This window comes from Hyperolius riggenbachi, chromosome 12 (genome assembly GCF_040937935.1).
Source record: "Hyperolius riggenbachi isolate aHypRig1 chromosome 12, aHypRig1.pri, whole genome shotgun sequence".
Classification (NCBI taxonomy): Eukaryota; Metazoa; Chordata; class Amphibia; order Anura; family Hyperoliidae; genus Hyperolius; species Hyperolius riggenbachi.
In genome coordinates, this window is record NC_090657.1 from 151,084,923 (window position 1) to 151,229,101 (window position 144,179).

General features: G+C 44.5%; 1 protein-coding gene across 2 annotated transcripts; it reads right to left on the bottom strand.

Annotated features, from left to right (window-relative positions):
* Positions 1–38,245: 38,245 nt before the first annotated feature.
* On the bottom strand, positions 38,246–109,031 carry RPN2 (ribophorin II). 2 transcript variants are annotated; one of them, XM_068263400.1, is made up of 18 exons: positions 108,926–109,031; positions 95,578–95,771; positions 88,406–88,501; positions 88,136–88,311; positions 68,609–68,684; positions 64,770–64,904; positions 64,498–64,674; positions 63,809–63,927; positions 61,820–61,925; positions 58,791–58,882; positions 58,600–58,714; positions 51,907–52,101; positions 49,790–49,876; positions 48,282–48,377; positions 46,330–46,405; positions 44,990–45,119; positions 41,108–41,178; positions 38,246–38,681 (listed from the first exon to the last, which is right to left on the bottom strand). In XM_068263400.1, exons 1-17 carry the CDS (start codon positions 108,933–108,935, stop codon positions 41,127–41,129), a joined length of 1,932 nt encoding a protein of 643 aa, XP_068119501.1. In that variant the 5' UTR covers positions 108,936–109,031; the 3' UTR covers positions 38,246–38,681; positions 41,108–41,126. The 2 variants fall into 2 exon arrangements, with proteins under 2 accessions (XP_068119501.1, XP_068119502.1); XM_068263401.1 differs by lacking the exon at positions 41,108–41,178 and having other exon boundaries at positions 108,926–109,026.
* Between the last annotated feature and the right edge of the window lie 35,148 nt (positions 109,032–144,179).

Here is a 144,179-nt window from a genome sequence, read left to right on the forward strand (position 1 = left end):
ATGGAGGAGGGGCTGCTGTACATGGATGTTACACATGGAGGAGGGGCTGCTGTACATGGATGTTACACATGAAAGAGGGGATGCTGTACATGGATGTTACACATGGAAGAGGGGCTGCTGTACATAGATATAACACATGGAAGAGGGGCTGCTTTACATGGATGTTACACATGCAAGAGGGGCTGCCGTACATGGATGTTACACATGGAGGAGGGGCTGCTGTACATGGATGTTACACATGGAAGAGGGACTGCTGTACATGGATGTAACACATGGAAGAGGGGCTGCTTTACATGGATGTTACACATGGAAGAGGGGCTGCTGTACATAGATATAACACATGGAAGAGGGGCTGCCGTACATGGATGTTACACATGGAAGAGGGACTGCTGTACATGGATGTAACACATGGAAGAGGGGCTGCTGTACATGGATGTTACGCATGGAGGAGGTGGCTGCTGAACATGGATGTTACGCATGGAAGAGGGGCTGCTGTACATGGATGTTACACATGGAAGAGCGGCTGCCGTACATGGATGTTACACATGGAAGAGGGGCTGCCGTACATGGATGTTACACATGGAAGAGGGGCTGCCGTACATGGATGTTACACATGGAAGAGGGGCTGCCGTACATGGAAGTTACACATGGAAGAGGGGCTGCCGTACATGGATGTTACACATGGAAGAGGGGCTGCCGTACATGGATGTTACACATGGAAGAGGGGCTGCCATTATCTTGGTGTTACACATGGAAGAGGGGCTGCCGTACATGGATGTTACACATGGAAGAGGGGCTGCCGTACATGGATGTTACACATGGAAGAGGGGCTGCCGTACATGGAAGTTACACATGGAAGAGGGGCTGCCATACATGGATGTTACACATGGAAGAGGGGCTGCCGTACATGGATGTTACACATGGAAGAGGGGCTGCCGTACATGGATGTTACACATGGAAGAGGGGCTGCCATTATCTTGGTGTTACACATGGAAGAGGGGCTGCCGTACATGGATGTTACACATGGAAGAGGGGCTGCCATTATCTTGGTGTTACACATGGAAGAGGGGCTGCCATTATCTTGGTGTTACACATGGAAGAGGGGCTGCCGTACATGGATGTTACACATGGAAGAGGGGCTGCCGTACATGGATGTTACACATGGAAGAGGGGATGCCGAACATGGATGTTACACATGGAAGAGGGGCTGCCATTATCTTGGTGTTACACATGGAAGAGGGGCTGCCATTATCTTGGTGTTACACATGGAAGAGGGGCTGCCATTATCTTGGTGTTACACATGGAAGAGGGGCTGCCGTACATGGATGTTACACATGGAAGAGGGGATGCCGTACATGGATGTTACACATGGAAGAGGGGCTGCCATTATCTTGGTGTTACACATGGAAGAGGGGCTGTTGTACATGGATGTTACACATGGAGGAGGGGTTAGTGTACATGGAAGGGGAGTCATGAAAAATAAATCTGGTTTATGGAATGGGAAAATAAACCCAGCCTTGGCAATACAGCATTAATGGTACAACATTAACTGTTCAATCAGTTCTCAGAATTCTGCTCAAATGTAAGTGGGACTGATTGGACAAGGTGGTAGATTAATGAATCACTACTACCTGATGATCATCTGCTGCATTATACTGTTATATCAGTGCCATTTATGGATAGCTTTCATATTTTCTCTGTATAAATAACATACAGTACATTCTACAACATACAGTTACATTTGATTTGCTATGACAAGCTAGTGCATCTGCTGTTAGCAATGGAAGCATTACAACAAGGAATGGTGCAGGTTTGCTGTATAGAGTACATCAGTGTAAAGGTGAATGTATGATTACAGAAAATGGATATATAAAGGGACTGCACACCATCACACATCTAGGGCCCTCTCAAGTCCATCTTTGACATAAGAGCGCTCTTTCCTCTCTGGAGTGGGGTCACTTTGCCCTCATTTCTTTCCTTTCTTCCTTCCTTTTAGGACTACAGCATTTGCCTTTAATCATCTCTGTTTGTCTTCCACTCACTATAAAAATGGCAATCTCAACAAAGGATAGGACTGTTGACTAAACCCCTGACATGACCCTGAATGACGTTTCTATTGATCATCAAGAAAAAATTGCAAGGAAAAATCAACCTGTATGCACAGTGAAATGTACAGACAAAAGCCACATCAATGCTCTGCATTGCACCCAAAGTGCTTCTGTGTCCCATCAGTCTATTACAAAAAAAATACAAAAAAAAAAAATCTTAAAGAGACACTGAAGTGAAAAAAAATATATGATATAATGAACTGGTTGTGTACTATGAATAATTACTAGAAGATTAGCAGCAAAGAAAATATTCTCATTTTTATTTTCAGGTATATAGTGTTTTTTCTAACATTGCATCATTCTATAATATGTGCAGATTACACAACACTCAGCATTCAAAATGATTCTTTCAGAGCAGTCTGTGAACTAATGACCTCTCCTCTGGCAGAGAAAAAGTAAAAAATTAACTAACAGTTGAGATAATAAAAGTCAGAAAACAGCCCTCTCCACCACTTTGAAAGTCGTAGAGATAATGGCTTTTTTGTATAGAGATAACAACTGGAGTTTCTTAAATTTTCCTGTACTGGAAACAATTAGACTGATGTATCTGATCTTAATGTTTTATTTCTTAGCTGTACTACACATACAAATCATAATATCATAATTTTTTTTTTCGTTTCAGTGTCTCTTTAACACATTTAAAAATGTTCAAAAAACAGTCCTAACATTAAGCCACTATTCAATCATAATAGACCCAAGAAGAAGTGACATTATCTCCAAAATAATAAACTCTAAAAAATTCCAAACTACCACAACACAAGTGCTTCAACAGGTTTCAACAGAGTTTTTAAAGTAAATCAGTGTAGGTCCATTGAACATATTCTATACGATTACATTCACAATCCCAATGTTTTCCTCAAAAGTCCATACGCAATACGATAACATGGAGTTCATGAGAACAAGATAGATTTTTTTTTTCTATGCGGCTTGGAACCCACTACAAATCGCAAATTGCTATTGCAATCGCTAGTGTTTTTAATGAGCTTTTTGTAAGCGATTTCATGAGCGTTTTCTGGCGATTTTAGTAGCGATTTCAAAAAGTGTCAGCTTTTTGCCAGCGAGTTTATAGCGATTTGCAATTTTAATTCTGATAGCTCCTTTCAATTAATTTTCATTTTTTTACAGTGTGTAGTAATTGAAAAAGGTTAGCAAATCGCTCTTTGTATGTTTTGAAGAGCGATTATGCCAGCGTTTATATACTTTACATTGCAGAAATGCAAAATGCTAAACGCTAAAAATGCTGCATGTCCTGTGTTTGCGATTTTGGTAATCGCTATCGCTCCAGTGGAATTTGGCCCATCCATTAACGTTAGCTGAGCATTTAGGGAAATTGTTAGCGTTTTGAAAACCTCCCTAAATGCTCAAAAAATCGTTCTAGTGGGTTCCAGCGCTAAGAGATTTTTTTTTTATTAAATATTCAAAAAAGCAAGATAAAAAACTAATGCAAAAAACAATCCACTAGCAATCCAGAGATACATCAAAAGAAAATACATATGAGCAGATATCCTTATCATGTCAACATAAATAACAGAAGCAAAATCAAAGATGAATATTCTAAACCATGGCAGTAATATCTACGGTAAGTGGGGGAAATCTGATGACTCTACCCATACTGTCCATATTTGTCCAATTTCTTAAGTTGAGACCTCGCTAGATATGTGAGCTTGAAAGGAGGCAAGTTGGCGTTTATCATAGCAATCCAATCATTCCACACAGGAGAAGTAGAGTAAAATAATTTAATTACTAAAAAAAAAAAAAAAAGTACTCCAACAAGTTTCAGTATCAACAACAACAAAACATTTGTAAAGCACTTATCTCCGGTAGGTCCCAAAGCGCATAACTTTGTTTCAGATCAGTACATAGTCATGTGTACAGGGGAAACAGTTATATGGTCATAAAAGTCTGACTAAACAGGTGGCTTTTCAGATTTGATTTAAATGTGTCCAGGGTTGGAGCTGTCTTAAGTTTGGCAAGGCATTCCAAAGGGTAGGGGCAGCATGACAGAAAGCTCCGGCTCCAAAGGTTTTTAGTTGGACTCTGGGGGTGGTCACATTATTGGATACTTTTGACCTGAGGTTGTGGAAGTTGTGACATGGTTGCAACAAATCCTTCAGGTATCCTGGGCCTAGGTTGTGTAGGGATTTGAATGTTAGCATGACAATTTTGGTTATTTTCCATTTTATGGTTAGCCAGTGTAGTGAGCAAAGGATTGGTGTTATGGGGCAATGGCAGGGCTGGCTTTTTAACATGCTTGTGGCAGCATTCTGTACTAGCTGCAGCCAGTGTAGGTCTTTGTTTGGAAGGCCTGCATAGAAAGCATTGCAATAGTCCAGCTGTGATTTAATGAAGGTTTTAACTAGGTTTGGAAGATCCTCTCAAGGAATGAGGTGCTTAATTATTGCAATATTCCTTAGGTGAAAAAAGGAATGTTTCACAACTGCATTTTTGATTCCTGGAGTATATTTCCCCATCAATCAGTAAACCTAAGCTGCACACAGTGATGGAGCTAGTAGGGTGCTGAGTTCCCTACACTCAGTGGTGTTGACTTTGTCTGGCAGCTGTTATCGTACAATCTCTTTAGACACTGCACTGCAGTCTTCACTCCATTTCTTATATCCTGTCACTTGTTTCTCTGTCTCACTCTTGTATGTTTTGCTGTCCTGCTGTCTCTGTGTCACTGTAATGTCTCAGCTGTTTTCTGTTATCTCTCTCTGTTTGTTGCAGGTAATTTGTAATATCCTTGTCTCTTTCTTATTGCTTACTGTTTCTCTTCTGGCTCATCTCTCCAGTAATGCTGCTCTTTATTGGCCTGTAGTGGTGAGTGGTCTCTCTCCTCTCCTGTAATGTCTGTAGCTCTCTCTCTCTTCCTTACTTTAGTTTTCAGTAAGTGCTCACTTGTCTGTGGCTCTGCCTTGCTCAGACTGTCTCACCAATGGCTGGTCTCTTCTTGTGTCTCTCTTCTATTTCCTCACAAATCAAGCGTATTTCTTGCTGCAGTACAGTATAGTATTATGACACAATTTATTTCTTGCTGCATCATCAGCTCAGTCTCCATGGCTACTTGGCTCCTCCCCCTCACTAGCCTTCAACTGTAAAACTCAACTGTTACTTCCTCCCTGCACATGCCCAGCTTGTCTCCCCTCCCTCCTGCTCATGGGCTCCCCCTGGCGGCTCCTGCAGGCTCCCTTTACAGCAGCACTTTCCACAAAAAGTAAATGCATCTGTAACCCTTTTTGTGTGTGTCTGTTGCAATGACACACACACAGGGTTACAGTAGTACAGCCCCCTGCACTGCCTGCTACTATTTTCTAGAATGTTGCCCATACTATGAGGAAAAGGTCCCAGGTGGAAGAACACAGTGACTGAGCACCACAGCGGCACCCTTAGCCATGGCTACACCCGGTGCTGTGAGCACCTGAAGCCTTATGGTAGATACGGCACTGAGTCCCGCTAATCCTGTTGTAATAAAATGATTTAGACAAAGACAAGACAAATACCATTTATATCACGCTTTTCTCCTGGCGGACTCAAAGCGCCAGAGCTGCAGCCACTAGGACGTGCTCTATAGGCAGTAGTAGTGTTAGGGAGACTTGCCAAAGGTCTCCTACTGAATAGGTGCTGGCTTACTGAACAGGCAGAGCCGAGATTTGAACCCTGGTCTCCTGTGTCAGAGGCAGAGCCCTTAACCATTACACTTCCCTATGAGCCGTATGATTATTTTCTGATTTTAGGATCTGAAAACGATGCAATTTTTCCACAAGCTTTTAGACCCTAAAAATCATACAGCTAGAAAGATCTGTGGTAGCCCTGCACATTACTCACCTCCCATGGATCCAGCTTGGGGTTACCGCCCTGAGCTGCGGATTTACGTCCCGTGCCTGACTTGGGATTACCACTAAGGAGGTTAAAGAATGAAAAATGATGAGTCAATCACGTTAGATCATTTTTATTTATACATTATATTATACAGTAGTTCTATTGTTCATTTACAAAATCTAATGCACCAAATAATTCCATGCACAATAGGATTACGTTCATGTGAACAGTGAATTGAATTTTCCAAAAGCCAAGTAACTTTGTTAAAAAAAAAAATACTCCAACAGGTTTCAACACCAGTAATGAGTGTAATCCAGGCTAGACCTACTGGAAAGTTTTTAAAATATTTTTTTACATTAATGTAGGTCCATTTAGTATATTTTTAAACATTCATAATCCAAATGTTGTCAATTCAGAGTCCGTAAATTTAAAAATTGATTGAAAGAAGGAAAAATTATAGAACAATCATGGGTTAGATGATGTGAAAGTAAACAGAGGTGCCAATTCAGGATAAAATGGATTCAAAACTGTTTAAAATAGGGAGGAAGTGATGGACTTATCTCCCTGTAAGTAGACACCACAGTATGTATTCACTGAAAAATTCTTTATTAAAATTATTCCACAGATGTATGCAATGTGTTTCGCAGGTATCGTTCCACTTCCTCAGGCAACAATAGGAGCTTTCTGTGGTTAAAGTAAGCCAAAGCTCCTTCCTTTAACCACAGAAAGCTCCTATTGTTGCCTGAGGAAGTGGAACGATACTTGCGAAACACGTTGCATAAATCTGTGGAGTTTCTGTCGATACACTTCCTCACTATTTTGCAAGGTTTTTAATCATTTTATCCTGAATTGGTGCCTCCGTTTACTTTCATTGTAAACAGCGAAAGTAAACAACCCCTGGTGGAGGGGTCATTTCCCCTCTCTTTTCTACGGAGAGCAACAATCTTAACCTGAGAGGGGTCGAGTCTAATCTCCCCACCTGCCATCTTAGTGGTTGCCAGTGGTAACCCTGTTTTGTAAGTATAATCTCATATACACTTATATTGTCTATATTAGATTGAATTGACATACTACACTATTTTGGGCTCTTGATTTTTTTTTCTTTCAAGCACATATATATATGCAATGCATCTTAAAGCTTTATGGTGTATTGCCTACTTTTGAGCTCAATAAAAGAGCATTGTGTGCTGCAACCTGGCGTTTCTTGTGGATTATGCACTGAGGAGGATATACATCTTGTCCAGGAGGTCGCAATAGCAGCATAGGGGGCGATATACAGGCTGGGAACGCTAACAATCACTCGCGTTCCCATGCCTGTCGGCCGGTGACGGCCAAACCGGAAGTGTTCGCCGGCGGGTGCAGAGGCATCGGAGCGGAGCTGCGAGGGCACCGATCGGCTGCAGGGGGCTGAGGGAAGCCCCAGATGAGTTAATCTCATTTTTTTTGATCGGCTTTAGGTTCACTTTAAGAGAACCTGAACTGAAAATAAAAATTTAAAATTACCACACACAGGTCATACTTACTTCCTGTGTAGTCTACTCCTCAATCTCTTTCTCCTCTCCTGCATCCCATTTGTGCACTGTGATCAATGGAATTCTCCATCCTCCATTTTTAAAAATGGCCAATACCCCATAACAGATTCCTGGTCACGACACTGTTAAACTGCAATATCACCCACTTGAGCCATATTGAAACATGGACATTACCTTGCACTTTCAGTTAATATCACCAACCATTGCCATTTTATTACGGTGTATCCACGAGCGAGTTGTACGCCCCCTTCTACACTGCGCCCTGAGGCTGGAGCCTCTCTCGCCTCTGCCTGGGCCCTGTGTAGCTCACAAGGTAATTAGTGTATTTTAAACAGATTTGCAGGAAGAAGAATCTTCTTATAGTCTCTGACATACCTCCTTTTCTGCAGTCCCGACCACTCACCTAAATCCAATAGAAATGTGAATCTACCGGTTCTGGAAAGAGATCCCCTGCAGAGACAAGACTGGTCCCTAGACGAAGAACGGGGATTTATTCGAGGACTGTCAGAAAAAAGGTAAGTGTTGACTGTCCTTGGTAAGCCATATTGCTTATTGGTCTAATACCACTGTTGTCATTTCTGCAACTGCTGTCGCCAATGATTCTTGCCATATTCTAGGATGGAGAGACACGTAGACGCTATATTCACCAACACCTACAGGAAATTCCTGGGACAAATCTCAGCCAGGCGTCACCTTCAGAACATGATGGGAAAACGACTGGGGTAAGGCTGGTTACTACTGGAGTGAGCACATATAGATTCAGCACGTCTCCTGGCTCCATTTGACCCCCATGTCAGATACAACGTTTAGTTCACAATGTTCTTTAAATTCCCAGACTCCCTTCTCTCTCCCCCCATCCTAGTCCTAACTACATCCCTCCAGACTAGACAGACTATGACCTTCACCAATGACCTGTTTATGACATTAAAGGGAAGGTTCAGGGAGGGTGGGTAAAAAATCAAAATCAATTTCCACTTACCTGGGGCTTCCTCCAGCCCGTGGCAGGCAGGAGGTGCCCTCGCCGCCGCTCCGCAGGCTCCCGGTGGTCTCCGGTGGCGCGCCCGACCTGGCCAGGCCGGCTGCCAGGTCGGGCTCTTCTGCGCTCCAAGTCCTGGTACTTCTGCGTCCCACGCCGGCGCTCTGACGTCATCGGACGTCCTCCGGGCTCTATTGCGCATGCGCAGAACTACTGCGCATGCGCAGTAGAGCCCGGAGGACGTCCGATGACGTCAGAGCGCCGGCGTGGGACGCAGAAGTACCAGGACTTGGAGCGCAGAAGAGCCCGACCTGGCAGCCGGCCTGGCCAGGTCGGGCGCGCCACCGGAGACCACCGGGAGCCTGTGGAGCGGCGGCGAGGGCACCTCCTGCCTGCCACGGGCTGGAGGAAGCCCCAGGTAAGTGGAAATTGATTTTGATTTTTTACCCACCCTCCCTGAACCTTCCCTTTAAATGTAACCCTTCTTTTATGCCCAACCCTAAAATAAAAGTTTTATTTACACTCACGGAAATAGGATATCATTGCTTTCCACTTTGCCACGCTGAAATCGAGTAGCCTGTTATTATTGGAAAATATTTTCTTTACAAATTGATCTCTTCATGAACAGATTGCTGTACAGATGCCTGCTTTAGTCCTGCCTGATCCTGCTTCACATTTCCACTAGCTGTTTGGAGCTGGTCACACGGTTGTATCCACCTTTGAGGTCAGGTTCACACCGCCAAATCAGACAATTTCCCAAAACGGACATGTCAATAGATACTATGTTAACTATAGGATCTGTTCAAACATGTCTGGTGTGTCTGTGTCCATTGTGAAAAAGTCCAGACAGTGCACAATTTTTCTGGGCAACTAACAGAACAAAGACTTGTATTAGATTGAGATGGCCCTAACGGTTTGCCGGTGGATAGTCCCGGTGGATATCAGCTGTTTGCATCGCAGCGGGCGGCGAGCACATGGCATGTTCGACCCACCCTCTATACAGTGGCTTGCAAAAGTATTCGGCCCCCTTGAAGTTCTCCACATTTTGTCACATTACTGCCACAAACATGAATCAATTTTATTGGAATTCCACCTGAAAGGCCAATACAAAGTGGTGTACACGTGAGAAGTGGAACGAAAATCATACATGATTCCAAAAAATTTTTACAAATCAATAACTGCAAAGTGGGGTGTGCGTAATTATTCAGCCCCCTGAGTCAATACTTTGTAGAACCACCGTTTGCTGCAATTAAAGCTGCCAGTCTTTTAGGGTATGTCTCTACTAGCTTTGCACATCTAGAGACTGAAATCCTTGCCCAGTCTTCTTTGCAAAACAGCTCCAGCTCAGTCAGATTAGATGGACAGCATTTGTGAACAGCAGTTTTCAGATCTTGCCACAGATTGTCGATTGGATTTAGATCTGGACTTTGACTGGGACATTCTAACACACGGATATGATTTGTTTTAAACCATTCCATTGTTGCCTTGGCTTTATGTTTAGGGTCGTGGTCCTGCTGGAAGGTGAACCTCTGCCCCAGTCTCAAGTCTTTTACAGACTCCAAGAGGTTTTCTTCCAAGATTGCCCTGTATTTGGCTCCATCCATCTTCCCATCAACTCTGACCAGCTTCCCTGTCCCTGCTGAAGAGAAGCACCCCCAGAGCATGATGCTGCCACCACCATATTTGACAGTGGGGATGGTGTGTTCAGAGTGATGTGCAGTGTTAGTTTTCCACCACACATAGCGTTTTGCATTTTGGCCAAAAAGTTCAGTTTTGGTCTTATCTGACCAGAGCACCTTCTTCCACATGTTTGCTGTGTCCCCCACATGCAAACAGGACTTCTTATGCTTTTCTGTTAACAATGGCTTTCTTCTTGCCACTCTTCCATAAAGGCCAATTTTGTGCAGTGCACGACTAATAGTTGTCCTATGGACAGATTTCCCCCACCTGAGCTGTAGATCTCTGCAGTTCGTCCAGAGTCACCATGGGCCTATTGACTGCATTTCTGATCAACGCTCTCCTTGTTCGGCCTGTGAGTTTAGGTGGACGGCCTTGTCTTGGTAGGTTTACAGTTGTGCCATACTCCTTCCACTTCTGAATGATCATTTGAACAGTGCTCCATGGGATGTTCAAGGTTTTGGAAATCTTTTTGTAGCCTAAGCCTGCTTTAAATTTCTCAATAACTTTATCCCTGACCTGTCTGGTGTGTTCTTTGGACTTCATGGTGTTGTTGCTCCCAATATTCTCTTAGACAACTTCTGAGGTCGTCACAGAGCAGCTGTATTTATACTGACATTAGATTACACACAGGCACACTATTTAGTCATTAGCACTCATCAGGCAACGTCTATGGGAAATTGACTGCACTCAGACCAAAGGGGGATGAATAATTATGCACACCCCATTTTGCAGTTATTAATTTGTAAAAAATGTTTGGAATCATGTATGATTTCTGTTCCACTTCTCACGTGTACAACACTTTGTATTGGTCTTTCATGTGGAATTCCAATAAAATTGATTCATGTTTGTGGCAGTAACGTGACAAAATGTGGAAAACTTCAAGGGGGCTGAATACTTTTGCAAGCCACTGTACATCATTGAGCTAAACTTTGACCCCTTACCTCACAAGGGAGAGAGTTCATTGCTGAGATAGGGAAAGTTAGCTAGGCCTGTTTTGTTGTTCCTCGCTGACTGCTTTGCTGTAAAAAGCACCAGTGCCTACTATATTGTTCTGCTGTTTTTTGTTTTGTTTTTTTGTGTGTGTGCCACACTCCACAGCTCACAGGCACCCACCCAGAGCTGTGCACAGTATTACTGCTTACTGCTATTCACATTTGCTTACTCTCTCCCTTCTGCTCTTACTTGCAGCTGGTGATATATCACCTAACCCTGGGCCACAGCTTGCTGCCAGACAAGCATCCCCTGCTCGCCTGCTTCACACACTTTACAGCCCTCTGTCCACAAATAACCTCAACATCCATCCTTGCCCCAACCTTATTTCCATCCATCCCACCCACAAACAAATGCTCCCTCTACCCTGTGGTCTCTGGAATGCCAGATCCGTCCACAATAAACTTACAGTGGTCCACGACCTCTTCCTCTCCAAATCCTTCACCGTCCTCGCTCCACTGAGTCATGGCTCACCCCCTCTGACTCTGCCACAGAGGCTACCCTCTCCTACGGTGGGCTTCACCTCAGTCACACCCCCAAACCAGACAACAGGACTGGGGGAGGGGTGGGTCTGCTCCTCTCCCCATCCTGCACATTCCGTGTCCTCACTCCACCTCCCTCCCTACAATTCACATCATTTGAGGCCCACACTATCCGCCTCTACAACCCCCTCCCAGCCATTGTTGCGGTCTTATACCGCCCTCCGGGCTCCACACCACAATTTCTTGACAACCTTGCCTCCTGACTCCCACACATCCTCTCCTCTGACTTCCCCACCATCATCCTCGGGGATTTCAGTATTCCCATCGATGAACTCCGCGACTCTGTCGCGACCCGGTTACTCACCATAGCCAACTCACTTGGCCTAGTACAACACACCAACGCCCCCACTGCAGGTCACACTCTCGACCTTATAGTCACTAAATCCTTCACCATTGCAGATTTCGACATCGCACCATTTCCACCCTCAGACCATCACCTTCTCACCTTCAACCTCCTCACGGAAGGTACCTCCAACCTACCCGCCCACCCACCTGGTCGATGGCAGTGTGACCTACGCAAGCTCAACCCTAACGTCCTTGCTGACCCCCTCCATGCCCTCTCCTCCACTCTCCCCACCCTAACTTGTCCTAATCTTGCTGCAGCTCAGTATCGCCAAACTCATCAGCCCTAGAGAAAGCTGCTCCACCAATATTCCGTCGCAACCGCTCCCCCTAACCCCCAGCCCTGGCGCACTATCCGTACTCGCAACCTCCGGAGGGAAACACGTGCCGCTGAACGGAAATGGAGGAAAACTCGACTTAACCAGGATTTCCTACAGTACAAGACTAACCTGCTGCAGTTCCACACTGCCCTTGCTCATGCAAAGCAGGAATACTTTACCAAGCTCATCGGAGCACAATCTTCCAATCCCCGGCGTCTTTTTGCCCCTTTCAACTCCCTGCTTAAACCCACCCCCCACCCTCCGTTTCCTCCCTCTCTGCCACAGATTTAGCCACCCACTTCACCAACAAAATAGTCTCCATCCGTCAGGAAATATCTAATCTTCAATCTTCACCTCCCACCCCCTCCCAACCAACTCCTCCTCCACTCTATCCTCCCCTCACCTCCTTCACTCCTACTACCACTGAGGAAGTCAAGCACCTACTGCAGACTTCCCATACCACTACCTGCCCCCTTGACCCCATCCCTTCTGATTTACTTCAGCCTCATTTCACGGATTTGGCCCCAGTCCTCACTACCCTGTTTAACCTCTCCCTATCCACAGGCACCTTCCCCTCAGACTTCAAGCAGGCCACAGTATTGCCCCTGCTCAAGAAACCCTCCCTCGACCCCTCGCTACCCTCCAACTACCGCCCTACCTCCCTCCTCCCATTTGCCTCAAAACTCCTTGAACATCTGGTTCACAAACACCTGACCCAATACCTCAATGCCAACTCACTGCTAGACCCACTGCAATCTGGATTTCGGCCTGCCCACTCAATCGAAACTGCTCTCACCAAAGTGGTCAATGACCTTGCCTTAGCTAAAGCTGAAGCTAAATACTTCATTCTCCTCCTCCTTGACCTTTCAGCAGCTTTTGACACAGTAGATCATCCCCTACTCCTCCAGTCCATGGGCATTCACGATTTCGCCCTGATCTGGTTTTCATCCTACCTCTCCAATCGCTCCTTCATGACCTCCTTCAATGAGTCCTCGTCCACCCCTAACCACCTCTCGGTGGGAGTCCCCCAAGGCTCGGTCCTTGGCCCCCTACTGTTCTCCCTATACACATCCTCCATTGGTAAGGTTATCTACTCCATGGGTTTTAACTATCATCTGCATGCAGATGACACCCAAATTTACCTCCACACCCCTGACATCTCGACCACTACCATGGACAAGGTGTCCTCCTGCCTATCAGCCATCTCCTCCTGGATGTCCGCTAGGTTCCTGAAACTAAATCTAGACAAAACGGAATTTATGATCTTCCCACCCCGGCTATCCCTGAACCTCCCAGATGTGCATGTCACTGTTAACCACACTACCATTCACCCTACCTCTCAAGCCCGCTGTCTGGGTGTCACCCTGGACTCCGCACTCTCCTTCACTCCCCACATCCAAAAACCTCACAAAGTCCTGCAACTTCCACCTTCGTAACATCTGTAAGATTGTCCCTTTCTGACCTCTGCCACCACCAAACTCCTCATCCATGCCCTCATAATTTCCCGCCTCGACTACTGTAATGCCCTTCTGTCTGGTCTCCCTATGACCCGAATAGCCCCACTGCAATCCATCATGAATGCGGCATCCAGAATGATCCACTCCTCCCATCGCTTCACCAGGGCGGCTCCCCTCCGTGAATCCCTCCACTGGCTTCCTATCCAGTCCAGAATCAGATTCAAGATATTGTGTCTGACCTACAAATCTGTCCACAAAACCTGTCCAACCTACATTTCTGATCTTACTCAGAGGTACACACCTAGCCGTTTACTCCGTTCCTCCAATGAACTTCGCCTGACTGCCTCCCGCATCACACAGTCCCATGCACGCCTCCAGGACTTCTCAAGAGCTGCTCCAACACTTTGGAACTCTTTACCTCCACTCATTAGGGCAGCTCCCTCCTTCAACATCTTCAAGAAGGCCCTCAAAACTCACCTTTTCACTCTGGCCTACCACCCCTCACAATTGCTCTAAACCCACAACGGAACTCTGGTCCCTACCTTTCGTGTCTCTACCTCTCCTTCTAGATTGTAAACCTTTGGGCAGGGCCTTCCTCCTTTTGTGTCCTACCTGATCATGCACCTCCATTACTGTGAACCCATGCTATGCACTTGAGTGAACCTAACTTGCCTAATCTCCATGCTCCATCCAGTCACTGACTAAGCATTACCTTATGCTCATACTGTGCTGTGTGATCTGGTTTTCTTGTATTCCTGTATTGCCATATTGCTGTATGTCACCCCTAAATATTGTCTATAACCTAAATTAATGTTCAGCGCTGCGTAATATGTTGGCGCTTTATAAATGCAATAAATAATAATAATAATAATAATAATTGTTGGTCCATTCAGTTGCAGGCACAGTAGCCCCTCCAGTGCATTACTTTAGACTGTATTTTCTGGTAGTACTATTGCATTTCTCTGTGTGTGACACTACACTGCCCACTGATACCCACAGCTGTGCACAGTACTACTGCTATTTTTGGCTGCTATTTAGTTGCAGGCACAGTAGCACCTCCAGTGTTTTTTCTTCCACTGTATTTTGAGATTACTACTGAATTTCTCTGTGTGCGACACTACACAGAGCCCACTGACACCCAGAGCTGTGTAGACTACTGTGATTGTTGCCACATTAAGTTGTAGACACATCCCCACTCCAGTGCATTATTTTTCACTTGTTGCAGGCACAGTACACCAAATAAAAAAATATGACAGGCAGAGGCAGGCCACCCAACAGGGGTCCTCAAGGTCATGCTGCTGTGATTTCCTGTGGCCCTGGAAGAATGCCCAGAATTCACAGGGCACATACCATCAACACCCAAAATTCAGAGGACGTAGTTGACTGGCGTACACAGCACCTCCCACCTTCCTCAGCTTCCACATGGAACCTTGATGCACCATCCTCCTCCTGCTCTGATTCGGGCTCCCCACAACAACTTATTAGCACTCACTTGGCAGCCACCACCACCACCACTAGCACTACAGCCGCTCCACTTGATATGTCAGAGGAGTTATTCATGCATTCGTGTGATGAATTTAGTGATGCACAACCATTATTGGCAGAGGATGAAGGCGATAAGGATGTTATATCACCCGACATGTCTCAGTCAGGAGTCCGTACACACATGGACATAAGGTGTCATGATGATGTTGTAGTACCTGTTGTTGGTGCCTTTTTGGAGTGTGACAATCCAGCCCTGCGATCCCGTCTAAAAGACGTTAAAAGACCGGTTGCTGGATCGTCAGAAGAAGGTAGTAATGTGACAGAGCATGCCAATCTCGTCTAATCTGCTCCCATTAGCATTAGCAGAAAGTACGGTGAGCAGACTGACAATAACGATTGGTCTCACAACTGCCGACAATATGTAATGGAACAATCACTCACCAATCCCATATTATTAGGCCACTGTTGGAATGCAGGTCTCGTGCATTAGAGACTTCTGGAGGCAAATTCACTGTTGCATAGTAAACAGTTAAGATTGGTCAGAGGTGCCCATACATGTACAATCCCGATTGTAGGTACAATCGGTAAACTAAAAATATTGATTTCGCGCTGGAAATCGGGTAATTTCACTGCCACTACTCTCTCGTGTTCAGGGAGAAAAGAGACTCCCGCTAACTACTCCTAAAAGGAAGAAAACGGTTATTTACAACCTAACTAGCAAATCAACAATAAGAAATAATGAAACAATGCGGTAATATGACTCTCCAGAGGGCAGATTCATTGTAGCAACAATCAGATGACCAGAACAGGCACAAGACTAAACAATAAAATCGTTAGTTTTATTCTAAAACTACATACACACAGTTTACTTTAACCCACAGATAAATATACCTGTCCGGCAGAACAGATTGGTTTGATAGAAAGAGAGTAGAGATGAAAGAGAAACAGAATGTCCTAATGTACAGTTCAAATACCATTATTGGTAGTCCATGCAGCAATCGCAAGTCTTTGGCGGAAAGTCCAAGATGCCGATTGCCATGCCTTTGTGAGAAATAATCCAAGGGATTTTTGCCATTGTTCAGCTAGCTGCCTGATATTCCAGATAAAGGACTTTGGACCCTCGACAACCTCGGCCCAGTTAAGTTATACCCCTCACTTCAGCAAGGAGGAGTTAGGGAGGGGATCACACACATCTTTGGAACCTGAGATAAACCAGCCCCTTCGCATAGAGACCGAAATATATCTAAATCAGGATAGGTGTTTTATCTCCAAAACCGTACAGGTCATGTTAAATCTAATAACATTTTTAGGTCAATCAGAATTTATCGATAACAATATCATCAAACTTGAGGGGTCTGGAGCGAACTGTGACCCCAAAATGCATATCTCTGCTTTGGCAGGGCTTACCGTGACTTCGGAAATATCCAATCGTGTGGTTTGTTCCGAATTTCAGAATACGTGGGTTCTAACGGCCAAGCCCGTTTGGAAATTCATATTTATGACAAAAGATGGATTTCATATTTGTGAGTTCACAGAAAGGTTTTCTTAACTTAGAGAGAATTTCAGAGGGGAGATGGCCTCCTTTGATCTCTTCAGCTGAGGGAATCCTAGGGGACCCCCTGCTGAGATTGATGCCGGCCAGTCTGTCATTCTTGGTCTAGAGTGGTTCTATCAAGCTCATATCTGATATCTGACTTCATCTGATGGATGAGCCATAAACTTTCCAGGGATGCTTGGGAACAGCTTTCACACATAGGTGCAATCGTGGTTGGGGTGTCTTGGCACCCTATGGAAAAAAATATACAGGAGACAAAAAAGGGAGCCCTATAGTGCAGTATGTCAATAATAGGTGTGTAGAGAAATCAATTGATTGAAAGGGCTACTCACAAAGGAGGGTTGCAAGGGGCAACCGACCACAGGAAGCAGGTGGAGACCATAAACCCGACTCCACTCGGGGTGGTCCTGGACGGACCTGGTTGCGGTCGCTCTCTTAGACAAAAAAGGATGGACAAACCATTAACCGTGGTAAACCAACGGGTGTTCTGTCACCACCCCTCGGACAAACATGTACGGGGGTATAACTATGCACAATAAGGGAAAGAGGCGCCCTGATTTGAATAAAAGCTTTTAAAACCAGTTTAAAAATGAAAAAGAAAAATGGAGGTATCTTACCTCAATGACGAAATCTCTGTAAACTTACAAAAGATTTTTATTTGAGCATTTTTCTTTTTCGTTTTTAAACTGGTTTTAAAAGCTTTTATTCAAATCAGGGCGCCTCTTTCCCTTATTGTTCACACAATTAGAAGCTATCAAAGTGCCAGGGAAGAGAGAGAAAAAAAAAGGTTGATTTAAAAAAAAAGTAATCTTGGTTGCTTGCAATGAAACTTGCGTTCGTGACGTAAATGGTGCACACACGGTTTTCTCGGGAACCGTGTGAGCCTCACAGAGGTGTCTGATACAAGTGAAGCAGTTGATTATGATCATGATGATGATGATGATGTGTCCATGTATGTCACATGGGTGCCGGCAAGAAAAGATGAAAAACAGGGGGACAGTTCAGATGGGGAGACAGAGAGGAGGAGATGAGTTGTTGTAACTAGCAGGGGGAGATCGTCAAAAGGAGCTAGTGGCATTGCCACACAGCATGTATCAGCGCCTGGGGTCAGCCAGCCAACATGCCCACCAACTTCTGCTGTTAATATCACCACCACCAGCAGAATGCGGTCAACCCAAAGCTCACCAGTGTGGCAATTTTTTGTGTGTGTCTGATTCTGACAACAGCAAAGCCATTTGCAACCTGTGCCACAAGACTGAGTAGTGGGAAGTCCAACACCCACCTAGGTACAACTGTTTTGATAAGGCACATGAGCTCCAAACACCAACACCAATGGGAGCAACACATGAGGAGCTTCAGCACCCAAAGTCTAAGCCACCTTCCTCCTGGTCCAGCTTCTTGAGCCACATCACTCTTTGCTGTCCTAGTTCCTTCGCAGCTACCCTCCACTCCGCCTCTCACTTTGAGCAGTTCCTGCTCATCTGCCCACAGTCAGGTTTCTGTCAAGGACATTTTTGAGCATAGGAATCCGATGTCTCCGAGTTACCCCCTTGCCCGGCAACTGACAGTTGGCTTGTCGGAACTGTTAGCCCGTCAGCTGTTACCATACAAGCTGGTGAAGTCTGAAACCTTTAAAAAATGTGTTGCAATTGGGACACCGCAGTGGAAGTTACCCGGCAGAACTTATTTTTCCAGGAAAGCAATTCTCAACCTGTACTGTACTGTGGAAAGGCAAGTCAAGGCATCTCTGGCACACAGTGTTGGGGCAAGGCTCCATCTAACCACTGATACCTGGTCTGAAAAGCACGGTCAGGGCAGATATATTACTTATACCGTACATTGGGTAAACCTGATGACCGCTGGCAAGCATGGAATGTGTGGCTCTGCAGTGGAGTTGGTGAATGGCAGGCCTGCTGCCACCTCCTCTTCTCCTCCTACTCCTCCATCATCCTCTTCGCTTTCATCCTTGGTTGAGTCCTCCTCTGCTGCGCCCTCCTCTACTACAAATGCACACCCCAAGCTCCCCAGGGCCTATTCTACATCCCGTTGCACTAATATTCTTTTCTAAATAACTTTTTTTTTTTCTATAATTAACATTGACATTTTTTTCTCAAAATAAATTTGTATGTGACACAGCAGTGGAAGGTACCTGGCAGAACTTACTTTTCCAGGAAAGCAATCCTCAACCTGTACCGTACTGTGGAAAGCCAAGTCACCGCTTCTCTGGCACACAGTGCTGGGTCAAGGATCCATCTAACCATTGATACCTGGTCTGCAAAGCATGGTCAGGGAAGGTATATTACCCAGAGCCGGAACAAGGTCCTCCAGCACCCAAGGCCGAGACATCAAAGTGCGCCCCATTATCCCTCTCACCCCTGCCGTCACACAGCGATTGCTATTAGACTAAGAGGCGCCCCAGGGCCCACAACCCCCCCCCCCCCCCCAACACCTTAATCTCTAGTTATCTGGCTTACAGTCACTGCCATGTATACACTTTTCTTATTTCTCTCTACTTCAAACACAATAGGGGAATGATAGCTAAGTGAGTTGTGTTGCCCCTCCTACACTGCACCCTGAGGCTGGAGCCTCTCTCGCCTCTGCCTCGGCCCTGATATTACATATACCGCACATTGGGTAAACCTGCTGACCGCTGGCAAGCCTCCACTGCGTGGCTCTGCATTGGAGTTGGTGACACCACCACGAATGGCAGGCAGGCCTGCTACCACAGTCTGCCACCCACCACTGACAAGCCTCCACTGCATGGCTCTGCATTGGAGTTGGTATCAACACCACGAATGGCTGGCAGGCCTGCTGCCAGCCTGCTGACCACCACTGGCAAGCCTCCACTACGTGGCTTTGCATTGGAGTTGGTGACACCACTATGAATGGCAGGCAGGCCTGCTACCACCTACTCTTCTCCTCCTCCTCCTCCATCATCCTCTTTGCAATTGTTCCCCCCCCCCCCCTTAAGTCCTCCTCTGCTGCTTCCTCCTCTACTACAAAATGAAGACCCCCAGCTCCCAGGGCCTATTCCACATCCCAGTGCATGCACTAACAACATTTTTTTGTAAATAACATTTTTTTCTTAAATTAAATTTGTATGTGTAAACCTGCACATGCATGTGCCGAGCCAAGTCACCGCCTCTCTTGTCAGTGACACTCACCAGGGATACAACAAACATTCATTTTCTCTTAAAAACAACTCAATTTTTGGGGTAAAATGTGTAGGACATGACATTGTCTGGCATCTGCTACAGCATTTGCAAAACATTTTTCTTTTTTTGGGTCAAATTACAAAACCTATACATATGTGTGCATAGCTAAGTCATCATGTGTCTCTGACCAGTGTCAAATTCCAAACCTGTTAGCACTCAATCCCACGGGGCTACATGGTCGCGTAACTAGTTAGCATGGATGAGTTCACAAATAAACCAAAATAAAAAAATATAATAATTGGGTTGTACACTGGTTTCATTCATACAGTTTTATTAATAAGCAGCACCACACACCTAAGGGTCTTACAGACCTGTTAGCACCCAATAAACACAGCGTTTGGTCTGTCAGTGTGACACGGACATAATCCTTACACTACCACCACGTGTACACACTCCGGACATTTTAAAGCAGCCCTTTATTGCTCAAACATAGGAATGTACTGTGATTTCTGCCCTTTAGGGATTAAAACTCGACTGTGTCAACTACATAATTTTTGGTGGGACTTTTGGCATGGATCCCCCTCCGGCATGCCACAGTCCAGGTGTTGGACCCCTTGAAACAACTTTTCCATCACTTTTGTGGCCAGAAAGAGTCCCTGCAGGTTTTGAAATTCGCCTGCCCATTGAAGTCTATGGGGGTTCACCCAGTTCGCGTAAACTCAAACGTTTACGGAAGTTCGAGTTTGGTGTCCATGATGAACCCAAAATTTGATGTTCGCGACATCTCTAGTCATAGATAGTAATGTTATCCATGGCATGTCCATTATGCTCACAGGGCCAGTTCAAGTAACAATTGGGCCCTAGGACAAGATTAGCCTGGGGGCCCCCCGACAACCCCCGAACAAAAAAGCGTCATTAGAGGCCCTTTTGTTGCAGCCAAATCTCCCTCCTGGGCCCCTGAGCTGGCTGCTGACCCTCCCCCAATCACCTCCCAACTTAACAGACTCTGCAGAGTCCCTGGGGAGCAACAGTTAAGATGGGGAGGGACACCTCGGGGGCCCCTACAGGCTCTGGGGCAACTGTCTATTTTTTCCTATGGTAGCTCCGGCCCTGTATGCTCATTACAATAGGCACCAACAAATGTGGATAAACACAGCAGATCATACATTGGATCCACTGCATGGGCGTAACTACAAATTATGTCCCTCCCAGCAAACTTTGATGAGCCCCCCTTAACCACTTAAGCTCACAGGGTTGTTTATTTTTTGCATCTGAACAACTTTCACCTCCCATTCATTTGCAAATAACTATCACTACTCATCACAATGACATCTTGTTTTTCCACCACCAATCAGGCTTTCTTTGGGTGATACATTTTGCTAAGAATTAATTTATTCTAAATCCATTTTAACAGGAATAATAAAGAGAATCTGTATTGTTAAAATCGCACAAAAGTAAACATACCAGTGCGTTAGGGGACATCTCCTATTACCCTCTGTCACAATTTCGCCGCTCCTCGCCGCATTAAAAGTGGTTAAAAACAGTTTTAAAAAGTTTGTTTATAAACAAACAAAATGGCCACCAAAACAGGAAGTAGGTTGATGTACTGTATGTCCACACATAGAAAATACAACCATACACAAGCAGGCTGTATACAGCCTTCCTTTTGAATCTCAAGAGATCATTTGTGTGTTTCTTTCTCCCTGCAGTTCTCATGCACTGAAGTTTCAGGCTGCTCTTTTTTCTCCTGCAAACAGCTTTGCCCTTGTCTGTAATTCCTCACTATGTGAAAGCCCAGCCAGCTCAGAGGACGATTTATCCAGCTTGTAAAAGATAAGAGAGAAGAGAGAAGCTGCTCTAATGTAAATAATACACAGGCAGTGTGCATAGAGGGGCCTGGAAGGGGAAATTCATAGCAGAACCACAACACTGAAGAACTTGGCAGCCTTCCAGACACAGGCTGACAAGTCTGACAAGGGAAAGATACATTGATTTATTACAGAGACTGTGATAGTGGAAAGTGCTGCAGTAAGCCAGAACACATTAGAATAGCTTTTGGAACTTGTAGGATGATAAAAAACAGGATGCAATTTTTGTTACGGAGTCTCTTTAAGAAAGAGATGGAAAAAATTATTTCTCAGTTTTAGCCATTATAGTTTGAAATTAATATATGCTACCGTAATTAAAACCCATGTATTTTATTTGCCCATTTGTCCCGCTTATTAGACCATTTAAATTATGTCCCGATCACACTGTATGGTGCCGATATTTTATTTGGAAATAAAGGTGCATTTTTTCATTTTGCGTCCATCACTATTTACAAGCCCATAATTTAAAAAATTATATTAATATACTATTTATTTATTTTTATTAAAAATTTTATTTGGGTAGTTTTTGGTGTGGGAGGTAAACAGTTTTAAATGTAAAAAAATGTATTTCTTTAATCAAAAATGGATGTGGGTGTAGTTTTACTATTTCAGTCAAAAAGTCCTGGAAGCATGATCATACACTTCCAGGAAGCATAAAGAGGACAGGAAACTTGTTGTTACTCAGAAAAACTGCAGCCTCTAATAGGAGGCTGTCGGTTTTTCTGCTGGGGGCTTCGATCAATGAATGGGATCTATAATCCCATTCAGTGATTGCTGGGCTAACAGCCAGTGGCAGGAGTGCGTGCAGCCTATCTGGACAAGAACGTTCATCCAGATAAGTGAGTAAGTGGTTAATCATTTCAGCCCACGGGTTGTTTTCACCTTATGGATGAGAGGAATTTTCACATTTCAGCGCTTCTCCCTTTCATTCCCCAATAACTTTATCACTACTTATCACAAGGAAATTATCTGTACCTTTTAGTTTGCCACCAATTAGGTTTTCTTTGGGTGGTACATTATGCTAAGTATTATTTTATTCTAACTGCATTTTAATGGCAATAATAATAAGAAAAAAAAAGGCAAAAAAGGAAAATAAGGAAAAAAAAATTCATTATTTCTTAAATTTCGCCCACGTAAACTGTGGATAAAAGCCACACATTTTATTTGCCCATTTGTCCCAGTTATTGCAACATTTATATTATATATAGTACAATGTATGGTGACAATATTTGTTTGGCAATAAAGGTGCATCTTTCCATCTTTCCAGTTTTACATTCATCACTAATTACAAGCCCATAATTTAATAATAATATTCCCTCTTGACATACATAAAAAAAAATATGTAGTCCCTAATGTTTATAGGTGTAATTTGGCCACAAGATGTCTTTGCGCATTGTTTCCTATTGCGTACAATAAGTACGCTTAATAGGAAGTAATGTGTGGCTGTGCTACTTCGGAAGATCCCATTGATTTAGTTATGACATACATGCTCTTCTAACTTAATTAAAACACACAGGGTGCATTTCTCTGTTTTCCATGTGTCCTGTGCAAGAGTTTAGGTCCACTTAAAAATAACTTTTCAGCACGGTTTTCAGGTAAAAAAAAAATCTAAAAATTTTGTTAAGTATTTTCTTGCTTGCTGTGGTTTAAAATGCTTTTTATTAATGTGATTAATGTGAAAATATAATCTAGCACAGGGTTGTCTAAACTTTTTAAGCAAAGGGCCATATCACCATTCTTGAGATTGCTAGAGGGCCGAACTTCAGAAACGAAACAATTTTTGCCGATTGCCGTTAGGTACACTATGCCTGTGACATTGTCAAATAAGACATTTCCAGAGGAAATAACCCATATACTGTGAGCAGTTAGCACAGTGGCAGCTTCTAATCAGTAGCTGATACTAGGGCTACACGACTTTAGGGAAAAATCGAAATTGCGATTTTTCCCCGATTTTTTTTTTCCCCTTCCCCCTCTAAACAAGCTTTTGCACTTTAGGGCAGTAGCGATGCATCACTTTCACACGGCTTTTTGTAAACTGCGGTTGTCGCTTAGTTCTGCACACTATGCTGCCACTATCGCACGCAGCGTGCGGGGAAACAAAATTAAGATGCATTGATTTATTGATTATCCCCTGTTGCTCGTGCTATATCCTTTGATGAATCAACCATGTCCTTGTAGCAGACTCCCCCCCCCCCCCCCCCTCTTTGTGTATTTTTTTTCTTTTAGTTATTTCATATGCATGATACTACGGGAGGGGGGGGGGGGTTAGTGATTATATATGACCCCACACACTGTCTGCAATACCATGCGACCCGCAACTATCCCCCCAAACGCCGCTCGCCAGTAATATCATGCATGTATGAAATAACATTAATGTTCAGCCGACAGCCGCTGTACGAAACCGCGCATACTTTTAAGCTTGCACAGACAGTCAGTGTCCGTGCACGCAGAGGCAGCCTGTATCCCACGCCTCTGCAGAGTGCAGACAGACGGCTGAGCCTCGCACAGTCGCACTATCGTGGCTGTCATCACCCCCCTGCCCGATTATCAGGGTGCACCGGGCTCGCTTGAAAAAACAAAAAAAGCAAGTAGCGCTGTTCTGAAGCCAGTCCCTGTACTGCTCCGCTCTGTGCATGAGATCTCGCGCTTCCCGGCGAGCTCGTGCCTTCATTGGCTCAGCGGCAGTAAGAGGCTGAGCCAATGAAGGCACGAGCTCACCGGGAAGCGCTAGATCTCATGCACAGAGCGGAGCAGTACAGGAACTGACTTCAGAACAGCGCTACTTGCTTTTTTTTTTTTTTCAAGCAAGCCCGGTGCACCCTGACAGGGGGGTGATAACAGCCAGGAAAGCCGCCGGGCGGTAATTGATCTTACCTGGGCTACCACCTGTTTGAGCCTAGGGAGAACACTGCCTTGTGTCTGGCCCCGCTTTGCGTGGATTGGACAGAAGCAGTGAATATGTACTGTATGAGTGTTAATGAGCGGGGGGTGGGGGGATCCACTCGAAAGAGCGGCCAGGCACATGCAGCTTTACCAATCATTGGATAGCGATGGAATGACGGCAGCGGTAGGCGGAGCTGTACACTCTGTACAGCTCCGCCTACCGCTGCCGTCATTCCATCGCTATCCAGTGATTGGTAAAGCTGCATGCGCCCGGCCGCTCGCTCGAGTGGATCCGCCCCCCGCTCATTAACACTCATACATATTCACTGCTTCTGGCCAATCCGCGCACAGCGGGGCCAGACACAAGGTACAGACTGAAAAACCGAGGTTACTGACGATCAGCAGATCGTCTTGCCATGAACTGCGATTTCGGTTTTAAACCGAAAAACCGTGCAGCCCTAGCTGATACAGCTGCTGGCATAGTGTTGGCTGCTAATCAGTGGCTGTTACAGCTACAGTGGTGGCGGATAACATACAGACGAGCAAAGGGGGAGGCAGAGCCGTACCACAAGGTGGTCCCTGCATGCAGCACCACAGCTACGACCTGCAAAGAATTAAAAACTGTAGAGAGCATTGGGGGCCACCAGAAAAAGGCTCAGTGGGCCGCATTTTGCCCACTGGCCAGACTTTGGACATGCCTGATCTAGGAGCAAAATCCGGAGAAAAAGTTAATTGCATATCAGCCATGGTGTGAATTCACCATATTTTATCTGATCTTACTAACTAAAAACCAAACAAACAAACTTTTACCAGATAGGATAGAGTTACAATATATCAGTCAGTCCACCCACCACCATGCCAACATCATCTGATGCTAAATACCCTTTTTCATTCTGCCTAAGGGTTGGAAAGGGGTTACTGCTTTTTTTAATAGTTTGTTTAAAACTGTGTATGATACCACTCTGATTACAGGCAAGATTACTTTGGAGGACAATCCCCTGAGGATAGCGAACTCAAACCAAGGACATTAAGGGACACAATTGCATCCGTGCTTTTTGGCCTGTAAGATTTTGTTTTTTAATTCATAAGAAATAACACTGCTGTTGGATCATATTTATTGATGAGACAGGATAGGAAAATATTTGCTTAAGGTCACATTCACAGTGTGACGTTATGGTCGCACGTTATAGTCTAAAAATGCAGCTTACTGCACTGCAATGATAATCCTATGGGCTGTTCACAGTGCGAAGTTAAAGTCGCATTAAAAATGTTGCGACTTTAAAGTCGCATTAAAACGCAATGTCCCACTGTGAATACAGCCTTAAGGGAACCTTAACTCTAGGAAAAAAAATGAGTTTCACTTACCTGGGGCATCTGCCAGCCCCCTGCAGCCATCCTGTGCCCTCGCAGTCACTCATGGCTCCTCCGGTCCCCTGCCGCCAACTAGTTTAATTTTTGCCGACTCAGAGTTGGCGGGCCACCAAGCATACCTTTGAATACATTCCTGCTGGCAAAATGAAACTAGCTGGCAGCGGGCAACTGAGTGACTGCGAGGGCACAGGATGGCTGCAGGGGGCTGGCAGATGCCCCAGGTAAGTGAAATGTTTTTTTTTCCTAGTGTTAAGGTTCCAATTAAGAGCATAGAGGGGAAAAAAACCCTTTGCTACTAAACAAGTTCCAAAGCTGGCTTTAAAGTGTATCTGCAATGTCATTTATGCCAGCACCAGACTGCAATGGTAAGAAACTTTAAGTGTATCCGCTTTAAGAGTAAGCTATATCGGTTTTCATTTGGTGTGCAGAGCAGGATGTTGTATAAGGGTGTGTAATTCTAGTTTAAAGAGAACCAGATACGAAGAGTATAACAGATTTATACATACCTGGGGCTTCCTCCAGTCCCATCAGCCTGGATCGCTCCAACGCCGCCTTTCTCCGCTGCCTCTGTCTCCCGGTACCGGGTCCCATCATTTCTGCCAGCAGAGCAAGTCGATGCAAGTGCAGTGCGCTCCCTCCGTACTGCACAGGCGCATGCGTAAAGAGCCGGAGAGAGCCCCTGCGCATGCAGAAGACTGGTCGCGTCCGGCGGAAGTGACGGGACCCGGTAATGGCGATAGAGGCAGAGGACGACAGTGAAGTGGGAGCGATCCATGCGGATGGGGCTGGAGGAAGCCCCAGGTATGTATAAAATCTTTTTTTCATTTTTTAGCTAGTCTTTGTCTCTGGTTCCCTGTAAAAGGGAACTGAAGAGAGAGGTATAAGGAGGCTGCCATGTTTATTTCCTTTTAAGCAATACTAGTTGCCTGGCAGCCCTGCTGATCATGTGCCTCTAATACTACTAGCCATAGCCCCTGAACAAGCATGCAGCAGATCAGGTGTTTCAGACTTTAAAGTCAGATCTGACAAGACTAGCTGCATGCTTGTTTCTGGTGTTATTCAGATACTACAGCAGAGAAACAGACCAGCAGGGCTGCCAGGCAACTGGTATTGATAAAAAGGAAATAAATATGGCAGCCTCCGTATACCTCTTACTTCAGTTCCCCTTTGAGTCTATTGAGGAAGATCATTGGCATAGAGGGCATCATCAGGACCAATTTAAAAAGAGAACCAGAGGTGGTTTTTGGAGGGGCAGATGAGACACAGAGGCATGCCCCCCCCCCCCCCCCCCCCCCCGAGACACTACTTGTCACTATCTTGGAGGTAAACATGTGGGAGAGGGATTCCCTGTTCAAAACGCCTGCCTGAGGCGTTCCTGCAGGTTTCCAGAGCTGTTATTGGGCAGCTCTCTTCCTGGCCACACCCCCTGCCTCCCTGCACGTTGTGAATGAGAAAACATCTCTCATTCCAGTATCGTGACCCAGAAGTCACGAAAGTGATAGTGGGCCATTGAGGCCCACAGGAGCGGCGGTTTTGGAGGCTACTTGATCTGCTCAGCCCCTCAGATCAGGTAGCATAGTTTTTTTTTTCTTTTCAAGTACAGGACCATGTAAAGTGAGCATAAGTGGGTTTTTGGTGGTGGAAGGGGTGGCTTCCTTTCCTTTATTGAAAACAGGTAGGACTGGGTTGAGCTGGAGAACAGAAAATCCCAGGGTTTCCTCAACAGTGCATGTTTTGCAGAAAACCTCAAACATTCACAGGTGAGGTAATTAGTGTCTCAGCAAATCTCATTAAATACCTCTGTGAAATTCCACAAAACATGGACTGCGTTGGGGGTACTTGAGGACTAAGTTGAGAAACTGATTTATTCCATGAGCATTGGTGTTATTGTAACATATTGTGTCATTCTCAGGAGGAACCCAGACTGGAGAGCAGATTAGTCCTAACCAGCCACCACCGACAACTACCGGAGACCTCTTTCTACCCCGAGAATGTTTTTTGTTATTTTTCTTTTTGACCAGAACAGGATGCTGTAAATATAAAGCAGAGGAATGGCATTGCCCATTGATGTGGCACACACATGCCAGGGCTCTCCAGTCTCTGGCATGGTCGTCTTGTCTGTTCTCTTCAGCTCTTTTTTGTTGAAAGTGTACATTAACAGGTTTGTTAAATAAAAAAAAAACTTTTATGAAGCAGTCTGTTTTATGTCCTCCATGAGGGTTTGTAAGGATATAGAGTGGGCCATGGTCCTGAAACAAGCATAGCTGAGCTCTTCTCTAGTTATGTACTGGTTATGTACTTTCCAGTGTTGTGAAAATGGTGTTACATCAAGTAGTCAGATAACAGGCTATTTCACCTATTCATTAAACAGTCATCACAGGCATATCCTTTGTGGCCTTTTCTTTATCTTGTGATTCGTCAAATAAATTGTAGAGCACACTTTAAGGCCTCTTGCACACTGCAAGCGATTCCGATTCCGCTTTTTAATCAGTTTTTACATCCGATTCAGATTCCGATTTGCACTTTGCTCCCTGCACACTGCAAATCGGAATCTGAATCGGATGTAAAAACAGATTAAAAAGCGGAATCTGAATTGCTTGCAGTGTGCAAGAGGCCTAAGGGGTGGCCAGGCTAAATCTATTACGACATGGCTTTTATTGAATCCTTTAAAAGTTCAACCGATTGCCTACAAGTGTGGTGTTGTGGTCGTCCATCCTAACTAGGCATGCTCAAATAACGAATTCGGATGAAATCCGAATAGGTGTTATTCGGATTTCATAATGCTTATTACATCACCTGTGCGGGTGAGTGAGGGGGGCGCGTCTTCTTCGCTCTGTCCCTCAGCGCCTCCCACGATGCGTTCCAATCCACCGTCACGTGACTATACACTTCCTCCTTCGACCCGGAAGGAGGAAGTGTTTGTAATCACGTGACGGCAGATTGGAACGCAGCGTGGGAGGCACAGAGGGACAGAACAAAGAAGACGCCTCATGGGTAAGATTACCCCCCCCCCCCCCTCGCCCAGGTGATTTAATTAACAGGATGAAATCCAAATAACACCTATTCAGATTTCATCCAAATTCGTTATTTGAGCATGCCTAATCCCAACTACTGGTTACACTTAACAGGCAAAACATTAAAACCCTCTGCCTCATTTTGTGTCCTCACCCCTTATGCCACTAAGGGCTCAGACACACTGTTAGGGCCCGTTTCCACAAGCTTTTAGGATGCGAGGAGATCACTACCTCGCATCCCTCCGCAGGTACTTCCGGTTGTCTTCCGTACAACTGGATGCGGCATCATGCAGCTTCCCGGCGGCGGCTATGGGGACTTGGATGCGTGCTGCGGAAAAATGCAGCATCCTACCATCATTTTCTCCGCATTGCGTAGGTAAATTTGCATCAATGGAAACTACTCCATTCACGTGAACTGGTTGCAGTTTCATTGCGTTGCGATACAAAGCGGTTTCCTCATGGCAACGAGTCTAGTGGAAATGGGCCCCAAGTGCTTTTCTGAGCAATTCTTGGCACCAAAGCTTTTTGAGAGCTTTTTAAAAAATGCTCCCATTGACTTACAATTAATCGATCGCGATTTTAATGTAAGTCAATGGGTGCAGTTTTTAAAAATTTCTCAGGAAGCTCTGGAGGTCAAAAAGCGCTTGGAAAAGCGATTATATAGTGTGTCTGAGCCCTTAGCAGCTCTGAACTATTAGGGCTTGGAGTTAACAAGACACATAAAGGTGTCCTTTGTTATGCAACACCAAGATGTTAGCAGCAAATTCTTTAAAGGGAACCTGAGTAAAATGATTTCAAATAAGCACATGATGTACCTGCATATACCTGCATATATCACATACTTACCTCGGCTGCCAGTTCTTCTCAGAAACTCACCATTTTCTTCTAATGACAATCCCTTCCAGTTCTGATGAGGTTTTGTCAGAACAAATATATCAAGTTGCTCTCAGATATAGCTGAAATGACAACTGATGTGCTAGGTAATGTACATTTGCCTATAGCTCTAGTGGGCGATGTTACAGTTTAACAATGTGCTGACCCAGAAGCTGTTACAGGGTCATTGCAGTTTTTAAAATAGAGAACGGAGAATTCCATCGATTACAGTGGACAAAAAGTACGCGGGAGAGGAGAAAGATTTAGGTGTAGACTACATGGGAGGCAAGTATGGCGTGTGTACTGTATGTTTATTTAGGCTTTTCATTTTGAGTTCAGGTTTGCTTTAAGTTCTGTAAGGCGCATTCACACTCAAAACATAAGAGTCCTTTTACACTTGGTGCGGTGCAATTTGAAACAACCTCGACGCACCAGAACCGAAACGTTGCACCGTGCATTATATTCAAAAACAAAACCATATGGCATGTCTGGGATTTCTTTATTTTCATGACACTGAACATTGTAGATTCACACTGAAGGCATTCAAACTATGAATTAACACATGTGGAAGTATAGTACATAACCCAAAAGTGTGCAATAGCTGAAAATGTGTCAAATTCTAGGTTCTTCAAAGTAGCCACCTTTTGCTTTGATTAATGTTTTGCACACTCTTGGCATTCTCTTGATGAGCTTCAAGAGGTAGTCACCTGAAATGGTTTTCACTTCACAGGTGTGCCCCGTCAGGTTTAATAAGTGGGATTTCTTGCCTTATAAATGGGGTTGGGATCATCAGTTGCGTTGTGGAGAAGTCAGGTGGATACACAGCTGATAGTCCTACTGAATAGACTATTAGAATTTGTATTGTGGCAAGAAAAAAGCAGCTAAGTAAAGAAAAACGAGTGGCCATCATTACTTTAAGAAATGATGGTCAGTCAGTCCGAAAAAATTGGGAAAACTTTGAAAGTGTCCCCAAGTGCAGTCTCAAAAACCATCAAACGCTACAAAGAAACTGGCTCACATGCAGACCGCCACAGGAAAGGAAGACCAAGAGTCACCTCTGCTGCGGAGGACAAGTTCATTCGAGTCACCAGCCTCAGAAACCGCAGGGTAACAGCAGCTCAGATTAGAGACCAGGTCAATGCCACACAGAGTTCTAGCAGCAGACACATCTCTAGAAAAAAACTTAAGAGGAGACTATGTGAATCAGGCCTTCATGGTAGAATATCTGCTAGGAAACCACTGCTAACGACAGGCAACAAGCAGAAAAGACTTGTTTGGGCTAAAGAACACAAGGAATGGACATTAGACCAGTGGAAATCTGTGCATTGGTCCGATGTGTCCAAATTTGAGAAATTTGGTTCCAACCACCGTGTCTTTGTGCAACACAGAAAAGGTGAACGGATGGATTCTACATGCCTGGTTCCCACCGTGAAGCATAGAGGAGGAGGGTGTGATGGTGTGGGAGTGCTTTGCTGGTGACACGGTTGGGGATTTATTCAAAATTGAAGGCATACTGAACCAGCATGGCTACCACAGCATCTTGCAGCGGCATGCTATTCTATCCGGTTTGCGTTTAGTTGGACCATCACTTATTTTTCAACAGGACAATGACCCCAAACACACCTCCAGGCTGTGTAAGGGCTATTTGACCTGGAAAGAGAGTGATGAGGTGCTGCGCCAGATGACCTGGCCTTCACAGTCACCAGACCTGAACTCAATCGAGATGGTTTGGGGTGAGCTGGACCACAGAGTGAAGGCAAAAGGGCCAACAAGTGCTAAGCATCTCTGGAAACTCCTTTAAGACATTTCAGGTGACTATCTCTTGAAGCTCATCAAGAGAATGCCAAGAGTGTGCAAAGCAGTAATCAAAGCAAAAGGTGGCTACTTTGAAGAACCTAGAATATTACATTTTCAGTTCTTTCACACTTTTTGGTTATGTACTACAATTCCACATGTGCTAATTCATAGTTTGGGTGCCTTCAGTGTAAATCTACAATGTTCATAGTCATGGAAATAAAGAAAACTCTTTGAATGAGAAGGTGTGTCCAAACGTTTGGTGTGGGGCTGTGTGGGGGTGTGTGGGTACACACAAATATAATAAACACATGATGTACCTGCAGATGAATATTACATACTCCCCTTCAGTCCCTCTGAGAAGCTCACCAATTTCTTCTTACGATTCCTTGCTAGAACTGAAAGACATCAGTTGCTGTCAGTTATATATCAGTTTGTCAGTTATAACTAAAAGGACAACTGATGTGCAAGGTAATATACATGTTTCCCTATGGCTGGCATATACTGTCACCTGTCCTGCCTACCGCATCCTACATAAATGCCCCTCCGGCAGCCTCTTCCAGGTCGCTGGAGTCAGGCACTACTGTGCAGACTGTGTGCGCCCATGACTGGGAGCGCACTGCGCATGCGTAGGAGGTCATGCTCATGACGTAGCAAAGTCATACGCATGCGCAGAGCACTCCCGGCCACGGGCGCATGCTGTAAGATATGCATAGCCTGGCGGGCGCAGTAGTGCCCAACTCTGGCGACCCGGAAGGGGCTGCCGGAGGGGTATTTAGGTAGGAAACGAGGAAGAGAGGAGAATGAGGGGAGCAGTGGGCATAAAGACAGGTGACAGTATATGCCTTATCCCCCATTTCTCTAGGTTTATTTGGCTCTGGTATCCTTTAAAGCTTGGCACACAGTAGATGAAAGTTGGCCAAGGCAGCCGATAACCACCTCTGCTGAGAATCTAGTGTGTTCACTGCAGTCCCCAATGTGGATCGATTTGGTCAATCGCACGCTGAAAACATTGCTCACCCCACTCACCTTGACCACTGCGTAATAAGCCACTCACGTGCTGTTACGCCCTCCGTCAGCCCCCTGCATAGCATATAAACACACCACTAGCCTGTAGCCCTCATGCATGGAAGTGGTAAAACTGGCCAATTAAAATGGCCAGTGGATGGGGTCATATGGGCACTGACTAGTATACAGTTATGAAGCCCAATAGACATCAGGCTGTGATGTGCTGTGTTCCTACAGCTCTCACTCTTGTCCAGCATGACCCTTTTCCAACAATTTTAGCTTTTCTGTGTAAATCAATCAGGCAAGCTAGCCTTTACTTCACATCAGCCTGGGGTGCTTATTACCATATTGACAGCTCACTGTAGGCACAAACTACTGCATACCAGGTACACCCTGCAAAACCTGACATTTTGGAGATAGTCTGACTCATCTAGCCACCACTGTAGGCACTAAGTACTGCATACCAGGCACATCATCCCACAAGACCTGACATTTTGGAGATGATCTGACTCATCTAGCCACCACATTCTGGTCCATCAGTCACACAAATTCTTATACTTGCCCAATCTTTCTAATTCCACACATCACCTTCGAAAACTGTTCAATTTATGTCTACTTTACTCCTCCCCTCTCCCCAAGTGCCATTGTAAAATAACCAGTTTTATTCACCACTAAGGATGGTCAATGAGATGCATATAATTCTGAGTTCATGCAAATTTAGGCAGCCTTAAAAGAACCAAGGAAATGCTGCTATAAGAATAAACAGAGCAGGCATTTCTGTGCTTGGAATTAGCTATAATCGGCCAAACACCAAGGTTTAAGCATGTCATGGACACGCTCAATGCATTGTTAGCAATCTATTTCATGGGGATCTTGCATAAATATGATATCTACATGGTGGAATTACCCACACAGCAGTACAATATAATGTGTAAGGCCATTACCCTTGTTATATATAGTACCACTTACTGCAGGTTAGCTTGGCATTCAAGAATGCTGATCTGATGAGGACGGTTTGGTGCCCATGTGATGTAAACAACCGTAGTTTTATTGTAGTGTAAGTAAAGGCATCTTCCTGGAGCAGCATTTAGTATTTTAGTTGCGTTTGAATTTTGTCTTTTAAGTATTCTATTCATTTCTATAAACCATATTTTTAGGATCATCCTCAGGGGAGATTTACAATCACCTGTTTAACACAGACTAAATTGTAGCGGTAACTACTGGCTATTTCATCATATGGTCGGTTAAGAAGGGAGACTTTTGCCTCAGAAATATAAAAAAATAAATCTTGTTATGCGTTTAATTTACACCAAAGAGGCCCTAAGGCTGCATTTCCACATCATGTGAATCCTTGTGTTGTTTTCTGCACCTGAAAAATGCACAGCAATGCAAGTGTATGGGCTAGCTTCCATATGATGGGATTTTCCACAAGCGTCTAGGTGCGGGGAAAGAAAACTAACATCATGCTGCATTTATTCAGACACCATGTCAGTTTCCCATGTAATGACTGTAAATTACGCTACACAGGAAAATTTGCATAAAGTAACACGACAATTTGCATACAGAGAACTGCATGCAAAATATAATATTCATAAGGAAACTCCAAGCCTAATGACTGTCATTTTTGCCAGGCCCATGTGAACATTTGCATAAAATAACGCAAGAATTTGCATACAGAAAGCTGCACGAGAAATGTACCGTATATTCCGGCGTATAAAACGACTGGGCATATAAGACGACCCCCCAACTTTTCCAGTTAAAATATAGAGTTTGGGATATAGTCGCTGTGCAAGACTACCCCTCTTCCAACGCACACCAAATAAATAAATAAAAAAAACATCATACACTGGTGCTATGTATGGACAGATACTGGTGCTGTATTGTATGTGGTACCCAGTATATAGGCGATTGGTTGGATTGGTCAGCACTCAGTCTCCGTTTATCAGAGCGGTATGGAATAGATTGCGCTGTGCCCATAAAACACGCCTCTTTCACCCGTCTGGCCCAGCCTTGTTTTCTATTTACCTCCTCCGCCTCTCAGATCTCGCACATGTGCTTCACTACAGTCCTTAGCAGCGAGATCTGAGAATCATTAACAGGATAGGGCATATCACCCAGCATCAATGACACCCTGCATATAAGACGACCCTTGACTTTCAGAAGATTTAAGGGTTAAAAAGTAGTCTTATAAGCCAGAATATACTGTAATATCCTGAGTCCACCAATATGAGGCACTGCATAGTGTTTAGAAAACGCGATTCACACTCAGAGGTGTGCATACTCATTTTTTATTATTATTTTTTTTTTACCTGATTCTTCAAATTTGTGCATTTCCCATTTTGATGTTTTACACGTATGAATACCTTTTAAGTTAGGAATGTTCAACAACTGAAACCCTGCTGATTACATTCATCTGGGGCCTCAGAAAGTGCACTTAAAGAGACACTGAAGCGAGAATAAATTTCGCTTCAGTGCTTATATTCAGCAGGGGCATGTGTGCCCCTGCTAAAACGCACCTATCCCGCGGCTGAACGGGGGTCCCTTCACCCCCAAACCCCCCCTGCAAAATCAACGACCAACTTAGTCATAGATTTTGCTGCTCTTCAGGCAGGGCTAACCACTGCAGCCCTGCCTCTCAGCGCCGTCTATCAGCGGCGCATCGCCGCCTCTCCCACGCCCCTCTCAGCGAAGGAAGACTGAGAGGGGCGGGGAGAGGCGGAGATACGCGCTGACAGACGCGCATGAGGCAGGGCTGCGGCCATTAGCCCTGCCTGAATGCGGAAGTGATCACCCGCTGCACGGAGGGGATTTGTGAGGTAAGGGACCCCCGTTTAGCCGCGGGATAGCAGCGAGAGAGAGAGAGAGAGAGAGAGAGAGAGAGAGAGTTTCCAGGTGTGGATAGACTAGGTTGATGGATAAGGTTCACTCAGGTGTGGTCTAAACACAAAAGGAGGCCTGCTACACGTGGACAGACTAAAACAATGTATAAGCCTACATTTAAGCGCCATCAACAATTAATTACCACTCACGTTTCTTCGTGTAAGAGGTGCCACGATCTATGCGGTGAAGGACTTTTGAGTGCCTAAGTGGTACAAGCCTGTTCCATTGTCCCAAAATGGGTACATAGCCTTACATACATCCTTCAAGGCCTAATTGAGTATTTGAAGAAGGCCCTGTATGTGTAGGTTTAACTGGGCAATATTTCTGTTATAATAAACATGGAATATCTTGAGATTTTGAGATATACATTTGTTTTTCTAGATCTCCTTTCAGGCTAGCCATAGAGCAGGCGTCAGTTTTGTGATGTTTATGTGGATGTATGGTGACTTGTTATTATAAATGTAATCAAATCAATGTGAGGATATGGATGAACCAGTGATTGTTGTTTTGGTATTTTTGTTTAAAGCGGATCAGAGATGAAAAACTAACTATAACAAATAACTCGTCTATATATCTTATCTAAAGTTTAGATAGTTTACACAGCAAATCTGGCTGCAAACAGCTTCAACAGATAAACATAATTTATTAAACAATTTATTCCTATGATACAATGAGAGCGTCCATGTTCTGTTTGTCATCAATCTGCAACTGCATCTCCACCCCTCAGCCTGTGAAGAAATTCACTCTCCCTCCCCTCTGCCTAATTTTTGTATAACCTCCCCCCCCCCCCCCAGGTATGGGTGGAGGTTGGCTAGGGTGACCATATTTTAATTTCCAAAAAAGGACAATCACAACAGCATGTGGGCGTGGTCATGGGTGGGGCCAAATAGAGGACCTTAGCAGTGTGCTGTCCAACTTCGCGGGCATGGAGGGCTGTTTTCTTTTTCCACACCACATGGTGGAGGGTGGCCGACCGACCACAAAATGCAATCAGATTCGCAGAAGATCAGAAGATTTACCCACTAAATGCAATGAGAATGGCAACAGATTTCCCCACAAATAGATTCAGATTGGCAGCATAGTTCTCTACAAATGCAAAAAGATTGGCAGCATATTTCCCCACAAATGCAATCTTATTGGCAGCAGATTGTGCGCAGCATTCACAAGAAAATAATAGTTATGTGGGGAGCATTCACCAGCAAATAATCGCTATGTGCGCAGCATTCACCAGACAATAATCGTTATGTGGGGGAGCATTCACCAGACAATAATCGTCATGTGGGGGAGCATTCACCAGACAATAATTGTTTTGTGGGGGAGCATTCACCAGACAATAAGTCATGTGGGGGAGCATTCACCAGACAATAATTGTTATGTGGGGGAGCATTCACCAGACAATAATTGTTATGTGGGGGAGCATTCACCAGACAATAATTGTTATGGGGGGGGGGAGAATTCACCAGACAATATTCGCTATGTGCGCTGACAGGCCCCCCCCCCACCACACAGCAGCCAGCACCAGGTTGCATCATAGACGCTGGCCAGGTATGGGTGGTGGTTGGCAGCAGCCAGCAAGTCCCCCGGGCCGGCCCCCATTTCCACCCACCCACCAGCACCAGGCACTGAGGCACAACATACTTACAATGCTGCCTGCAGCTTGCTAGCTTATGTGGGGTCGGGTCAGGTCGGTGCTCCGCTCTCCTCCTCGAGTGACGCTCCAGCCTCCCGGGCAGCTCCGCCTCCTCCACTTCGTCCAGACGATAGCACTCTTGCGCACCACACTGTCAGACTGCCGCTGATAGGCAGTGGGGCACTGTAACTGTGCAGCTGGTACGCTCCCTCCTGGTTGCACGTCGTCACCCCTCTCCGAGACTGGGTCCTCCTCCCTCCTCCCTGGCTGGCCGGCCCGGAAGCCGGAACTATAGAGTAAGTGTTGGGCCCGGCCACCAAGGAGGATCAATGCGCCGCCACGTAGTCCTCCTCCTCACCAGCCACTTTATCAGAGGAGGGGGGCCGGGGGAGGGCCCGCTCTTCTAAAATTATGAGGGGGGGGGGGGGGCCCGGACCAGCATCATCATCATTATATAATTAAAAAACTAAATAAAAAGTACTCTGAATCCGGCAGGGGCCCCCTGTGGCGTAGGGCTACCACGGGCCCCATAGCAACGCTATGGTTGCTATACTGAATGCTACACCCTTGCTAGTAACCTCCTCCTCCTACCCAGACTGAACTCCCATAAGCCCTTGCTACATGGGTCTGAGTTCCTTGGCGTTTTGGAGAAGCTGTGGGCTAGGCTTGTTTAGTTTATAGGGAATTAGATTATTAAAAAAAAAAAAAAAGTATATAGCTTGAGTAATGCCCTATAACCTATATGTAAGGAACACAATTATGCAATGTATAAAAGTTCATCTCGGATCCACATCTTTAATAAGGTGGAAGTTGTAGGGGACAGAAGTTTGAGAAGTCCACCAAGCTTGGAAACAATGACAATAAAAATGGCCACCGTAACCGGTTTGCAACATGATTTCTAATATAAAAGACAGGTTCTCTTTACAGCACAGCCGTAAGGTGCAAATGAACGACAAAGCACTCGGATCCCTCTCACCTTCCATTTTATTTTCTGGAGAAGAACACATAAAAGTCCCAGTTCCTCTCCTCCCAACTCTTCTTCTCGTGCCCAAAATAAAAAAATAAGTGCCAGTCCCCAACCACCCAAAGTCAATGGTCTGCCGATGTGTGAAGCTGTTCAGGTGGCGACTCAAGCCGACATCTGGATCCGGGCCTCCTCAGGCAGAATGTGATGTCTGGAATGGAGCTCACAGTGGTTTCATTAAAGAGGGACAAGAACAGCAGGGAGGGGCTGCCATGGAACAATCAGTGCAAAAGACACACACTCCGGCACATTAAAAAAAAAATTGTTTTAGAAAAAAAAAGGAACCCAAAATGGACTGCAGTTTGAACTCGTACAAATGAAACAACGCTGGCATCTTAGTTTGTTTTCTTTGTGTCCTTTACTCCACCAGTTTGTGATCTGACAAAATACAAAGAAAACAAATGGTAAGAATTACATGGTGGAAAAATCATTAAAGGACAACTGAAGTGAGAATAATATGGAGGTTGCCATTGTATTTCCTGTTAAACCAGTTAAATACCAGTTGCCTGGCAGTACTGCTGATCTATTTGGTTGCAGCAGTGTCTGAATAACATCAGAAACAAGCATGCAGCTAATCTTGTCAGATCTGACAATGTCAGAAACACCTGATCTGCTGCATGCTTGTTCAGGGTCTAAGGCTAAAAGTATTAGAGGCAGAGGATCAGCAGGACAGCCAGGCATCTGGTATTGCTTGAAAGGAAATAAATATGGCAGCCTCCATACCCCTCTCGCTTCAGTTGTCCTCTAAGGCATAGAGCAACATTCAGGCACGACTAAAGTGCAGTCAGTCAGGGCATGTGACAGTTACTGGAATGGTACAAAGGATGTGCACAGTGCTTAAAGGGAACCTAAACTCAACTTTAATTTAAAAAAAAAAAAAAAAAAATACCTGGGGCTTCTACCAGCCGGAGCCCCCTGCAGCCGCCCTGTGCCCGCGCCATCACAGAATGGAGCCTCCGGTCGTCAGCAGCGTCTGAGTTTCATTTTCGGCGACTAGGCCAGTGGGTGGCCACTGTGCCTGAGCAGCCCTGGCTGTGAGTGTCCTCAATCACACTCCAGTCACCCGGAGCATCCTGCACATGCGCAGTACAAGATTTTATCGTCTCCAACCAGGAATTGCGAAGCCAGTACAAAATATACCTGGTCTCTGAGAATGCCACATAGCTAATCAGCCTGGGCTTAGCATCAGTGGGAGGGTGGGGTATATGTATACAGCTATACATATACATAGCATACATATGCAGCTATTAATTACAGTACACAGACTATAATAAAGCCAAGTGCATCCCCCAATTGCCGGCTAGTATTTGGGGATAAGGCAAGGGGAGATAAGGTTTAGTTGCTCGAGTTAGAAGGTTAAAGTGAATCTCCGGACTAACAATCTACTCAGCAGAACTGAAAAGGCTTTGTGTTTCTTTAACAGTTTCACAGCATCAGAACTATGTTTTTCTTACCAAAGCATCATTTTTAGCTAAGCTCCGCCCCATCAAAGAAATCTGCCCGGGCGGTTTTTCCCTGATGCTGTGCAAAGCATGATGGGATTTCCTGTTATTCACGTTGCCTAGCAACTGGGAGGGGTGATCAGCACACAGGGCAGTTGGAACGGTGTCTCATGCTCCGTCACCTCCTTTCAACCAAAAAGATGGCTGCCATCATGAAATCAAACATTTGCCTGTTCATTTAAAACAGGATGGGTAAGAGATTATATTACCTATCTATTTTAATTAACATAACTAATGTAACTTAATGACAGTATGTTTGTTTAGGCTGGAGTACCTCTTTAAGCATCAGAAAGGGGATTACCATATGAAAAGGGATGACTGATGGTCAGAAACGACTTTATGCTAGGGGCATGGTTAGGCAGGTAAATGGGATTACTAAAGGCTGGTACACATAAGACTGTTCTCGGCCAATGGGACAACTGTATGACAGAGGAGAAGTACTGTAAACACTGACATTAGAAGGTATTTACAGAATATCGGTAAGTGCACAATATCATTATGTTATTGGTGGCACCTAGTGCCCAAATGACACAGGGGAGAAAGCGCTCCGTTAGCTGAAACACTCCTTCCTGCTGACTGATAGACTATCATGCCTTCCGATATACTGGGGGGAGGGGGGGGGGGGGGGGTGTGAGCTGGCAGCAAGAGAATGAGGAGAAAATAAGGCGCTGTGAATTGGTGCAGCAGGCATATTCCATTCCCATTTTGAAATTTTAAAAACCATTTTATGCGCAAGTCATGTCAAAATAATGTACAAATAAATGCATATAAAAAATAAAAGCACTTTCTATAAGATCTAGCTGCATATTTTCTGTTTGTTCCACTGAATCGAAGGTGCCGATGTGAACCCAACCTAAGACTTTTAAACATTATTATTATGATGATTTTGCTATAACATGCCCTGTCTCCTTAAGATGCGTTCTAAACAAACAGTTTTCCTAGCAAGTCCACACAACAGACTGCATCAGGGTGGTGAGTAATGATAACAGCACACAGTATGTAGCAGAGGTGAAAGTGGAGTCACGTTATTAATGAGAGGTTAGAAGGCAAGCAGGAAGCACAGAGCCTGCTCATACTTCCTCAGAAGAGATTAAAGTCACAGGAAGGAGTGCGCTGACCCTCTTCAGAGCACAGGAGCTGACATTTCCCTTTGTTACAGCACTCACGACAAGCAGCATGCCTGGGGTGTTTAGTAATGATGAGTGGGTTTGGAGATCACACAGGATATGGGGTTACTGGTATGAAAGGGAGACAGCATGCATGCTGGGTAGGTGGAACAACAATCTGGAAAAGCAGCCTTACTTCACGGGCAGCGCCCAGTTTATCGAAGCGTTCTATACTTTGCCAACCTACTGCTTTGTTCAGCTGCAGTCCTGAGAGAAAAGAGGGAGAAGAAACAGAAAAGCAGAGCAGTGAGACAGCTCAAAGAGGAGATGGAAGGCTGGAAATTACAGACCATCCTTGAAGATAACTGTAGGGAAATCAGATCACATTCAGAGAGAAATGGTTCCCATCTAAAATACCACATTACGGAGATATCTCCCTCGCTTCTGTGCTCCCAATTGCCAAGAACAAGAGGTACGAGTTTAAATGGATTACTTATTATTACATATCCCCAGACACAGTTCATTTTTCAAAGAAATTTAACAGTGGTGATGGGCAAAACTATAAGGTGGCCTGTATCGCTGGTTTATAAACAGGCCTCTTAAAGAGAACCCAAGGCGCATACAGTAAAAAAAAAAAAAAAAATAGAAACTTACCTAATAAGAGGGAAGAAGTTTATATCCCCCCTCCCTTTTGTGGCTTACTGCGCACATGTGGCAGTACTTATGCGTGGCAACGAACGGGCCCACAACATATCCACCAAGCTCGTCAGTTACGTTCTGGGGGTCCACATGTGGCAACGGTGGGGGCCTGGAGGACGTGGGAAACGTCTGCAGGAGCCAGAGGCTTCCCTCTTAAGCAATTATATCTTTTTTCTTTTCTCATGCCGGAGACTAGGCTGGAGTTTAAATCGATCCCGAGAGTAAGCTTGGGATCAAAATCAGTTACCAACCTTAACCACTTCACCACTGAGGGGTTTTACCTCTTGAACACCAGAGCAATTTTCACCTTTCAGCGCTCCTTCCATTCATTCGTCTATAACTTTATTATTACCGTATTTTTCGGACTATAAGACGCTCCGGACTATAAGACGCACCTAGGTTTAAAGGGCAAAAACCAGGAAAAAAAAAATATACTAAACATAGATGCATCCATGGTCCGGGAGTGTCTTATGGACCTTTCCTCCAGCCAAGATGACCCTGTCTAAGTTACACTACCAAGCTACACTAACCCTTGCTACCCCCACAAACTATACTACACTACACATCACTTACCCCTGCTGCCCCCCCCCCCCCCAAGGCCATCTACACTGCACTACACAAACCCCTGCTTCCCCCCCCCCCATCCCAGCTACACTGCATTACACTACAGAAACCCCCCTGCCCCTCCCAGCTACAGTAACTAATCACAACAGTTATATTGCTGGATATCTCACCCGGCTGAGTGGCAGTAGGTGGGTGCAGTCTGGGGGTCCAGGATGTAAAAGATCCCATAGGTGCCCAGTGGGGCGGCAGCAGCAGTGTGATCCATGGTGGTTCCAAGCGGCAATAGCCACGATAATGATCCGCAATGTGGTCCTTTGATCTTCTTTGATCATGCCCAGTCACCGGCATCAGCCCCGCAGCAGCGAGATCCCCGGCCGGTGGTTTCAAGTGGGATAGGAGCAGCCGTTGTAATTATCCTCACCGCTGGCCTTTCATCTTCCTCTTTGAACATGTGAGGCATCAGCGCAATCCGGACTGACACATGCATCTTCAGCTGCTAGAGCGGCAGATTCCTCAGGGGCTTCCGTACTGCCTAGTTCACTGGCGCCCTCTCATGACCCGCGGCTTACGTACGCCGCGGGTCATGGGGTGACGCATGACCAGGCAGTACGGAAGCCCCTGAGGAATCTGCCGCTCTAGCGGCTGAAGATGCATGTGTCAGTCCGGATTGCGCTGATGCCTCACATGTTCAAAGAGGAAGATGAAAGGACAGCGGTGAAGATAATTACAGCGGCTGCTCCTATCCCATTTGGAACCACCGGCCGGGGATCACGCTGCTGCGGGGCTGATGCCAGTGACCGGGCATGATCAAAGAAGATCAAAGGGCCACATTGCGGATCGTTATCGCGGCTATTGCCGCTTGGAAACAGTGGATCTCGCTGCTGCTGCTGTCGCCCACTGCTCACCTCATTAGGATCATTTACTGCAGGAAAGAAACAAGCGCCAGGATATGTATGACTGCTACATTCGGACTATAAGACGCAGTAACTTTTTCTCCCTACTTTTTGGGGAGAAAAAGTGCGCCTTATAGTCCGAAAAATACGGTACTTATCGCAATGAAATGAACTATATCTTGTTTTTTTCGCCACCAATTAAGCTTTCTTTAGGTGGGACATTATGCCAAGAATTATTTTATTCTAAATGTGTTTTAATGGGAAAATAGGAAAAAATGTGGGAAAAAAATTATTATTTTTCAGTTTTCGGCCATTATAGTTTTTAAATAATGCATGCTACTGTAATTAAAACCCATGAAATGTATTTGCCCATTTGTCCCGGTTATAAAACCGTTTAAATTATGCCCCTATCACAATGTTTGGCGCCAATATTTTATTTGGAAATAAAGGTGCATTTTTTTCAGCTTTGCATCCATCCCTAATTACAAGTCCGTAGTTTATAAAGTAACAGTGTTATAACCTCTTGACATAAATATTTAAAAAGTTAAGTCCCTAAGGTAACTATTTTTGTTTTTTTTATTGTATTTTTTTTTTTTAACTACAAAAAAAAAAATTGGGGAGTGTGGGAGGTAATGAGTTAATTTATTGTGTAAAATTAATGTATTTGTATATGTAAAATGCTTTAGGGTGTAGTTTTACTATTTGACAGTGAGTTAGTGTTCATGCGAAGTGTAAGCGTCCGGAAGGACACTTACAGGAAGCACTACGAGGCTGGGAAAATCACAATGACCGCGCGGTTTCTCATAGAAGCAGCAGATCATTGCGGGGGCTTAGATCAACGAACGGGAATGGATTTTCCCGTTCATTGATCTCCGAGCGGCGGGAGCACGCGAATGAGCGGCGGTAGCGCGGACAGCGGCGGTAGCGCGGGAGGTACGATTTATCCGTCCCTTGGTTTTATAAGGGTGGAAAAAGGGACGGAGAAATCCGTACCGCGGGGGGTAAATTGGTTAAAAGGACACCCTTTGTGAAAATAAACTGATGAGATAAACAATGGTATCTATTCTCCTACTAAAAATGACTTTTTTTTTTAGATATTCCACAGTTTTAGTTTATATTTACATCCACTTTTTATGTTTTTACCATTTCATAGTCTCTGTTCAATGACACATTCATTGAAGTATGCCAGAGCTAAAGCCTATGAACTATTGAACATTTTTTTGATCTCTTTCCTGCTCTCATTTTCTGCTAGGAAAGTGTTTTATAGTTGTAATTTCTTAGCTGTGAGAGTTATTCTCTAGTCTGACCCAGTCCTGGCCTGACAGACAGGAACCGCCACTTACATACCTTGTGTTTAACTCTTTCAGGCAGAGAAAGAAGAAAGAACACAGCATAGTCATTTGTGTGCTTAGCACTGTATATACGCGTCTATCTCATCATGTCACCTTGGGTATCCTTTAAGAGAGGGAAGCCTCAGGATCCTACTGAGGCTTCCCTCGCAACTAAGATGTCCCTCATCGCTGCGTGCAGCTCTCCAGATCGGTGCTGTGCTCCTTCCCATCTTGCAGTGTGGTCACACAGTAGACATGCGAGCATGGCCACGCATGCGCAGTAGCACGTAGCTAAAGCTCTAGCTTACTGCAAATGAAGGCTCGTGCGGCCACGCTGCAAGAAGCGGAGCTGCGCGGCCTCGATATGATTAGCGACAACGCTTTGTCAGTGTTTCAGAGGGTGCGCTTAGCGTCAGGGGAAATTAGAATACAGAGAGAAGCCTCAATAGGTTTCCGAGGCTTCCCTCTCTATGTAAATATCTAATTTTGTACCCGAGCTTTGGCTCGGGAACACTTTAAATACATTACTGGGTACAGAGCAATCTCACAATATGGGGGAGGACAGAAGGTCAGACAATGCATCCACAATACCTCTTGACTGCTTTCTGGGCGAGCATGCGGTTACCCGCCAGGAAGGTGACTACTCCCAGTATGGCCAGGTATTTCAGAGTCTGGAACATGTTCAGCTGAGTCCAATAGACGTACATGAGGCCCAGCATGGCTGCAAGACAAGAAGTGATTATCAGTTTGCGAAGTGCTGATCAAAACACTCTATGGCCTAATGTGTGCACACTTCTGACTCCAGACTATGTTCAGACTTGGATACGGTCATGTCTCAGCTATACAAAGGAAAGCGAAACTGACTGATCTCCAACTGAAGAAAAACTGACTGCGGTTTACCTGCATTGAAAGTAATGTTGCAAACCAAGTCCAGGTGAGTAAGGAAGACATTTGTAATTTCCTTAATAAGCCCTTAATCTAGTGCAATACATTTCGAGTGTAATAATGCAGCCATATACCTTTACAATGGTTCTGTTCTTAATTCAAATGATGCAATCTAAGAGAAGGGACTGTGTAAGCATCCGACAGACAGCCCCTGCATCACTTCTGTCTGGGAAAGGTGTGATGTTTTTAGGCTGATGCATTATGTCGTATCACAACTCTGGCCTCTGAGTGGAGTGGCAGAGCTTTAAAAACCACCCACTGCTGTCCAGGTACACAACTCCCATCATGCTTTGCAGTAAAATCTGACACCACTGTAGTAAATTCACCGGACATTCATTAATGGTGTCAGAAGCCTGGAGGGCTAGATATTAAAGCGGAATATAACCCTGCATTTCAACTTTGCTCTAAAACATTATTTACAGTATATTATATGCAACCAGCATTTTTTTTTTTACTAGACCAGCATTTGAAGGGTTACATAGGGCTTTAAAGTTCCTGGAGATTTCTGCAGATGCATCGGAAGCTGAAATAGATACATTTTGTTTACATAAATGTATCTAAGTGTTGAATGTGACTCATCTCTCTGACTGAGAAGGAGCTTGGAGGACAGCCAAAGAGTGTGTAAGATTTATCAATAGATACATATAACTAGATAGAATGTAACAATCTGAACTTCTGCATATCTCTCCACGGAACTTTAAACCTCTGTGTTTAACCCTTCCAATGCTGGTCTAGTAAAAAAAAAAAAATGCTTTTTGCATATAATATGCTGTAAATAATATTTTAGAGCAAAGTTGAAATGCAGGGTTATATTCCGCTTTAAGAAATTGGAGAAACCTAGCTAAAATAATTATTTAGAACCTTATTAGCAAAATAAATGTTAACAGACCTACAGGACAGCTTTTTTAGAAGGCAGTGGAACTGAGGTCATAGGTCCATATACATCAGCCCTGACACCTATAGGTAGGCAGAGAGCAGCTACATACCTGCATGTCCCAGATGGAAGACCAGAGTGCTGGGAGCAAAGCTGAAGTTCGAGATGTTCACTCCAATCTTAATCCACTACAATAACAGATACAGAAGGAACACCCATTAATTGGTACCATTAACTTAATACTTGTGGTATCTCTACTTATTGGGCTATTTCTTTAAAGACACTGAAGCGAAAAAAAAATATATGATATAGTGAATTGGTTGTGTACTATGAATAATTACTAGAAGATTAGCAGCAAAGAAAATATTCTCATATTTTTATTTTCAGGTATATAGTGTTTTTTCTAACATTGCATCATTCTATAATATGTGCAGATTCCACAACACTCAGCATTCAAAATGAGTCTTTCAGAGCAGTCTGTGAAGTAATGAACTCTCCTCTAGCAGAGAAAAAGTAAACAGTTCACTTACAGTTGAGATAATAAAAGTCAGATAACAGCCCTCTCCACGACTAACTTAGTCGGAGAGCTTAATGGCTTGTTTGTATAGAGATAACAACTGGAGTTTCTCAACTCTTCCTGTACTGGAAACAATTAGACTGATGTATCTGATCTTAATGTTTTATTTCTTAGCTGTACTACACATACAAATCATAATATCATAATTTTTTTTCGCTTCAGTGTCTCTTTAAGTGTACCTGAGATGAAGTAATGTGCAGAATGTATACTTACCTGAGGCTTCCCCCAGCCCCATGCGCTCTGTGGGCTCCCCCTCGCCATCCTCCCGGGTGGCTCCACTCTTCAATGGTATTTGGGTCCCAGTCACTCCATTCAGTCTGCACTGCAAATGCATGGCCGGGTGCAAGAGGGACCCGATTATCAGTGAAGACTGAAGAAGAATGGAGCCATCTGGAAGGATGGTGAGGGAGCTCACAGAGCACATGGGGCTGGATGAGGAGGCCCCAGGTAAGAATAAATACTGCACATTACTTCATCTCAGGTTTCCTTTAATGAGAGCAGATATGTTACATTAGGCTGTAAGCTTGTTTTTCTGTGTAGATATTAATCTTTGAATGCATGAGATTAAAGAGGACCAAGGTTATAATACATAAAATATTTACTGGAAACCTCACTGAAAGTTATGCAAGAATCCGCAGGTGCTATAAGGCATCAGTCAGATAGTTCTAGGTAATCTCTTGAAACCTGAGAATATGTTACATCCTCAGACTCTAATTCTACCTGCTTGTCCCTTTCTCACCAACACATTTAATAAACAGAATAAAGTTAGAAAAGTTGAACAGGTAATTAAAAGGACAACCAAAGTGAGAAGAGTATGGAGGCTGCCATATTTATTCCCATTTAAACAATACCAGTGGCCTGGCAGCCCTCCTGATCTATTTGACTGCACTAGTGTCTAAATAACACCAGAAACGAGCATGAAGATAATCTGGTCAAATCTGACAATGTCAGTAACACCCGATCTGCTGCATGCTTGTTCAGGGTCTATGTCTAAAGTTATTAGAGGCAGATGATCAGCAGGATAACCAGGCAACTGGTAGGAAATAAATATGGCAGCCTCCACACCCCTCTCGCTTCAGTTGTCCTTTAAGGGCAAAATTCACTATGCGGCGGTATGGCAGTTTGGACGTCTTAAAGGTTAAGACGTTAAAGGGGCACCTTATGCCCCATTTTTGGCGCACCGCATGAGACGTTATCTTTGTACCACGCAACGTTTTCGGCACACTGTGGTACTGCGCGCAGTTGGCGCGATGTAGCTTTGCACGACTTTTAGTGCGCGCAAAGCTATTTCACATGTGCTAATGGGCTTTTCACTCCGGCATTAACACTTAGCGCCGGTTAGTGAATCAAGCCCAAAGAGTCTAACCAATTGAGGCAGACACAAACCAACCTTACTTCAGATGGTATAAGCAGAGTTGAATCAAAACTTATAGATCATCATAAAAGGAGTGCAGAGTAAAGTATTAGACGATGAAGCAGCTACTTACAAGGATAAAGAGCAGGAGGAGAGGGGCCAGGACCAGAGCAGTGAATGTATTGGATACAACATTGGGGGGTCGCTTCTCTGGATCCCGGAATAAGTGCTGCAAAAAAAAAAAAAAAAAAAAAAAAAAAAAAAGGGATAGGTTACAGACACATCAGTGATATTGAGCAGAGTATAATTACGGATATATTGTCCACCTTTTATTCTGCCACTTGGAACAGTTAACATGATATACCAAATGTGTCTACAGAGAAAACTGTGAGGAAGGCAATAATTTGATTTCTAATTAAGTTTTAAGGTATTTGAGACAAAAAATAAAATTCAGTTTCTATACATACCTATGTAGAGGGAAAGCTCTGGAGACCATAGAGCCTTCCCGGTCGTTCCAGTGATTGAAGCTATTTAACCACCTAGTCCCCGAGTTATGGCAAGGCCACCAAGAAGCAAGAGGCGGGCAGTGGGCTGGCAAACTCCTGCAGTCAAGCTGCCAAATGTGAACCACAGCAGTCGGGCACGTTTCTGGGACTCGGGGGATTAAGGGGCAGTAAACGGGGGCATCTTACTGTTTTTGACCTGAACGGTCATCACTCACCTCTGGCCGCTCTTTGAGTCTGACTCAGAGCTGAGGGGCGGGAGAGTTTTTGTTACATCAAACTATATGTGACTGGGTGATGGCTGGGGAGGTCCGGGAGTGGCACTGGGGCCTACGGGTAGGTCACAGAAACCCCAGGGCGCAGGCGCTGAGAGTGACCTCCCTGAAGAAGGAAAAAACTTGGATTGGAGCTTAAGCAGGGAGAGAGAGGGGAGTGCATCTCCCATTTCACAAGAGGTATGCAGATTGTATGAGCTATGTAATTTAAAAATAGCACCACTAAGGTCTTAAGGTGCCAATTAATGATGCAATTTTACTAAATGATCAGCCAACAATTGTGATAAAAAGGAAATGATCGGAAAGCATTGTTTGGGACCATAAATGGAATAAAAATTATAACTAATATGACCATTTCACATGGAATTGATCTGCAAAACAGATTGTTAGAAAAAACTGACAAAACGATCACTTGGAGTCAATTGGAATCACCGATACTGTCCAATCCAATCATTCAGAACCCTTGGTGATAGAACAGAGGTGCCAGTAGAGTAAAATTGGATAAAAGTTTTGAAATGGCTTGGAGGAAGTGGTGGACTTACCTCCGCAAGGCAGACACGAAAGACTGTCTGATTTTATACGAACACATTTAATAAAGGTACCCCAAAGGATGTAACGCGTTTCGCAGGCACAGCCCGCTTCATCAGGCAATTAAATGGGGACAAAAGCAGAATTTCGGCAGTAACATATGTAGCGCCTCAGATTGAGGTCTGTAGGGCAACCCTGGTCTGTAGGTCTGGTCTGTAGGGCAGCCCTGATATGTCAAACATTTATAAACAAAGAAAATCAGCATAATTTCTTATGTTCACACTATCCATTTCCAGCAGTAATAGGTGTATGGGTGTTTCTGAAGGCCTGATTACCTGGATATCTTGTTTGGGGGTGAACAAGTTCTTGCTCTGCATAGGGGTTGGGGCGTCTTCCTCAGGAAATTTAATCAGCACATCAGCCTGAAAGAGAAAAGTAAAAATAAAATATGTTTCGCTCCAGCCAGCATGGAGTTTGAATTTTTTGAGGAAATCCACACACAGGACATAGTTTCCCCATCCCATTCCAAATGCATAGTGGTGGGTCCACCCAAAATAACTAGGTGGCACTGCATTGGGCACAGATTAAATGGGGAGGGTAAAGTTGAGCCTATACATAGGTGAGGGCATGTATGCTGAGCCTTAACCATGCTTTAGATTACTCCCAAGAGGGTTTGTTTCACTTTGACTTTAGTAAGTCAAAAGCCTTTGGCCTGAAGGTAGTAGCTCCGTGCATGTGCAGTCTGTCAGTTCAGAATGCTATGACCGCGGTCTCCATTCTCCCGAGACATTGGCACACAAGTTCTTGTCACAAACGATATCGTGTGAGAATGGAGACCATGGTTACAGCATTTTTAACTAACAGACTTGACACGCTCAGAGCTATTACCTCCAAATCAAAGGCTGCCATTACTGCAGCAAAACAGAGCCTCTCAGGAGCAATGTGAAACATAGGTAAGGCTCAGTATACTCACCTATGTATGGCCTCATCCTCATCCTCACTATTCAGCTCGATTAGCCTTTAAAGTAAATCTGAAGTGAAACAAAAACCAGATACTTACGGTACCTGCAGAGAAGAAAGTCTCTGGGTCCTATAGAGCCTTCCCGTTCTGCTGGTCTACTCATTCCCCTGCAGGCTTCTCCGTTAAATCTCCCACCGTTGGAGACTTCGGAAGTCTTCAGGAGCCCAAGTCCTCCCAAAGATAGGCAGCTCTGTACTGCGCACGCGCAAGTGCGTGGGCACAATAGAGGGCGCTCATGCATGCGCAGTACAGAGCGGCTCGTCTTTGGGAGCCCAAGTGTTGCCAAAGACCTCTGAAGCACACCCAAAGCGGAAAGAGCAATTTCCGACCAATCGGGGACCACAAGGAGAACGGGAAGGCTCCACAGGACCTAGAGCCTTCTCTCTCCTTAAGTATCTGTTTTCTGTTTTTAATTTCGCTTCAGACTCCCTTTAAAAACAGGTCAAGGAAAATTGGAGGAATACTGACGCTAATACTGCATATGCCCAGATAAGGTATTCAGAATGGTTGCTTAAAGCAGCTGAACCAGTTCCGATCTCCCGGGCACTGATTTTGGTAAATCTGTCCAAGTGTTCCTCAAACTCACTACAGCCATTTATCAAGCTCATTCCAACTGAGAGGTACAGAGGGAGTGTTAGTCGCTTGATTAACAGTTCATACAGACAGTATAGACAACTACAGAAGAAAAAAAAAATACTAGGGCAAATTCAGCCTGGAAAAAGTTGCTTGACATTATTAGCACAGCTGGGGATGTAAGAACACTTCAGGCTTACATTTTCTAATATTGCATATTTTATGGATTACATCATATTTTGCAATGTACTAAGTGGTGCATTGTGCACAAACCTTGTTTTAATTAGGTTTGATGAGGTCTGTAAAACTGGCTTCCTGTGTAGATGTCAGATGCTGGTTGGTTAGACTGAACAGCAGTCTGTAAGCTGTCCAAACTCCTACCCATATCCCTTCACCCCACATAGGAGATAGCCAGGAAGGACCTGGGAAGGGAGATAATACCAGCTAGTATTACAATAAGTGAGATATGGCTTTTTATTGGAAGCAGATAAGAGTGATGAGATGTGCATATGACTTTCTTAAAAGTGCAGTGCTGGCTACTCAACAGCTCTTTTCTGTTAGCGGTGGGAGGAGATGGGCTGGGTTATGCTGGAAAAGGAACACACGCAATCTTGACAATAAAGAGATACTGGAGCCTGCAAAAAGCCAGACAGGTACTTATTTGAGGATGGAATTTATTTGAACGCCACCAGCAACAATAACTGCCTTCTACATAACACCATATCATTTTTAGGTAATTTTTAAAATACTAGGGTGCAGAGCTGAAAATAATCCACAGTCACCAAGTCAAAACCATCTGGCTGTCTATCTTCTACAGCAGAAAACGTTAATTCAAAGCTGGTAAGAAACACAACATACCATATTCCAAAGGATGGGATTCTCCAGGGTGGCATCTCCGACTATCAGGAACAGAGTGTAAGTCCCTGAGGCAGAGTCAAACTCAGACTTCCTTTCAGTTACGTCCAACTCAAATCGGTAGGTGCCTTTGGTGTCCGGCTCAGCAACAAACACAACTTCCTGGCTCGTTTTCTGGTTGTGCAGCCTAACAAATGTCTGATCGGAATAAAAAAAATGCTCAGTTAAAGATCTCATTATGTGTGAAGAAGTCAAGAGGATTTGGGATGATCAAGCATCAGAAATCTACACCTGTAAATAGTGATGTAGGGAATTCAAAACAAACACAGAACAGCGATTCTCAACCTTAGCACAGGAGGTGGTGACCTGAGGATCTGGTGTTTACAAGAAACCTCTGATTAAAATGAAAACAGACTAACGTCTGCATTGTATGCCCCATAGGCGCCCCATCTGCGGTTTATTGACTACAGCGGCACTTTCTTTGGACTGAGGAAGTGGGCTAGATCCCATGAAACGCGTTGCCTGTGCTGCTAATTATTAAACTGTTCTATCTAAAGTGAGTTGTCTGTGAGGTAAGCCACCTCATTTTTCTTAATTTTAGAGTGTTTTATGTACCCACTGGGCGCCACTTTACCTCCTCCTGCATTGTATGTAATTCAAGGTGTATTTGGGCCAAGGCTTTTGTTTTGATCAAGACACACCTGAAATCCCTTCCTTCTGGTAATCTGGCTCCCAGAGAGCACTCACTGTTCCTATGTGAAATTCAGGAGGGTTATACCCCAATTCCTTCACTCACTTGATGCTGCTTTCTACTTATATCCATCTTAAAAGTACCTGAGCACCTCTACATGAAAAAATATAAGTGAGGTTCATAATAGTGTGTGCCATTTGATAATGGTGGTGGTGGGGGAGAGGGTAGGGTGGACTGCTCCTCTAGCCTCCTGTCTGTATGGGATTTACCATCTTCCCCAGGTAGCGAGTGCAGTTTGAAGCCAGGAGAGGTACTCGCATTGACAGACTACATCTCCTGGCATGCATTGCGGTGGCCAGGAGCACACAATATTGGCAAAAGCTTGATGCTGCAGTCGCTCCCTGGGAAAGATGGCTACTCCCATACTTAACACCAGAATGAGCAGACATATCTATGTAACTAATGTTACTGTAAATACCAGAATAGGCTTTTAGTATGGGGGAAATGTCACCGACCTCAACCAATACACTAAATCAAAGACAAAAAGAACTAAAGGCCCCCCTTGTAAATATATTTATACCATAAAAGAGCAAAAAAAAAATTGAATTTTTTTCCCCTCTTATGTATAAAGATATCTACAAGGGGGCCTTTAGTTCTTTTTGCCTTTGATTTAGGCTACTCCCATACTGACAGGGGGCTAGAGGAGAAGCCTCCTGCAGATAAGTGTCACAGACCGCAATCGATCAGCGTCAGAAATCCTCTCACACGGTCATTTTGCTCATCACGAAGGGTAACCTGACTTCGCAATTTGTTGAACTGACTCGCGGAGGGAGCATTCAGACACCAAAGGATTCATCACACACATACAATTCAAATATCTGCCACCAAGCGGGTTACACAGCCTGCTACTGTAATTATGCTAATTTTGAGAACACTGTTAACCCTTTGCAGTATGCAGGAATCTGGGTCAGATCTGAATATCTGAGCCGGATGCACGCCTACGGGTTATAAATGTACACTTCTATTAAACACAGGGTAGCGGTTTTCAGGAGAATAGGTACGATTGTGTATGTTTAGCAACAGGTCATAACCGCTAAACGATTTTTTAAACGTTTAATAACAAAAATGCATTACATACAGTTATATACACCAATTAACATATACACACAAAGCTTAAAATAAAAGGGATAAAATTTGTTCCCGCCCCACTTTTATAGGACCTGAGTTTTGGGCTGGAATGTAGGTGTGTTTAAAGCGGGGTTACCTTCTAATCAGCAGGTTGCCGCCCCCAGACTAAGAGAATTAATAAATGTTACATGTTCTTGCTCTGTGTGACTCCGCCCCAGATTGGCGCATTGCAAATCGAGACTATATTCAGAAGCAACCTGCGACCCTGTATCAAATGAGGCTACACCTGCTTATGCTATCGTGTTCGCTTTGCGCAGGTTGAATAAAGCATTCTCCTGACTGACCCCTGACAGTTGGCGAACTGTAATTCAGGTGAATGATAGAACTGATTTATGGTTATCAGAAAATGTGTTTTTTGTCTTTCTGTGACGAGCCTATTTTGAAATACAAATACATTAAAGTTTCCTTTGTTTGAGTGTATAATTTTGGCGGGGATCTCTTATCTTACTGGTTGGATCTAGTTACTGGGACATGAGCTGTGCAGCAAGTGGCTCTACCTAGGAGGTCAAGCCACGTGTGAAATTCCTTGCTGACCTCACAGGACATGGGGAAGTTACTGTACTCTGCTTTGAAGAGAAGAGAGGGAAAAGAAAGACATTTGTTTTAATCTACACAGGACTGACAGTAATGGGCTGGACCATTACGCAAGTCGTTGGCGATTGCGCATGACTTTCCGTAACGTTCGTCACAATAAGTAATACCGATAACGAACAGCACTCTATTACAAACCTGCCTTACAAGGGGGTTAATTTTATATTTTTTCATGTACAGTTGCTCGGGTTCCTTTAAAGAGAAGGGAAGCTGCATAGTCTGGAATCATGTGACAGGAAATGTAGCGCCTCATAGCAGCATGAGAGGATTGTAAAACATTAAACCTACACACAGTTTGCAGTAGGTAAAGTCCCATATACACTAGGCATTGTATACATAGAAGACTCCTGTATACACAGGGGAGAGTCCTGTAGTGGTGTTATACAGTGTATAGGCTGAGGATCAAAGTAGTGGTGGTGCCGCTCTCTGGAAGCCACTGTATAGTTGTGCAAGTATCTATAGTCAAGGGGGGAAGGGTATGGGAGGAGAGCGCACTCAGAAAGGTAGCAGTTGTCCCTGGCAAGCCTGCCGGGAATGATCTCACCTTTAGGACTGACTAGCCCATATGGGCCTGTCAGCAGTCTAGCGTTGTCCCTCACTATGCCGAGGACGCAGCAGCAGTGGTGCTTTTAAGCAGCATCGGTTGCATCAGCTGATCTCCATAAATGGCCACTCGCTGGGTCTTGCTGGATGTAGTGCCTGGAGGCAGTGTGTGCAAGTTTGTTAGCCGCACTCTGAATTTCCACTGTGTGTGGGGATAGAACTTGCTGCTGAAGGTTCCTGGAAGGTGCAGTATGTGTGGAAAGGATGCACGGCAAAGTCCATGTTTGGTTGAAAAAACAAAATGTTTATTACGCAATGCGTTTCTGGAGAGTAGCTTTCTCCTTTCTTCAGGCAAAAAACCTCTCCTTTTCGCCTGAAGAAAGGAGAAGGATTCTCTACAGAAACGCGTTGCGTAATAAACATTTCACTTTTTTTTTTAAACCAAACACTGACTTCACCGTGTATCTTTTCCACCCCCACCGCACCTTCCAGGAACCTTCAGCAGCACACTCTATCCCCACACACAGTGGAGTTCAGAGTGTGGCTAACAAACTTGCACAAACTGCCTCCAGGCACTACATTCAGCAAGACCCAGCGAGCGGCCATCTATGGAGATCAGCTGATGTGAACGATCCTGATTGAACCACCGCTGCCTGCGTCCCCGGCATAGTGAGGGACAACGCTAGACTGCCGACAGACCCATATGGGCTAGTCAGTCCTAAAGGTGAGATCATTCCCCGGCAGGCTTGCCAACTGACAACTGCTACCTTACTCTCTCCCAGTGTCGGACTGGGAGGTGGAAAAACTGAGGAAATCTACCTGCTGGCCAAGCAGCAGTAAACCCTGTATTATCACTCCCAATATCAACCTGCAGCAAGTCTTCACTGTGAGCAGCAACACCTGATTACTGCTGCTTGGCCAGCAAGTGGATTTCCTCAGCTCTCCCAACTCCCAGTCCGACACTGCTCTCTCCTCCCATACCCCTCACCCCTTGTCTATACAGATAAAAGTACACATATACACACACACACACACACACAATTTCTGATGGCCTTTAAAGGATATCTGAGGTGACAGAAGGGTATTATGCTTTACTTACCTGGGGCTTCTTCCAGCCCCTAGAAGTCTGTGTGCCCCATCCTGCAGAGTCCTGCTGTCAGCCCCAATGGGTCAGCAGTTTCTGTGCATATGCAGACCTCTTGTGATCCCAGGGGCATTCTGTGCATGCACAGTGCTACTGAATGCAAGACAAGGGCTATCACTTAACCACTTCAGCCTTCAGTCATTTTCACTTTATGCATCCGAGCAATTTTCACCTCCCATTCATTAGCCTATAACTTTATCACTACTTATCACAATGAACTGATCTATATCTTGTTTTTTCCGCCACCAATTAGGCTTTCTTTGGGGGGTACATTTTGCTAAGAGCCCCTTTACTGTAAATGCATTTTAACAGGAAGAATAAGAAAAAAACAGAAAAAAATCATTATTTCTCAGTTTTCAGCCATTATAGTTTTAAAATAATACATGCCTCCATAATTAAAACTCATGTATTGTATTTGCCCATATGTCCCGGTTATTACACCGTTAAAATTATGTCCCTACCACAATGTATGGCGACAATATTTTATTTGGAAATAAAGGTGCATTTTTTCCGTTTTGCATCTATCACTATTTACAAGTTTAAAATAAAAAAAAAAATTAAAAATATTTCATCTTTACATTGCTATTTAAAAAGTTTAGACCCTTAGGTAAATATTTACATTTTTTTTAATTGTAATTTTTTTTTTTTTTTTTTGGAATAAACATTTTATTAGGGTATTTTTGGGAGGGTGGGATGTAAGCCATAGTTTTATAATGTAAATGTGTCTTGAGTTTTATTTTTTTCACTTTTAGTTGTAGTTTTACTTTTTGGCCACAAGATGAGTTTGTTTACATGACGTCACTCTAAGCGTAACATACGCTTAGAGCGACGTATGGGAGACGTTACAGCCAGAAAAAGCGCAGCTTCAGAGAGAAGCTGTCGCTTTTTTAGCGGGGGAGAGAAATCAGTGATCGGGCACCATAGCCCGATTCACTGATTGCCAGGCTAACGAACTGCGGCCGGGAGCGCGCGTGCACGCACATGGCCTCCTGGGCGTAGCTAGTACGTCCAGGAGGCCAAAGTAGTTAATATATGCCTTGGAACTAGTCAGCGCACAATAATGGGGCACAAGTATTTAGACTAGAGAAAAGTGAAGCAATTTCCCCAAACAACCAGCTATTAGTCGGTATTTTTCCCGTCTGGCTCTCAGGGAAATTGCTGATGTTGCTGAAGCCTAAAAGAAGCCGAAGACGTGTCAGGCGCTTCTGCTGCCCAGAGGATCAAATGTATACACATCTCCATGGCAACAGGGATGTGAGCCCTGTGCTGCACATGCGCACTGTCCCATAGCCGGTATCTGCATTGCATTACATTATTACAGGTCTGGAGCCTTTCTTTACTTCAGTCAGAGTCTGGAAGGGCACTGCCACAGTAAGGAAGATTCGATCAAGTTCAACAAGGTGAAAGTGGAAATGAGGAAAAATAAGAGAAAGGGCGAAAGTAAAATGAAAAGTGATCATAGGTAGGAAAAGACCAAGACCAATAGGAACAAACAATAAGTGATGTCAGAAACTGGGAAGACGTGATACACAGATACCGGAAGCTCAGGTGTATGGGCAAAATCTGCAAAGGCACATGGGCTGTTAGGAAAAGCACACAATATGTACAGTGTGAGCAGTCTTTCTCACATCTAAAGAACACGAAGACCAACCTACGATCACGTTTAACGGATGGAAGTCTCAATGCCTGCATGAAGATTAACCTCACCACGTATCAACCAGATACAAAGCCATCAGCAAAACCATGCAGCACCAGAAGCTGCATTAATGGTAAGAAGTACTTTATTCATCATTTGATAGCAACAGCATAACAACGTTATTAAAAAGAATTCAGAGACATATTGTACTTTAAAAGGGTTGGTCTTACATAAAATGTACACATCTACTTGTACTTAGTTTGAAACAGATTGTATGGCCCTCACAGAATTGCATTTTAAAATGTGGCGTTCATGGCTCCCTCAGCCAAAAAGGTTCCTGACCCCTGCCCTAGGGGCTTAAAACGTAGAGGGAAACCAATGCCAAATGGTTTTCTGTTTGGTAGCAAAAAAAAACCCCAAAACATTTAGCATATGCTAAACAAGATGCCGGCAGTCATCTGTTTGAGCTGGCCCCTAAAACTGAACTTTGGGCTCTACTGTGAAAAAAAATGAAAAGTGGTACTGTATAATAATCTTCACAAGAAGGCTCCCTTTGGTCTCTGTTCTTTCCTTCTCCTCAGCTACACTGTGACAGGAAACATCCTGTATTTCCCAAGTTGGCCACCATGTCTTGCTCCGTTTTGTACTCATTTCTATGGTACATTAAGAGGCGTGGCTGAGATTGACAGGGCCCCAATTTATATAGCACGACTGTCACTGGAAGCTGCCAGCTGGATATACATTGGTAGAACTGGAGACTTGCTGGGGTAACAAGGGACCTACTAACTGAGAAGAGCCACCAACCAGGTGGAACTTTCCTGGGGAAGCAATGTTTTCTCCTGCAGGTGATACGTAAATAAGGTTTATTGATACAGGCCCTGATATGACATGAGCAAAACATACCTGATGTGGTGTCAGGCTAGCTCCTGTGTTCACATCCGTAAGCTGGAAAGATAGAGCAAAGTTCTGGTGGCTGTCAGTGGTGAAGGATCCCTTGGCTTTAGAGGGGAACACAACCCTACAGAAAGAATACATTATCAGCAATTCTTCATCTAAAAACTTTTTTCATATTGGCTCAATTTCTCTATAGTTACCTGGCAGTTTTAGGAGAGATACTCTGGTCCTTGTCTACAACAGAAAGGTCAACGTTGCCGATTCCAACTTCGGTGGACACTTTCACCTTGAGCTGCAAATGGAGGAATGCAACAGATGGACATTACTTCTATTGAGACCCGATACACCACAATAATACATTTAATATATATTCTTTTAATATGAAATCTAATTATTTTCCATTTATATATTTTATTAAGAGAATCATGCATTTTCAGCAAAATCTGCAGAAATTACATATAAAGAAAAAGTCATATTCCCGACCCAATCTAATGTAGGCAAATCCTTTCACTGGCTTCCAATATGCTTCAGAATCAGCTTCAACATCCTATATGTTTAGCCTACAAATCTATACACAAGCCCTGCCAGACCTTCATCTCTGACCTGGTCAGCAGATACACACGTGGCCGCCAACTTCACTCCTCCAACAACCTCCTCCACACTCCCATGCCCAACTACAGGACTTCATAGAGCTGCCCCATCCTGTGAAACTCTCTCCCCCTGCCCATCAGATTTGCCTTCTCCTTCAATATCTTTAAAAAAGCCCTCAAAACTCAACTCTTCAAGAAAGCCTACACCACCTCAACGCTGCCCTAAGAGAACCTGAGAACCTCTCGACGCAGCCCCCCTCCTTTCATGTCACTACACCCTCCCTCTAGATTGTAAGGAATGTGAACTTGTATTATTGGGACTACCACTCCAGTGTATGCTCTGGTATTACTACCTGTTATGTGTTGTGTACCTTATTGCGTATTACCTGTATTGTGTTGTATTTTATTGTGCATTACCTGTATTGTGTTGTCGGTCACCCCTTTTATTGTCTGTTACTCTTATGTATTGTACAGCGCTGCGTAATATGTTGATGCTATATAAATCCAATAAATATTAATGTCATCTTTGAACAGCTATCTAATCAGTCGGCTGAGGACTATAGACTAAACACATAATAGAGGCACTTATGCTCATCATTGTTGTAAGGCACTAATGATCTGATGAAGTGGTCATTGTAGGCTAAATATAATGGAATAATGGCGTGCTGCAGCACTGAGGAATGTGTATATGCTGCAGCAAGATGAGTACGAGCTATATGTTGGCAATCCATATCCCTATCTATAAAGTAGTAGCAGAATAAAGGATATCAGATGTTTCCAAAGCATGTTATGAGGCAATCAGGCACTGCTGGGTGTTTCCTGTTGGAATCCAAACAAATAGCCTTGCTGCAGTCTTGTGTATTGAATGTCTGTCATTTTGATATGGGGGGTCCCGGTTTGGGACTGGGTAGGTAAAAGTTATTCTGTGTTTAACTGTGATGTGGCATATATTCTGTGGCGTAGATTCTTCCTGTGGTCCTGAGCCGATCGCTGGAGAAAGTCATTTTTCATATGCTTCACTTGCATTTTGAGTTGGGGTGCATATACACATCCAATTTTGACTGCTTGATAAGTGGGCCATTTTACCACTTCCATATAATAGGAGGGCCTACAGATTTTGAATTACTGTGAACAGATTCAAAATCTGTAGGCCCTCAAGGAGGTGGTAAAATTGGCCAATCAAATTTGGATGTGTGTACACACAGTTAAATAATGACAGTGTAATATGCCATGTGATAGTATTTACCCTATTTTAAGACCTGCTAAGGACCAGATGATTTTTTTAATATATCCTGATATGTGCAACCTTAGAACGTGTACTTTTTTTTAATGACTGTACAATATATTGTTTTTTTAAGTATACCTGAAGAGAAAAAAGTGCCCCTAGGGGGTAATTACCTCAGAAGGGGGAAGCCTCTGGCTCTAAAAGAGGCTTCCCCATCGTCCTCACCAGAAAGGATCCAGTGATGGGATCCCCAAAGCTCAACTTGTCAGCGGAGCACGCAGGCGCAGTAGCGGCACTCCGATGGGCTCCAACGGAAAAGGCCGAGCCCCATCAGAGCCTGCATAGAAGAACTAACCCGATCTTCTGGAGCCCGCTAGTACTGCCTGCATGCACTGCCAATTGTAAATGCTGATGTCAGTGTCACTGTGGGGAAGCCAGCACTGGAACGAGCTGGCTGAGGACGGGGTAGCTTCATTAGGATCCAGAGGCTTCTCCATTTTAAGGTAACTACCCCGCCAGGGGGACCTTTCTTTCCCCTACAGAGTTTACTTTAACTGATTAAAGCACACCTGAATGGATTATTGGGGATTGTAATTTACCTAGGGCTTCTTTCATCCCCCTTCCCCGGTACTCGGTCAGGTCCCTGGGTATCCTCTGGCTCCCCTTAGATTTGCTGCTACATAAGATACGTGACTGGAATGCCAGTTGTGCCTATTGCGCATGTGCGCTCTAATCCACACGCCCGTAAGGGAGTGTCCTGCACGTGCGCAGGTTCATTCTTTTGAGATGTCAGAAGTGCGATTGAGAGGGGCGTGCAGACGGGGCAGCGCATGTGCAGTAGCAGATCTCACAGAGCTGGCAGAAGCAAATCAGAGGGAACCCAGAAAACGCCAAGGGACCTGCCGACTACGGGGGGCTAGAAGAAGCCGCAGATAAGTTCAAATCTTCAGTTTTGTATCAAGTTCAGGTTTGCTTTTACTGGTCATTTTATAATATGAAACAAATCCATTTCTGCTTCTACAGCTTTGCGCACTATATGATTGACACCTTCCTTTATCAGAATTCTTTTACAAATACAACTTCTGTATAGAACGGAGCTTCAGACAGCTTTTCTCTACTGAATGTGTTCAGTATAGCAGATTGAGGTCGCAATGTCCTGCCGGTTTACACAATTTCATTCAAGAGGCTCTTGCTCATCTCGATGGGCTGAGAAGCGGGAAAAGCGCAGATTCTGTGTCATTCATTGCCTGTGCAGTACATGGGCCAGCATTCTAAGTAGGTAATTAGGGCAATTAGGTGGTAGAGCTGCAATAAAAGGGCTCTACATCTCATTATGCTGTATTTTCACATAAGACAGTTTGACACCATTAATAGCAGGTCGGTGTGTCAGATAGCAATTTAAGGTCACACTCACCTCCACCTGGTTTGCCAAATAACGACTGTCCCCCTCCACGCTTATAGTGAAGTCATAGTAACCACTAGCTGGCTTAGTGTCCATGAAATTCAATTCAAAGGAATCCCTAAAGGCAGAAAATTACAATTTAATAAGTGGGAAATGCATCTTAATTAAGAGGGACTAAGGGTTGTCACAGGGAGGAAATACGGTAATGAGGCTAACCCTTATTTATTGGTGTACCCGCTACATAATGCTTCCCTGCCCATGTGTGTTTTTTTTTTTTTAAGCGCTTAAAAGCTTTATTACAGAAAATGACAGTATGTTATTTAGTACATTGGTCAAATTCTATGTAAGTGCACTGGGACAAAAGAACTTAAAGCGGATCTGAACTCTGAACTTCTCTGCTATAAAAGATAAGCAAAAGCATAACAACATTTAAAGAAAAATAAATTTGTTTCAGCTGATATAATTTCCTACAATAAATCTGCAGTCTTTCAACTTCCTGCTTTCATGGAAGCAAACATAGTATTAACATCCTGTGCTTTCAAATTAGCTTATCTGCTGTGGCAGTAAGGTGACACAGGGGAGAGATCAAATTACAAGTTGTGATTAAACATAAGTGAGGAAGGGAATTAGACAAGTTAAACCAGGCATGGACAAACTTGGCCCTCCAGCTTTTACGGAACTACAAGTCCCACAATGCATTTGCCTTTATGAGTCATGACTGTCAGACTCCTGCAATGCATTGTGGGACTTGTAGTTCCTTAACAGCTGGAGGGCCAAGTATGCCCATGCCTGGGCTAAACTCTCTAAATGCATACAGGGTGCAATCCTCTGTGTTTTCCTCCTTCTGGCCTGTGCAAGAGTTCAAGTCCACTTTTACTAATGTTCATGGATCATAACATCAAGAGGTCAGTCACAAAGAAACGTTACAGTTCAACTATAGTAATTACATTAGTATTTACTGACAAGGCTTGCGATAAATCTGTGAAGGGGGTTAGCGTTAAACGGGAACATGAAGTGAGAGGTATATGGAGGTTGCCATATTTATTTCTTTTAGTCCTGCAGATCCACTCCTAATACTTTCAAGCATAGACCCAGAACAAGAATGCAGATCTGATGCTGAAGAGAGACATCTGACAAGATAAGCTGCATACTTGTTTCAGGTGTGTGATTCAGACTGGAGTTTACATTAGGATTATACTTTCTAAAAGGGTTTGTTTTATTGAAGATTCTGCAAAGATCTTAAAGGGAACCTAAAGAGAGCTGTATATGGAGGCTGCCATATTTATTTGCCTTTAAACAATGCCAGGGGCTGCAGTAGTGTCTGAATCCCACACACCTGTAACAAGCAATGCAACTTATATGGCAGAGGTTTGTCTGAAATATCTGATCTGCATGCTTGTTCAGGGTCTATGGCAACATTTTCCAACCCGTGGGCCGCGACACATTTATGTGACACGCCAGCCTCGGGTATGTGTCACTGCATCCCGTGTCCCACTCAGTCTCCCTCCTCCTCTGCACCGTCTGTAGTTAGTAGTAGTAGTGCTACAAGAAAATGTCTGCCGATGTTCACACGTGACCACTTTTAGTAGCCCTGCTCTATGAGTGGAGAGGGAACCAGAATGGAGCAGCGAGGTGGGAGACAGTGGGGTGCTGAAGAGTGACATAAGTGCTGAAACGCATAGAGCTGGTGAGTGAGCCGCACCTATAGCTGGCTACCTCTACAGGAAGTACCTATGCCTAACTAACCTATACTGGAGGCACCTATGAATGGATAACCTATAATGGAGGCACCTATGTATGGCTAACCTATACTAGGGGGCACCTATGCCTGGCTACCTATAATGGGAGCACCTATACCCGGCTACCTATCTACTTATAGTAAGTCTGGGGTCTTTTTTTTGGGGGGGGGGGGTGCTCCGTGGATATAATGCGTGATGCAAATTTACTGGTGCTGTGCCAACCTCGGGGACTGATGGATAATTTAGAAAAATTATTTCTTACCCAGCGACTCCAAATTGAGCTTGCTGTAGAACTGTGGCTTTGGTGCTGCTGGACTTGGCTTGAATAACTTTTACTTTGGCTTCAGTCAATGGTTGGGAGAGGACATTTGTAACAAGCAACTGAATAAAAGACAAACAGGGTTTAGTAACGCCAGCCTCGGTGGGAAATTACATAAAATAGCTTATTTTACAATATGCATTTCTAAAATTATTTAGTCAGTGTTTGCCTATCGTAAAATATTTCCGCACCCCGAATGACATTCTGAAATTTATCACAGGTGGTGACCTCTTCAGTGCTGTCAGGTGCAGCAGTGCGGAATGTTTGTTTGAGAATTCTGAAGCCAGTACAAAATATACCTGGTCTCCTTGAATGCCCTGGGATGTAGAATTACACATTGCTAGTCAGCCTAGGCTAAGCATTAGGGATGATCAATGAGAGGCAAATAATTCAGAGTTCATGCAGGATTATGCAAATTTTATATGCAATTTATACAGCTTGAAAATGGACCAATCAAGTCCCACCAAGTATTTCTGATGCGGATACCAGGAAAATTACTGTAAAAGTGGGTATCCTGCATAATTTATTGCATTCTACTATGTCACTACAGTGCCTGTTTCAGTTTCAGCAATCATGCTCAGCACGCCCAGCAAGCAGATGTAGTCAGACGTTTTGATTCTCATTTAACCTACCTTAAGGAGGGGCTGTTTGTGAGACACAGCAGCTGGTCCATCAGGCACCACAATGAGAGGGAGGTGATAGCGATTATCTGACAGCGAAGATGCAGCCAATGACACGCTGAAGGCTTCGGGGAGGGAATCAAAGCTCTTCCTGCTGAAGATGGCATTTACCAGCTGAACAATCTGGTCCTGGAAAAGGAAGTACATGGGCAACAATGAGAATATTTTCCTCTGCTTCCATGATAGTTTGCAGCGTGGAACGGACTGTGTTCTCGCTCTCCTACCTCTTTCAGTGCAGGTTCCATTCCCACGTGGTCTGACAGCCTGTAAGTAGCTGCCACAAAGAGCGCTGTAGCTTCTAGTCCTTCTTCAAATTGCAGATACTGACCACCCAGATCGTCCAAACGGGCAACCAGGTCCTGGACAATAAATAAAGAGACAATTGATAAAAAAAAAAAAAAGAAGGAATCTGGAGAAAACATGGATATTCTCAGTATAAAGAAATCAATGCTGCATAACATTATGTGATCAATAAGAAAAAGTTACCCAGAGGAAAACAAAAACAAAACACCTTGGCCTGCAGGATCTTCTCTGTGATTATACAGTAGGGTCTCGGTTATTGGACACAAGTGAGGATTACCTGATGCAGGATGTGTGTAACTTCTAGTTTGAGAGATCAAGCAACTGTGGGCTTTAACATGTCACAACTCCCCCTCCCCCCCATAGAAAAAATGCAAAGCAGTGTGCAGCGGTGGAAAATACTTAGCAAAAACTCCAGTCCTCCCTTTCTGCAGCTGCTTTGCTGCATACTCTGTACAGCTCCAAATGCGTCACTTGACCCCCATCAAATTGCATGCATCAGATCAGATGACACATTGGGAGGTGTAAAGAGGATGCAGCAGAGCAGTCTGCAGCTGCAGGACCAGCACCCGGGGGCTCTTGTAATTGGTGTCCGCACTGGGCTGCATAATAAGAGAGGCACGTCCCATGGCTCCCCCGCTGACAGCAGGTTAGTTGAGGCTTCTGATTGGTAGAGTCTCGGATAATCTGTACTTTGGTAATGCTATCAGGGCTCAAGCCCACTACAGATTACCTTATGTAAACATGTATATTTTTGAAATATTTTGCTATGTTTTTACCATGCACCACAAACTGCACTGTCAAGTTTGTAATTACGTTTTTATTTCTGTTCGCAGTCCCACATAGATGATACCAGACAACAGAAGGTGGTTGTATTAGTGTGCATTTTATAATGTTTGTGCATGTAATTCAATTGAAAAAAAAAAAAAGCATCAAAATGCAGCATGCCACACCTACTTTCATTGGGGAAACAAAAGCACAATGAGTAAGTGGAAATGCTGAAATGGGCTTCTGTGGACAACTGCATACCCTTGAGAATCCACAGCATGCATTTTCCAAAACATTCTAGTGGAAACAAAATTGCTGCCTATCCACCCATGCTTAGTATAATGGGCTCTATTCACAAAACTTCTCATAAATAACTTATCACCTAATTGATAAACTTAAAGGGGAACTGAAGTAAGAGGTATACGGAGGATAAGACACATTGGGCTTGATTCACAAAGCTTTTTCACCTGTTTTCCTCTGTTTTCACCTCATCTATGTTACTTTTTAAGCTCCCAAAGAGCAAAAATATAATAGAAGGTAGGTAAGAAAAGTACCGTATTTTTCGGACCGTAAGACGCTCCGGACAATAAGACGCACCTAAGTTAGTGGACAAAAAAACAAGGAAAAAAAGATATATACTAAACTTGGTGTGTCCAAGGTACAGGGGTGTCTTGTGGAGCTTCCCCTGTTACAGCAATGGCTGATTGGACATGTATGTGGTGCCTGGACAATATGTGGTGGTTACAGCAATCATGAGCCCAAATAGGATAGGTATATCTTCATGTTCATTTACTGGCAACTTGAGGTTTAACAATAAAGAAGATTCCATTACAGCAGTGCCAAGTGTATTGGTGTTTCTCCTTTCCTTGCACATCCTTTCACGATGTTAATGTAGTGTTGTACCATCACCTAACTTGTGTTAAATAAACTAAAATTGGGGCTCAAAATCAAACGGTGCTTGTATCATTGGTTTTTCGCCAGTTTTGAGATCTAGGGACATGTGCACTGCAGTGTTAATGCCAAAAGCAATTTCTGAGCCGCATGCACATTCTACATAGCTATTGGTAAGTTATAAATAAAAAGCCCCATGCACATGATTTTCATCAGACATCTACCATTAGCACTTTCTGTTTTCTACGCAGTTCTTTGATTTGTTAGGACAGATTGTGAAATGACAAGTTACCTCATAACCGTCCCCCTCCCCTCTCCACAGAGCAGAATGCTTGGCTGCAGCAGTGTGTTCTGTCATCCAAAATGATAGTTAATCATTTAACTATTGAGTGCCATAGGGACATCAAAATATGTGTCTCTGATTCCCTTTACACTCTGTAGCTTGTAGGGATTATTTGCATTCCATTACAGGAGTAGGGCAGCAGGCAAAGTTCCTCCTGGTTCATTAACCTTTTCACCTTTTATCAGATTCACAAGCAGGCAGGGACAGATCTAGACCAAGTTGCCCCAAGTTGCGCCTGGGGCAAGGTCAGGTTTTGGCGCCTAAACTGCCATTCTCCATCCAAATTTTGCCGCCTTTTTTAAGAATTCAACAAACTGCGCCTGGGGCAAGAGACCCGCTTGCCCCCCCCCCCCCCTAGATCCGTCCCTGCAAGCAGGAGAGCTGTCCATCTTTATGAGCTGCTGTTATTCATCACTACTAGACACAGGCAGGTCAGTGCTGCAGTGTGTGCAAGTAACCTGATCCTGGCTCACAGCTGGACTTCTCTTATCTGTGTTTAGAAGCCCTGTGATCCTGCAGTGTGTCTCTTTCAGCCCTGTCTTACTTCCTGCATGTCACGTGAGCTCACTCGACATGTAGGAAGACTGGGGCTGAGAGAGGACACAGAGCAGAATCGCAGGGCTTCTAAACACAGACCAAAGAGAAGACTTCCAGCTGTGAGCCAGGATCAGGTTATTCACACCGAGCTGATCTGCCTGGATCTGAAGTGAGAGATAACAGCAGCTCATAAAAACTCACAGCTCTCCGATCTGAAGTGAGAAATGACAGCAGCTCATAAAGACTCACAGCTCTCCGGGTGATCTGCACACACGAGGCTGCCCAGCCACTGCTCAGATCCCGATGGTCTTGGAGGCGGGACCACAGCTTCCTCATTGAAGCCAATCACTGCACTTGCTGAGTGTCAGTGACCTATCAGAAGTCAGTGGGAGTAGTTCCTTAACAAGCAAAGGAAGGACTCCTACTCACTTCTGATAGGTCACTGACACTCAGCAAGTGCAGTGATTGGCTCAGTGAGGGAACTGTGGTCCCACCTCCGAGACTATCGGGCACCTGTTGCAGAAGGGCTCATCAGGCATCATTAGCAGGGGGGACATCTAGAGCTAGCCCAAATTTTAGCATTTGGACCATAAGACGCACTGACGTTTCCCCCCCATTTTGGGGAGAGAAAAAGTGCGTCTTATGGTCCGGAAAATACGGTAATATTGAAATGAAGTTAACTAGAAACCACTTACTTTGAGTGATTATTTTGCTTGTAAAGGTGCTGATAAGTTAAAGGGGAACTGAAGATACTACTGCAGAGAAATAGACCAGCTGGGCTGCCAGGCAACTGGTATTGATTAAAAGGAAATAAATATGGCAGCCTCCGTATACCTCTTACTTCGATTCCACTTTAAAAAAAATTCACGCTAGTGGTCCTTTCAATATATGTAAACCTGGAGTCCTGCTTTCCTTATGGAAGTTTGTCATGAATTATCCATTATATGTCCAGTACGCCTATATGCATTATTGGTCAACATCATTGATCCCGCATACCTCAAATATGCATTAGGTCCATATTAGGTGATCACCGTTTTCACTTTTCTTTTGTGTAATAAATGTATATATTTTCGTATGGTCTGCTCTATAATTACTTTTTGCAGTTTCATCTCTATACTTACAAAGTGTTTATTTATTGTTAATGCTGCATACAAGATATACATAAAACAAATGATGCTAAAATCCTCACAATGTATCCTTTTTGAACACACAATGGTTCCTCACCTCTATTTCTTCCACAATACCCCTCAGGTCAGCTTGCTGGGAGAGCATGGAGGCAGTTAGCAAGGCTTCGATGGTTCTGTGAAGACAACAGGAGGCATGTGTAAGCAGACTGCAGCTTTCTGGTACAAATAGGGTTAATATCTCAAGCTTCATGGGTATGTGGTACCGATTAAGAAGCGCAATTAGCATCACTCCCTCTGGTCCTGCCATGGCAAGTGCATTCTCATGCATATGAGGCGCCTCAGCACAACATCTGCTACACACAAGCATGTCTTACGTGGGAAGCCATCTACCTAAAAGTTAACTTCTCCTGTCCCCCTCGTGACAGCCTCATTTTCATGATAAATGCTTACAGGGTTACTGGAGAGATCAGAGCCATCACCATATAGGGAGGCACATTCTCTTGCCATGTGTACCGAGAGGTAAGTACGTCTGACAGGGACAATTTCTGCTGTCACTTGGGACTATTTATCGGTACTATTTGCGCATTTATCAATGTTGGCTTGTAAATTGCATTTTCTGTACTTGGAAGAATTAGTCACGCTGTCCGGGTTTCCATTCACATGGAGATGAGACAAGTATATTCAACATATACAAGCAATTTGAAAAAAGACTTAAATGAATGATGAGACTTTCACGATGGATGCTGTAGGAGTAGTATGTGACCATATAAAGGACACTTCATTCAGATATGTGTCAGGTTGCAGCATGGTTGGCTCCTGATAACGTCAGAGAAGCCATAGCATAAGGCACTTCCTGTAGCTAATGTCATGCCTAATATCCAATCAGATGAGAAGGTTTTCTCCTGATAGATGAACATGTGGTAGTATTACTGTTGTTCACTGACTTACATAGTTACTTTGGTTGATAAAAAAAAAAAAAAAAAAAAAACACATCCGTTTATCAAGTTTAAATCAGTAGGAAAATAAATAAGTCAATATTAGGTACATTATTGTTTGACACCCTAACCAATTTCAGCTGATCCCAGGGAAAGACAAAAAAAAACCCTTACAAGGCTTGGCCAATTAATGGACACCCAAGGCAAAAATAAACTAATTAAATAAACGATTGTAAATATCTTTCCTTTTCAAAAAATGACTTTTTAAGATATTCCACAGTTTTATCTTATGTTTAAATCTACTTTACATTCTGTTTTATTGTTTTTGCTCAATGACACATTCATTGAAGTATGCCAGAGCTAAAATCTATGAACTATTGACTTTTTTTTATCTCTTTCCTGCTCTCAGAAGCCATTTTCTGCTAGGAAAGTGTTTTATAGTTGGAATTTTTTATCCGTGAGGGTCACACTGTAGTCACTTCCTGTCTGAGTCAGGACTGAGTCAGCCACTTACATACCTGATATTTAACTCGGGCATTCTTTAACCATTTCAGCCCGCGGGTATTTTTCACCTTATACATCAGAGCAATTTTCACCTCCAATTAATTTGCCAATAACTTTATCACTACTAATCACAATGAATTGATCTATATCTTGTTTTTTCCGCCACCAATTAGGCTTTCTTTGGGTGGTACATTTTGCTAAGAATTCTTTTTTTCTAAATGCATTTTCACAGGATTAACCTCCTTAGCGGTAACCCCGTGTGTGACACGGGGTAAGCCGCCGGAGGGTGCCGCTCAGGCCCTGCTGGGCCGATTTAAATAATTTTTTTTTTTGCTGGACGCAGCTAGCACTTTGCTAGCTGCGCCAGCACCCCGATCGCCGCCGCGCGCCCGATCGCCGCTATCCGGTGCGGCGCGCCCCCCCCCCCCCCCCGACCCCGTGCACTGCCTGGCCAATCAGTGCCAGGCAGCGCCGAGGGGTGGATCGGGTCTCCCAATGACGTCCTGTCGCCGGTGACGTCATCCCGCCCCGTCGCCATGGCGACGGGGGAAGCCCTCCAGGAAATCTCGTTCTTTGAACGGGATTTCCTGATCGGAGATCGCCGAAGGCGATCGAAGCGGGCAGGGGGATGCCGCTGAGCAGCGGCTATCATGTAGCGAGCCCTGGGCTCGCTACATGATTTAAAAAAAAAATAATTAAAAAAAAAAAATGCTGCGCTGCCCCCTGGCGGTATTTTTCATACCGCCAAGGGGGTTAAGAAAAAAAATTGAAAAAATTAATTTCGTAGTTTTCTGCCATTATAGTTTTAAAATATTACATGCTACCATAATTAAAACCTATGCATTTTATTTGCCCATTTGTCCTGGTTATTACATCATTTAAAGAGAGTCTGAAGCCATAATTAAAATCCTTTCCCCTCCAAATCCCCCCTGTGCTGCTCGGGGAGCGCTTCCGTGTGAGGCCGGGCTATGAGCTGCAGCCCTGCCCCACACGCGTCTATCAGCGGCGGATCTCCGCCTCTCCCCGCCCCTCTCAGTCTGCTTGCGCTGAGAGGGGTGGGGGAGAGGCGGAGATCAGCCACTGATAGACGCATGTGAGGCAGGGCTGCAGCTCATAGCCTTGCCTCACACGGAAGCGCACAGGGGTAGCAAAATCTACGACCAAGTTGGTCGTGATTTTGCAGGGGGGGATTTGGAGGGGAAAGGACCCTCGTTCAGCCGCGGGATAGCGGTGTTTTAGCAGGGGCAAACGTGCCCCTGCTATATATAAGGAAAAAAGCCATTTTTATTAAGGCTTAAGAGTCTCTTTAAATTATGTCACAACGTATGGCGCCAATAGTTTATTTGGAACTAAAGGTGCATTTTTTTTCCAGTTTTGCGTCCATCACTATTTACAAGCTTATAATTTAAAAAATGTTTGTAATATACCCTCTTCATATGCATATTAAAAAAAAGTTCAGACCTTTAGGTAACAATTTTTTTTTTTTTTTTTATTTGGGTAAATTTCGGAGGTAAACAATTAATTTTAAACGTAATAATGTGGGTTTATTTTATATTAAAAAAAAATCCATGTAGATGTAGTTTTACTATTTACAGTGAGATTTTTTTTGTGAGATTTATAAGGACGGGAAACTTTTTTTTTTTTTTTTTTTTTTTAGAAAGAACGGCAGTGTCTGATAAGGAACAGTCGGTCTTTCTACCGGGGACTTTGATCAATTGGATCTATGTTCCCATTCATTGATCCCTGGGCTAACGGGGGACCACATGTGCGGGCACGCAGCAGCCCTATAGCAGCCGCCTGGACGTGACAATCACGTCCAGGCGGCATGAATGGTTAAAAGGATTAAAAAAATCCTTCCTGCCTCAAGTTATTGGGCATTATTATTATTATTAATTGTATTTCTACAGCACCAACATATTATGCAGCTCTAAATAAATAAGGTTATAGACAATGATAATATGGGTGACAGACAACACATTACAGGTAATAAAAGCAGCAAGACACCAAATGCCAGATCCTGTACCGGCGCAGCAGTTTCAGTAATTCAAGTTCACATTATTCTGTTGGCAAGGTGCACGATCAGGTAGGATACTCAAGGAGGGAGGGCCCCACCAAAGGCTTACAATCTAAAGGCAAGCAGTCCGAAGAAAATCCCTGGACTTCTGCAATAAAATCTGGCAGCGATTCTCAGTACAGTACTTTTAAGACCCATATAAACTGTAAACTACATATAGTCTGTAGGAGGATTGTTCATGATCATGTCATACAACCCCTCCCCAAAAAAAAACTAAAAAAAAAAAACTACACTCCGCAGTAGCACTCTGCTTTGCTCCAGGCAATGTGACAGTTTGTGCTTCAAGAAACAAAGAAAATAGTACAGTACTTGGATTGTTTTTTGAAATGAAATTTATGCAGCTTGAAGGGGAGCACTTTGGGAAACTGGATAAGAGACAAAAGAAAAAAAAACACAAATAAAAACATGAAAATGAATTGGATCACTTTTTGCACAAAAGTCCCGGGGAAACTGAACGCCAGGGAGGTTAAAGAGTACCTACTGCAAAAACATGGCAGGCTCTGCCCTCCAGGCAGGTGATCGCTTCAACCCGCCGCCCCATCCCAAGTAAGTTGCCTATCAATTTTTTTCAAATTAGCAGTCCTCCAGCTCAGCAGCCGCAGCCTGATTGGTGGCTGCCGAACTGGGGGCAGGGCGGGCCGTGGCCACACAGGCAGAGGTTTCTGAAGGGCTTTGCCAGTCTTTGGAAACATGGCCACCGCCACACTGCTGAGCAGGGGGCGGAGAGTCACCTGTGCCCCAAAGATATCAGGACAGGTATGTATTTAATACCCCCCCCCCCCCCCCCCCCACCACCACCCTCATTCAGACAGAGCCTGTCATTACAGGCTCTGTCATTTTTTACCTCAAGAACTAATTTTTACAGAAGTATAAATACAAATCTCATTCCTAATTAGTGATTAAACAGATTCGGGTTAGTTTACACTAGTGCGGAATCCTTGCTTTTCCGCGCATGCGATTCAAGCTGGGAAACGCTGTCTATTTCGTCAATAGGCTTACTGACCAAATCGCATGCCGATGCGATTTAAAGGGCTTGATGCAATTTACCGCAGTATGTATCTGGATCTGCAGGATCATAGCAATATGGCTGCAAGAAACTGCCGCGGCACTCCAGTGGAAATAGGCCCTTACACTTCAGGGAGTTCCCCTTTAAGAATCAACATGTGGTAGCTGCAATTTACTATTTTAGAACTATTTGTGGTAAACAAGAGATGAGTAATGTAATAAAAGCATCTTAGGGGTTATTTCCATTGTCGGCGAATCTGCAGCGTTTCCCTGTTTGCGAGCTGGACGGGGAAACGCTGCTCATCTTTCCAGTGGCTTTAAGTCCAGATCGCACTGCAGTGGGAATCTGAAAAGCAAGTTGCAGATTTCTGCAGCAAGTAGCAGAGTCTCTATAGCCATGCATGGCATAGTGAATCAGGCTGCGGCGACGCAGCAGAACGGGAGTCACAGCAAATCGGAAATGGCCGCAACTCCCAGTGGAAATAAGCCCTAAATGCTGACATTTCAAATCATATCTTTAAATGTGTTAACTCCAGCACTGGAGTTGGCATGTTTCAAAACATTTGCAATGGTAGCTTCTATGCTCTTATCCTCACAGGTACTCTTTAAAGCACTTTTGAGCTGCTTGGCCAGCCCAGCTTTGCATACCCAAATGATAAAATACTGGTACAAAGCTCATGAACACATCTGTGCTGCTTTGTGAACAGTTGTGAATCTAACAGACAACTCCGCCTTGTACACATCAATTTTGCACTTAGGATTACATTAGCATATTCAAATGCAGCGAGTTGACAGCATGGGGAAATTATCACATTATGCAATAATTGGTGTCAAGCAAGAGCAGAACATGTGACAATGGTTAGGAGTAAATTGGAGCCACATGAGCAGTGCTGCCGGAGTTCATTTGCATGGAGAAGAAAATCTCAGCATGCATCATTAAAGCTCAATGAGATCTAACAATCTCACACACACATAGGGCTGATTCACACTACAAGAGCTTTTTAAAGGGAAGGTTCAGGCACAGTAAAAAAAAAATAAAAATCCAAATCCACTTACCTGGGGCTTCCTCCAGCCCGTGGCAGGCAGGAGGTGCCCTCGGCGCCGCTCCGCAGGCTCCCGGTGGTCTCCGGTGGCGCGCCTGACCTGGCCAAGCCGGCTGCCGGGTCGGGCTTCTTCTGCGCTCCAATCTGCGCCTCACGGGGGCGCACTGACGTCATCAGACGTCCTCCGGGCTGTACTGCGCAGGCGCAGTAGTTCTGCGCCTGCACAGTACAGCCCGGAGGACGTCAGCGCTCCCGCGTGGAACGCTGAAGAGCCAGTCGTTGGAGCGCAGAAGAGCCCGACCTGGCAGCCTGCCTGGCCAGGTCGGGCGCGCTACCGGAGAGGCGCCGAGGGCACCTCCTGCCTGCCACGGGCTGGAGGAAGCCCCAGGTAAGTGGACTTTAATTTTTTATTTTTATTTTTTTTTTTTGTGTGCCTGAACCTTCTCTTTACAGAGAAGCTGTCAGCCATACTATCTCAGGAAAAAAACCAAATATATAAGTAAATAAATACTTGCTCTACTTATATAACATATGTATTGCACTGTCCACATTATGATTCCTGTGAATTTTATAAAGGAAAAGTAGAGAATCCTATTCTAGAGTTTCCATATTTACTGTGACTATTTTGAAGCCAGTCGTGATGTAATATCCGCCCTTAGTCTCCTCTGCCTGATTTGCCCGCCCTTCACTATAGAAAGTGCATTGTTTCAGCCTGAGAAATTTTGGCCAATCAGAGAGGAACAGAGGTGTGGGAGGGGAAAACAGGAGGGAAAGAATCTTCAGACAATCAGGCTGCATTAGTTAAGTCTGAGGGGAAGTAGAGAAGCAAAAAAAAGAAAAAAAAAAAAAGACAACCAAGCATGCCCTGCAACTTTTCTTTTGTGTACCAAATTTTCTGTGTACCAAATAAGAGTCATATAAACTGGGGAATGATAATCTATCAACAAGAAAAGTAATAGTGATTTTAACTTTTGGATTGCCTGGTTAGCATCCTTATTACTTGTTTACCAGATAAAAATAAAGAATTGATTTTTGATTTTATCCCCGACAGTTACTCTTTAAAGAAAGCCTGTAATGAAAAAAGCTCCCCTGGGGAGTACTCACCCTGGGTGGGGGAAGCCTCCGGATCCCATTGAGGCTTCCCCTGTCCTCCTCGGTCCCACGGCGGCGGCGATAATGCTCCCTGAACAGCGGGGATGCAAATATTTGCCTTCCTGGCTCCAGCGCAGACGCAGTATTGGCTCTCCGCTCAGAGATAGGCGGAAATAGACGATCGCTGCCGGGCCGCTCTACTGCGCAGGCGCAAGTGACCTGCGCAGCAGAGGGGACCCAACAGAGATCGGCTATTTTCGCCTATCTCCGTGCTGAGAGCCGCAACAGCACCCCCGCTGGAGCCAGGAAAGGTAAATAAATAAGTGCTTATCAGGCTTGTCCAGGGAGGATTGCAGGACACTTTGGGGGAGCCAGCGCTGTATTGCCTGCAGCTACAGGGGAGTGGGAAGCCTCATTGGGACCCTGAGGCTTCCCCCTCCCGAGGCGAGTACCCCTCAGCAGGGCTGTGGAGTCGGAGAGTCGGGGCAATTTTGGGTGCCTGGAGTCGGAGTCGGGAAAAAAATGCACCGACTCCGACTCCTAATGAATTTAAACTGTAATTAAAATAGAAAATATGATAAAATGTTCTATTTCTCAGCTAATAGTCATCAAATAAATGTATACATAAAGTATACATAAAGTAATAGCTGTGCTTAGTCCACAAAAATTAAATAAACCAATCAAAATTAGTTACTTGTGCTGCTTCAATAAAGCAGTCCCCGTATTTTTAAAGTCAGATATACACATCTGATTGTGACTGTATATATGATGTATACACAGGAATCTCTTATATATGTTACGGCCAGAACCCGAAGTTTGGCCACTTCTAGTTCTGGCCGGCCACTTCGGGTTCTGGCCGGCCAATGCGCGAAGTGGCCGCTGCGCTGCGGCCAATGTTGGAAATGGAATGATTCCTCTGACATTAATGTATCTTCTGGCCGCAGCGTAGCGGCCAAACGTAGAACAACTTAGTTCATTTAATGCAATTCAGCTGGCGGCAATGTAACAATTCAAGCCGCCGGCTTTTTCTCTGCATCTCTAAGTTGTTTGGCCGCTGCGCTGCGGCCAGAAGATACATTAATGTCAGAGGAATCATTCCATTTCTAACATTGGCCGCAGCGCAGCGGCCACTTCGCGCATTGGCCGGCCAGAACCCGAAGTGGCCGGCCAGAACTAGAAGTGGCCAAACTTCGGGTTCTGGGCGTAACATATATACTAAATAACATCTATGCTGTAAGAATAAAGCCTGATGTGTAGCCATGTCACTAATACAGATGGTCAACGAGATGGAAATAATTCTGCGTTAATTCTGATTTATGCAAATGTACCAGTGTTCTCCCCAGGATAAATCAGCCGGGCGGAGCGAGTTACCGCCCGGCTGATGAAATCACCGCTAGCCGCACTCTTCACTGACAAGTGCCCGGCTGTCAGGATGTGCTTTTTCCCCTCTGCGCATGAGATCTCGTGCTTCCCGGCGAGATCCTGCACGGATTGGCTCAGCGCATGGTAAGAGGTGTGACCATTGCGCTAGCTAGCTGCCGACTATTACTGCAGACTCAGAGGCTCATGACTGTCTGTTACTTTTAGTGTAAGCTCTGCAGGGATGTGCTGGGCAGAGAGTAGAGGCAGGCAGAGCACAATCATTCACCGGCTGAACATGTTAATTTATGTGCACGAAGTTCAGCGTATAAAGCGGATGGAGCAGTGCGGTGGTCTGTGATTCCTAGCACGGGAGAAACACGTGCTAGAGTCATAGGAGAGCTGACAGCGGGATGGAGAAGTGTGGTGGGCTGTGATTTATAGCAGGATGATCCTGGGCAGGTCACGGTGAAAGGTGGAATGCTGTCTGGAGTCAGCCGCAATGTAAACTGCAGACATAACTGAGAGCCAGTGGCTGTGGAAGCACATAGCTCTCTTGTCGTTCTATATGTGTGCTTGTGACGGGGAAAGTCCTGTGTCTCCAGACTGCAATTCTTCATACATGAATCTCTCCTGGACTCTGATGGGTCTGTTCTGCCTATGCGTGTCGGGTGTGTTTGTGTATATTTTACTTTCCCTTCTCCCATAGTCTGATTCCTTTGCCCACCAGCACCTCCCCATCGGCATCACACAGTGCGAGACACCCCCCCCCCCCCCTCCATATAACCCAAAGGGAGATGGTTCCCTGTCCATTAGCAGCAGCCAGTCATGTACCCTCAATCCACTAGCAACACAGTATGAGGCATCTAGTATGAACCCCTCACCCACATCAGCTGCACCAAGGGTGAGATCTCCCTGCCCACCTAATAGCTCTCAGTGGTATTATCTCCACATCCAGTAGCACTCGGCGCAATCTTCTTCCACACTTAGTATTACCCAGGGTGATCGAAGTACCCTACCTGACACTTTTTGTGATCCTCCACACACACACCCCCCCCCCCCCTCCCCAGCGTGACCCTCCTTCTCCACTCAATGTGACCTTACTTCCCCACCCGGCTACTTTTTCATGCCACCCGGCTGGAAAAAAATTCTGGGGAGAACACGGTGTACGCATTCTCTTTGCTCATAAAATCAAATAATTCGATATGTTAAAATTTGGTTTGGTGACTATGAATTAAATGGTACCTGAGACGGATGAAAATAAAAATGTTATACATACCTGGGGCTTCTTCCAGCCCCCTTCAGGCTAATCAGTCCCTCGCTGTCCATCTCCACCACCTGGATCTTCTGCTATGAGATCTGCCAGTTCAGCCAGTCAGTGCAGCCCGGCCGCATGCCGCTCCCACAGCCAGGAACATTCTGCACCTGCGCAATAGTGCTGCGCAGGTGTAGTACGCTCCCGGCAGCAGAAGCGAGGGACTGATTAGCCTAAAGGGGGCTGGAGGAAGCCCCAGGTATGTATAAAACTTTAATTTCATCTGTCTCAGGTTGACTTTGTTACACAGTAGTACTATACTCTACATATGCACTCTCCACAGAGCTGCAGGGAGTCCATTGAGAATGTTGTGCACATTGAACACAGAGGTGTTGTCTATTACCCATAAACCTGTTTCAGATTGTGCATGTGTAATAGTGGAATAATCTCCTCATTCCCCTGCAGAGTACCTGCACATCACTCTTACATGTACCTGATAGATGTTCTTTGTTCCGGTCTGTACCTTTTACAAGTACTCTTACCAAGGACTAGTTTTAGTCTACGACTAATGGGAATAAATATGGCAGTCTTCATATCCTTCTCACTTCAGTTGTCTTTTAAAATTCCTAAGCGTTGGCAGTTAGGCCTGGTGCACACCAAAAACCGCTAGCAGATCCGCAAAATGCTTGCAGATTTTGAAACGCTTTTTCTTATTTTTCTGTAGCATTTCAGCTAGCATTTTGCGGTTTTGTGAAGCGTTTTTGGTGTAGTAGATTTCATGTATTGTTACAGTAAAGCTGTTACTGAACAGCTACTGTAACAAAAATGCCTGGCAAACCGCTCTGAACTGCCTTTTTTCAGAGCGGTTTGCGTTTTTCCTATACTTAACACTGAGGCAGAAACGCCTCCGCAATCCAAAATCTGCAGCAGCCCGGGAGTATGCGTTTCTGCAAAACGCCTCCCGCTCTGGTGTGCACCAGCCCATTGAGATACATTACCCTAGCAGATCCGCACCCGCAAGCGGATCGCAAACCGCAGCAGAACCGCTCTGGTGTGCACTAGGCCTTAGAGACGAATTTCATGTTACATACTTTCAATCAACAAGATTGTAATATGCAAATTAGAGGAGTCGGAGGAATCCTAAACTGAGGAGTCGGAGGATTTTTGTACCGACACACAGCCCTGCGCCCCAGGGGAACTTTTTTTTTTGTTACAGGTTCTCTTTTTATACACTAGAAATTTTAAAAGCTCTAGGTAATGCAGTGTTGTGATTTTGTAAAAAAAAAAACAAACAAACAAAAAAAAAAAAAAAACATCGCTCCAGTGAGAACACACACATAGGAGATTATCAAAACTTTTAAAATCACAAGAAGTTTAGAAAAGCGAACGAGCCCATAGTGCTGGCTTCATAGCATGTACTAGTAACAATGCTGCTGTACATGATAGGCCTAACCTCTGCCAGGCGACAATAGAGTCCTGTTTCTTATTTATTGTATTTATAAAGCGCCAACATATTACGCAGCTCTGGACAATAAATAGGGATACATACAATATTAAGGGGTGACATACAGCAAAATGACAATACCTGAATACAAGAAAGATCAGATCACACAGCACAGTATGAGTACAAGGTAATGCTTAGTCAGTCACTGGAGGGGGGGGGGGAGCATGGAGATTAGGCAAGTTAGGTTCACTCAGATGCCTAGCATGGGTTCACAGTAATGGAGGTGCATGATCAGGTTGGACACAAAAGGAGGAGGACCCTGCCCAAAGGCTTACAATCTAAAGGGAGAGGTAGGGACACGAGAGGTAGGAGACCAGAGTTCAGCTGTGGGTTTAGAGCACTTGTGAGGGGTAGTAGGCCAGAGTGAAAAGGTGAGTTTTGAGGGTTTTCTTGAAGATGTTGAAGGAGGGGGCTGCCCTAATGGGTGGAGGTAGGGAGTTCCATAGTGTTCTCTTGTACAGCTCTTGAGAAGTCCTGGAGGCGTGCATGGGACTGGGTGATGCGGGGGGGCAGTTAGGCAAAGTTCATTGGAAGAGCGGAGTGAGCGGCTAGGTGTGTACCTCTGAGTAAGATCAAAAATGTAGGTTGGACAGGTTTTGTGGACAGAGTTGTAGGTCAGACAGTATCTTGAATCTGATTCTGGACTGGATAGGAAGCTATTGAAGGGTTCAAGGAGGAGATCCGCCATGGTGGAGCGATGGGAGCAGTGGATAATTCTGGCTGCTGCATTCATGATGGACTGCAGTGGGGCTGTTCGGGTCATAGGGAGATCAGACAGCAGGGCATTGCAGTAGTCAAGGCGGGAAATTATGAGGGCATGGATGAGGAGTTTGGTTTTGGCAGAGGTCAGGAATGGGCGAATCTTACAGATGTTACGAAGGTGGAAGTTGCAGGACTTTGTGAGGTTTTGGATGTGGGGAGTGAAGGAGAGTGCGGAGTCCAGGGTGACACCCAGACAGCGGGCTTGAGAGGTAGGGTGAATGGTAGTGTGGTTAACAGTGACATGCACATCTGGGAGGTTTATGGATGTCCGGGGTGGGAAGATCATAAATTCCGTTTTGTCTAGGTTTAGTTTCAGGAACCTAGCGGACATCCAGGAGGAGATGGCTGATAGACAGGAGGAGACCTTGTCCATGGTAGTGGTGGATATGTCAGGGGTGTGGAGGTAGATCCGGGTGTTATCTGCATACAGATGATAGTTAAAACCCATGGAGGAGATAACCTTGCCAATGGAGGATGTGTATAGAATGAACAGTAGGGGGCCAAGGACCGAACCTTGGGGGACTCCCACCGAGAGGTGGTTGGGGATGGATGAGGACTTATTGAAGGCGGTCGTTTCTTAATGTCTATACCCACATTTAGCATGTGAATACATGGATGACAAATTATATATTTACAGACATTACGTTTTTGTCATGCGCATCATTTTCACACTGGTGCCAGAGGGACTAAGGTACAGTTAGTACCCGGGTAACGAACGAGATAGTGACTGAAGGCACATTCTTAAAGAGGAACTCCAGTGAAAATAATGTAATAACGAAAGTGCTTCATTTTTACAATGATGTATAAATGATTTAGTCAGTGTTTGCCCATTGTAAAAGCTTTCCTCTCCCTGATTTATTATTAAGTATTTATATAGCGCCGACATATTACGCAGCGCTGTACAGTATATATATATATATATATATATATATATATATATATATATATATATATATATATATATATATATATATATATATATATATATATATATATATATATATATATCTTGTCACTAACTGTCCCTCAAAGCAGCTCACAATCTAATCCCTACTATGTCAGGGACTACCTATATTAGGAATTCACATTTTCCTAGGTAAGAATCCAACATTTTTTAGTTGTTTTTGTAGGGTAAAAAAAAATAAAAATTGTGTAGTGCAAAGCTTCATGTAGACATTCCACATCTGAAATTACATCCAAATTACATTATTATTACAAATTAAATCTAAATTACAGTTCACGCAGTGTGCCAAAGTTAAGCATGCTGCACAGCCACTGGCACAGGCTTCAAGCCGACTGTCAGGGCGCGATTCCACTAGAGCGGCGTGCATCTGCGAGACGCTAGCCGGCTCTTCCGGGTCTGCGGGGAAAGCACACGAATCCCATCAGCCATGCCATGCACGGCTATGGGATCCGCAGCCTCCCGCGCCGATTCTGATGGAAAAGCCGGCCGGATCACTAGCGGTAGCGATTCGGCCGGCGTTACCATTGCACCCTGTGGCAGAGTTTCCCCGCACTATTCGCCTGTGGGGAAACATTGCGGATTCGTGGCGCTTTCCGTTCAAGTGGAAACGCGCCCTCAGCCAAAACAATCACAAACAACTGTTTTGTCCAACTTTGTAAATTGTCTATATGGTGGATTTAAAGTTAGGCTGAACTAAATTTGCACTGAACTTTCCTCCACTTACAGTGAATCTCAGACTAAAAATCTACTCTGTAGCACTGAAAAGGCTTTGTGTTTCTTTAACAGTTTCACAGCATCAGAACTTTGTTTTTACCCAAACCTCATTTTTAGCTGCACAGAAGAAAACTGCCGGACATTTTCCCCCTGATGCTGTGCAAAGCATGATGGGATTTTTGATGATGTTTTTCTCCTTCTGCTGTTTTGGTGCAATTTTTTTTTTTTTAATGCTGAATCTGAGATTTGAAGCCTAGCACACGCAGCTGAGAGAGGTGATCAGTTGGAACTGTGTCTCATGCTCCCCAGGAGCTCCTTTTAACCAAAAAGATGGCTGCCCCCATGAAAAAGATGGCTGCCCCCATGAAATCACAAGCATTTGCCTTTTCTTTTTAAACAGGGTAGGTAAGAGATTATATTACCTATCTATTTTCATTAACATAACTAATGTGACCTAATGACAGTATGTTTGTTTAGGCTGAAGTTCCACTTTAAATGCATCTCAACTAGACTTAGCCATGTTATATTTTAGAGGCTGTGGGTGTGCATTTTCAGTTTTAGCAAAATATTTCTTTTTCTGCTGATTGCTAGGGGATTACTGTGACATACTGTAAGGCCTAGTGCACACCAGACCGGTTCGGCTGCGTTTTGCGATCCGCTTGCGGCTGCGGATCGGCTCGGGTAATGTATTTCAATGGGCTGGTGCACACCAGAGCGGGAGGCGTTTTGCAGAAACGCATACTCCCGGGGTGAGGCATTTTTTGGATTGTGGATGAGTTTCTGCCTCAATGTTAGGTATAGGAAAAACGCAAACCGCTCTGAAAAACGGCAGTTCAGAGCGGTTTTGCAGGCGTTTTTGTTACAGAAGCTGTTCAGTAAGAGCTTTACTGTAACAATACATAAAATCTACTACACCAAAAACGCTTCACAAAACCGCAAAATGCTAGGTGAAACGCTACAGAAAAATAAGAAAAAGCGTTTCAAAATCTGCAAGCATTTTGCGGATCTGCTAGCGGTTTTTGGTGTGCACCAGGCCTATGTGTGTGGATGGTGAGGTTTGTAGGTTTCTGTTGATTTAATGCCTGGTACACTGCAATTTTCCCATCAGAACTACAGGAAATGTCCTCTGATAGTTTCCAGCTTGTTCCATTGGCTGGCAATCACAAGAGGGATAGATTTTATGCACTACTGAAATCAAAATTGATCCCTTTCTCGACTGACAAAAGATGGGACATGCTGGAAATTACGGAACAATCCGTTGATCTGACAAAAATTGTATGGTGTGTACCAGCCTAATACTTTAAGTACTGCTGAACTGTGGGGAATTACTTTAAAATTATTTTATTACTGGTGCTGTGTGACTTTCACAGCACCATCCTTCCCCCTCCAGTGCCCCCCTGTAGCCAGTTCTAACAACCTATGTTATCGGGGAGGAAGTGACAGTTCTTCCTCCCCTCTGTGTGCACATAACTCCGCCCCCTCCACCTGCCACTGTAGTTCCTTGTGTGTTACACTGCACATAGCGCGCAGGGGAGCTGCGCTGTGTGTGGGCTAATGTTAATCGAGGTCGGAAGAATATCCGATCTCAATTATCACAAGTCTGCACACAGCGCAGTTCCTCTACATGCTGTGTGCAGAGTAACACATAAGGAACTAAAGCGGCAGGTGGAGAGGGCGAATTTATGTACGCACAGCGGGGAGGAAGAACTGTCACTTCCTCCCAGATCATATCCGACATTCTGCCCCAGTCGAAGACTTTGACTGAGTAGAACGGTGGCTAGAGGGGGGAGGCTGGTGCTGTGTGCTAGTCCCAGCACAAGCAATAAAACAATATTAAAAAGTTTAAGGGGAGAGGAAAAGAGGGTAAGCAGCACTTTAAGGTTTTGTGTTAATGGATATGCTACAATGTATGGAGAAAGAACTGTAGTTAGAGTAGTCCTAGTTCCGGAGTGTATTGCTAGACCTAAACTTTATGCGCGCGCGTTATTAATCTTGAAATTGTTTGCGATTGAATTGAACTATGTTTGGTGTTTTTTATTGCTGTATTTTGAGGTGTATGCAGCATAATATAAAGTATATGAAGCTGTTATACGAGAGGAATTGTATTGTCCACTACATTTTATGACTATTGGTGTATTGAGTATTGTGGGTTGATGGGTAGGGTGCAGCAGCATTCATAATTGAGGTTTCTTGTGTGAGAAAGTAATTTCTGTCTCTCTGCAGAATGTTACTTGATCCTATATGATGGGTGAAAGCTTCTCATAGGAGTGTAGATAGGTGAAGTGTAAGGGACTCCTGGACCTATTAGTGTGTGTTTGGGGGTGGGTTGGTTGGTTGCAGAGCAGGATCATCCACCAGTGCCTAGTAGGTGTCAAGGGGCCCACCAGCCATATTCTCTGACCTCCACTTCAGCTTACCAAAAAATACCACAAGGGGGCCCAAATCTAATACCTTGCCTAGGGCCCCGTTACATCTTAATCTCTGTGTGGGTGGAGGCAAAGGCCAAATATGGCTATTCTTGTGGGATTGCATGTAGGAGGAGAGTGAGTGACTGAGTAAGTGAGTGAGTGTATGCATAGCTTAAAGATGGCTGCAGACACTGTGACCCAGTGATGGGCTCACCAGTAGTCACAAGTCCTTAAGGACTCGAATTCCTTATTTAAATGAGGTTTAATTGTCTCAGGTGTGCAGCTGGATGACAAGAGGTTAGTTACTCATAAGTCTGCCATCCTCCCTGCGCTCCTATTGGACGCGTTGCAAGCCTCCCACCGCGCACTTCCTCCTTTCGGCTTGAAGGAGGAAGTGCGCCTAGTATTCTATATTCTTCCACTTCCTCTTCTCTCCTGCTTTTAGAAGGCTACAGGAAGGGTTATTGTCAAAAATTCTTCCGTGACTTTTTTGGGGGACTTATACAGTTATAAATAATAACTTCATAATTTCCCCTTATTTCATTTCTTAAATGTCACAACACAACAAATTAGCGGTTGCTGAATATACTTCAGTGGTGTCAGAATTGTGACTGACACATTGCAAAAAAAATGATGGGTGCCGGGCACCTAAATAGAAGTGGGTGGTTTCCTATGAACCAGAGCTCAACAACTTTGCCCAGAGACCAGTGCAGTTCATAGCTGAATGCAGCAGCCTGTATATCCCACCTTATTTCTAGTCTGAAGCACATTCAGGGCTGGAGGCTACTTTCATATAGCATTATTTGAATAAATAACAGAAAGGTGGTGATCGTGAGACTAGATCAATAATTGTAGGTGTGGCTATTTTCTTACAACTCAAAACAACTGCAATACATTAGGAAACTATCTAAGTCCAGTACATAGGTTTTCCTTACTTGCTTGGACTTAAATAGAATCTGTACTCTAAAATTCTTACAATAAAAAGCATACCATTCTATTCCTTATGTTCTCCTGTGCCCCTCTGTGCTGTTTCTGCCACTCCCTGATGCAATCCTGGCTTGTAATTAACAGTTTTAGGCAGTGTTTACAAACAAAAGACTGGCTTCTAACCAGAGTATGATAGGCTGAGAACAGCTTACTGTGTGACTCATGCAGAGCTTGGAGGGGGTGTGTAAAGCTTCTGACAATGACAAGCAGTGCTGCACATTCCACACGTTCCAGCCTCAGCCCGACAGACAGGACAGAGGAAAGGAGATAAGATTATTACAGAGACAGTGCAAGTAGGAAAGGCTGCAGTAAGACAGACCACATTAGAACAGTAATAGGAACTTATAGGACAGAAGAAATAAGGCTCACAATTTTGTTACAGAGTCTCTTTAAGACAACTGAAGTAAGCACGATATGGAGGCTGCCATATTTGTTTCCTTTTAAACATTGCAAATTGCCTGGATGTTCTGCCGATCCTCTGCCTCTAATATTTGTAGTCATAGAACCCTTACCGAGCATGTTGATCTGATACTTGACCTAAAGGACAACTGAACTGAAAAAAATATGAAGGCTGCCATATTTATTTGCTTTTAAACAATATGTTGCCTTGCAGCTCTGCTGATCAATTTTGCCTGCGGTACCTGTCTGCATAATGCCAGAAACAAGCATGCAGCTACCGTATTTTTCGGACTATAAGACGCTCAGGACCATAAGACGCACCTAGGTTTAGAGGGCAAAAACTAGGGGAAAAAAATATACTAAACCTGCTGCACCTATGGTCCAGGGGCATCTTGTAGATGTTCTCACCCCAATTATTATGGCCCTCTTGTACTTCTTGTGTTCAACTTTTACCTCTTGTGCCTCCCTGTGTCCTCCTCCTACCCCTTGTGTCTTCCGCTGTCCCCATCTGTCCCCCTGTATCCTCTGTTTGTGCCCCTGTGTCCTCTACTAGTCCCACTGTGTCCTCAGCTTGTCCCCCTATGTGCTATGCATGTCCCTGTGTGCTATGCTTGTCCTGTTGTGTCCTCAGCTTGTTTCCCCGTGTCCCCTGCTTGTCCCTGTGTCCTCAGCTCGTCACCCTGTGTGCTATGCTTGTCCCCCTATGTGCTGTGTTTGTGCCCCTATGTGCTATGCTTGTCCCCCTATGCGCTATGCTTGTCCCCCTATGCGCTATGCTTGTCCCCCTATGCGCTATGCTTGTCCCCCTATGCGCTATGCTTGTGCCCCTGTGTCCTCAGCTTGTCCCCCTATGTGCTATGTTAGTCCTGTTGTGTCCTCAGCTTGCCACCCTGTGTCCTCTGTTTGTGCCCTGTGTCCCCAGCTGGCCCTGTGTCCTCTGCTTTTCCTCCTGTGTCCTCTATTTGGCCCCTGTGTCCCCAGCTGGTCCCCCTGTGTTCTATGCTTGTCCTCTAGCATATCTTCCTCCACTAGCAGCCCCCGCAGTGTAATTAAAGCAGTATAATACAATTGCCCCCGCTGAGTAATTAGCCAGCAGCCAAGTATAACTGCCCCCCACAGTGTAATTAGCGGCATACATACAATGCTATTGCCCCCCGCAGTGTAATTAGCGGCATACATACAATGCTATTGCCCTCCTCAGTGTAATTAGCGGTATACGTACAATGCTATTGCCCCTCGCAAGTATAACTGCCCTCCTAGTGCCGGCTGCCTGTAATGACGTGTTCAGGAAAAGCCGGCACTAGGAGGAAGAATGACGCGTAGGAGAGGTCTCTGAGCAGCGCGGACCTCCAGGATCGGGTAATACTCGGCTGCTAATTACACTGCGGGGGGCAATAGCATTGTACGTATGACACTAATTACACTGCGGGGGACAATAGCATTGTATGTATGCCGGTAATTACACTGCGGGGGGCAGTTATACTTGGCTGCTTGCTAATCACTCAGCGGGGCAATTGTAATATACTGCTCTAATTACACTGCGGGGGGCGACTTTACATGGCCGCCGCTAAAAAAAAAAAAAACAGAGCGGTTTTGCATACTGCCACTAATTACAGTGGAGGGGGCAGGCGGAGAAAGACAGAGTGAGAAAGAGAGGACATAGGGACTGCACAGGGAGTCCCGACATTGCGGCGAAGCGGCGGTTTTGTATCGGCGGGCATTCAGATGTCGGGGACTCCCAGTATTCGGACCATAAGACGCAGTGACTTTCCCCCCCCCCAGAAAAAGAAAAAGTGCGTCTTATAGTCCGAAAAATACGGTAATCATGTCAGATCAGACAGATAATGTCAGAAACCTCTGATCTGCATATGCCTGTTCAGGATTTGTGGCTAAACGTATTAAGAGGCAGCCTTCATATCCCCCTCTCTCTCTCCAGTTGTCCTTTAAGTTTGACTGCATTTGCCAAATACTTGTTTCAGGGGTGTGATTTAGACACTACGGATACCAAAAAGATCAGCAGGATGGCAGGCAACTAGTATTGTTTAAAAGAAAACTTGGCATACTCCATATCACTCTCACTTCAGTTGTCCTTTAGAGTGGACCTGAAGACTGAAAAAAAAAAAGGTTCATTTACCTTGGGGTTTCTGCCAGTCCCCTGCAGCCACCCTGCGCCCTCAACGTTACCAAACAACCCTCCAGTCCCTTGCTGTGGCTCTGCTTCTTTTAGACCGACTTACAAGTGGATGGCCACTGCGCCTGCACGGCCCTTGCTTCCGCTCACATCGTTGGGAGAGTTCTGCGCAGGCGCGGTACGAGAAAGCCTCGTAATGTGCAAAACAGTCCAAGCAATACCAGCGAGGATGCGCGCGGCCAGGGCCCACCAACTCACAAAACAAAAACTGACCAGTGGCGAGGGACCGGGGGGGTCCTTTTGCCCCAGCGCAGGCACAAGAGGTCTGCAGGAGGCCGGAAGAAGTCCCAGTTAAGTTAAACTTTTTTTTTTTTTTAACCTTACAGGTTTCCTTTAAAAACTTCGAAGCTGGTCTCAGACACCTACACATTTACGCTGTAATTTTACTACAGACCCACTGTACAATAAGAAAGTATGGAGTAACTTACGCCAGGACATTCTCTTCCTTGCTCAGTCTGGTGGTGAGGGCACCGATTACTTCCTGTGAGGCCAGAGGGAGGTTGAGCCCTGCCAGGGCACCCACTGCATGGTATATCTGTGTGACTGAAGAATCCTCACTGATGGTACCGAGGAGCAAATCCCGGGTTTCGTTAGAGATGGTCACCTGCAGAGGACAGCGTTTGTATAAGACATATTACCTTATATCCAACCACCAAAAAAATGTAACAATGGGGTGTTCAACAACAGACTCCACCCACCTCACATTTACTAAGAGCTTGGCTGGATTGAGCAGCATAGAACAGCGAATCCACATTACTGGTGTCTACATTGGAGCGGATGAAATCACAGGCAGCCTGAAGGAGGAAGCAGAACCAATTTTTAAAATAGGTGATGTGAGAAACTGCATGACTGACAGAAAGTTATGGAAACAATACACATCCTATAAAACAAAGTGCTCTTTAAAGATTTTTAAGAGGCACTATATACCGTAACCATATATACTCACATATAAGCCGACCCGGCTTTAAAATTTAAAATAGGCCCGAGAATATAAATAGTTCCTCGTGTGCAAACAATTCACTGGATAGAATTCCAACATTTCAGTGGGAAGAAAAAGCAGTAGAAAAAAAATTAACCATACACATGAGCATGCAGAAACTCCTGAGAGCTGCAATTTAGTAGTAGTGCTACAGCCACTGGCAGCTAGAGGGCGGTGTAAGCTTTGATAACCTGTTGACGCACGAAGCATACTTTATATATCAGCCCTCAAAACGTTAACATTCCGCACCTCAGCTATGCAAAAGGCAATACGGTGCTTCTTCCAGGTATTGTATGGTCTTAAAGCGGAACTGAAGATCTTCCTAAAACAAAGTGTTTCACTTACCTGGGGCTTCTGCCAGCCACGTGCAGCCTTCCTGTCCTGCGCCAGTCCTCCACGATCCTCCGTTCTCCCGCCGCCAGCTACTTTCATTACCGTCCACTTGTATTAGCTATTAGTGCAGGACGCTATTGCGCCTGGAATGCGGAAAAAGATACGTGTGGCTCGGGGCACGCAGGCGGAGTTGCCATCGACTTACAAGTCGATGGTAACGAAAGTAGCTGGTGGCAAGAGAACGGAGGATCATGGTGCACCGGCACGGGACAGGAAGGCAGCATGGGGCTGGCAGAAGCCCCAGGTAAGTGAAACACTGTTTTAGGAAGATCTTCAGTTTTGTATTAAATACAAACCTGGAATGAAAATATACTTCAGACCATTTAAGCTACATGCATTAGCTGGATTGAACTAGGCCGTAGCTACCAATAAAGAACGCTTTGGCTGAGAATCTAGAGTGAATCCAGCATGTGTACAGAGGCTGACCATCATGCCAGATCTTTAGCGATCCTAGACGACCGAATGACCCAACCACATAATTCTCACTCAAACTCAAGGTAAGTTGCTCCGAAGAGAAATGAGCATTTAAGGTGACACCTATGCAATGTGTGTATGTAGTTTTACAGACTTTACAAAGTGAACCCAACCTGACATGATGGGATAAATCAATGTGTATGTATAGTGCCAAACATAATAACTATAAACATACATATATCCAGGCACATCGCCTCTAGTTAGGACATTAAATAAATTATTAGGGAAAGGGAGGTGCTGAAGGGGGTGTGGCTAGAAAACAGCAATAATCTATTAACCCTTCGCACACTCACATGCAAATGTCCAAACAATTGCATTCACAGATTCACTCATCCAGGCACAACTGTTATCCCTACAGCTAAATTAAAAGCCAGGGTTTTAGTTCACAGAAGAATGCATTCTTATGCTTAATCACCTATACTGCGCAGAAGTACCCAGGTAAACATAGGTGTCCTAACTCTGGCCCTGTAACATGCATAGTGCAGACATGCAAACACATTCATTGCATCAAACCTATCAATGGATTAGGAGCACACATCCTAACTTCCTCTCCTGGGAAAGACAGTGCATCTTACCAATCGCACAAGGGAGCTAATGTTATGTGTCCATGGCTAGGGTCCAATTCGGTGCACTCCCCCCTTCCCCTGTATGTTTGTCAGCATGCAGACAGCTTATGCTGGTGTATGCGCATGGTGCACATGGACACATAACATTAGCTCCCTTGTGCGATTGGTAAGATGCACTGTCTTTCCCAGGAGAGGAAGTTAGGATGTGTGCTCCTAATCCATTGATAGGTTTGATGCAATGAATGCGTTTGCATGTCTGCACTATGCATGTTACAGGGCCAGAGTTAGGACACCTATGTTTACCTGGGTACTTCTGCGCAGTATAGGTGATTAAGCATAAGAATGCATTCTTCTGTGAACTAAAACCCTGGCTTTTAATTTATCTGTAGGGATAACAGTTGTGCCTGGATGAGTGAATCTGTGAATGCAATTGTTTGGACATTTGCATGTGAGTGTGCGAAGGGTTAATAGATTTTTGCTGTTTTCTAGCCACACCCCCTTCAGCACCTCCCTTTCCCTAATAATTTATTAAATGTCCTAACTAGAGGCGATGTGCCTGGATATATGTATGTTTATTCTTATCATTGACCCCTGTGGCTAGGGTCCAATTCGGTGCACTCCCCCCTTCCCCTGTATGTTTGTCAGCATGCAGACAGCTTATGCTGGTGTATGCGCATTGTGCACATGGACACATAACATTAGCTCCCTTGTGCGATTGGTAAGATGCACTGTCTTTCCCAGGAGAGGAAGTTAGGATGTGTGCTCCTAATCCATTGATAGGTTTGATGCAATGAATGTGTTTGCATGTCTGCACTATGCATGTTACAGGGCCAGAGTTAGGACACCTATGTTTACCTGGGTACTTCTGCGCAGTATAGGTGATTAAGCATAAGAATGCATTCTTCTGTGAACTAAAACCCTGGCTTTTAATTTAGCTGTAGGGATAACAGTTGTGCCTGGATGAGTGAATCTGTGAATGCAATTGTTTGGACATTTGCATGTGAGTGTGCGAAGGGTTAATAGATTTTTTTTATTTAAACATAATAACTAGGCTGTTTGTTTTTTGTATTTTCCTGCCTGACAGATGTTAACCCTGAGGCATGCAAGGGACAGTTGTCGGACTCTTGTTAACCCCTCACGGATTACAGCCATAAAACTTTGTCCTGAAGAGAACAACTTCTGACTGCAGGGGATAGATAAAAAAAAAGGTCAATTGTTCATGTACTTTAGCTCTGGGACACTTAAAGGAATCATCAGGCATTTGTAACATATATCCCATTTACTTACCTGGGGCTTTCTCCAGCTCCTCGCAGCTAGCTGTCCCACACCGACCACTCCGTTCGCTCCCGCCGGTCTGAGGTCCCCGCACAGTACTGAGGACGACCTCGAGGTAGTCCTTACTGCGCCTGCATCCTTACTGCCCGGCCATAGAACAAAGTGGCGCTTCACGCAGGCGCAGTAAGTCTGCACCGTGCGGGGAGCCCAGGCCGGCGGCTGCGAACGGAGAGGTTGGCGTAAGACAGCTAGCTGCAAGGGGCTGGTGAAAGATTCCTTTAAAGAGACACTGAAGTGAAAAAAAAACATGATATAATGAATTGGTTGTGTAGTACGGATAATTACTAGAACATTAGTAGCAAAGAAGAGAGTCTCATTTTTATTTTCAGTTATATAGTTTTTATTTATAACATTGCATCATTCTCTAATATTTGCAGTTTACACACGACTTAGCATTCTAAATGATTTTACAGAGCAGGCTAGTGAACTTTTGAACTGTTCTCTACAGAAACAAAAACAATACACAGTGTTCTACCCAGAAAATTTTTCAGCCGGGTGGCAAGAAATAGTAGCCGGGTGACATGAAATAGCAGCCGGGTGGGGTGTGATGAGAGAATGCAGGACCGATGCATCTGTGTCCGTAAATCCTCAGTATGTGACAGCCCAGCTCCTTCCACAGCCTAACAGAGGACGATTTATCCAGCTTGTAAAAAGGCAGCTCTCTTCTCTCACTGACAAGAGAGCAGAGAGGCTGCCTAAAGTAAATAACACACATGGGAGTGTGCATAGAGGGGGCTTGGAGGGGGAGCATAACAGATCAACAACACTGAAGAGTTGGCAACTTTCCGAACACAGGGCGACAAATCCAAAAGGGGAAAGATAAGTTGATTTATTACAGAGACGGTGATAGTAGAAAGTGCTGCAGTAAGCCAGAGCACATTAGAATAGGTTTAGGAACTTGTAGGATAGTAGAAAAGGATGACATTTTTGTTACTCTTAGTCCCTAACTCTTCCTGTACTGGAAACAATATATCAATTTTTTTTGCTTCAGTGTCTCTTTAATAGACTGACATTGAGCAGAGACACTAAAAGGTTATATTTATTTTGTAAAATTTTTAAAAATAAAACCATGGGATATCTAAAAAAAAAAAAAAAAAAAAAAAGGGGGGGGGGGGGTTGTTTTTTTTTGGAGTAGGATGATAGATACAATTGTTTACCTTAGTTTATTTTCACCTCGGGTTTACTTTAAGCCTAGAAGACACGCTATACTACACTAGGCAGAGGCAGCCTGTCAGGGTCACCTCAGTCAAGAATGTAGCATGCAGCCACCCCAATGTGTTGAAGAGAAAGATGAAGTGCCAGATCACCTCAGCCGAGTGCATTGTTCCCCTCCTTACCCCGCCAGCTGGAAACCATTGTGTGTCACTCCATGATCCTCCTTATAGCCTCCATAGCAACAGATCTGTAGCCTGGTGACACGACTGTACAGTACTCATCCCTGAACTGTCACCTGAGGGATCGAGTCCCAATCCCTACAAGTGGTAATCATTGTGCGTGTGTATGCACCTTTAAGCACCAAGCATACATCTTTTGCATGCTCACATGATCCTTCTAGTGTGTAGTATACTACTTTCTGCTGAATAAATAGAATGAACATAAACAAAACAAAGGAAAGCCTGACAAAAGGTTGTAACTTCTCCTTTCTGCCCAAAAACTAAACAAAAACATACTGACTTGAGCTCCACGTTAAGAGGCAGTCAATTACACAGGATACTCACTTACACATTAATTATCCTGGCTTCAGTATCAGAAACACTTCCTATATCTATACATTGCTGTAATTTGGTATGTATCCCCGCCTCCCCGTGATGCTTAGTCTAGGCTGTTTAGCTATGCAGAATTCATCTCCCAGAGCATTTTGGGAGACCAGGTTTTATTTGCACTGGCTTCAGCACTCTTAGAAACAAACATTCCGCAGCGATGCACCTGACAGTAAGAATGATCAATTAGATGCAAATAATTCCAAGTTTATGCAGGATTATGTAAATTTATATGCAAATATAGGCAGGTTGAAAATGGACCAATCAAGTCCCACCAACGTTTTAATTAATTGGTCCATTTTCAAGCTGCATACATTTAAATACAAATTCTTCATAATCCTGCATGAACTCGGAATCATTTGCATGTCATTGACCATCCCCTACCTGACATGTCAGATGTTGCCATCTGTGATAAATGTCAGAATGTAAATAAGGGAGAGAAAAGATTTTACAATGGGCAAACACTGACTAAATATTGTAATAAAAAAATAACTTTTATTTATTACGTTATTTAAACTTCAGTTCCTCTTTAAAAACTAACATAACATTAGCCATGCTTCATATAATGAAGGAAAATTTTACGTTTGTGCGAATTTAAAGCGGTTTAACACCCAGCATTACAACTTTGCTTTAAAAGATTGCTTACAGCTTACAAACTATTATGCCAGATTTTTTTTTAAGCAGAAATTCACTGAATGGGTTAAACATGACATTTTAGTGCTGCATTTAACTAGGAATCCGCATCCGTTCTTATCTTTAGTTACAAAATGTATCTTAATTTGGAATACAAATAGACCTTTGAAAAGCCTGCCGGGGAAGCCCTCTTTGTTCTCTCAGAGCAGTGTTTGTTTGTTACATTGTAGATAGATACATTTGTAACTAAACAAGCAAGCACGAGGAGCATTTCTAGCTAAATGCAGCACTAAAATGTCATGTTTAATCCATTCAGTGAATTTCTGCTAAAAAAAAAATCTGGCATAATAGTTTATAAGCTGTAAGCAATCTTTTAAAGCAAAGTTGAAATGCTGGGTGTTAGACCACTTTAATTTGCAGCTGTGGCAACAAATCACAAAGTACAGTACAATCCTAATAATGGCCCCCACTCCGTAATCTTTTGAAGTGATTTTGGGGCAATTAAAGTATAAAAAGTGCTCCTAAATAAATGCATTAATTTTGCTTTAGCCGGCTACCTCATAGTTTACATAAGGTTGAAAAAATAAGAATACAGTACAATGGACTCCTTCAGTCATCTTGCTACATTCATTTGGTTCAGGTATTGCCCATCAGATTGCTGTATGTGTGGCCAGCAGAAAATCTCACAATCCTACACAAGTAATCTGCAGGAAGCAGCATCATCTGTTGCCATCTTTAGGCAGCTTGGAAATCTGGCACAAAGTGGATAAAGGCTTTCGTTTTTCTTTTTTGCACATCTGGTACTGCTCAGGACATTATAAACTCAAACCACCACCCCATGTGTCAACCCTTCCTAGGTTTTCTGACAGTAAGCATAAAAAAAAGGAGGCAAGATCCTAGAATAAGCTCAACTTTTCATCCAACATGTATCCAAAAGAGAGCCATTATTGTATGTGCCACAGAATGTGTTGGGGATTTATAAATCAATAAAAATATAGTGTCTGGCCTATAATGTATGCTTACGTCACCAATCTGTCAACGATTGGTGGATGCGAACATATAATCACATAACGAGTGCCTCCGGTTTAAATGATCACTGTAAAAAGGAATGTGAAGTGAGAGCGATATGGAGGCTGCCATATTTTTCCTTTTAAACAATACCAGTTGCCTCGCCGTTCTGCTCATCTCTTTGGCTGCAGTAGGTGTCTGAATCACACACTTTAAACTAGCATGTGGGCAATCCTGTCAGAGTTCCTGATCTGCAGGGTCTCTCAGGGTTTATGGCTAAAAGTATTATAGACGGAGGATCAGCAGGACAGCCAGGCAACTAGCATTGTTGAAAAGTAAATGTCAGCCTCCATACTCCTCTTACCTCAAATTCCCTATAAAAAAAACAGCTGTACTAGACTAGTAATGGTCATATCTAGAGTTCAAGGAGAAGCATGTGATTTGTGTGATCAGCTCTGATTTGCCGTGATCACATCCTGTTTTAGCACATGATCATGACTAACAAATCAGAGACTTACATATCTATCACCTGAACAAACTGATCATTTGCAAAGTTTCACTAACTGCACTTGTGTTACCTGCTGCTATTTATGGAACTGAAGAAGATTGTTTTTCTCTCAATAGTAGAGTTCTACTCTAAAAACACAAGTTGTAGAAAATGCATGCATTGACAAAACCCCATTCAATTCAGTCACAGCCTACCAGTATCCCAGCACTCTCACCTGCTCATCGGGTAAACTTGCATCCAGATGTTGAAATCCTACGATGTAGTAATAGGCATTTTCCAAGTCAGACAGAGGATGTTCCAAAACCCCTTTAAGCCTTTCCACGTCTGCATGGCTCAGGTAGTGGCTGGGGGTCAAGGCCTGGATACTGGCCAGAAGTACGCAGGCCCAGAGGAACACCAAATGTGGAACTGTGGAAGAAAAGAATTGAAATTACCAAGAATATAAATAATGGCCTGAAGCTTTGCCAGGTTTATACTGCTGTCTGTACCCACTCTGGGGAGACCAACTGTTTTCAATATGATTAAGGGGCCCTCTGTGACCTTGATGCAGTTTTATTTTCCAGTTATTTGTTTCTATAAACATTTCAAAGTTCAAGCACGTCTTGCAGTTGTAGCTTTTCTTTGCTTTCTAGAGTGCCACCATTAAAGCAATCTATTGAGCAGCATTGTTCTGTCCTCAAAGCCCACCAACATGAAGCAGGTGGTTTCGCCACACAGCACCAGAACTAGGTGAGGCTATAGTGCGCGGGCGCCAGACCCGGAATTACATCTTCCTCTGAGTTGCTACGACTCAAAGGGGGGGGGGAAGAATAGTGTTTAAAGGATACCAGAGCTGAAGTAAAGATGAAAAATGGGGGGAGGGGGAGTACAGCAGGAATGTAGTGAAAACTGTCCTGATGCCCATCACTCCCCCCATTCTCCTCTCTGCCCCTCCAATCCTACATAAATGCCCCTGGGCAGCCTACAGGTGCTGGCCTGGCTGCAAGCATCCTACATTGCGTGCACCTGGCCAGCAGCTCACTGCACATGACATCATGCTCAATGCACTCCCGGCCACGCAATGTAGGACACGCGCAGCTGGGACTGTGCACTGATGCCCGACCTGGAAAAGGCTGCCAGGTGGCATTTAGGTAGGATCGGCAGAGAGAACGGTTTTCTTATTTACTTCAGCTCTGGTATCATTTACCGTCACCAGCGATTTGAGTAGCAGCAGGGTGAGCTGTCATTCGGCTCACCATGCGCCCAGCTAACCGGCAGACGAATAATACGTACCCTATCAACAGGGCATGCTGTGTGGAAATCCACAGAGGAAGTTATTCAGCATTGCTGAGACACTATTAGCCCTACCTGTGACTGCTTGTGGTTTCCTGCAAGACATGCAGGTTGGTGGACTGAGGACAGGGTTGGGAAACACTGGTGTAGAGGACTGCAGAATACTAAAATGGAAGACTGTATACTACTCATCATGCTGTAAGGGCTCAGCCACACTATAAGCACTTTTCTGAGCGCTTGTGATTGATTAGTGCTTAAAAAAAAAAACCCGCTCCCATTCACTTTCATTAAAACCATGGTAAAAATCACAGGGATTTTTCGAGTACGTGATCGCCGCGCTTTTTACTGAAAGTGAATGGGAGTGAATTTTAAAAAGCACTCAGAAAGCGCTTACAGTGTGCTTGAACCCTTAGGCTTAAACACGTAATGCTGCTTAACGCAGTTTATTGCACACGCCCAATGCACTTCCCACTCCGTTGGATACATGCTTCCAAGAGTGTGAGTGTGTGTGTGTGTGAGTGTGTGAGTGTGTGAGTGTGTGAGTGTGTGTGTGTGTGAGAGTGAGAGAGTGAGAGTGAGAGAGTGAGAGAGAGACTATCCAATAAAAAAAGTCTTGGAAATGTGCATGGGGAAAAGTTGTGAATAAAGAGCAAAGAATTAGTAACGACGAGTGGGGTTATATTTGTGCACGAGGCTCGCATGTTTTGTAATTATTTAAACTCAGTTGGGGCTGCAGATAAAGACTGCCTTGGGTGGGAATCTAGAATGTGTACAGCAGTCCCCCCCTTAAAGATCCGGCATGTGAGATCTTTAGTCAACCCCAAGAGCATTGGTCTCTCCACTCTGCCCACAGAAAGCCACTTCATTGTGCGCCACACATCATTCCTCCTCCAGCCTCCATACTAAGGGTACGTACAGACATACGATAACGATCGTTCGTTCTGAACGACAAACGATGTTAAAGGAGGTATCGGCCGATGATAGTTTGAAGAAAGGCTACTTAGAACATCGTTCGTGTACGAATGATCTTGGAACGAGCGTTGCGTGCGCAACATGATGTATAAACTGATTTCAAACACAAGTGTCAAAAAGAACTGTTTGAGCATGTGCAAAGCTTTGAGAACGAACGATCAACGACCGATCGTTGTACAGACATTACTTTTTTAACGATGGTCGTTGGAAAAGATCTGGCAGAATGGATCGTTCTTTACCAACGACATATCTCGTTGGTCAGTTGTTTTAATGATCGTACGTGCACTTTTTACGAACGATCGTCGGGCAATGCCGTCGGTAACGATCGTTTTAAACGACTATAGTCGCATGTCTGTACGCACCCTAAGACAATATGTAGCCAAAAGGCTAGCAATGCGCCTATACAAAGCTCAGCAACAAAGTGTTGCCCAAGGGATTGCGTTCTGCCATGTGACAGTAACCTATAGTATGTGCATAGTTTAACAGCCTTTGCTCCAGTGCAGTGGTGGACAGGTCAGCAACTTTCTGCTGTGATAACTGTCACCATTTCTTTTTCAGGTGAATAAAGCTAAATAAAGAAAGGGATCCTTTCCTTTCCAGCACCCCTTCTGGCATGAAACAATTCACCACCTGTCAGCTGCTTCCATGCACTGCCTAGGGGCTTGCTAGTACTTGGCACTGCAGTGGAGAGATGGCCACATCATGCAGTATTTGGTGTCAGGTAACTGAACCTTGTGTCAAATTCTGACATGAGTTATAGTCAGGTCAGTCTCTGAATCAGCATCTTCAATCCAATAGCCTTTTTTTTTTTTTGGAGCCAGCTCCACTGACATCTGTTTGACCCCATTCATATGGGAGGTAGCACTGCGCAGTTATAATGGCAGCCAACAAAAACAAGAGAAATGGGTGCACAGGATCCGCTACTATAGATTCATTGGAGTGCTCAAAGCCCAAAAACCAGGTAATTAGCAGATTATTAGTAGAAAAAGCGTCTGGGCACTTCCCTTCACTGTTCTACTTCTACCTTTGACGCTATCAAATTTGAACAGGAACTCTTTCTAAACACCAGAAAACTGGCACTATGGCTATCATTCATGAACAGGCTGTCGGTAAACAGAATCAGTGCGGGAAAACACCGCTGGCGGATTTTTAGACTTCTGGGTGGGCATTCATAAAGATGTATCCATGTGCGGAAGCAGTGCGGAGATTCCCCGAACTAAGCTGGCGGTAGGCAGGCGGTAGGCTTGCGAAGACACGGAAGCTGCCGAGTTGATACATTTCTCCGTGTTCCGCTCTGCTGCAGCTGCCTGGGAGGTCTGTGTGTCTCCATTCACTTACATTGGTATTGCCACATCAGAGTGAGCGGTACTTCCCGACCTCACACCGCTTGCGGTGATCTTCATGAATGAACATTTTGCTACATTTGTACCGATAATCACCGCACAAGGCGGTGATTTATCACTCTGCTCGGTAGTGTCATTTTTCCATGCGGAAAGAGGCTTTATGAATGCTGACTTTGCCGAGTGGTCGGTAAAGTCAGCTGTTTTAAGCATTTCCGCATGCGGAAATGCTTTATGAATGATAGCCTTTATCGTTTTTTTTCAGAGTCAAAAGAAACCAAAGATACAAACTGCCCCACATGTAGCACTTTCTCCAGTTTTAGGAGATGCCTAGAACCATTGGGACACTGGAGCTTTGAGGGACCTCTGCGATGTCAGTGAAAATTTTTACCAAAAGTGTCTTGGAAGATTGTAACGCACTTTATCTACCCTACAGAACCCTCAAATGTATCCTCTGCTGAGAAGCGAGCTTTGAGGTGGCTCAGGAACAACCATGAGTTAACGATAAGGGAAGCCGACAAAGGTGGGGGTGTGGTGATCTTATCTACCACTAAGAGTGCGTTAATGCCAAGAGGAAAACCTGAGACCATGTGACCCTACCTCAGGATACCAACTGGAACTCAAAGAACTGCTAGCGAAAGCTACGGCTGATGGGTGTTCTGGACAGAACTTTGGCCAATAAGCTTTTTCCCTGTCCTCGAGTCCTGTTTGGTACTCGATTCCAAAGATATGTAAATCTTTAGACAAACCACTCGGGAGGCCATTAGTGTCTGCTATTGACTCCCCTTCAGAATCCTTGTCCCAATTTTTAGATTTCAAATTGATTCCATCCTATGTGGGTGATGGCAGAAGTGCTGTAAAGTAGTAGTATCTGGCCGCACTCCCCTAGTCGTATGTAAGGTGCAACGTTCCAGCCACCAGAGCACCTGGTGGCAATCGACAATTTGTATAGCAGAAGGATCAGCACACTCAGTAATACGTTGCAAAACTTTAAGCTCTTAATACAAAAAGGTTTCCATAAATGCACTTCCTGTACAACAAGGACCAGCAATTTGCAGTAGATAGGCGCTAAAGACACTCAAAGTCCATCAAATGCCTGCTGGCCAACTTGCATAAAGAGTCCGTGAGGGAGTAGAGTTCAAGATCTACACTTCCCAGAAAAAAATGTGTCTCAAAGCATGGCGACAGACACTGGCCTAATGCTGTTTCGGGCAGCAGCCCGTCTTCAAGCCGATAATTGCGCACATGACGGGCTGCTGCTCGAAACAGCATTAGGCATTTGATGGACTTTGGGTGTCTTTGGCGCCTATCTACTGCAAGTTGCTGGTCATTGTTGTGCATTTATGGATACTTTTTGTATTAAAAGAGCTTAAAGGAGTTATCAGGCAAGTTTCACTTACCTGGGGCTTCTACCAGCCATCCTGTGCCCTCGTAGTCACTCACTGCTGGTCTGGTCCCCCTCCGCCAGCTAGTTTAGTTTTTGCCGACCTTGGGGTCGGCAGGCCGCATTGCATACATTGTTACGCATTCCCGCTGGTGCAGTAACATCAACACATACATTTTTACACATTAGTGGTTTAACGCGTACATTTTTACACGTTGAACCACCAACGTGTAAAAATGTATGTGTTAATGTTCCTGCACCAGAGGGAATGCAGTGACTACGAGGGCACAGGATGGCTGCATGGGGCTGGTAGAAGCCCCAGGAAAGTGAAACTCATTTTTTTTTTTGCCTGATAACTCCTTTAAAGTTTTGCAACATATTACTGAGTGTGCTGATCCTTCTATACAAACAGCAGAAGTGTTGAACTGTTTTGAGTTGCAGTCAAGTTACCATATAGCTACAATTGATGACGTATCTCTATATAGCAATATATGTTATGTTGATGGTCTAGAGGCAGTTGCCAATTCTCTATCTGCTATGCAATACTCAATGTGAACAGCGGTTCAGGTTGGCAGGTCTGGAGTTTGTCCTTACCAGGAATGTGTTCCTGTTTGACCACCAGTAGTACAGTCAGGAGGACGGCACGGCAATGGGGAGCCTGGTGGACCCCACCTATGCCAGCCTCTTCATGGGCCATTGGGAGGCCAACTACATATTTTCGGTGGGGACCGCGTACCTGCCAAGGATTAAACTCTGGATCTGCTACGTTGATGACATTCTAATAATTTGGGAAGGTAATCAGGGTTCCTTTGAGGACTTTATGGTGTGCATTAATCAAAACCATGTTAACATGTCATTTACTCACACTTGGTGAGATCGGAGGATTTAGTTCTTAGACTTGGACATAGATGTAGGCATGGGTGCTGTAGTGAGTAAAACATTCAGGAAACCAACGGCAGTTAATTCTATCCTGCATGCCACTAGTTATTACCCAGCTCTACAATCCGGTCCCTCTTCTTTAGTCAATTTCTCCGCTTGAGAAGGTATGCAACTACCTGGGAAGACTTTGTAGATCAGTCCAGTCAGCTTCGTGATAGACTCTTGGCCAGGGGTTATAAACAGGAGGTGATCAATATGGCCTTTAATAAGGCAGCAAATAAAAATAGGGATTCTCTTCTGGTTCGCAAGACAAAAACTGCTTCAGATAGGTTCTTTATGCATTTCACTTTTTCTCCCATGTTTGAAAAGATTATAAAGATCTATTCAAGATAATGGGTGTATTTTCCAAGAAAACAAAACCCTAAAAATTAAATATAGGCATCCCCTTTGTATGTCTTACAAGAAGGTGCCCAATTTAAAAGACCAGTTGTCCCACAGTGAATTTGTTAGCCATCACACTCAGAACTGATTGGAGAGCAATAGGCCAGTAAGGAATAAAAGATTTAACAATTGTTCTTGCTGTAATTTCCTGGTGGCAGGTAAACAGTTCATCCTATTTAGTAAAGTGGTGAGGTTTAGAACCTGTACACACTGCTGCGCTTTTCAACTCGCATGCGCTTTTTAATCGCAAGGTCTTTTGAAAACACACTGGTGTGATGCACTTTTCCTATTCTCATGAAGGCTTGCGATTAAAAAAAAAAAAAAATCGCATGGGATTTTAAGAGCGCAGCAGTGTGTACAGGCCCTTAGACAGTTCATTAACTGTAGGACTAGAGGAATAATATATGCCCTTGTCTGTCCCTGCCAGATGATTTATGTTGGTATGTCAATTAAGATAATGTAGGAGAGGTACCAGGATCACTGCCGTTCATTGGGCAACCCGCAAGCAAAGTGGTGCCCTAGAGTAATGGAATACATGAATTCAGTTCATGCGGGTGACTCCACCCAACTTAGATTTTTTGGTCTAGAACAGGTGACCAGGGATAGAAAAGGTGGGGACTGGCACAAGAAATTTCAACGCAGGGAAAGTTTTTGGATTTCTTTCTTCGATGCAGTGGGCCATTTAGGCCTAAAATAAATGATTATTCTGTATTTTTGTAAGATCTGATGTTGCTTATTTAATATTTCTTTTTTTATATAGATCATGGTTTTAATCATTCCACTTTTTTCATCAACTCTGATAGTGGATACTACTTTGAATGAACGCTAACAGTCAGGAAGTCTAGTTGCACTCCCTGACGTCAAACTTTTGGTGGGCGAGTTGGTATTTTTGTTGGGGATTGCATGCTGAAGGTTTGCCTGTTTGTACCTATTTTTCCAGGCACCCGTAGCACTTGCATTGTCCTTGGCTATTCTCAGCTGCATGTCAGCATGACGGTTTCCTTGGTAACCGTCAGGTTTATACACATTCATGTGGATGTGTGTGACCCCCCCCCCCGTGTTATACTCGTCATATGGTAGGTAGGGGTTGGGTGTGCCTAGCATTAGCGATGGGTGGGTAATAGCGCAGATCGCACCCAGTTATCTACGCCATCATGATAACGGTGGCCCAAGGCTGCCCCCTTCTTAGAAGGAGTTTCCGTCCCGCGTGTGGAGTGCATAGTGTGTCCCAAGCGGTGGGGTGGGATGACTGTGGCGCTGATCTGCGCTTTCCAATATGCGTAGCCCCACTAGCCACTCCCTGAGGCAAGCCATTGGCTGCCTATACTAAATGCTCACTTTGCTTTTCCTGTGTACGGAAGCGCTAGAATGGAGGAGATGCAAGCGTGCACTGGCGTTTAGACTGTTGGAATGCTGTCTACTCTAATTAAGTACACTATTTAAGTGGTGTTCTTTGGGGGGCTTGGTGTCCCGATGAAGCACTCCACTTGAGTGAGTGCGGAACAGCTGTCGACCTCCGTACATGCTATACACCTTCTCCTATGCTGCTGTGATTTGCATTGCTGGACTGATATTTTAAGGTATTCAATAAATTGATGTTTTAATTGGAAGGATCCAGCCGCTGTTTTCTACTAATAATCTACTTATAATGGCAGCATTTGTGACCCCACTAGGGATAGTCACGTGTAGGAGAACTCATGGAGAAGCATGCATTTGTTTGATGAGCTGATAGATTTGCAAAGCTCTGGATTTCCTGTGATCACTTCCTGTATTAGCACATGATCATGACTACCAAATCAGAGACTTCCAGTTGACCTAACTGATCACATGCTTCTCCATGCGGTCTCCATGACCAGCACTAGTTGGGTCATAAATGCTGCCATTACAAGTGCACAGAGCAAGCTCCCGTGTGAAAGGGGCCAAACTGATATCAGTGGAGCTGGCTCCTGAAAAAGAAACAAAAAAAAAAACAACATACAACTCTACTGGCTATTGGATTGGAGAGGCTGATTCTTGATTACCATATCCATTTGTCCATTGCAGTTATAGGTGTTTTAGAATGTCAAAATTTTCAATACAGTAGTCTTTTACTTATAGTCAGAAAAAAATATACTAGAGGACTCAGACCAAAAAACCATGACTCCATAAGGCCTGGAACTAACTGGATCACTTTCAATAGCCATTTATTAGGCAAACCTTTTCAACGGCCTATTTATTAGGCGGAATCGCCAGCAAAATTGCTCCGCTTTTAGGTGGCAAAATTGTTCTCAGTTTTGCAATTGGAAGTGGGTCCCAGGTCTTTGTAAAAGGTCAAACTACTCCTGTACTAGACATTGGTAGCCCGGAATGTATCTGTTTCTGGGGGGGTGGGGGTTTAACAAGGTTTATTGGGTCGTGTTTACAGGAATATCAGATAGGCAGTGCAATTACAAAGAAAAAGTAATGGCATTAGCTGACATTCCAACAAAACGTATATTACTTGAATGTGAACAAAGGGTCATCCAAAAATGGTATAAAAGGGCAATCAAGAAGGAATAGTGGGATCCGTGAAGATTATTCACATATAAAGACACATACTTTACACCCAAAAACCCTTATTTTAAACAGGGAATAGGGCAAGAGAGAGACTAAGGGAGAGAAGGGGGGGGGGGGGGGAGGAAGAGGGAACTAAAAAAAGAGTAAGCAAAGAAAATACAGTTGACAGCTATGTATTAAATAACACTATCTCAATATTATTATTATTATTATTATTGATTTATAAAGCACAACCATATTCTGTGGGGCTGTACAAAGTAGGAAAACAAACAAGGGATACATAATGATAGACAAAGATATACATCAAATATGGACACTGGTACAAAATGCAGTGTTAGTGGTTACAATGACAGATGTAGCATAATGAAAAAAAAATGTATAACAGAGTGCAAGCTATGAAACTAACGACAAAATCCAAGACACAAAAGGGTAAGAGAGCCCTGCCCTCTAAAAAAAAAATGTGGGGGGGACAAGAGGTGGGGAGGTATACATATAGGCACAGCGCCTGTTAAGGTTATCTAGTAACGAGATAAACTTGAGAGGCTGAAGAGAAATTACCCAAGTTAGAGCATATGCTTGTCAGAAAAAGTGAGTTTTGAGGGAGCGTTTAAAGGGACTCCGAGCAGTGCAGAAACTATGGAAAGATGCATGTCATTTTAAAGCTCTCTTTCCCCTCTTTCCAATGATATATAAATCGCCGCCCTACGCCTTTTAGTTTTCGCTATTTTCGCAATTTAATTTGCCACGGCCATGATTTCAATCGCGAAAATAGAGAAAACTAAAAGGCGTAGGGGGACGTTTTAGGTGTCGCCAGAAAGAGGAGAAAGAGAGCTTTAAAATGATATCCATCTTTCCATAGTTACTTGTATTACACAGGGCGACTTTTTCCTAAAGTCAGCAGCTCCATTCTGCTGAATGGAGCTGCTGACACTGGGGAAAGTGTCGTCCTGTGTAATACAAACAACTATGGAAAGATGGATATCATTTTAAAGCTCTCTTTCTCCTCTTTCTGGCGACACCTAAAACGTCCCCCTACGCCTTTTAGTTTTCTCTATTTTCGCGATTGAAATCACAACTGCGGCAATTTCAATTGCGAAAATAGCGAAAACTAAAAGGCGTAGGGCGGCGGTTTATACATCATTGGAAAGAGGAGAAAGAGAGCTTTAAAATGATATGCATCTTCCCATAGTTTCTGCACTGCTCGGAGTCCCTTTAAAGATTTCAAAGGTTGGAAAGTGACGGATGTGCTTTGGAAGGGCATTCCAGAGGAGGGGTAAGACACGTGAGAAGTCTTGTATATGTGAGTGCTAGGAGAAAATTCTAGGAGGTGAAAAGAAGCTCCTGTGCAGACCTGAGATTACGGTTGGGTTGGTATCTGGAATCTAGTGAGGAGATGTATGGGGGAAAGAGATTGTGGAGAGCCTTGTACGTTAGGGTTAAGAGTTTAAATTTAATCCTCTCAGTAATTGGCAGCCAACGAAGAGCTTGACAGAGAGAAGCAGCAGAGGAAGCCCGAGAAGAGAGATGGATGAGACGAGCACGAGTTCAGTACAGATTGGAGGGGTGCCAGTCTGTAGTCCACCAAGCAATATATTACAGAAGTCCAAGCGAGATATAATGAGTGCATGTACTAACATTTTAGTAGTGTCCTGAGTAAGAAAAGGTCAGATGCAGGATATGTTTTTGAGTTGGAGATGACAGGAGCTGGATAGGGAGTATATGTGAGGAGTAAATGAGAGAGAAGAATCAAATATTACCCCTAGTCACCGTGCTTTGGGAACATACTGAAGAGGGGTGAGTCTACATTGCTGTTAAAGTGGACCCAAACTAAAAATACAAGATTTCAGAAATAAAATCTATTTTCTAAATTATAATAATAGCAGCCTTTTTTCAGCTGCATGATGACAAATATAAAATATTTTACATTTATTGGAGAAACCCCTCCCTTCCTTTCATATTGCCGGCAAAAAATCCGGCAAACTGGTGGAGTAGATGGTGTCCAGCAAAGGAGAAATTGCTAATGGCTGCCACCTGTATAACCCTAGTTATGCAAAGAGGAGGGTGAAAAGCATGCACTGAAATGCTCATAGGCTTCAGAGTGTTTATTTATATTTTTATGTGTCAGAGTGGTGCAACTAAATATTTTGAATTGAAAAAATGTTTGGTTTGGGTCCGCTTTAATGTTTTCCACATTTTGTCACATTACTGCCACAAACATGAATCAATTTTATTGGAATTTCACATGAAAGACCAATACAAAGTGGTGTACATGTGAGAAGTGGAACGAAAATCATACATGATTCCAAACATTTTTTACAAATAAATAACTGCAAAGTGATGTGTGCATAATTCTTCAGCCCCCTTTGGTCTGAGTGCAGTCAGTTGCCCATAGACATTGCCTGATGAGTGCTAATGACAAAATTTTACAGATTGGGTAATTAGTGTCACAGCAGAGCTGAATAACTACCTCCGTGGATTTCCACAAAACATGCACTGTTGGAGAATCTTGAGGACAGAGTTTGTTAACAGTTAACCCATCACTTATAATGCAAAGAGCACCCTTATTGCCTGGACTCTGATTAACCACTTAACGACCGCCTAACGCCGATAGGCATCGGCGGGTCGTTAGTGGTATAGCATGGAAATTTCCATGCCAGTTCACGGAGGGTGTCTCCGTGAACAGCTGGAGAACCGCCGATCGCGGCCGAAATGTAAACACACGGCGAAGAAATCCCCGCTATTTACATCTTACGGCGCTGTTGCGCAGCAGCGCCATAAGGCAGATCGGCGATCCCCGGCCTCTGATTGGCCAGGGATCGCCGGCATCTGATAGGCCAAAGCCTATCCTAGGATGCGCAGGACGGACTTCCGTCCTGCACATTACAGAGCAAGAGGGAGAGGGAGGTAAGGAGAGGGAAAGCGGAAATGGCTGCGGAGGGGGGCTTTGAGGAGCCCCCCCCCCGCTACTCCGTAATAGCCAGCGGCAATCAGACCCCCCCAGCAGGACATCCCCCTGAGGGGAAAGTCTGATCGCCCGGCGACAATCCTGATCTGTGCTGCGGGCTGTAGAGCCCACGCAGCACCGATCATTAGTAAACCCCCTGGTCCTTGAGTGGTTTACAAGGAGGAGAGGTGCCAGAGAAAGTGCAAGGGTAGAAAGCAGGTGAATAAAGAGGTTGATCCAGCACTGCAATGGACTGACTGCCTGTCACTACAAATGAGCTTCCGAGAGCTCAATCTGCTTTTCAACTGAAACGGATGCTGTACACATACAAGCCCACGGCAGGAGGTGAATGTTAAATCACTCATGACCCCGTCTCTGGCCATTCATTGCATTTCACATTAATCCAATGCTTTCTCCTTCCAGCTTTGAAGGAGGAAGTATTAGCGTAATGGAATATACCGTGGAACACAGCGGCCAGAGGCCAAGCACTTGGAAGCATGTGCTTACCTGCCACTACGGTGGTGGAGGTGGGACTGGTGGAAAGGGTCTGTCGCTAATGTTAAAATATGTTATCTAAAACCGAATTTTACACTCCCATGGCGTACATAATTAGTAGACTGTGGGCGAGTTGGGCGCCGGGAGAGCCGAATGATGCTCTCCCTGCTGCTGCTAAACTCCCCAGCGGCATTGAATACTATACCCCCTCCAAGTCGTCGCAGCTCGGAGGAAGGAGTAATTCTGGGTCCAGCAATCGCCAGAGCCCCAAATTACTTTTACCCACCCCACGCAGCATAACACTGCTTCTATGGGGCGCCTGGTTTCAGAGCCCTAAGCTGAGCACCGTGACCAACTGCTTCGCTCCCATGCTCCACAGCAAACATTAACTCCCCAGGGCAGACCCAGAACCTTGCATAGGGTTAATCAGTGGGGAAATTATTAATCATCTGTCAGGTAATTAATCATCTTCCATAGCCAACAATTCCCATTCAAAGTTACAAATACCCGAATGCAATTTTTAAACAAAATTGCAATTGAATTGTGTACAGATTTTCATTGCGTTGATGAACCGCGATTCACAGTATGCCTGGTAGCCTCGGATTCAGCATAGAGATCCCTGAGGTCACTAAGTGCTGATGTACTACCAGTACCAGAGTGCCTGGCAGCCTCTGATCCAGCATAGAGATAGGAGGCCTCTGGGTGCTGATGAATCACCTGTGCCAGTATGCCTAGCAGCATCAGATCCAGCATTGAGATCTCTGGGAGCTGATGAATCACCACTACCAGCATGTCTGGCAGCCTCTGATCCAGCATAGAGATCTCCGAGGCCTCTGGGTGCTGATGTACCACCTGTGCCAACATGCCTGGCAGTGGCAACCTCTGATCCAGCAAAGATCTCTGAGACCTCTAGGTTCTAATGAACCCCCAGTGCCAGCACACCAGGCAACCTCTGATCCAGCACATAACTCTCTGATGGACCACTACTACCAGCATGCCTGACAGCCTCTTATACAGTAGAGGGATCTCCGAGGCCTCTGGGTGCATATTCAGTAGCAGTGCATTGTGGGTAACCACATATGTTCATTTAAAGCTAAATTATTGCAAGTACCTTCTTTTTTTATACAGGCAAATCACTCCAAGCCTCTGGGTGCTGGTGAACAACCAGTACCAGCATGCCTGGCAGTCTTTGACCAGAGTTTCCTGCACTTGTGGTTCTGCTGCACCAGCAGACGCCTCTGACAGCACTGCCTACATCCCACCATTATTCATTGAAACCCCAGCACACCAGGATACTCACTTGCTGCCATGTTGTCCGCTCCGCCCCTCACAGCTTCCTGCCCCCTCTAGCCACTACTTCCGGCTAGACACGTAAAGCAAAGGGAAAGAAGTGCGCGACAAATGACCGCTGACGGTCACGTGGGATGGAATGAGAGAGTAGGGCAGTCAGTATATATATGAATGGCGTTTATTATAAGATTTCAGGCGTGTATTGGTGCTTCTGTCCGGAAACGCGGCAGCTATAATGCACAGAAGCAGTCGGATTCCCCCTTTGTATCTCAGAGAATGGTCGGATCCAAAAAAGGCGGGGAGGCGACATGCATGTGTCTGTGATTCATTGGAGGAACCGAGTGACAATCCAGCGAAGAGGCGTGGCTGAGCCATAGGTCGCGTCATCGCTGGTAGGCTAACCTGCGCCGGCACGGGCTGCTGATTGGCGCCTGCTGAGATGGACGGCTGAATTGACCAATGATGTTTCATATCGTCTCCTGTCATTTCTGTTGCGATGACAGCTGCGCCTGTGACACATGAATCTTTTATTTAATTTCATTTCAATAATAAAATGCGCATATGTATGCCTACACATCTATTATGCATTCACTGGGGTAGATTAACGCAGAATTGGAGTTTCAGCTGCTCAGTTTTCTATTATTCACATTTTTGCTGGAATGTGCTAAGCATGTCTACTAGAGATGGAAAGTTCGGATCTTTTCAATGATCCGGATGATTCGAATCGGATCATTGAAAAGATCCGGATCTTTGATCCGAATCTCGGATCATTTTACAAGGGAAGCATTCGGGTGGTGAAATGACTAGCAGGACAGGAGAAGGAGAGGGGGGTGGACACACAGAGAAGGGAAGAAGATGCACAGAGGGCAAGGAGTGGACAGAGAAGGGAGGAGGGACGAGCAGAGAGCAGAAATGTTTGCTTGCACACAATACCCACATGCTGCAATCATAATTTACATATATTTCACCTACATGTTCATTTGTATACCTTGAATGGAAACGTCGCACAGTGAAAGAAAGCATTCTCCAAAGATAAGTGCAGCTGTTTAGAGCGAGTGCAGGAGGATCATATTGCCCTGCAATCACAGTGCCTGCAAAGTTACTGAGCTATGCTGAGCCAAAAGTTTCCAATGTGTTCACTGTGCACAACTAGGAACAGAGAGCCTATAATCAGCAGCACATTTCAGCCAGTATGTGTGCTCTACACATATCTGGCAGTGGCACCCATGTCCCCTCTACCTGTCCCTGTGCAAGGCTGCCTCCCCTGAGTCCCCTCCAACAGAGCGATCACTCTCTGCTCTGCTTCCAGGACCCCGCTGCCCGCTGAGAGGGGGCGTGTCGCTCCTGGCCCCGCCCCTTTTGCGATCCGAATCACTCATTTTGATGATTCGGATGATTCGACTCACAACATAGATTCGGATCAAAGATCCAAATCGTTCATGATCCGGACAACACTAATGTCCACGTTATGTACAAATGCTGTCAGGTAAAGAAAACCCTGTAAAACATTAAACAGATTGCCGTCTTGCGATTACGGCATGTGTGATTTGTGATTTTTATTTGCTATGAAAACATTACTTTTTCATACCTCCCAACTTTTTGAGATGAGAAAGAGGGACATTTTAGCCACGCCTCTGCCACACCCCTGATCACGCCCCCATCACACCCCTAGTCACGCATTCCATAACTATTTCATAAGAAATATACTGTATATTCCTGCGTATAAGACTACTTTTTAACCCTTGAAAATCTTCGGAAAAGTTGGAGGTCGTCTTATACGCCGGGTGTCACTGATGCCCGGTGATACGCCCTATCCTGTTACCGCCTCTCAGATCTTCCTGCTGAGGGAGCGCAATCTATTCTTCCATACCGCTCTGATAAACAGGTAGACAAGGAGAGCTGACTAGTCTACTTAAGGAGAGTTGACAAGAGAGACCTTTCTATCCTGCTTCATTTTACTTCATATTAACATTTTAAAATTTCTAATATGTAAATTTAAAGGCTGGGAATAAAGTTTAGAGTCAAACACATTTTTTAGTAGAGAAATATATATATTTACATAGAAAGAGGGACAAAGTCCTGAAAGAGGTACAAATGAGGAGGAAAGAGGTACAGGGATCCCAAAGAGGGACGGTCCCTCAGTAAGAGGGACAGTTGAGAGCTATGCTTTTTTTGTGTGTTGAGTGAGATGTATTGTTTCAGCCTCGCATAGCTGATTTCATTGGGCATCTGTCTGTGACTGAATCTGACAAATATCAATGCCACAACATCAATGTCTAGTTGGAGCACCCGCCCTATCGTAATATTAGATGTTGTCTGACTGAGATCAATTGAAATTGGTGATGACATTTTTCCTGTGGCCAAAAGGGAGAGGAGGCACACAGATGCAAGGTGGGGGGGGCTAGAGAGTCATTAATGGGCACACCAGGCCTACACCCAGCTGTACTACTCGCTGGGGCCCCTGCTGGGTATTAGCACAGAGGAGCATTCTCACACCTGTTTGGCTGGTGCAATCCCTCCTGTGTGCATCCGTCAACTCCTGATGTCCATTCTCTGATCAGCAGCATGTATGGACCCACGTAATACCACTGTCTGGATCACTGAGTACGAGCGCACAGAACGGAGTGCGCCAGCTGGATAGGTGATTGTGCTCTGTTGTGCTAACATTCTGCAGGGGCCTAGAGGGAGCAGTATAGCTGTGGGGGCCTTGGCCTTTAGCTTGAAGAGTGGTGGTACTATTGACTTTTTAATAGATTTCATGATATGGATGCTACACCAGCACCTTTCCAATACTTCCGGTGTACCACTCCTTGTCATCCACTCATCTCAAATGAACAAAAAATGGATCCGCACCAGACCAGATTGAAGTAGAAAAAGGCTAATATATTTATTTGAAAAATCCACAGACAGTGCAATAAAATCACAGGATCAACTCACGCGTATCGGGCTTACCATCTGCCCTTAATCGTAGTTAAAAGTGAACCTGTATAAGGAGGAATTTATATGGAGCCAGGGAGGAAAAACTCCACCCCCGGGAACACACAAACTACTCCTTAAAGGAACATACACTCTCAGAAAACACTTGTACAAAAGCATTGCTATAATAACATTGAAAGAGATGTATAAAAAGTAACCACTGAATTAACAATATAAATATATAGACAAGAAAGAAGAGAACAAAAGCAGCACAAATACAATATAATGAACAGACATAACTCCTTATGCAATTAAGAAGAAGTGCATATGCTGTCAATATGTGTAAACCAAGCTTAAATCCCACTTTTTGTTTAAACCCTGTGGTGTGCGAGTACCCAATCGATGAATCCAAAAGGCTTCGCGTTTTAGCAACAGTCTTTGGATATCGCAGCCTCTGATTGGACAAACCACCCGCTCCACCCCCTGAAACCTAAAAGCAGATAAATCCCCCCTGTGCACAGTTTCAAAGTGTTTGGATACAGCGGATTTACGAAAAGTGTTCCAATTTGTACCACAATAGTGCTCCGCTATACGCGCTCTCAAGTGGCGAGTAGTGCACCCCACATATTGTAGACAACAAGAAATGCAAGATATAACATAAATAGTACATTTCATATTGCAATTTACATATTGTTTGATGGGAAAATTCTTGTTGTATGCATAGGAGAATATTGAATTGCCTCTCTTGTTACACTGACAATAATTACATGTAGAGAAACCACAGGGGTATGAACCCACTGTGGCTAGCCACGTCGGAGTGCGAGAAATGGAAGGAGACCGAAAAAGACTGGGCGAAAGTATGGACCCTAAAGTCCGGGCCCTTCTAGCGGACAAACGACACCCTCTATCCAGAATTGTCTTAAGTTTTGTATCCGGGTGCAGCACTGGAATGTACTTTTTCACTATATTAGTGATTTTATTGAACTCCAGGCTATAACCGGTGACAAAAGTCACCTGGTTCTGCTCGGTCTCACGCTAAACTCTATTTTTTAACAATTCCGAACGTGGTCTCCTGGTGCCTTTCCGGTGTCCCACATCTAACTGTTTCTGGGTGTAACCCCTTTGTTTGAGTCTAGTCTCCACCAAATCGCACTCCTGCTCAAGATCCATCGGACTTGAGCAGTTACGTTTGGCCCTAGTGAATTCTCCTGTAGGGATAGCATTTATTGTATGTCTGGGGTGGCACGAACTGGCAAGCAGAATTGAATTTCCTGCTGTGGATTTCCGAAAGGTACGTGTAGAGACTAACTGTGATAGGGGGTCTCCCATGAGGGTAAGATTCAAGTAGTCAATTTTACCTGAGTCAAAACTCATGGTAAATTTTAAATTTAACGCATTATCATTAGCATAACTCAAAAAATTCTCTAGGAGGGCAGGAGGACCCCCCCACACTAAAAGCAAGTCATCTATAAACCTGCCATACCATATGATATGGGAGGCATAGGGGTTAGCATCTCCAAAGATGCGGAGCTCCTCCCACCACCCCATATAGAGGTTCGCAAGGGAGGGGGAAAATTTTGCCCCCATAGAAGCTCCGCATCCTTGGAGATAAAACCCCGAATCGAACATAAAATACTTGTGTGTGAGAAGGTATTCCACAGCCCTACCCAGGAAAGTCTGTAGAGAAGTAGAAAAAAGAAAAAGAAGAATATTTGCGGAGATGGAAATCCATGGCCTCTAAAGCTAGGTCATGCGGAATGGAAGAATAGAGTGATGTGACATCCATGGTCACCCACATAAACCCACTCTCCCACACAAAACCGTCAAAGCTCGAGAGGACATGGCGGGTATCCTGCAAATAGCCCGGGAGTCTGGTGACCAGGGGGTGTAGGTGTGCATCAACCCACTCACCCAGACGCTCCCCCACAGAGATGGGGGTGGTGGGAGGAGCTCCGCATCTTTGGAGATGATAACCCCTATGCCTCCCATATCATATGGTATGGCAGGTTTATAGATGACTTGCTTTTAGTGTGGGGGGGTCCTCCTGCCCTCCTAGAGAATTTTTTGAGTTATGCTAATGATAATGCGTTAAATTTAAAATTTACCATGAGTTTTGACTCAGGTAAAATTGACTACTTGGATCTTACCCTCATGGGAGACCCCCTATCACAGTTGGTCTCTACACGTACCTTTCGGAAATCCACAGCAGGAAATTCAATTCTGCTTGCCAGTTCGTGCCACCCCAGACATACGATAAATGCTATCCCTACAGGAGAATTTACTAGAGCCGCACGTAACTGCTCAAGTCTGATGGATCTTGAGCAGGAGTGCGATTTGGTGGAGACTAGACTCAAACAAAGGGGTTACACCCAGAAACAGTTAGATGTGGGACGCCGGAAAGGCACCAGGAGACCACGTTCGGAATTGTTAAAAAATAGAGTTTGGAGTGAGACCGAGCAGGACCAGGTTACTTTTGTCACGGGGTTATAGCATGGAGTTTAATAAAATCACTAATATAGTGAAAAAGTACATTCCAGTGCTGCACCCGGATACAAAACTTAAGACAATTCTGGATAGAGGGTGTCGTTTCTCCGATAGAAGGGCCCGGACTTTAGGGTCCATACTTTCGCCCAGTCTTTTTCGGTCTCCTTCCATTTCTCGCACTCTGACGTGGCTAGCCACAGTGGGTTCATACCCCTGTGGTTTTTTTCTCTACATGTAATTATTGTCAGTGTAACAAGAGAGGCAATTCAATATTCTCCTATGCATACAACAAGAATTTTCCCATCAAACAATATGTAAATTGCAATATGAAATGTACTATTTATGTTATATCTTGCATTTCTTGTTGTCTACAATATGTGGGGTGCACTACTCGCCACTTGAGAGCGCGTATAGCGGAGCACTATTGTGGTACAAATTGGAACACTTTTCGTAAATCCGCTGTATCCAAACACTTTGAAACTGTGCACAGGGGGGATTTATCTGCTTTTAGGTTTCAGGGGGTGGAGCGGGTGGTTTGTCCAATCAGAGGCTGCGATATCCAAAGACTGTTGCTAAAACGCAAAGCCTTTTGGATTCATCGATTGGGTACTCGCACACCACAGGGTTTAAACAAAAAGTGGGATTTAAGCTTGGTTTACACATATTGACAGCATATGCACTTCTTCTTAATTGCATAAGGAGTTATGTCTGTTCATTATATTGTATTTGTGCTGCTTTTGTTCTCTTCTTTCTTGTCTATATATTTATATTGTTAATTCAGTGGCTACTTTTTATACATCTCTTTCAATGTTATTATAGCAATGCTTTTGTACAAGTGTTTTCTGAGAGTGTATGTTCCTTTAAGGAGTAGTTTGTGTGTTCCCGGGGGTGGAGTTTTTCCTCCCTGGCTCCATATAAATTCCTCCTTATACAGGTTCACTTTTAACTACGATTAAGGGCAGATGGTAAGCCCGATACACGTGAGTTGATCCTGTGATTTTATTGCACTGTCTGTGGATTTTTCAAATAAATATATTAGCCTTTTTCTACTTCAATCTGGTCTGGTGCGGATCCCTTTTTTGTTCATTTGTCTCGTATGGCCTGGCTGACCTGATCTTGCACCGACTGATATGATGTTTGTGGGTTGAGAGCGTTTATGAACTTTTTTTGTTGCATCTTATGATCTGCTCAGCCCCGCCACTTGTCACACATTCCTCTTCTCCACTAGGGCACTGCACATTCAGTCAGAGAGATTAAGTACAACTTTGGCAGTCACTCACGTTTCTCCAAGGCGTCCACTATATATGGTAGCATAAGAGCCTATTTTGCCCTGCTTTAGACTCCACAGATTACTTGTTTGGACAGCTAGGGGACCTGTCTTGCTACATAAACTGACGGAGTTACGCCGACTACCTATACTGGGGTCTCCTCTGGTTACTTTGCCTCGAGGTCCTGTCTGGCTACCTATATGGGGTGGTGGTATGGGTAAGTCTGGGTATTTCATCCTGGTGGCCCCTCTGGTTACATAATACTTGGGGCCCTTCCCGCCACCTAAAGTCCAACCCAGACAAACCATGTCTTTCTCAGCCCAGTCCAGACCATTTGCCAAATTAATGCAGCCACCTTGGTGTTAGCTCAGAAGCAAAAAATGGACTCACTGCATACAGCGCTGCCCATAATTATTCATACCCCTGGCAAATTTTGACTTAAAGTTACTTTTATTCAACCAGCAAGTAATTTTTTGACGGGAAATAACATAGGTGTCTCCCAAACGATAATAAGAGGGTATATAAAAGAGGCATTATTGTGGGGAAAAAAAAAACATTTCTCAGCTTTTATTTATTTTGAGCAAAAAGTGTCCAGTCCAAAATAATTCATACCCTTCACAAACTGTCACAGTCTGTGTGAAAATCCAAAGTTCTATACCATTGCAAATAGTCCAAGCTGTTCTAAAGCATCCTAATTACCCTGATTAATTGGGGACAGCGGTTTTAATCAACTCAATGTAAGGCTTGACAGGTTATGTCCACAATCAGTCTCTATGCCCCTGCCTCTGAGCCCGGCCCACTGTCTTCACCTATAGACAAGCCCCCACGTGAACAGGACACTTTATTTGTCTCCTCACTACGGTTACCCCCAGGTCTTAACGTGCAAGGCATACAAACTGAAGTAGAGTGGACAATAACCCCCCAGAGCCCCACTGAGGCAAGTATCAACAGAGTTCAAGAGTTCACAAGTGTCAAACTGTAATAGTACCTTGATGATGAGGATTAGGCCCACAATGATGATAGGCAGTAAGCAGATCCAATGACAGGTAACGATTGGTCAAAGCAGTAAGCAACAGTGTCCAGGCAACAAGCAGAGGTCGGTCCAGGCAGCAGGCAAGAGTGTCCAGGTAACAAGCAGAGGTCGGTCCAGGCAGCAGGCAAGAATGGTCGAAAGAACAAGCCAAGGGTCAAATTCCAGATAAACAATATAGTGAGTGTGCCTCGCCCCCCCAGGAGTGGACTAAGAACACTCCAACTTAGGTTTACCAGGATGTTTGGAATAAAATTCCCTAACAGCTAGATAAGCAAGAACCTGTTAGGCTGGAACCCAAGATCTTTTCTCTGGTCTATATCCCTTTCAATCAATAAGGAACTGAAGGGAATTACGAACAAATCGAGAATCAAGTCATATTCTTGTACTTCATCAATTGCAATTGGTGGAGGAGGAGTATCTGAAGGATTAAAATTGGCAACGGATTTCAACAATGAAACATGAAATTAATCCACACCTCTCATAGAGCTGGGCAATTTTAGTCTTTAGGTGTTATGATCGCTTCTGCAGCGTTTACTGCTGACTGCAGTGGTATTGCAACCCAAGCAGTTCTGATGTCATTACATGCATTTGCTTGCATAGTTTGGTTTGGACTTAAACTAGTTGCTGATTCCATCTGCAGTCGCTCTGAAGTTAATGACAGTTTAATATGCTTTTGTGTAAACAAACATTGGGTATCATTCATAAAGCATTTCCGCATGCGGAAATGCTAAAAACAGCTGACTTTACCGACCACTCGGCAAAGTCAGCATTCATAAAGGCTCTTTCCGCATGAAAAAAAAGACATACCGAGCAGAGTGATAAATCACCGCCTTGTGCGGTGATTAACGGAACAAATGTAGCAAAATGTTAATTCATAAAGAATACCGCCAGCGGTGTCAGGTCGGAAAGTCCCGCTCCCTCTGATGTGGCGATACCAATGCAAGTGAATGGAGACACACAGACCTCCCAGGCAGCTGCAGCAGAGCGGAACACGGAGAAATGTATCAACTCGGCAGCTTCCGTGTCTCCGCCTGCCTACCGCCTGCCTACCGCCAGCCTAGTTCGGGGAATCATCGCACTGCCACCGCACCTACACACTTCTTTATGAATGCCCACCCAGAAGTCTAAAGTACCGGTTGCGGAGAAGAACGGTGTTTTCCCGCACTACCGACAGCCTCTTTATGAATGATACCCATTGTCTGCTGCAATGGAGGGGCAATCCCTTTCCTGCAGGCTGCATATCATTGTCTGCCTTTTCCTGCTGTCAGCCTGTGATTAATTACCATTCACTTGTGTGGGAATCTGCAGGTCTGCTCCCATTGGATGACCTCAGTATAAAGAACTGCTTCCTGCAATGCTTGATGGGCTACCATAGTCTCAGATTCTATCTGTTACTCTGCTCGTGCCCCACCTCGTTCCTAGTCCGTGTGGACTGCGCTGACTCCTGCGAAGGGGTCAGCGAGTCCTCCTAGTTCTGCTCTTGTTCTAGAAGTTGTTACTCTGCTTGTCTTGTGTCATATATTGGTTCATCGCCAATATATGCGCATACTTGCGCATTTTGTTATTTTCCTTGTATTCGTGTTACGTTGATACATCAGTGTCGCTGATATATACGTACACGAACTGTTTATTTCCTGTGTTCAGTTAGTCAGCCTTCCAGCACGTTTTGGTAGTTTGCGCGTATCGTGATTACCCGTGCTGAGCTAGTATCCTGCTCCTGGTCCTGTTTGTGGATTGCGTTCATCTCTGCGAGGAGATAACGAATCCTTCTGAATCCTGTCCTGTTACCGTTTGTGGATTGCGTTCATCTCTGCGAAGAGATAGCGAATCCTTCTGAGTCCTGTTCCCTGTATTGCTCCAGTGCTAGTCAGTGTTCCTGCTTATGTCATATATCGGTTCATTGCCGATATATACATATGTTAGTCAGACGTTACAAATAGTTTCATTGATAGCTGTAATTGTAATACGCTAGGAAAACATACGTATTGTATATTTGTCTGTGTTACGTTCATCTATCTTGATCCTGCTATTTCCTGACTATCCTGTCCTGTCTTTGTGAGGCACGCCATCGCTGCAACGCATTGGCTGCCTCATTCCAGTCTGTTTTATTATGGACGCTTGCTGTCACTAAGTAGTGGCTAGTTAAGCAAGCGTTCATTCTGTCTACCTGTCCTGATCTCCTCAGTCCTGGTTTATGCGCTCAGCGCTACTTTGCGCTGAGACGTTATTACGAAAGTGTTGTTTGTGGCTGTTCGGATCTGCACCGGCTCTGTGCACCACAATCTCCTATTGGAGTCAGTCCTCTCCTCCACTAAACTGGGGATATCCTGATCCCTTGTGCTGGTGTGTGTACTTCCTTCACGTCAGCTTATGTGTTGCATGCTGACTGTGGAGAATACACCCTCCAAGCTTAACATTAGGTTACTTTATTAACTTTCTCCAGAATGGGATATGGACCAATATACTTAGGACCCAATTTTGCAGATGGGTGACAAATGAAATATGTCAAGTAGAAACCCACACTAAATCCCCAGGACAAAACTCTTCCTCATCAGATCGGTGTAAAAATTCTGGTTATTAACAGCGGTCTTAATATTCTCTTGCACCTGATTCCAAACTTGATTACAAAGTGATTTCCATTCTTCTATGTCAGGAAGATTGGATGTGCTCGACAAGGAATTAAATTTAGGACTCATTCCATTAACAACTTGAAATGGCGACATTTTGGTAAAACTGTTAATCTGATTATTTACCTCCTGAGCGGTAGTCAGGCATACCGCTCGCTAGAATTAAAAGTCCTCCACAAAGATTCTAAAAGATTTAATGCCCCCACAAGCTTTAGCTAGCACTAGGCTAGCTAGTATAAGTAGCCGGCACCCTCCGATTGCCGCCGATCCCCCGATCCAGCCACTTAATACATTACCCCATCTGGCTCCAGCGATCAGCGCAGCAGCCTTTCCGCACAGTTTCGGTCTCTCTATGGGGAGGATCGGGTCTGCACATGACGTCGGTGACGTCACGACATGATGTACGATCCTTCCCATAGGGAGACCGGAGCTGTGCAGGGAGGCTGTACTAATCGCTGGATCCAGGCTGGGTAAAGTATAATCGGAGCGTGCCGGCTACTTATGCTAGCTAGCCTAGTGCGAGCTAAAGCTTGTGGGGGCATTCAATCTTTTAGAAACTTTGTGGGGGACTTCAGCTGCAAAACCTGAGCGGCATAACACTCAGGAGGTTAATGGCAAACTCAGCAAAGGGTAAAAATTGAGCTCGATCTTCTTGACAACCAGCAATAAAACATCTCAAATATTGTTCGAGCAATTGAATCATTATCTCAGTTTGACCATTAGTCTCTGGAGGAAACCATGAAGAGAATTAAACAGATATTCCCAAACTGTCACAAAAGGCTCACCAGAATTGGGATACAAACTATACTCCCCTATCAGAAATCACATTTTCAGGTATACCATGTAATCTGAAGATATTTTCAATAAAAATGTTAGCTAATTCCTTAGCTGAAGGAAGTTTGGGTAAATAAAGTGAGTTATCTTACTGAACCTATCCACCTCTACCCAGATGACTGTTTTTCCCTGAGAGACTGGTAAATCCACAATAAAATCCATAGAAATATAAGTCCAAGGTCTCTCAAGGATGGGTAGTGGTAGTAGGTTACCCTGAGGAGCAGTACGCAGAGACTTACTGCGAGCACAGACAGAACAAGACTTAACAAATGCAATAGCATCTTTATTCAAGGAAGGCCAGACATTTCTCTTAAATAAATCTATAGTTTTCTTTTCCCCAGGATGACCTACTAACTTAACTTCATGAAATTGCTTCAACACCTAGAGTCTCAGATTTAGGGGAACAAAAAGTTTCTTTTGTGGCTTCCAATGAGGTGCATCAACCTGAGCTTCAGACAACTGAATACATAGATCAGGAGATAATTCACAGGCAGCAAGAATACATTTCTTAGGAATCACAGAAATAGGATCAATATCAGAGACTTCCTTTTCAAAACAACGCGACAAAGCATCAGCCTTGATATTTTTTAAACCAGGTTTATAAGTAATGACAAAACTGAATCTAGATGTAACGATTGTGGAATTCTCTCCGTGATCAGCGCACAAGACGTGCGCTGACACTGCGGAAATCCTCCACAAGCGTATAATTTGCGGGGACCCAGCAAAAGGTGCAATGCACCTGTAGAGGGAAATTCCTGTCGACAGGGGGAGCTGTGGAGTGCAGAGGAACAGCTCCTCTGCCCTGCCACACACGCCAGACAGGAATTGTACGAAGGGAAGAAATGCAGGGCAAGCTAGCCCTGAAAGAGAGAGATCAAAGCGACAGAGGGTATGTGTGTTCACCAAACTAGTCGCCACCCTGCGACGATGAACATACAACCAGGAAGACAAAGCGAGAAGGCAATCGCCGGAGATGGCGATTGCTAACAGCGACACAAGACCGAATAAGCACAGATGAGGAATGTATGTTTGTCCACCAATCTAGCCGCCACTTGCGATGGTGGACACACAACAGAAGAAACCAAGTGAGAACGCAATCGCAAGAGAAGCGATTGCGGAAGAGAATGAGCACAGGGACAGATTGTATGTGTGTGCACCAAACTAGTCGCCAACCCGCGACGATTGCCAGAGGTGACACAAGGCTACAGCAAGGCAGAGCATGAGAGTAGCAAAGGCACAGCAAATCATACAATGAGGAGATACGGAAAATAACAAACGCGAACACCGCACTCATTCGCAACAGTGCACGCGTTTATGCGCGGTCCCCGCGTGATAAGCACAACAGAGACAAACACGCCTAACTAACCACCGACAGACAAACATGAAACAGAGGAAGGGAGCGCTTGCTTAACGGTTAGCTCACCAAGCCTCCAGCAAGCGTTCGTAGCAGACAAGACAGATACACGAAAACAGGAATAAGCGAGCGATAGGATCCACAGCACTAGCGCAAGTGGCTAGTGCGATCCAGGAAGACAGAACAGAAGGATCCACAGCGCTAGCGCAAGATGCTAGTGCGATCCAAGTACAGAGTAGTAGACCAGAAGGATCCACAGCACTAGCGCAAGAGGCTGGTGCGATCCAGGAAAACAGATCAGAAGGGACTACCAGTAACAACCGCTGTTCCGGTTAGCACCCAGACACACAGAACGATTTCCTGTCGACCACCGCTGGGACAGGACAATCGCAACAGTCAAACAAAACAGATATGCAATCCTAACTGCACTAGGGAAACCTGCCTAGTGCAGTCCCAGGAATTACTCTAGGCTAATCTTCAAACAAAGAGCAAGGCTGAAACTCCAGGCGAGTGTTACACAGGAACTAACTCTTATGACCAGCCCAGGTCTGTGATATCACATAGTATTTACAGAGCAAGCCTACAAAGGATGTGGCTAGGCAATCTGCATGACAAACATATGCAAATTCCTCAGTAGCAAGCTGCAATACTGACAAAAGGTCTCTCTTCCAGAGACCTGCAGAATGCAGACCTGAACAGTGGTCAAAAGGCTGCCTGCCTGCACAGGCAGCCCAGCGGATCCTCACACTAGAAAAGAACAGTGCCCACCGAGCCTGCTGAGAATTTAACCTTTTAGCATTTTCAATGTATTCAAGGTTCTTAAGATCTGTATAGATAGTCACTGGATTTTAGCTCCTTCTAACCAATGCCTCCATTCTTCCAAAGCAAGTTTGACCCCTAGAAGTTCTCTATTCCCAATGTCATAATTATTTTCAGCTGGAGAGAACTTCCGAGAGAAGAAAGCACATGGGTGTAAACGCTCTGGATTGCCAGAATACTTAGACAACACTGCCCCACACCAACCTCGGATGCATCCACCTCTACAAAAAATGCTTTCCTGACATCAGGATGAACCAATACAGGAGCCGCACAAAAAGCATTCTTCAGCTCCTGAAAGGCCAAAACAGCAGAAGAATCCCATTGGGATGGGTCTGCTCCTTTTTTGGTCAAATCAGTGAGAGGTGCCACCTTGGAAGAAAAGTTTTTAATGAATTTCCTGTAAAAGTTAGGAAAACCCAGTAAACATTTCAGAGCTTTCAAATTGTTTGGTTGAGGCCAATTCATCACAACCAAAACCTTATTATTATCCATGGTCAGACCTGGATAAAAGGCAACTTCATTGGTTTCAAACACACATTTCTCAAGTTTTGCATACAATTGATTCTCTCTGAGCTTACATAATATCTTCCTGACATGATCACGATGTTCTCTTAGAGAGGAGGAGTAAATCAATATGTCGTCAAGATAAATGACCATAAATCTCCCCCCAAAAAATCACAAAAAATGTCATGTACAAAATCCTGAAACACAGCTGGAGCATTGCACAACCCAAATAACATAACTAGGTACTCATAGTGACCATCTTTTGTATTGAACGCAGTTTTCCACTCATCACCCTCTTTAATTCGGATAAGATTGTAGGCGCCCCTCAGATCTAACTTGGAAAAGATCTTGGCCTGACTTGAATCCAGTTGAGAATCTGTGGAGGGAGCCAAAGATCAGGGTGATGGCAAGAAGACCCTCCAACCTGAAAGATTTGGAGCTCATTGCTAAAGATGAATGGGCAAAAATACCTGTGGAGACATGTGAAAAGCTGGTCTGCAATTATAGGAAGCGTTTGATTGCTGTAATAGCCAATAAAGGCTTTTCTATTGATTATTGAGAAGGCTATAAATAATTTTGGACTGGGCACTTTTTGCTCAAATGTAAATAAAAGCTAAGAAATGTTTTTTTTTTCCCACAATAATGCCACTTGTACATCGTCTTATCTTTTGGGAGATACCTATGTCATTTCCCGTCAAAAAATTACTTACTACTTGAATAAAAGTAACTTTAAAGGATACCCGAGGTGAAATGTGACATGATGAGATAAACATGGGTATGTACAGTGCCTAGCACACAAATAACTATTCTGTGTTCCTTTTTTTCTTTCTCTGCCTGAATGAGTTAAATATCAGGTATGTAAGTGGCTGACTCAGTCCTGACAGGAATTGACTATAGTGTGTCCCTCACTGATAAGAAATTCCAACTATAAAACAGTTTCCTAGCAGAAAATGGCTTCTGAGAGCAGAAAGAGATACAAAGGGTCAATAGTTCATACATTTTAGCTCTGGCATACTTCAATGAATGTATCATTGAGCAAAAACAATAAAACAGTTAAAACTTAAAAAATAGACCGTAAACATAAAATAAAACTGGAATATCTTAAAAAGTGATTTTTAGGAAAAGGAAGATAGATACAATTGTTTATTTCATTCGTTTATTTTCGCCTAGGGTGTCCTTTAAGTCAAAATTTGCAAGGGGTATGAATAATTATAGGCAGCATGGTATATCTATCCTGCCAACCAGAAGCTAGACATATCTGTAAACCAGTAAATATATTTTACAGGCTTGTAATATTACTTTTGGTGACTTTAGTGTATACTGTTGAGTACCTATATATTTATTTTATTCAAGTTTTATGTTCATTTTCAGGGGGTGGGAGTTTGCTGAGCTATGTTGCAAGGAGATTGGAAATTCAAGAAGGGGGGGGGGGGGGGGGGCAAAGCCTAGAGGTCTGTGGTTATGCCACGGTCTTCTGTTACACATGGTGTCCATACACGGTACAATAAAAATATTAGATTTTCCCCTTCATTCAACCAAAACGATCGAATTGAATGAAAGCCGAAAAGAATCCTTTTTTTCAATCAAGAAAAACGAGCTATTATCCTGTTTTTTTTTCAATAAAAATCTGATTGGACATGATGGGAAAATCTTTACACTGTATTCGATCTAACGAAATAATTAAAAGAAATTATCTAATTTAACAAAAAATTAAAAATTGTACCATGTATTGGCACCATTAGATTTGGTAAGATGATCTAAGTTTGATCAAGATTGTATCATTGATGGGCAACTTTAGAGGCGCCTACACCATTATATATAATCTCTGTTGAAATCTCACACTGCAGCAACTGTAGAGGCAAATCCTTTTCCTCAAGCGTAATGAATATCATACAGAAAGCAGCAGCGCTGTGTGGTCAACATCAAAATAGCCTTGTTCCACCTCCAGAGATTCCGTTAGTGTGTGTGTTCACTCCTAAAAAAGTGCCACTCAGTGCACCAAGAAAGGAGACGAGGATTCTCTCAGTGGAAATGTATATAAGACAAATTTATTTGAGTACAAGTCTTCCAGATAAAAAGGCAAAGTAAACTCACATACAAAGGGTCCTACTCCAGTAGGAACCCTCTTGGCAATAGTCACTTCCCACTCCGTGTGGTACTACGATACAGTACAATAGCAGCGATCAGATGTGTAACATTGCCCGCTCCTGGCGTTTCTCCTGGCGGACTTAAAGCACCAGAGCTGCAGCCACTAAGAAGTGCTCCATAGGCAGTAGCAGTGTTAGGGAGACTTGCCTAAGGTCTCCTACTGAACAGGTGCTGGTTACTGAACAGGCAGAGCCGAGATTCGAACCCTGGTCCCCTGTGTCAGAGGCAGAGCCCTTAACCAGTACACCATCCAGCCACATTCAGACGTCACACGCCGGCCGCCTCGCGTCATCACGGCGGCCGGCGTGGCAGTACGGCGCATGCGCGCATTAATTGCGCATGCGCAGTACTTTCACGCCGGCCGCCGTGATGACGCGAGGCGGCCGGCGTGTGACGTAATCCGCGTCATACGCGGAAGGAGCAGCCCGACACTCGGATGAGTGTCGTCCGGGCTGCGGCCGGTCAGCCATTCCGGAGCGGGGAGAAGGAGAAGAGCCAGGACGCCGTCGTGGGACCTCCCGACCAGCACTTGGCTGGAGAAAGCCCCAGGTGAGTACAACTTTCATTTTTTTTATGAGCTCGGAGTCACTTTAAATATGATTTGTGTGTGGTTGGACTACTCAGCACATCCCTAACACCTTTCCGAAAGCAAGCAACAGTGTGCTACGCAATGGAATACCCCAAGATACACGCTTTTGGTATCTGTGTGACACAGAGAACGCCAGAAACGTGCTTGTGTCACTCGCTGTGGGCTATAGTCGGCTGTTGCCAAGTTATGACCATTCCAGTTATTGCATATTCTTTCTGCTTATCATGACAAAGGGCGGGAGGAGGCATACACCACCCATCTCATTTTACAACTCCGCCCTCTGGCAGAGGAAGAGTTAAAACAACACTGCTGGACACAGAGGGGGGTTCTTTTGTCCAGCCATCCATCTACCATCAAAAGGATTGGCATTTCATTCAAGGACTTCTATCCATTCCACAGAACTTTCCATAACTGGACTTCATATCTTCTGTTGGACTTATTATCGCAAAAGGACATACGGTAACTTGACAAACTGCTCAGATTATTAATAGCTATTCTTACATTTAATCCTTATTTTTTCTGTATCAATTTGTTTCTATTGCTATATTTTTGTTCTGCATTATTTCTTTAAATAAACGATTAAAAAATATTTTGTCTAGGTGCTGTTCTGAAAATCTCCGCCAAAAGGATTCACATCTCCTTAGAGATGTTACCATAACAGTTTTGATATTAATATCGGCAATTTTGCTATCTCTAGAAAGGTTGTCAAATTAACCCTGTTCCCTACAGGATTTAGCTAGAGTTAGACTTAGCGCATCCGTACGCTTTACTGCGGATTGGTGGCAGCGACCTGGCCTCTATATGAGATCCCAGATTGTATCGATTGTATATACAATCGAAGTTGGACTGTGTGTGGACTCACCAACCAATCCAAAAGGTTACTATCATGCTGGGGCGTGACAAGATAACAGGTATGGAGTAATACAATTCAGAGTAAGGTCTAGACCAGTCAGTACTAGTGCAGTAATAATGTCGAGGTACAAATTCGTAAGGCGTATTCGTAGTCGGAAATAGCAGGGTCAGTAACGGGAATCAGATGTCAGTTGTCTTTCAAGGATAATATGGTAGCGAAGTCAGAGTCAGGCCGAGTCAGTAACATAAATCAGATGGCTATCATACAGAAGGATGAGACTAGAGCAAGGTCAGGAGACAGGCAGGAAATCGGTACACAGAAAAACATACAATGATGATACTTTAATAATATTACAAATGAATTTACAATTACAGCTATCAATGATCAAAACCAACAATGACTGACTAACTGGAGTACATGTATATGGTGAGTGCCACCAGGGCCGGCCCGCTCATGAGGCGGGGTGAAACTTTTGCCTCAGGCGGCAAAGTTCTAGGGGCGGCATGTAGAGTAAGCAGCCGACAGACATTAAGAGGCACGGGCGGGGGATCACTCACCTCTTCCTCGTTCCAGCGTGCGCTCCACTGACGTCACTTCCTGCAACGCCGCCCACTGTATTGTACGTGGCCGGCGTTGCAGGAAGTGAGGCAAATTTTTTCAAAATTTGCCTCAGGCGGCAAAAAGTCTAGGGCCGGCCCTGAGTGCCACAATATATGATGTAGCTCAAGAAAGCTAGCTAGGGCCAAGAACCAGCGAACTGATTAGTATCAAGGCCAGTGAGCTACTGAAGCCTATGGCCTTACAGTATATACTGTGAAGGTAATTCCAGCGTGCAGCCTCCATAGAGGTGTGGCTAATCACGTCACAGCTGACACCTGTTCACCCGCCTCCTAAGCCTGTAAAGGCCACCCTGCCTTGCGCGCGACCGTTCAGTCGCATTGCGCACGCATGGATGACGGAGCTCTGCCGCAAGGACGCTGGAGATGCCAGAGGGCGGTGAATCAGAAGGCTGCACGCACGAACGAGTACCAGCAGACACGCCATGACGGACACCATGGGACTCAGCACTAACAGGTGAGTTAGTTACAGTTACTTTGCCTACAGTGCTGACTGCCATCAGGATTCCCTCAGGGTCTGAGGCTGGATGGTAAACTGCAGCAAAGGGAACAGGAATTGGAGGGTGACTGCGCATATCTCACATAAAGCCTCCCTGCTTCTCAGACTAGTCTACCCCTGGCCTAGTGACTGATAATATTTGCTGGATATTAAAGGGAAGGGCCACATATCAGGCTGCTGTCAACAATAGGGAATCACAAACATTGTGTAATAAAAAGCAGCAGTGTTGGCTTTATTTTCTTGCTGCGGAAAACCACGCATTGCTCTCAGTGCACTGTGATTGCGCATGAGGAAGCATTATGTGCATTTTTGCATGCCTTACAGTGTAGTCTTATGCTGGGCATACACGGCTTGATTTTGCAGCTCGATTCCGCGCCCCGATTGTTTTGCCCACTCGATCCTGCAGGCGATACTCTTATCTTCTGCTAGTTTTTCTTATCTTTTCCAATTGTCCTCCATGCAGAATCGAGCGGCGAAACGATCAGGCCGGAGATCGGACGTGTCAGAAATTATGTATCGAGCCATCTAAATGGCTCAGAATTGAGCCGTGTATGCCTCTCTTGTCTTCCTGTGAACTTGAAAACAATGCGATGATGTCACCAGGGTTGGTTCTAAACTTTTTGCTGCCTGAGGCCAACTTGTGAGGATGCAAACACCCTTTCCCCCTGATTTGGAATGATCGCACAGAACCTGACACTTTACTCTGATTAATTTAATGTTCTCACATGACATGCTGCAGCTCCACACAATAGCACACTAGCTGGTTGTGAGTCTTTGACAAACAAACTGCTCACCCAAAGCCACTTCATTCCTCCTCTGTCAGGACAGCAGTCCCAGCTCCTCTCTTCTGTGGTGCAAGTCAAATGAAACACTGCTGCTCTCCTGCCTCCCCCCTCCTCACTCACTGTCAGACTCCTCACACAGCACAACAAGCTGCTTTTCCCCAATGATGACCTCTTCACCTTGCTCACTCGCTCTCCTCTCGCTTCTCCTCCTACTCTGACTGCATGCTGTGAGTGTAAACACAGTACAAACATGCTGCCCCTGTAATCTCTGCGCCTGATGCAAATGTTTCACTTTGCCTCATAAGAGAACCAGCCCTGGATGTCACCACGTCAACCCACTTCTGGACCTGTTGAAAAAAACTTACATTTGGCAACACAGCAGGATCTATCTTACAGATATGTGACATGACATACGGGAGTAAGTTTCTGACATTTTAAATACAGACTGAGTCTAAGTGAGGCTGTTATATTGCAGATTTCTTGGAATAATTCTGGAATTCATCTTAAAGGGAGTAAATGAAAGCCACTTTTAGGAACATATCTATTTATCACGGAGGAGAGGACCACCAAGAGGAGAAACGCTGGCACACTAGCATTGGAGGACATATGCTTGCTCCAGGATATCTGGAAATCATGAGATGGAAATGTGCTTGGCTTGCGTCACTAACTTCTCCTTATGAATGTTTATATGTAACACAAATGTACAATAGCAATACAAATGTGTAAACACCAGGTCCTCGCAAGTTAAGGTATGAGGCATCTGTCAAATGCATTTATGTAACGATCTGTGTCAGCACACAGAGAGAATCTGATTATTGGTGATCTGCAGTATCACCAAGAATACAGATTATACCTGATTATTGATGATCTGCAGAATCACCGATAATCTAAGTATAACTAACCTCTGGACACCTTTATAATGTGAGTGTTTGGTGCAACAGTAATGACTTTGAGTAAGACCACCCGAGGAGCAGGTGGTCTCTGGCGGTATGGGCGATACCGCCTTTTGGAAAGTACAAAAACCGTCCAACAGCCTGAGGCCTCCAAAGGGGTGGAGTCAGGCTGAAGGTAGGAAGAACCTGTGAGTGAGTGACACCTGAAAGTGGATGTCACTAGCAGGTCTGGAGACTATCTTTAAGGAGAGAGATAGCTCTCTAGGTCGGGCAAGCCAGGTCGGCAACACACAGACAGACAAGGTACATAGACAGAAGGCTGATTCGGTATCCAAAGGCAGGCAGGGTTTGGCAACAGATAATCAGATATGCGAAGGTACCGAATCAGAAAGCAGAGGGATAGTCAGGGATGCAATAGGTCATAACAGATATCAACAATGCCTAGTCTTGGGTGTGAGGTCCGTGGTCTCGACACCCTGGAACTAGTCTGGAGTATAACAGAGTGATAACACAGAGTCCCTAATCTTGGGTGTGAGGTCCGTGGTCTCGATACCCTGGAACTAGTCTGGAGTATAACAGAGTGATAACACAAAGTCCCTAATCTTGGGTGTGAGGTCCGTGGTCTCAACACCCTGGAACTAGTCTGAAGTATAACAGAATGATAACACAAATTCCCTAATCTTGGGTGTGAGGTCCGTGGTCTCAACACCCTGGAACTAGTTTGAAGTATAACACAATAATACACAGAAGTAATCTGGCTCAGTGTGAATTCCCAGTTCCTCCTGGTTCTAACACACTGTAGGATCTGACTAAGGTCTGAGTGCTTCCACGTAGTGTTCGCAACGGCAGACAACTTGAGACTGACCAGCATTGACTATATATAGCGCGGCGCTCTCCGGCGCCACCCATCAGCGATCAACCAATAGCCACTTGCTTTGAGGTCAGCTGTCCTTGTTTGTCATAAAGGTTCTGCCTCTCAGCGCACGCGCGTATTCCTCAGCCTGTGTGAACTAACAGGCCCAGCCACATCAGACGCACGCTGCTGCGTGCAAACCGCCGCGCTGGAGGCGGAATCAGCCGCCTTGCCGCCAGTACACGCGGCGGCTTTTCCGCGTTTTATCACAATTTACTTGTAATTACTGGACTCTGGAACACTGTTACAGCATGTTCCGCACACTATAATAGTTACATATTCATTCAAACTTTAAGTAAAATGATTATTTAACTTTTTAAATGTGGATGTCTGTATTTTCAAAAGAAGATTAGCTTCAAAATAGTTAAAAAAACAACAACCCAGATACCTATGGAGAAGGATATGCATCTAGGTTTAAAAGGGAGCTTTACTGAACATAGCTTCATGAATAAAATTGCTTATTTTATCAACATTACTTTATGAATTGTTGAGTCAATGTTTGCCCATTGCAAAATCTTTTCTCTCCCCAATTTACGTCCTTAAATTTATCATAGGTGGTGACATCTCTGCCGTTGCCAGGTGAATCACTGCGGATTGTTTGTTTACTGTGTGATCCAAAGCCTGTGTGATCCAAAGCCAGTAGAAACAACACCCAGCCTCCTAGAATGCTTTTGGAGGAGAATTTTGCATAATAAACAGACTAGACTAAACATCACTGGGAGGGTGGGGTTACATACCAGTATACAGCTATATGTAGATATTGGAAGTGTTTCTGATGCTGAAACCAGGGTAATTAACATAAAAATGGGTATCCTGAATAATTACCTACATTCTACTTTATGTCACTACAGTGCCTGCCCTCGACACACCTCTAGTATGCTCTGTGCCTTTTTATATTGTATTCACATCTGTAGTATATTAGCAATACATTTGTTTAAGTTAATACAATGTGTAGAAGCAAAGTGGGGGGCAGAATTATTGTTTCATGGCCCAAATGTGATTGTAAAACACACTTCAGCTCTCTTCCTCTCCCCCTTCATGCAGCCAATGGGTGGATCCATAACTTGAATCTGCTTATATTCAAGTAAATATGGTAAGTACTGTGATACATAGACCCGTGTTTCTCAACATTTTATTGGTATGTACCCCTTTTAAAACCCTGTACTCACCAAGTACCCCCTAGCATATTAAACATTATCACAAGTACCCCTTGACAAATACAGTATATATTTAATCATAGAACATGATAATTGGTTCTAAACTATTTCCAAGCATTTACTATTGCTTTTAATTAGCTAAACACTAATTTGGTTTTGTTTAAATAAGATGTATCATTTTCTACAACTCTAAATTTGTTATTCTTAGTTAAGTATATAAAGCCTGAGTACCCCCTGGAACCATCAGAAGCACCCCCTGGGGTACAGGTACCACACTTTGAGAACCTAGGACATAGACCAACAGATCTGCATAAATAGAATAATCAAGGAGGATAACTAGGGCTTTTACATTTGATAAAAGTATTTCAGATTAAGTGCAAACATAAACATCCATGTCCAGAGGTGCTCAAACCTATTGCTTGACCCACTGAGTTGTGCTCCCATTTTTGCCTGAGGAAGCGGGGTCACGCCCGCGAAACACGTTGCATTTGTGGAGTTGAATAAATAATTTGTCAATTCTGTTGTATCGAGACTCAAGTGAGTTTTCTTTTTTGTAAGAGGGAGGTAAGTCCACCCTAACATCCCCCTCTGCTTTTAGGCGGTTTTAAAAATGTTTTACTCTACTCTTGCGCCTCTGTATACTGAGTTTTTGCTGATCTTCTAGTCCACCCTGGGTGCAGGGGTGGTGCATCCCCATTTACTATCTACAGAGCACGACTTCTTAACCACTTGAGGACCACAGTCTTTCTACCCCTTAAGGACCGGCCACTTTTTTTCCATTCAGACCACTGCAGCTTTCACGGTTTATTGCTCGCTCATACAACCTACCACCTAAATGAATTTTGGCTCCTTTTCTTGTCACTAATAAAGCTTTCTTTTGGTGCTATTTGATTGCTCCTGCGATTTTTACTTTTTATTATATTCATCAAAAAAGACATGAATTTTGGCAAAAAAATGATTTTTTTAACTTTCTGTGCTGACAATTTTCAAATAAAGTAAAATTTCTGTATACATGCAGCGCGAAAAATGTGGACAAACATGTTTTTGATAAAAAAAAAACATTCAGTGTATATTTATTGGTTTGGGTAAAAGTTATAGCGTTTACAAACTATGGTGCAAAAAGTGAATTTTGCCATTTTCAAGCATCTATGACTTTTCTGACCCCCTGTCATGTTTCATGAGGGGCTAGAATTCCAGGATAGTATAAATACCCCCCAAATGACCCCATTTTGGAAAGAAGACATTCCAAAGTATTCACTGAGAGGCATAGTGAGTTCATAGAAGATATTATTTTTTGTCACAAGTAAGCGGAAAATGACACTTTGTGACAAAAAAAAAGAAAAAAAAAAGAATCCATTTCTTCTAACTTGCGACAAAAAAAAATGAAATCTGCCACGGACTCACCATGCCCCTCTCTGAATACCTTGAAGTGTCTACTTTCCAAAATGGGGTCATTTGTGGGGTGTGTTTACTGTCCTCGCATTTTGGGGGGTGCTAATTTGTAAGCACCCCTGTAAAGCCTAAAGGTGCTCATTGGACTTTGGGCCCCTTAGCGCAGTTAGGCTGCAAAAAAGTGCCACACATGTGGTATTGCCGTACTCAAGAGAAGTAGTAGAATGTGTTTTGGGGTGTATTTTTACACATACCCATGCTGGGTGGGAGAAATATCTCTGTAAATGACAATTTTTTCATTTTTTTTACACACAATTGTCCATTTACAGAGTTATTTCTCCCACCCAGCATGGGTAGGTGTAAAGATACACCCCAAAACACATTGTACTACTTCTCCCGAGTACGGCGATACCACATGTGTGGCACTTTTTTGCACCCTAACTGCGCTAAAGGGCCCAAAGTCCAATGAGTACCTTTAGGATTTCACAAGTCATTTTGCGGAATTTGATTTCCAGACTACTCCTCACGGTTTAGGGCCCCTAAAATGCCAGGGCAGTATAGGAACCCCACAAATGACCCCATTTTAGAAAGAAGACACCCCAAGGTATTCCGTTAGGAGTATGGTGAGTTCATAGAAGATTTTATTTTTTGTCAAAAGTTAGCGGAAAATTGATTTTTATTGTTTTTTTCACAAAGTGTCATTTTCCACTAACTTGTGACAAAAAATAAAATCTTCTATGAACTCACCATACTCCTAACGGAATACCTTGAGGTGTCTTCTTTCTAAAATGGGGTCATTTGTGGGGTTCCTATACTGCCCTGGCATTTTAGGGGCCCTAAACCGTGAGGAGTAGTCTGGAAATCAAATTCCGCAAAAGGACCTGTGAAATCCTAAAGGTACTCATTGGACTTTGGGCCCTTTAGCGCAGTTAGGGTGCAAAAAAGTGCCACACATGTGGTATCGCCGTACTCGGGAGAAGTAGTACAATGTGTTTTGGGGTGTATTTTTACACATACCCATGCTGGGTGGGAGAAATAACTCTGTAAATGGACAATTGTGTGTAAAAAAATCAAAAGATTGTCATTTACAGAGGTATTTCTCCCACCCAGCATGGGTATGTGTAAAAATACACCCCAAAACACATTGTACTACTTCTCCCGAGTATGGCAATACCACATGTGTGGCACTTTTTTGCACCCTAACTGCGCTAAAGGGCCCAAAGTCCAATGAGTACCTTTAGGATTTCACAGGTCATTTTGCGAAATTTGATTTCCAGACTACTCCTCACGGTTTAGGGCCCCTAAAATGCCAGTTCAGTATAGGAACCCCACAAATGACCCCATTTTAGAAAGAAGACACCCCAAGGTATTCCGTTAGGAGTATGGTGAGTTCATAGAAGATTTTATTTTTTGTCACAAGTTAGTGGAAAATGACACTTTGTGAAAAAAACAATAAAAATCAATTTTCTGCTAACTTTTGACAAAAAATAAAATCTTCTATGAACTCACCATACTCCTAACGGAATACCTTGGGGTGTCTTCTTTCTAAAATGGGGTCATTTGTGGGGTTACTATACTGCCCTGGCATTTTAGGGGCCCTAAACCGTGAGGAGTAGTCTTGAAACCAAATGTCGCAAAATGACCTGTGAAATCCTAAAGGTACTCATTGGACTTTGGGCCCCTTAGCGTACTTAGGGTGTAAAAAAGTGCCACACATGTGGTACCGCCGTACTCAGGAGAAGTAGTATAATGTGTTTTGGGGTGTATTTTTACACATACCCATGCTAAGTGGGAGAAATATCTCTGTAAATGACAATTGTTTGATTTGTTTTACACACAATTGACCATTTACATAGAAATTTCTCCCACCCAGCATGGGTATGTGTAAAAATACACCCCAAAACACATTATACTACTTTTCCTGAGTACGGCGGTACCACATGTGTGACACTTTTTTGCAGCCTAGGTGCGCTAAGGGGCCCAACGTCCTATTCACGGGTCATTTTGAGGCATTTGTTTTCTAGACTACTCCTCGCGGTTTAGGGCCCCTAAAATGCCAGGGCAGTATAGGAACCCCACAAGTGACCCCATTTTAGAAAGAAGACACCCCAAGGTATTACGTTAGGTGTATGGCGAGTTCATAGATTTTATTTTTTGTCACAAGTTAGTGAAAAATGACACTTTGTGAAAAAAACCCAATAAAAATCAATTTCCGCTAACTTTTGACAAAAAATAAAATCTTCTATGAACTCGTCATACACCTAACAGAATACCTTGTGGTGTCTTTTTTTCTAAAATGGGGTCACTTGTGGGGTTCCTATACCGCCCTGGCATTTTACGGGCCCAAAACCGTGAGTAGTCTGGAAACCAAATGTCTCAAAATGACTGTTCAGGGGTATAAGCATCTGCAAATTTTGATGACAGGTGGTCTATGAGGGGGCGAATTTTGTGGAACCGGTCATAAGCAGGGTGGCTTTTTAGATGACAGGTTGTATTGGGCCTGATCTGATGGATAGGAGTGCTAGGGGGGTGACAGGAGGTGATTGATGGGTGTCTCAGGGGGTGGTTAGAGGGGAAAATAGATGCAATCAATGCACTGGGGAGGTGATCGGAAGGGGGTCTGAGGGGGATCTGAGGGTTTGGCCGAGTGATCAGGAGTCCACACGGGGCAAATTAGGGCCTGATCTGATGGGTAGGTGTGCTAGGGGGTGACAGGAGGTGATTGATGGGTGTCACAAGGTGTGATTAGAGGGGGGAATAGATGCAAGCAATGCACTGGCGAGGTGATCAGGGCTGGGGTCTGAGGGCATTCTGAGGGTGTGGGCGGGTGATTGAGTGCCCTAGGGGCAGATAGGGGTCTAATCTGATAGGTAGCAGTGACAGGGGGTGATTGATGGGTAATTAGTGGGTGTTTAGGGTAGAGAACAGATGTGAACACTGCACTTGGGAGGTGATCGGACGTCGGATCTGCGGGCGATCTATTGGTGTGGGTGGGTGATCAGATTGCCCGCAAGGGGCAGGTTAGGGGCTGATTGATGGGTGGCAGTGACAGCGGGTGATTGATGGGTGGCAGTGACAGGGGGTGATTGATGGGTGATTGATAGGTGATTGACAGGTGATCAGTGGGTTATTACAGGGAAGGACAGATGTAAATAATGCCCTGGCGAATTGATAAGGGGGGGTCTGAGGGCAATCTGAGCGTGTAGGCGGGTGATTGGGTGCCCGCAAGGGGCAGATTAGGGTCTGATCTGATGGGTAACAGTGACAGGTGGTGATAGGGGGTGATTGATGGGTGATTGATGGGTAATTAGTGAGTGTTTAGAGGAGAGAATAGATGGAAACACTGCGCTTGGGTGGTGATCTGATGTCGGATCTGCGGGCGATCTATTGGTGTGGGTGGGTGATCAGTTTGCCCGCAAGGGGCAGGTTAGGGGCTGATTGTTGGGTGGCAGTGACAGGGGGTGATTGATGGGTGATAGGTGATTGGCAGGTGATTGACAGGTGATCAGTGGGTTATTACAGGGAAGGACAGATGTAATTAATGCACTGGTGAATTGATAAGGGGGGGGGGGTCTGAGGGCAATCTGAGCGTGTGGGCGGGTGATTGGGTGCCCGCAAGGGGCAGCTTAGGGTCTGATCTGATAGGTAACAGTGACAGGTGGTGATAGGGGGTGATTGATGGGTGATTGATGGGTAATTAGTGGGTGTTTAGAGAAGATAACAGATGTAAACAATACATTTGGGAGGTAATCTGACGGCGGGTTTGCGGGCGATCTAATGGTGTGGGTGGGTGATCAGATTGCCCGCAAGGGGCAGGTTAGGGGCTGATTGATGGGTGGCAGTGACAGGGGGTGACAGGGGGTGATTGATGGGTGATAGGTGATTGGCAGGTGATTGACAGGTGATCAGTGGGTTATTACAGGGAAGAACAGATGTAATTAATGCACTGGCGAATTGATAAGGGGGGGTCAGAGGGCAATCTGAGCGTGTTGGTGGGTGATTGGGTGCCCGCAAGGGGCAGATTAGGGTCTGATCTGATAGGTAAAAGTGACAGGTGGTGATAGGGGGTGATTGATGGGTGATTGATGGGTAATTAGTGGGTGTTTAGAGGAGAGAATAGATGTAAACAATGGATTTGGGAGGTGATCTGATGTCGGATCTGCGGGCGATCTATTGGTGTGGGTGGGTGATCAGATTGCCCGCAAGGGGCAGGTTAGGGGCTGATTGTTGGGTGGCAGTGACAGGGGGTGATTGATGGGTGATTGATGGGTGATTGATGGGTGATTGACGGGTGATTGACAGGTTATCAGGGAAGATAGATGCATACAGTACACAGGGGGGGGGGTCTGGGGGGGGGGGGGTCTGGGGAGAATCTGAGGGGTGGGGGGTGATCAGGAGGGGGCAGGGGGCAGGGGGGGGGATAAAAAAAAAAATAGCGTTGACAGATAGTGACAGGGAGTGATTGATGGGTTATTAGGGGGGTGATTGGGTGCAAACAGGGGTCTGGGGGGTGGGCAGGGGGGGGTCTGAGGGGTGCTGTGGGCGATCAGTGGGCGGGGGGGGGCAGATCAGTGTGTTTGGGTGCAGACTAGGGTGGCTGCAGCCTGCCCTGGTGGTCCCTCGGACACTGGGACCACCAGGGCAGGAGGCAGCCTGTATAATACACTTTGTATACATTACAAAGTGTATTATACACTTTGTAGCGGCGATCGCGGGGTTAACATCCCGCCGGCGCTTCCGTATGGCCGGCGGGATGTTACGGCGGGTGGGCGGAGCCAGTTGCCGGGGGAAGCGCGCGTCATCAATGACGCGATCGCTCCCCCGGCATGCCTAAAGGACGCGCCGCCTGAAGGCGTATTGCGGTCCTTTAGGCGTCCACTTTGCCGCCGCCCATGGGCTGTGGGCGGTCGGCAAGTGGTTAACCTGAGTGGGGTCAGGTCCTAATGCTCCCCACCTGCATTTAAAGTGGTTGCCTATGGGTAACCCATGTTTGTGAGTATATACACATAAAATTGTATTGAACTCTTCATTTTACCTGACAATACTGCACCATATTGGGCTCTCGATTCTCTTCTTGTTTTTAAGCATCCATGTACAGAAGACTTAATATGGCACATGCAGTGGCGTAACTACAATTCATGGGGCCACCTAGCAAAACTGCACATGCAGAGCCTTCTGAGGACTCCTGGGTCCTCCTTGCTCCTGCTGCTGCCTCTGCCTGGGACCCTCCAGATGACCATGGCTCTGCTCCTTTTCAAGCACAAGCATGGCCCTGCTGCACATGCACTAGCATGGTCATGCCGATGCAGTAGCATGGAGCTGCTTGTGCATGAATGGCTCCTGCTTTCTCCACAGGCATGGCTATACTCGTGCAAGCGCAGTACAGCTGCACTCGGGCTTGAAGAGCAGCATGGTTATGATCAGATTTTGAACAAGCCCTTGCAAGTGGTGACAGGGGACTGGAGGACGCCGTGGGAAGTCTCTACCCATAGAGGCTTCCCACTATAATATGGTAAATCTTCCATATTGCAATGTGCTGATTTGAAAATGAAACCAGCAGTTTTCCTCAGTGTCTCCTATATACATGAGTGGTCTCAGTGAGGAAGAGGGGATTTCTGGGGCCATAGCGTGATACTGATAAGCAGGCAGCTGACTGATATCATGCTGTTGTGTATCGCTTCAGAAATCCCCTCTTTTCCAATACCACTCATCTATATAAGAGAAAAACACTCAGAAAACTGAAAGCTTTATTTTAAAATCAGACAAACTAGTCAGCACTAAGCAGCAATGCAGCATCAGCATGATTGCTGATCATTATCCTCCTGCTGCAGCTGCAGTCACTCCACACAGTGTGTGTCACTGTCACCATCACGCCGGGTCCCCGGTAATGCTGCTGCTGTGCTATGTCCTGTGTGTGTGTGTCAAGGCTGGCTGGCTGCCAGTGACTGCCGCCTGCCTCACTACTCTGTATGCGTGGCCCGTCTGCTCAGGCCTGCCTGCGTCTATTCACTGTGACTGGCTCGAGTCTCTATGTCTGGGGTACGCAGGAGGGCAGAGGTATGTCATCTGGCTAATGCCCGAATGCCTGGCTTGACTGCTGCTATGGAAAAGGGGTGACCTTAGAGGAGGAAGCATAGAGAAGAGCGTTGTTGACTACCTCTATTGGCGAGGGGCCGAAGGGGGCGTGTACATGGCTGGATTTTAGGCAAGGCCATAAAGGCCATGGCCTAGGGCACCAGGAAATCAAGGGGCGGGCTGTGGGCAGCAGTAGCAGTTAGCCTGCTGAACATTCATCCTGCTACACAGAGGTTGCATATAGCAGTGGGCGGCTACCACCAGATCTGGCACTCGGGGATGAAGAGGCAGCGAACAGGCATTAACAGTGATCTCTGCGCTGCTCGTCACTCACCCAATGTCCCGCTTGCCAAGGAGATTACAATCTAATCCCTGCCATCACTTCACTAACTGTCCTCAGAGGTCAGAGGAGCCTACAAACTATTTGGGGGGGGGGGGGGGGGGGGAGTTTAGGATGCTGTTGGTCCACAGCTGTTGTCCACAGCTAGTGATAGTGGGTCTTGGGCAGTAAAAAGTATAAATCCGGCCCTGGGTGTGTATGGAGGCGGCAGTGAAGGCACACGTGAGCATGTGGTGGTGTGCCATGCACAGTGCATTGTGGTCTGTAAAATAAACAAAATAACGTTATTGGTAGTAGTGGCGGGCGGACATGCCTTTTCACATGCACGGCAAGCGCTTGTACTGACTGGTAGGTGAAACAGTGCTGGTCTAACCCTTCCATTTTTTGCTAAGAGAACAAAAGGCAATCTGCTAAAATGTCCAGCAATGGCAATGTTATCAATTTTCTTCAGTGTAGTGAAACTTTGAGTTTAGGGGAGGCTAGGGGATACAGATACAGTAATCAGATAGTTGGTGTTCAATTCATTCATAAATGGTCAGTATGGGCGATAGGACAGGCAAAGGTAGAAAAACAATAGCGATAATAGGAGATACAATCATTGTGGAAAGGAGAACATGGAAGCAGGTGCAAATAGGTAATCGGTAAATAGTGTCCCCCTTTTGCTAGTGAGACTGTCACATCATGCAGATAACATTCCAGAGATGGACAGGGAGATTCTGACTGATCTGTGGGGTCGCTCACAATATCGCTCACTAGCAAAAGAGAAATGCTATCTACATGGTCCCTCACCATCTGGCTCACTAGCAAAAGGGAGACACTATCCACAGGGTCTCTCACCATATGGCTTCCTAGCAAAAGGGAGACACTATTTGCAGGGCCCCTCACCATCTGGCTCACTAGCAACAGGGATACACTAATTACAGGGTTCCTCACCATCTGGCTCACTAGCAAAAGAGAGAAACTTTTTGCAGGGTCCTTCACCATCTGGCTTACTCGCAAAAAGGAGCATTTTCTTTCTCGCAGGTGTTTAAAATGTATTTTATTGATGAGGTGTGAAAAAATAACGTAGGTGAAAACTTAGGAGAAAAAGTAAGTTAAATAAGGACCACTATCTGCAGGATCCTTTACCATCTGGCTCACTAGCAAAAGAGATACATTAACTGCAGAGTCCTTCACCATCTGGCTGACTCTGTGTCGGGTACCATGTCCACATGGCATGCAAGGTGTGGAGCTTCAAACACACACCAATCCCTCCCAACGGTTTCCTCTGAAAAATCCATGCCCGCTGCACAGCAGGCAGCAAATAGCAAGGCTTGTTGCCCTGCAGTCAGGGCCAGATTTCTGAAAGAGCCACAAAGGCCTTGGCCTTGGGCAGTTCCAGTACAATTGGGTACCTCGTCATGAAAAAGAGGTTGACACATATGAATGAGGAGGCCGCAATTTGGGAGCAACACATGAAAAAAGGGAAGCTAATGTCCAAGGGAGCTGTTCATTAAAGAGATGTGGGGCAGTATGTAGATGTTCCACGTGGAAGAGGGGGCTGCACATGGAATAGAAGGAGTGATGCTGCACAGAAAGGGATTCACAACACACTTGGCATAGGTGCAGAAAAAGTATAAATCCGGCCTTGCCTGCAGTGCCCAGGGGATGTGCTAGGGGGCGCATCCTCTTGCTGCACATGATTGGAGGAGGAAGAACAGGGATCGAAGAAGACCCTCTATTGACCAGACTGTCCTGCGCCCTACACCACCTACTAATTCGTAGATGCTGTGTTTAGAAACAGATCCTCACCTTGCACCCCCCCCCCCCCCCAGCTTATCTGTGGGCAGGCCAATGTTTCACTAGGTGGACGTGGAGCGGAGGAGCCAATTATGCAGCCACTGTATCCGTGGCCCACCTGGGACATATTTGTGCCTGGGACGGGGGACTTTAATTCTGGTCACTGTAAATAAGGATCTGCTAAATGCAGCCTGCCGCAGGTTCATTCAATAAATGTATTGCAAAAAGTGTGAACATTGCTAATTAATGTAAATTTACTATAATAGTTATGGAAAAAATGTGAAGATGAAATGTGTTTTATGCTTGAAACTATCCTGTTTTTCCTCCACCAGAGGGTGCTGACGTTCTCTTCTGTTAGCACGCTCTGCTTCTGTTTTGTACATTTGTAATGATGACACTTTGCTTGTTTATACATTCTTGCATTGAAAGCCTTCCGTTCTTTGAATAATGGGTAGTACACTATATAGTAATTACCATGACAAGCTCATTTCCTACAAATTGCCTCTGGTCTGAAAACTTCAAATATTTCTTGTAATCCAAACATTAAAGGAGAACTGCAGTTAGGTTAAAAATTACCAGCGAAGTTGCACAACATCAGTTTGTGTTTCTGTATTCATTTTTTTTTACCAAGAGCTACAGCAGAATCTGTTGACTGCTTAAGTTCTACTCTATATTTATTCTTTGATCTTTCTTCAACTGTTGACACAGTGATTCAGGGTTTTAGACCTTCAGATTTACACATTCTGATACCTCCTCCTCTGGTGGCATCCACTCAGCAGATCGTTCAGAAACAGCCTTATCAGTCTGCCGACAGCGCGTACACATGTGCTACTGTCGGCAGAACGTCTGCCCAGCAGGAGGATCTGGTGGACCCGTCATCTACGGAACTATGGTGTGTGTACGCGCCTTCAGACCCTTGTTTTCTTATGCTCTTTGTCTTGTGAGCTTATCAGCTCCTTTGGTTTCCAGAATCACCCACACAGTAATGACAGCCAAATCTATTTCTCTGCTCCTGATCTAGCTACACTAACAGCTTACATCTCCAACTTCAACCACTCTTTCCACCACTACAGTATATCTACGTCATCTGTGACTTCATCTAAGCCATGAGGACGTAGATATGCATGCTGTAGCCGAAGCAGAGCTGTGCACGGTTGGGCATTGCTCCTGTGCACAATCTGCTGCAGCACTAATTGTTGAAAGTGAATATTTGTTCCCTAAGCCAATAAGATTGATTTTTACCATTAAAAATACTTTTATTTTCTCAATTCATACTGATAAATACACACTGTAGCATTATTTCAGAATCAAATATCTTAAATATTTGTGATAAACAGCAGAAATAGCCAAAATTTGTGTTTTTATCTACAATAGCACTTTTTATTTTCAAACCGGAATTGGTAAAACTGAGAAATAATGTTTTTTTTTTTCTTTTTCCTCTTTTTTTCCTATTAAAAAGTGTGGAAAGTAAAATTGTTTGAGGGAAAAAATGCCATACAATGAAAGCCTAGTTAGTCTTGAAAAAAACAATATCTATTTCATTGAGGTGTCATACGTAGGGATAACATTATTGATGATTAAATACGGACATAGCTAAAATGTCAAAACTTCTCTTGTCCATAAGGGGGAAACAAGGCCTGGATGCAAAGTGGTTAAACCACAAGATTTCACTCCTGTGCTTGACACATCATTGAGTGTTAATGACATTCCAATAATCCCTGTCCATCTGGCTTGTTGCCTAGATGTAATTATTTCTTGATACAAGTCTCTAATTCAAGCCTCTTATTGACACACTAACTGCCTCCCGTTGCCTCCACATAAAGAATCCCTGCTTTTTATTCATTCTTACTTAGGACACAACTAAAATACTGCAACATCTCTCTATTACCTAGCTGCTAATCAACTGGCTCCTGACTATCATGAACTTCGCACTAGTACTCATTCACCTTCCCTCTCACTTCTTTAATGTTACCCGATTGTCTGCCTCATAACATTCTAGAATTGAATTCAATTCCTTTAACAAGAGTAACTAGGCACTCAATTTCCCATTTTTCTAGTCATCAATGAGTCATTTGGTTGCAAGGAGAACACGCACCATAGTAATATGGGGCCACTGGATGGCACAAGCCGTCTTTGTTTATTGTAGCTGTTTTAGAGCATGCCAAAACCAACATATTATGACCAGCGCCTTGGAGATGAAGAGTATCTCCTAAAAGCTGAAGTCACAGCTTTAATACACCAGTTTTCTATCACTGCGCAAGAAATGGTCGGCCCTCCAGTTCCATTCTGAATGCTGGGAAAACACAAACACTGGCACAAAACAAGAGGAGATGAGTGGTTAGTTGCTGTAAAGGTGGCCACACACCATACAATAAAATGATCCGATTTTACAGCAATTCGATAAAAACGATCGTATTGCCCGAAAATATCGAAAGCTTTTTTTTCATTCGACTGAAAAATACGATTGGATTTCCCGTTTTTTTCAATCTAAATCGATCCGCAATGCCAGATATTTCTCTTCAATTTTTTTAAAGATTGTATGGTGTGTGTTAGATTGTCAATTTATTAATATACACACCCTAGCAATTTTGTCAGAGTTTCCAACCAGTTTTATCATAATTGGGGAAAGATTGAACAGAGGTGTGTGGTACATTGGTCATATTTTTGAAATGTTACAATCAGTCAGAAAAATTGATTGCAATTCTTGGTGTATGGTGTGTGGCCACCTTTAAGAGAACATGCTGCAAGCTTAGACAAAACAAATAACATTTATATTGCGCTTTTCCCCTGGCAGACTCAATGCACCACTAGGACACGCTCTATAGGCAGTAGCCATGTTAGGGAGTCTTGCCCAAGGTCTCCTACTGAATAGGTGCTGGCTTACTGAACAGGAAGAGCCAAGGTTCAAACCCAAGTCTCCAGTGTCTCCAGTATGCTACAAGTATGCTTATGGTGAACACCAGGGCAGAGATGGATTAAGTTGAGGTGGGGCCATAGGCAAGTAAAAACTTTGGGCCCGTGCTTGATGGCCACTTGGCTTTTTTTGATAAGATTTGGAGAAGGCTAGCGTCCACCAGGCCCATTCTCTTTGCAGGCCCTAAGCATCTACCTTGTGGATGATCCAGCTCTGCACCAGAATACCCAGTTGCGTTAAAGAGGCCTTACTGTAGTTCCTCAAGGCTGGATAGCACTATACTTCTTTCGTGTTTATGATCTCCTTCAGTAATAAGAGACATGTCAGGGATATAAGCAGACCTCTAGTGACTCTAAGAGGACCTTTCATGAGCCATGTATTGTCCCATAGGGGTTATGGAGTATATACAGGTATGTGTTTGTTTCATATTTTATTTTTAGTGAGAATGTGGGGAAGAAAATTGTTTTGGTT

Coding starts and splice junctions, on each gene's coding strand:
- RPN2 (XM_068263400.1), bottom strand. Junction 63,928..64,497: donor ACAAACAGCCCCTCCTTAAG/GTAGGTTAAATG, acceptor TCTTTTATTCAG/TTGCTTGTTACAAATGTCCT. Junction 61,926..63,808: donor GCTCAATTTGGAGTCGCTGG/GTAAGAAATAAT, acceptor TTCTGCCTTTAG/GGATTCCTTTGAATTGAATT.